Source organism: Podarcis erhardii, assembly GCF_964252035.2.
Source record: "Podarcis erhardii genome assembly, chromosome: 17".
Classification (NCBI taxonomy): domain Eukaryota; kingdom Metazoa; phylum Chordata; class Lepidosauria; order Squamata; family Lacertidae; genus Podarcis; species Podarcis erhardii.
Window position 1 is genome coordinate 22,290,179 of NC_138515.1, and position 144,179 is coordinate 22,434,357.

The window sequence follows — 144,179 nt, forward strand, 5'->3', positions numbered from 1 at the left end:
AAGGTGTTTGTAACCCGAGGTACCACTGTACTGGGTTTTGTCATGTTTCAAGAACCTGTAACAGACAAGAGTGAGGGAGAGAGTGTGAACACCAGGGTGAGAGATCTGTCGCCTTCCAGATGTTGCAGTACAGTTTCTATCACCCTCGACTATTGGCCATGGTGGCTGGGGCTGATGGGAGTTGAAGTCCAATAAAATTTGGAAGGCCATTGCATTTCAAGTTCTCTTAAAAGCTTTCAGCTGTATCCTGCTGATGTGCCTTGTCTTGGTTTCATATGTATATAATTACTGGTCCGTTGTGCTTCGAACCATCACAAGCACAGCGATAGCGTGTGCCAAGTACATTAGTATACCATGAGGGAGCCACAATGAGAAATCAGTAAATGAAACATTTAGAGCCTCCTATGAGCCAAAGCACCCATTCACAAAAGATAGGTACCTCTTCCTGTATCTTTGAATGCGTCCTTAGTCTCTGCTTGGCTGTAATTGACCTGCAGATACACAGGGAGTAGATAAATAGATACACAGGGAGTAGATAAATAGGTACCGCTTCGGCAGGAAGGTATATGGCATTTCTGTTCCCTGCTCTGGTTTCGGTGCTCCGTTGTGCCAGAGGAAACTGTCTGCGGACAAAGGCCAGCTCCCTCGGCCTGTAAAGCGAGATGAGCGCTGCAAACGCAGAGTCGTCTGTGACTGGACTTAACTGTCAGGGGTCCTTTACCTTTACCTTTTTTTAATCCTTTGTCAACAACAAATTGTCGCTGTTTCTTGTGTTGAATATATGCTATATGGTAATTTATGGACCTAATAGGTATCTAAAGCCATTTGCCACTGTTGCTGTATGTAGGTTTTATTTTATTTGTTTTTTATCTTATAGTTTGGAAATGTACATCCAGTTGTTTTTTCTTTAGGTTTTTTTTTTTTGCGGGGGCCAAGAAAGTGGGACTCTAAGCTATAGCTTGTTTAGCTTATACGTAAATCTGGCACTGAATGCATCCAGCCACCCATGCCCTCTTTAGGAATATTCCATTTCCCCTCCACAACAGACACACTGCTTTCTGAGGCCAGTGGCTATGTGCTATCTTCATTGGGTTGCTTTGGGGTAGAGCTATACTTCCTTGGATTCCTCCCCCTCCCCCTTTTTTTTTTCCAAATACATTTTTATTAAGGTTATGCACATAACAAACATACAACCAAATACAAAAGAAAAAATTGTAACAAAAAAAAGTCAAGATATACAAGCCAACTTTTTCCTCTCTCTAACTATACAAAGATAGATTAATCTGGCTATTTCACAAAACAGTAAAAGATTAAAAAAAAAAAAAAAAAAAACCACACACCCACAGAAACCGCCTCCTGGACTTCCTTCCATCCTTTTGGTAAGTATCGAATATCTGCTTCCATTACGTATTTGATTTTTAATCTATAGGCCTAAATTCACACGCTGGTAGTATTTGTTCTGACCCCGCCAATCACATTAAGCATTTATTCCAATATAGTTCCAGTATTTACTCCAATTTTTCAGAGATTTCTGTTCATCGTGGTCTCTTAATTTACCTGTTAATTTATCAAGCTCAGCATATTTTATCATTTTAATTTGCCAATCATTTATATTGGGGATAGTTTCCACTTTCCAATATTGTGCCAATAAAATTCTCGCTGCTGTGGTGGCATAGAGGAATATCGTTCTATCTTCTTTCTTAATATCTTTACCCGTCATTCCCAGCAAAAAGGCTTCGGGTCTTTTGGGAAAAGTGTATTTAAATATTCTTTTAAGCTCATTGTAAACCGATTCCCAAAAGCCTTTCACCTTTTTGCATGTCCACCATAGATGATATAGGTCACCCTCCACCTCCCCACATTTCCAGCATTTCTTATCTTTTAGTCTATACATTTTGGCCAACTTCACAGGGGTGTGGTACCACCTATATAGCATCTTCCAAACATTTTCTCTCAGAGACATACATGCTGTAAACTTTATGTTACAATTCCACACTTCCAGCCACCTTTCAAAATCGATGTTATAACCAAAGTCAATTGCCCATTTAATCATTGCCTCCTTCACCTCCTCGTCCTTTGTATACCACTCTAAAAGTATGTCATAGATTCTAGATAGGGTTTTGTTTTTACCTTCTATTACTTCTACATTGAATTTTGATTTTTTGTCATCAAAACCCAACTTCTTCTTGTCCTCTTTTAGCAAACCATTCACCTGGTGGTATTGCAACCACCCAGTGAATAGATTTTTTATCTCTTCATAAGGTCTAAGTCTTGGCCCTTGGTCTGTTTTTCTTAACATTTCTTCATAGGTGGCGTTTTTTTCCTCCATGTTTGTTTTCTTCACCGTTAAAGCCTCAATTGGTGAGATCCACCATGGGGTCTTTCTTTCAAGGAGATTTTTATTCCTTTCCCATGATTGGTATAAAGGTCCTCTAAAAATATGATTTAGAAAGCTCTTGTGGACCTTCACTTTCCCATACCAAAGGTACGAATGCCATCCGTATGTCAGGACAGGTGTCAGGAGTGGACCAGCAAAAACTCACACAGTGTTATTCAAAGAAACAAACAGTACAGGAGGCCAGGCCTGGCGAGCACAACGACTCTTCCCAGTAGATCTTGGCCCAAGGAGGCTGTTGCAAGGAATGTAGGTCTTTGGCTCCCCACAACTCCCTAAGTCTCCTCCCCCCGGTCCTTCCCAAGCAATCTGAGACTCTGATGCCTTGTCTGTCTTTGCTCCATCCTCTTCATACCTCTCCAGGTTCTAGGAGACCAGTGGGGAGAGGAGCAGGTCACAGCAGGAGGGGGAGACCCCCTGGCTTCTTCAGCAGCCTGCCTCATCTCTGCCTCTGGCCCAGCCTCTTCTTCTGCCTCTGATTCTGGACTGCTCTCTGCCACAGCCCCTTCCTGCTCACCAAACCCGGTTACCTCTTCAGCTTCTGATACCTCCTCCTCCTCTGAGTCTGCACCCTTTTTCTTCACATCGCAGTTCTTTCAAAAGTGATGGCTCCTGTGAAGAGTACCATCACACAAAAGTGTTTTTGATGGCTCGTAATACTGTTGAATTAGCACTCAGTCGAAGAACCAGGACTCTAGCTTTATCCCTTTGGCAGATGAAGAATGTAAGGACTTTATATATACTGGACAGCATTTGTCCATGGAGTAACCCTTCTTAGAATATTCCTTGGTTTGGAATTGACATAAATCCTCTTAGATGGATTCTATCTCCCCAAGACCCTTTAAGCAACTGTGGCGTCCATGCTTTGCTTTCCCATGTCATCCGGCTTAGCCTCTCTGGCTTAAGGCTCCTGCTTTTGTCTTCAAAGCCAGGATTGCTTTGTTATCTACTTTTGTAGTTGTCTGAGAGAAAATATAACTCGGAACTTTCCCTGTCTTTTCCATTTCCACAGGACCAGAACCACTGGTCATTTTTCATTCTGTAAAAAAGCTTTAAAATCTATGTTGGTCGGTTCCTCCCAGTCCTAAATATACAGGGTTGTGAGCTGATTCAAATGTTGTATTTCTGTACACACATTGTATAAATTGGTAACACACGGACTGGACTTAACCAGAATGGAATAATGAAATCCAAAACTCCAAAGGGTCTCCCAGTTAACATGCAAGAGCAGTTTGTTACCCTGTGTTACTGATGAACCCTTCTTTTGGTCCATTTACAAAACAGGAAAGCACACACAGTTGTACCTTGGTAATCGAACGGCTTAGCTGCCGAACAAATTGGCTCCTGAACGCTGCAAACCTGGAAGCAAGTTTTTCGGTCTGTGAACATTTTTTGGAAGCCAAACATCCGACGTGGCTTCTGCTTGAGTACAGGAAGCTCCTGCGGCCAACTGGAAGCCACGCCTTGGTTTTCGAACAGTTTTGGAAGTCAAATGGACTCCCGGAACGGATTATGTTTGAGAACCCAGGTACCACTGTATATCAATAGGGTGAATTGGCTTTTAGTAGTCTAGGTATGTCAGGAGTTTGTTGCCACTGGCAAAGATAAGGTTCAGGATTTCCCCTCAGAAACTTGGTCTCTTAGCCCCTACGCTATTCCATAGCAAAACTGCATTCTATGATCCCAAAGCCTGGGAGTTCTCCCCTTTTCTCTTAGCAAACGGATGCAACCTTTAAAAAAATGGGCTCCAGACCACCCTCCTTTTTAATACCATTTAGGGAAATTAGTTTTGATAAAGAAGTGGGAGGCCTGTTCAGTGTGGAGGACCACTCTGGGAACTGATGAGCCTTAGGGCTATTGCTGGCTTTCAAATTTCATTAATCTTATTAACACAGATTGTTTTTTGCTACCCTCATTAAAACAGAATTGTAATTGCTAAACCAAGGTTTGCAGCCACATTGCACTTGAACTGCTATCTGTTCTTGGTGGTGATATTAGTAGTTCTGAGAGCTGGAGACCATCACGAACAATTGTTGGCTTATATTCGCCCTGTGTTAAAATCATTAATATTTTTGAAAGTACCTAAATATGAATGCATATATCTATGGACAGTTATAACCAGTGATTTTTTTAAAGAAAAAAAAGTTAGCAGTACTCACCATTAAGTTGTTACAGTAAGTGCCACACTTTTAACATTGGGGTGTGTGTGTGAGGTGCTGGTACTGTGTACCTTTGTGTACCTCCAGAAAAAAGCACTGGTTATAACTAACTAAATTAAAAACGACATATCTACCCATTTCCGGTACTAACTTGCATCTGCTGTAGTTCTACAGTGTAGGAGGTGGGGGACCCTGATTTTTCTTTTAATACGACGTGGACCTGGCGTTTTGTGCACTATAAATAGAGCAAGTAGCAGCAGGACATGGAAATAATTTTAAAGAATTTGCATCATCCACCTTCAGTATATGCCAGGAATGCGTAATAGAAGGCAGCCTTTTCAAAAATAGGAATTCTGCATTTGCAAGAAAACATAAGTCAGAATTATGGAGCTTGTTTCTAATGCACAACAACAGGGGTAACCCTCGTCAGCAGGATTAGGTAGGTGTCTATTGAGTTAAAGCATTTGAAATTAGGATGGAAGGCACAGAACTTAGGAAGAGCCCTGCTGGGTCAGGCGAAAGGCTCACCTGGTCTAATGTTCTGTTCTGACAGTGGCCAACCAAATGCCTATGTCAAGCTCACAAGCTGAGCACAACATCACTCTCCCCGCCTGCAATTTTCAGCAACTGGCATCCAGAATACTGCACAATATAGTGGAAAGGGAGCATAGCCACAGTGGCTAATAGCATGTTGTGCTAAGGAAACGTATTGAGTGGCTGGCGCAATGCATCATGTTCTGCTTCCCGGACTAGCAACGCTTTGCTGGACATGAATTTAGACTTGCACCGTTATCTGTAGCAGCAAAACCAGGTTTGCCATTAACAGAAAGAAGAGTTTGGATTTGATATCCCGCTTTTTATCACTGCCCTAAGGAGTCTCAAAGTGGCTAACAATCTCCTTTCCCTTCCTCCCCCACAACAAACACTCTGTGAGGTGAGTGGGGCTGAGAGACTTCAGAGAAGTGTGACTAGCCCAAGGTCACCCAGCAGCTGCATGTGGAGGAGCGGGGAAGCGAACCCGGTTCACCAGATTACAAGTCCACCGCTCTGAACCACTACACCACACTGGCTCTCACACTGGCAGCCAACTCCAGTTCCACAACGAGGGGCACAGGGCAGGAACGTAAGAAGAGTCTCCTGGATCAGACCAGTGGCCCATCTCATCCAGCATCATGTTCACACTGTGGCCAACCAGATGCTTATGGGAAGCACAATATCTATGCACAATATCTATGCACACACACTGATAGATATGGCCCTGAGAACATCTTAGCACTAAATTACAAGTTATGCTGGGAAATCTATGACCATTCTCCTGGAGTTTGTTTGTTTTTTAATGGACAATGCAGGCATGCAAGGACCACATTTTTGAATAATAACACTGGACGTAGAGGGTGCTTAACCATTTCCTCTCAGTTTTTGAGAACAGGTTCAGTTTTGATCACAGAGAGACCATGGGGAAAAGGGTACCTCCTCCACCTCCTGTGCCATAAAGGTAAAGGGACCCCTGACCATTAGGTCCAGTCGTGGCCAACTCTGGGGTTGCGGCGCTCATCTTGCTTTATTGGCCGAGGGAGCCGGCATACAGCTTCTGGGTCATGTGGCCAGCATGACTAAGCCGCTTCTGGCGAACCAGAGCAGCGCACGGAAACGTTGTTTACCTTCCTGCCGGAGTGGTACCTATTTATCTACTTGCACTTTGACATGCTTTCGAACTGCTAGGTTGGCAGGAGCAGGGACCGAGCAACAGGAGCTCATCCCATTGCGGGGATTCAAACCGCCAACCTTCTGATTGGCAAGCCCTAGGCTCTGTGGTTTAGACCACAGCACCACCCGCGTCCCTCTCCTGTGCCATAGCTGCCATCAAATGTATAGCCTTCAAGCCTGCCTTTCCTTTTTTATAAAAGAAGAGGGTGTGTGAAGCCAACAAAGTTCATGTATGAGCAGGATGACTTCTGCTTGCCCAATGAAATTTGCCCTCCTGCTCCCCTCCTCATGTGCCTCAAATCTATTCTAGAAGGTTGAGGGTGATGGGTTTTTATTACGCTTACTTAACTATATTTTATCCATCTGCAGACCCACATGTGTGGGTTGAGACAAATGGATCAGCTTACATTTAAGAGCTTGTGGCTGAGCAGAGTTTAAATCCCATCTTAAGCAGTTTAATTGAAAGCATAGGAATTAGTCACTGGTTGAATTCTCTTTTTTTGATACCCCGTTTATCAAAGAAACAGGCTACAGGCTGAAAAGTAAGTTTAAAACAGTCAAGCATTCATCCTTAGCGGCAACAGTGATAAAAATATATGCAGGTAAAATCCTTGTATTTACAGCAGAAATGGTCTCAGGCATGTACCTGAAGAGAGAGAGAGAAAGAAACAGCAGCTATTTCTTTGCTGCTTCCCTCCCAGAAGACGAGGGGAAATGACATCACACAGAGCCTTCTCTGTCAATTACATTTCTGTGATCTGAGTCTGTCTATCAGCAATACAGCTCTATGGTCTTAACCCCTTCTCATGCTAACTAGCAAGAATATGCACTGTTAGATTTGATTGCAAAATCTTTCACAGGGGAAACTTCCAGAGCAGATTGGGGGGGGGGAGAGGGGGTGTGAGAAAATGGAAGTTCTGCGCCATAAGCAGAAGTCATTCAGCTTGCACAATGACTTAGTTGGTACAAGCCCAGGAGTTTAATAATGGATCTCATAACTTCACATTTAGTGTGCCCCTCAGGTACATACTTCAGATGCAATACATGAACTATAAGGAGTGGGGCGGGGGAATAGTTCCAATATTGTTGGGATCCTACACTGAAATCACGTTGAAGAAGAACTCCTGGAGAAAGTTTGAAGTCAAATTCATATGGAAACTGAATGGCTACAACTTTGAAGGCATCTGTAAGGTTATATTTTTTTCCTTTTCACTCCCTCAGTCTCTATTGCTGTTATCTTGGAAGTACAGCAGGGAAGAAATAAGTAAAAGGAGTCAGCGCCTTCCATACTTCACAAAGAAACACTAGCAAAAGCTGGGTGCCCTTTGACATGGAGAGAACACAAGATGCAAAGCCTTTAGCGTTGCTTCCGGACATAAGCAATAGCTCATTAGAGCAGGATGACTGCCTTCAGTGAACCAAGATGACCTGTGGTACGAAAGGAGCAGAGACCTGTAAGCATTAAAAAAAAAAGTTTGGAAAATAAAAAATAACAAAGGAACTCATCACACTGACCATCAAAGGATTACTTGAAGCACTGTGAATAAGCCAGTGAGCTCAGAAAAAAACTGAATTCTTTGTTCTCTGGTGTTATAAATTAATCTACTGACTAGTTTACTTGTACAACAGTTATATCCACTGTATTAAACTTTTACTGCAATGGATTCCCCCAGAGAATCTTGGGGATCATCGTTGGGTGAAGTTGCTGAGAATTTCCCATTAGCTCCTGTCCAGGAACTGCATTTCCCAGGATTTCCCTGTGAGAGGAAATGAATATTAAATCAGATACACATCTGCAATATATACATGCCCATTATTGCATTTTCATTTTCCCTTAACAAATATTTAAACCAGACAGATCCAAATGTATTTGGTAAATGTAGGTTTTGAAATCGAATGTGATTTTTTTAAAAAACACACACCCAGTTTTCACTATTTCGTTTGCCTTTGATTCTAACAACTTCATTGCGATTCTCTGTTTTTTATAATAATAATAATAATAATAATAATAATAATAATAATAATAATAATTTATTATTTGTACCCCGCCCATCTGGCTGGGTTTCCCAGCCACTCTGGGCGGCTTCCAAAAAAGATGAAAAATACACTAAAATGTCACATATTAAAAACTTCCCTGAACAGGGCTGCCTTCAGATGTCTTCTGAATGTCAGGTAGTTGTTTATCGCTTTGACATCTGATGGGAGGGCGTTCCACAGGGCGGGTGCCACTACCGAGAAGGCCCTCTGCCTGGTTCCCTGTAACTTGGCCTCTCGCAGTGAGGGAACCGCCAGAAGGCCCTCGGAGCTGGACCTCAGTGTCCGGGCAGAATGATGGGGGAGGAGACGCTCCTTCAGATATACTGGAAGAGGTCGTTTAGGGCTTTAAAGGTCAGCACCAACACTTTGAATTGTGCTCGGAAACGTACTGGGAGCCAATGTAGGTCTTTCAAGACCGGTGTTATATGGTTTCGGCGGCAGCTCCCAGTCACCAGTCTAGCTGCCGCATTCTGGATTAGTTGTAGTTTCCGGGTCACCTTCAAAGGTAGCCCCACGTAGAGCGCATTGCAGTAGTCCAAGGGGGAGATAACCAGAGCATGCACCACTCTGGCGAGACAGTCTGCAGGCAGATAGGGTGTCAGCCTACGTACCAGATGGAGCTGGTAAACAGCTGCCCTGGATACAGATTTGACCTGTGCCTCCATGGACAGCTGTGAGTCCAAAATGACTCCCAGGCTGCGCACCTGGTCCTTCAGGGGCACAGTTACCCCATTCAGGACCAGGGAATCCTCCACACCTGCCCGCCTCCTGTCCCCCAAAAACAGTACTTCTGTCTTGTCAGGATTCAACCTCAATCTGTTAGCCACCATCCATCCTCCAACCGCTTCCAGACACTCACACAGGACCTTCACCGCCTTCACTGGTTCTGATTTAAAAGAGAGGCAGAGCTGGGTATCATCTGCATACTGATGAACACCCAGCCCAAACCTCCTGATGATCTCTCCCAGTGGCTGCATGTAAATGTTGAAAAGCATGGGGGAGAGGACAGAACCCTGAAGCACCCCACAAGTGAGAGCCCAGGGGTCTGAACACTCATCCCCCACACCACTTTCTGAACACGGCCCAGGAGGAAGGAGCGGAACCACTGTATGACAGTGCCCCCAGCTCCCAGCCCCTCAAGACGGTCCAGAAGGATGTTATGGTCGATGGTATCAAACACCGCTGAGAAATCCAGCAGAACTAGGAAACAACTCTCACCTTTGTCCCTAGCCCGCCGGAGATCATCAACCAGTGCGACCAAGGCAGTTTCAGTCCAATGATGAGGCATGAATCCCGACTGGAAGGGATCCATTTTTACCTGAAAGTCAAGTTCTATCGATTTCAGTTACTGTCTTTCAATTTATTCTCTCTCTCTCTCTCCCCCCCCCTCTCTCTTTTGATGGGGTGGCAATCCCAAATCATGCGCTTCATATTAAATGGCAGAAGCCAACCAATGAACTCCAAGATAACAAAGCAAAATAGCACTGGATAGGAAAAAAATGTTGTGAAAAAATTGCAGTGCTCGGAAGAATATTAAAAATGTACCAGCTCTTCATTGCAGTTCACGCTGAAAGAAAACTCCAGATGTTACTTTAAGTGAGCATTGCACCAGATGCAAAAACCTGATTAGGTGATCCTAAGAAAAAGAGGTCATCTTTCTTTCTTTCTTTCTTTCTTTCTTTCTTTCTTTCTTTCTTTCTTTCTTTCCAAGGGAAAATGTATGAAAAGCCCCCTCTTGACAGATTGCCTCTCACTGCCGATCCTTTAGATGCACCCAGCTGTGTCGCTGCTGCTTTCACGTTGCACTGATTTGATTCCAAAAGCATGGGGGAAGGGGTATTCCTTTCTGCAAGAGCAGAAGCAGGGCCCTTGTGGGTGGTTGCATGCTGTACAATGCACATGCACAATAAAAAGAAAAGAGCTGGTCTTTGCTTCCATCTCTTCTCACCTCTGGGCAGCTTCCTTTTGCCAGAAGATGCTTTAGAAAGATGCCCATCAGTGGTCCCTTTTTTGATGAACTGGCAGAAGACTCTAACCAAGAGTGCTAAACTTTCCCAAAGCACTGGGAGTGAAGCTCCACAGTGATACAGCATCACTTTGACTAAGGCTTGTAGGTATAATATGGTGGGGACCTTATTATATGTTCTAGGAGTGGTGGTGAGTTTCAGCTCCTGTGAATTTCACACCCCTACAATGAAAATTGTTCTGGGGCATTTCAGTCCTCCTTCCTCTGTCTACCCTGCAAAATTTGAGTCAGCGCTACTAACTAATTTTTAGGTCAGCAATAAAGAAGCAGAGTGTAGAATGAGCAAGCAGGCACTCCTCTGCTGATACCTCTGCCTCTGATCCTTCACACTCCAAGATGCTTTCAATATCCTTTCTGTCTCCTTTTCTCTCTCTTAGAGCTGAATGCTCCACCCTATTGTGAGCAAAAAAATTGGGATACAACATTTTCACCAAATATCCTCCATTATCAGAAATAATTCTATCCAGAGAAATTTAGGCCCAGTTAATCCCAAACAAAACTATATTGCTAGTTTAAACTGGTGGATGAAGGAAATAATAGCATAAGGTCGAGGGTCTGGCAGGAATGGGGGGGGGACCACTGCTTACTTCAACAATATAATTGATGGCTTCCACATGTGCTGGAAATTCTCAATCCATGGTGACAATATTGGGGATGTGCATCACCCAATATTATGTTGCTCAGAATGGCGTTATTTTCCTAGGCCATTGGGAACAGCATTCTGCTTTGATTTAGTCACAATTCCGATTGCATCATTTATTAGTAAATGTTGACAATCAGCAAGGCAGCCTGGAAAGTCTCCAGAACGAAGACCCATTAATTCAGCAATCTTATCTTGAGAGAAAGAATGGTGCAAACAGGCCCTGCTCCTTGTTTAAGATGGCTTTAGTCCATGCGAACTCATGCCTTGATAGTCATTCCTTTGATAACTGTTCAGTCTCTTGAGAAGAACATCAACACATGTGACCAAACTTATCGACATCTCTGTATCTCCCACGAAAACATTGCATTCTCGAGTTTTAAATGTATCTTGTTAACAACACCCTCAAAGTGTTGAAGGGTTTTCTCAGCACTTTCCCATGGTGAATGACTTTTAAGTTCAATTCATCTGTGATAGAAAGCTAGCTGACTTTTGTTGCATAGTTATAGTCACACAAGCACAGTCACCAGGAAGTAATGCATCAGCCACCACTTAAAAATGCACTCTCAAATCCCAAGGGTAAAATATCGGTAGGGGACCATATTGCATTATGTGAAGGAGAAAGTTCAGTAGGGCCAAATGTCCCTGTGGATAAACTGTATAAACTGGTCTGAAAGGACATGATGCAGCTAAGCAAGTCAGGAGCTGACCAGTGCCTGCATGGGAGACTCCCTTGATGGAACAATGGTGGGGTATAAATATAAATGTTTCTTTTTTCAAGACCAAAACCAAAATGGTGCTTTGCTTTGATGCCTTCTATTTTTAAAAAAGTAATATTTTATTCTTTTTCCATACTGAAAGTTATATTTGTTACTCAACAATTATACTCCAAATCAACAAAACTAGTGACTTCTTGCTCCCCCAACATCAATGTTTATAACCCAATTTGCATACAATTGCATTGTTGAGGTTCCCTCTTATCTACAGTGGTGCCTCTGGTTGTGAATGGGATCCGTTCCGGAGGTTCGGCTGCATCCTGAGGAATTCGCAACGGGAGGTGCTGCTTCTGCGCATGCGCGCGGCGTGGTTTAGTGCTTCTGCATGTGCGGCGAAACCCGGAAAAATACTTCCGGGTTTGCCGTGTACATATCCCGAATAATCTAACTTCTGAGGATGAAGGATTGAGTCTGTTTTCGGTCAATGCCCATTTAGATGTGCTCATTTGTAAGTCGGTTCACTTCCATTTCTGCATTGTTCTGCATTTTTATTTTAAAAGCACGCAAACATTTGGTTTTTTGTAAGCATTTTATCACAAAACACATTTTGCACATTTCTGGTACTTTTTTCTAGCTAACAACTGCAGTGTATCACAAAATTAAGAGAGGGTAGCTGGATTCTTTTCCCACTCTTTTCTAGGGAGTGAGATTCAGGCCTGTTCATTTAAAAATGCAGATGGAACAATTCACCTAACAAAATCCTGAAGCCTCTTTTCTACCCAATGGCATTTCCAAAGTACTCATTTGTGGGGTTTTTTTAACCTGCCTCTCAGTGTAATGAGTGGTTTTTCTGTCCTCCAAGACAACCCTATCCCCAAGAGCAGGTTCATTTCCTATTTTAAGGAAGTAAATAGTTGGGATGTAAATATTATTCTTCCTAAAATACATCCATTGTTTGGAATAGCTGAATACAGACAATGGTGCGATGTACCTGCGAGCATAGCATTGCCTGTTGATTTGTACTTCAGGGGCCATTGCTCAAGATGCCTCATTGAAAAGAATTAAGCCCACACCCTCCAACCTAAGGAAAAGTGGGACATTCCAGGATCAAATCAGAAACCCGAATGGCTTCTGTAAATCTGGAATTCTCCCTGGAAAATAGGGAAGCTTGGAGGGGCTGGAAGTCTGGTGGCCCATGAGAACAACCAAGGTAGGATCAATACCCTGCAGTTATACCGCTCAGACCAGTAAAATAATGGCCAGCTAGTAACATGAAGGGACATGGGTGGTGCTGTGGTCTAAACCACAGAGCCTAGGGCTTGCCGATCGGAAGGTCGGCGGTTCGAATCCCTGCGACGGGGTGAGCTCCCATTGCTCGGTCCCTGCTCCTGCCAACCTAGCAGTTCAAAATCACGTCAGGTGCAAGTAGATAAATAGGTACCACTCCAGCGGGAAGGTAAACGGCGTTTCTGTGCAATGCTCTGGTTCGCCAGAAGCAGCTTAGTCATGCTGACCACATGACCCAGAAGCTGTACGCCGGCTCCCTCAGCCAATAAAGCGAGATAAGCACTGCAACCCCAGAGTTGTTCACGACTGGACTTAACGGTCAGGGGTACCTTTACCTTGCAATACGAAGCAAAAACACACAGCTGGACTTAAAAAAAATTAAGAACACAAGAAGAATCTGCTGATCAGGCCAATGCCCCATCTAGACTAGCATCCTGTTCTCATATTGAGCAATCAGATGCCTATGTGAAGCCTGAGAGCAGGATATGAGCACATCAGCACCCTTTTTACCTGCGATTCCCAAAAACTGGCACCCAACAGTGGAGGTACAACACTTAGCTAGCAGCTACTGAAAGGCTTATCCACACACGAAATTTGTCTAATCCTCTTTCGAAGCTACCCAAGTTGAACTCAAGACAAGGGTGGGTCTTTCTCCCTCTTGCATCTATGTGGAGCCATCCCTTCCAAAGAACAGCCCAGAGAATCAACAACAGCATCCTGCTTCCCTTCCACTAACTTGATTTTTCCTTAGAGTTTCTGGACATCGACCTTTTCCTAACGCAATTTCTCACGTGGTAAAAATTTCTGCTTTCATTAAAAGCTGTTTCATTCCAGTGGGACAACAATTCCAAGGTTATTCCAAGTGCTCTTTTCCCTTGTAAATCAAGCCAATCAGGAAGCTCCACGATTCACAGACTCTGTGCTCCATTTACTGTTTCCACCCTTCAGTGTTTCCTGCCATTGTTCTTACAAATGCCTCTGAAATGAGTGTGATGTGTCAGTCCTCTTGAGTTGCCGCCCTTACCTTCGGTTAGGGGAATTTGAGGGGCTATTTCAGAGGAAGTGAAACTGAAAAGCTCTTGGCTTCTCTTTCAATGTGGCTTTAGGCTGCCATTTCCCAGGACAAGAGGCAGATTCTGGGAAGAGAGGCTGGCAGTGATTAATGAATGGAAGAAGCCAGCCAGCCAACACTTGTTCCTTCTCCTGCCTATGCACAGACAGATGAGAATGAAAGCTGGCTGTCAAGAGATGAATGGAATTTGCCTCCTTATCAGTAGAAAGTGCTGAAGGGCAGCAGCAGGCAGCTCCAAGTTCAGAATTTTAATATGAGCTGCTCTATCTTTCTGAGTGCTTCCAGACTGTTTACTTTAATTTGGATGGGATTCAATCATACGCGGGGGGGGGGGGGGGGATCAGGTTGCACCCCACCAATCAGACTTTTTTGCAATTAAAAAAGTGATAATAGTGATAATAGTAATAATAGTAATAGTAATAGTAATAATAATAATAATAATAATAATAATAATAATAATAATAATTTATTTATACCCCACCCATCTGGCTGGGTTTCTGCAGCCACTCTGGGTGGCTTCCAACAAAACATTAATATACATTAAAAGCCTCCCTAAACAGGGCTGCCTTCAGATGTATTCTAAATGCCAGGTAGTTGTTTTTCTTTTTGACATCTGGTAGGAGGGCGTTCCACAGGGTGGGTGCCACTACCGAGAAGGCCCTCTGCCTGGTTCCCTGTAACCTCACTTCTCGCAGTGAGGGAACTGCCAGAAGGCCCCCAGAGCTGGACCTCAGTGTCAGGGCAGAACGATGGGGGTGGAGACACTCCTTCAGGTATGAGGAAAGACACTGGAAAGTGTAGGCTAACCAATGCTTGACATAACACCACCACAACCACCACCACCAATAGTATGCCACCCATCTGTCTGGGTTACCCTAGTCACTCTGGGCAGCTTCCAACAAAACAGTAAAACATGAAACATTTTGCTAATTATAATGCTCGGGGCTTCCTGGAAATGAATCCTTGCCAAAAACCTGCTTTTAGACCTTACTCTCCATGATGGTGATTTCAATAATAAAATACTTTTTTTAAAAAAAAAGGCATTGTGCTGTATGCCTTGCTTCTACAGTGTATTCATTTCTGTGATAAGTGAAGACACACTTTTTCGTCAGGCTTTTAGAGGTGGCGAGGTGTGATGGGTGAAGTCATTTCTAAATACGACACTGCCACTGTATTAATGACATAGGTATTTTATGGGAATTTTTTTTAATGGTTTTATTATGTGTTGCTTTTTTATTTTGGTGCTGTAGGGTGATGTAACCATAAATACATAAAGGTTGCCTGGTCTGCTAATGACAGCTGGACAATCAGGCAACATTAAGCCGTGTCTGCACTGGGTCAGGCAATGGCGTAGCGTGGGTTGCCAGTGCCCGAGGCAGCATGGAGGGGTTGGGTGGGAGGAAGGGAAACGGACAGAGTATGCATGCACATTCAATGGTGTTATGTACTAAGCTTGGATCCTAGAACAATGGGCAAGTAGGATCCTAGAATGCAACAACTGATTGGCTTGCAGAAAAAGACCAATCAGGCTCCAGGAGGAAGTTAATCAGCCTATTAGGCTAGTAGCATCGTAGAATGCAACAACTGGTTGGCCTGCAGGAAAAGACCAATCAGGCTCCAGGAGGGAAGCAGAATCAGCCAATCAGACGGGACTCATTGTGTAAATAATGTATATAAAATCCTGAGGTTTGGGGGGCAATTCAATCACTGTGTTACAAACTGCAATAAAGAGCATGAAATCACTACAGGACTCTGAGTATACTTCAAACTGCCTAACAAGAGTCCGCATCACCCAGGAGATTGCAGCCACAGAGATAAGAAAAGAAGAGTCCTTCCATTGTCTGGAGAGGTCACTTCCTGGTTCGCATGGAGAAGCTGTTTTTAACAGAGCCCAGCAACCGAAGTGTTCAACTGTATTGAGCCAGCACCTAACAATTTTGCACCCAGGGCAACCGCCTCTTTGCCCTACCACACTACGCCACTGGGGCCAGACTTAGACCAATGGGTATCAGCCCAGGAAAAGTGTAAACTTCCAAAGCCATCCCAGTCAGAAGCTGTACATATTAATGATTGCAAAGACAGGAAATAAGGGTTTTGGAGGAGCATTTCTGATCCTTTGCTCACATCAAATGAAGCTAACTCAAGCTGAGTCATAACTGTCTCGTTTCCAGATGGCTTTCAAGCCAGAAGTAAGGACAGCATGCTTAACAGCATCACAGCGTCAATTTAGGAAAACAAAACAGCAACCACACAGATAACGGCAGAAAATCCCCTGTTGCCTCATGGGATGCTGGAATCAAGAGGACTGAGCTGTGGGAAGCAAAGAGATTTCACACTGGTTTCTTTCCCAGAATTTCCAGTAAGAGTCAGCTGATGACTTCCTGCCTGGATGGGTTGGGTCTCAGTCAAGTCGGGTGAACTGCTTCACCCTGAGGGGCCTTCAGAACAGTGTGGAAGTTCCAAGAGAAGGAGAAGAAAAAGAAGAAAATCCCAGCCATCTGGACTGTTTCAATCTGAGGGGTAAAAATCAAGGCGAGAGCAGCACCTGCAACCCAGACATTTGGCAGAGACCTAAAAGGGATTTCGCATGAAATAGTTTATGGCTGGATCATGTGTAGAACTCCTGACTGGTCATTTCCAGATATCAGAAAGACTGATCTGTAAATTTAAGGAGCACCAAAGATTTCCAAGCAACCATCGTCACTGCTTCTAACCCAGCACTGAACTCACAAAAGTATTTTGATTTTCCTGAGCCTTTGTAGAAAAGGCAAGAAGCAAACCAATTCCCTCCCTTTTGATGTTTACACAATCCAGGTCAGGCCTGTATCAGGTCAGGTCTGACCAGTGCTGTTTTTCTAGAGAAAGAGGTGCCAGAACTCACCACGAACACCTTCCTTGTTCTTAGGGAACAAGGAAGCCCTATGCTGCCTCGGACCCACGTACCTACGGGACTGCCTCCTCTGGTATGCCCCACGGAGGAAGGAGGGAAGGAAAGGGTTGTTGTTGCCCGCAGCACCCCTGACCATCATTCAAGGCACCCCTGGGTGCCATGGCACACTGGTTGAAAATGGCATTAGGCCATAAAAGATCAGAAAATAAGTTCAGTTTTAATTTCTGAAGCAAAAGCTTATTTTTACTACAATGCAGGGGGGCATCTAGTGGACACCGATATTATAGCAAGTACTATAAAAATGAAGGCGGTCCTTTGCCCTCTCCCAAATTAAGAGACTTTATCTAATGGATGGAAAGCACAGTTTTATATTTCTGAGGGGGTGGGGACATAGTTCTGTAACTCAAGCAAATCACCCAAGTCCAGTTTGTCACAACTATGTCCTATGGAAAGCGATGGGACTTAAGTTAATGGTGAGTTAAGTTGGTTGTGGTTTCAAAGGGACTTAATTAATTTTAGGGTCTCAATTAATTTTAGCTGGATTCAGGCTGGTTTTTATATTCAATAATGTCTAGGCTGCTCTGAAAGGCTGCAGCTTGTTGGCAGAACATGGGTGCTTCCAGGTATTGCTATTTTGGGGGGCAGAATTCAATGTCATGCTGAAAAATTCAAGTTGTGCAGTTAAAGTGGATTTTTATTTTGGTCTTGTAATAGTAGATCTTGGGGCTTACCCATGAAATTTATTGGCACAAGCTTCAGAACAAACACAAGAACATACATGCTCATATGGTGTTTATTTGGTTTTGGTGTTCACTGCCATAGGCTGCAACGATATTTGCTGGACTAGATAGGGAGGGTTAGATCTGTTAGCCAAGACATGTAAAATGTTTGAAGGCAGATGTAACTTTAAATACCAGTGGGGGGCAGAAAAGCAACAAGGGAGAGCAGTTGCCTTTATGCTTTGTTTGGGGGCTTCCAAGAACAGCTACACCTCCCAGTTCTCCTTGCATTCTGGTGATATTGAAGAAACATACCTTTCAACATACCCTCCAACATTTTTCTAACAACAACAATTTTATTATTTATACCCCGTCCACTTGACTGGGTTGCCCCAGCCACTCTGGGTGGCTTCCAACATATATGAAACCATAATAAAACATTAAACATTAAAAAAAGCTTCCCTATACAGGGCTGCCTTCAGATGTCTTCCAAAGGTTGTATAGTTACTTATCTCATTGGCTCAGGGGTTGCATGACTCCATGCCCTCCAACATTTCTCCGATGAAAATAGGAACATTCTAAGGAAAAGCGGGACATTCTGGGATCAAAACTGAAACTGGGACAGCTTCTGTAAATCTGGGACTGTCCCTGGAAAATAAGGACACTTGGAGGGTCTGAGAATATAAGAAGAGCTGTACGGGATCAGGTCAAATGTCTGTCTAATCCAGCATCCTTTTCTCACAGCAACAACAACAACAATTTTATACCCTGCCCATCTGGCTGGTTTTCCCCAGCCACTCTGGGCGGCTTCCAACAAAGTATTAAAATACAGTGGTCTGTTAAACATTAAAAGCTTCCCTAAACAGGGCTGCCTTCAGATGTCTTCTAAAAGTCTGGTAGTTGTTCTTCTCTTTGACATCTGGTGGGAGGGCATTCCACAGGGTGGGTGCCACTACCGAGAAGGCCCTCTCCCTGGTTCCCTGTAACCAGATGCCTGTGGCAGGCACACAAACAAAGAAACGAGTGCAACCGTGCTCTCCCTATCTGTGATTCCCAACAATTGCCATTCAGAGGTACCTTGCACCTGGCAGTTAAAGCAGAACATAGCTATTGTGGCTCACAACCACTGACAACCTGATGGACCACAGATCTACCTATTTTAAAGCTATCAAAGCTGGTGGCCATCCCTAAAACTTGTGGCTGCAGAGCCCATAGTTTAACTATCAATACGAAGCAGTCAACTGCATGCACAGTAGCCAACAAAGCATGAATTTTGACCTACTATTGCGCGACAGACAATGTGTCTGGCAAATTAATTTCCTTCGCATCTAAAACACCGTACATTTTGTCTGTGCTCTTCCTAAGGTCTTTGTTTGTGTGCGTCATATGGCTCACACCCTAGAAATGATTACAGAATATGAATTTAGATCGTTTCATTAAAATTAAAACATTGGAAAGAAGAATATAAGGAAAATGTTGGACTATGATACAATAACAGAGGAACGGAAGTGAAAAGCAGCAAATAATATTAAGAAGAAAAGGCTAATAATTAGTGATTTTGGCGAGATTGGTGTACATTCCATGGTTTATTTTAAACTGGCTTTGTGGATTTTAATACTGTATGATTATATTGTTGTAACGCACCCTGGGACCTTGTGGTTAAGGGCAAGTGAGAAATCCCTTAAACAAGAAATCAAACAATAGTAATACAGTACTGCAATTACTAATATATATATATATATATATATATATATATATATATATATATATATATATATATATATATTAAGGTGGGAAACTGGATGGGATGGCAAATTTAAGCTCCTGCAATTGCACTGGGGGTGAAACGGGGGCTGATTCTGCTCAGCTTTGTTCCATCTAGGAATCAATGAATCTCTCCATTTTGGTTTCTCTCAGATTCTCATTTGTCCAGTCTCAAGGATAGTTCTCCATATTTCTGCATCAGTTTGTGCTCTTTTCTTTTCTTTTTTAAAGAAAACTCATCGTGAAGAATTTATGGGATGATTTTTTAACTAAACAAAAACCACAAATAGCTGCAGAAATGTGGAAAGCTGAATTTGATATTGGGAAAATGTGAACCAGAGAACTGAAATTGGCAGATCCTTCCATCCAGTGGTGTCGCATGGGGTGCCAGTGCCCGGGGCAGGCAAGCCACAGACAGGCAGGGCCATGCTGCTTCACCTGCCTGCCCATGCAGGGAAAAGCCCAGCCAGCAAACACAGCCTTTGGCCGGGCCACACTGGGGTCACCCCTTGCCTGCCTTCCTCTGTGTGCACCCACTCACCATGGGTCTGAGCTGCTCTGCTGCCTTTACCCGGACGGGGCAGGGATCCCTGTGAAAGCTAGCACCTGTGTTGCACTCCCTCAGAATTTTGTGCCTGGGGCCATGGCCCCCCTGGTCCCCCCATGCTACACCACTGCTTCCGTCCCTACTCTCCACTTCCACTTCACTGTTGATCATTTTATGAACCTATATCATGCCCTGCCCCTCCCCAAGGTCTCAATATATCACTCCTTACAATACCAAATTGTGTGCATGCAGTTGTGAGGGTAGGGAGTACAACAGAAATGCCTTTAAATCTGCCCACAGTTGGTTTTCATTTGGAGAGTTTTACAGTTTCCACGAGAGACCTTAAAAGTCATACGTACTTCTCCCATTTATAGATATATTTATACAGCTGTTTAAACGCCAGCGTAATTTACAATGAAGCCAGGACAGTAAAATAGTTACTAAAGTGACTTTCTTTAAGCCAAATACATGTCTCAGAAAGAAACACCACTGTACAAACAATTTGAATATAGATCAAAGGCATTTTAAATTAATGGTCCAAAATAAGTTGATCCAAAGAAATGTAATGCCGGTATTTTGTTTTTTAAACAGCACATCTGTGAGAATAGGCACATGCGCGCACATACACACGCACACTCAGAAATTAAAAAGAAATTCCAGAATGCTTTTATAATATTCATTACTTGGAACTGAGCCATGTTTAAAACCACTGCATACGTATGGCTAAACATCACAGGAAATGCAAGACTAGCATTTCAGCTACTTCAATATTTGATCTGGTGACAGTGGCCAAATTGGCTGTTGCAAAGGAAAACTGGAATGTGTGCTGAATCAGGGATCTAAGGGGGTGGAGAAACCGAAGAATTGGGGGGGGGGGGAGGGGGCATGGAGAGAGATACATATTCTCAGTTTTGCCAGGCTGACTTTCACATCAGATTTAGCCTCCATGGTGTTTGGTCTCCAGTGTTTGGAAGAAACAAACACAATCAAACTGAAAGGAGAAAGGTGCTTAAGGTGGCTAGTTGTGGGATATGGTAGTTTAGCATTTGGAGAAAGCTGGCTGCCAGTGGATGACAGTTCAAAATTTCAGTGCAGCGTTCAAAATCCACCAGCTGCATTTTACACCCTCTCCATTCTTAAGGAAATCAGCCCTGAGTGCTCACTGGGAGGACAGATCGTGAAGCTGAGGCTGCAATACTTTGGCCACCTCATGAGAAGAGAAGACTCCCTGGAAAAGTGCCTGATGTTGGGAAAGATGGAGGGCACAAGGAGAAGGGGACGACAGAGGACAAGATGGCTGGACAGTGTTCTCGAAGCTACGAACATGAGTTTGACCAAACTGCGGGAGGCAGTGGAAGACAGGAGTGCCTGATGTGCTCTGGTCCATTGGGTCACGAAGAGTCAGACACAACTAAATGACTAAACAACAACAACATTGGCCACTTGCAACTAAGTGAAGATGTAGACACCAGGACTGTGCCTGACATCTCCACCATCTGCAGGTGCATGCCTGGGGATCCTTGGATCTTGCCTGTTTTCACACACTAACAACACATCCTTAAGAATTCTATCCATGTTATTTTATCTGCACCATCAGATTGAATTTCAGGAACCAAAAAGTCACATTGAAAAATACGACTTTCGAGCTGTCTGGCCCCAAAACTAGACATTCCGTTTTGGCAAATGTAACCCTGGTTTAAGGAGCCATTTGGCATCTAGCTTATATTTTCCCAGTAGTGATGTATGCAAGTGAGAGCTGGACCATAAAGAAGGCTGATCGGCAAAGAATTGATGCTTTTGAACTATGGTGCTGGAGGAGACTCTTGAGAGTCCCATGGACTGCAAGAAGATCAAACCTATGCATTCATAAGGAAATCAGCCCTGAGTGTTCACTGGAAGGACAGATCGTGAAGCTGAGGCTCCAATACTTTGGCTACCTCATGAGAAGAGAAGACTCCCTGGAAAAGACCCTGAGGTTGGGAAAGATGGAGGGCACAAGGAGAAGGGGACGGCAGAGGACGAGATGGTTGGACAGTGTTCTCGAGGCTACCAGCATGAGATTGACCAAACTGCGGGAGGCAGTGGAAGACAGGAGTGCCTGGCGTGCCCTGGTCCATGGGGTCATGAAGAGTCGGACATGACTAAACGACTAAACAACAACAACAAAGGGTGCTGAGAACTGTTAGCAGACTCCTGTTCAGCGGCGTAGCGTGGGTTGTCAGCACCTGGGGCAAGGCAAGTAATTTGCGCCCCCTAAGCCGGGGCAAGGCAAGTAATTTGCGCCCCCTAACCCCTAACCATGGTCATTAATACTGACGGCTCTACTCTGAGGCAAACTTCGTGGTGACTACTGCCCTCCGTGGTGTTGTTTTTGCAATTAAAGGACCCCTGCCTCAAATAAAGCATCTTGGGGATTGGGGACTGGGATTTGCCAAGGGAGCTAGGAATTGCAGTTCAGTGGCGGGTCAGGGGGAGAGGGTCCCTTCCGCGTCTGGGTGCCGCGGGCCCCTTTGCACCAAGACGCGCGTCTTTGGGCGTCGCGGCGCAGCCTTCTCGGTCTCCCTCCCCGGCCCGGCTAGCCCCGACGCGGCTTCTTTCTGGCGTGGGGAGGGGGCTTCTTTCTGGCGCGGGGAGGGGGCGTCTCTGGGGCCAGTGCGTTGGCCGGCCTCCAGCGCGGGTGGGCAGGCCCCGTCGGGGCGGGTGGGCGGTCTTGGCGCACAGGCACTAGAGCGCAGGTGGCTCTGGCTGGGCGCTTCATTCGCCGCCGGTGGCGCGTTTGGCGGGCTGCACGCGTCCAGACAGTGACCTGAGCCTGGGCGGCGTGGCGCTTGGTGCCGGAGCCTCCGCCCGCAGCGCCCCGTCGGGAGACCCGGCTGGAAGGAGCCTCGAGCCGGCTGTCGGACGCGGCTGAAGCAGCCAGGGCGGCATGGCAGGCAGCAGCTCCTCGGCGACTCCGGAGGCAGCGAGCGCGCCCCCCCCAGAAGTTGCGCCCGGTGCGGCCGGCCCCCTCTGCACCCCACACGCTACGCCACTGCTCCTGTTTCCCCATAGAGCTACGGTCTCCAGAGTTCTCTGAGAAGAGAGGTTGACTGTTAAATCACTCTGAGATTCTGTGACAAACTGTTGGCATTTAATTTACAGCTTGCCAGCCAAATCTGATCCAATTGCTCATCTGGGCATATTTTACAGATTACTTCATCCTAAAAACTGAATGTCAACAGCTCCTTCAATACAGTGAGGCATTCTCATTTCTGCAGTGGGCATCAAACTGGAGGACTGCAGGCACTGAGAGCACATTCGGACACTGGAGGATCTGGTAATCCAACCATGGTAGGAGACAGAGCTGGCTGGAATTATTAGGGCTTACATTGGAGTAAAGCCCACTGAACTCAACGGGACTTGCTTCTGAGTAGATATGCACATGATTGCACTGCAAGATACAAGGACTTGCCATTCATAAGGAGGTTATCTCTAAGCAGGGCTGGACGATATTTGGTTTTCAACATTGTGATATATCACCAGCTAAACATTGCTATGTATCGCTATATCACGATGTTTGAAATAAGGATGGGGTTATGTAGAAGCATTGTGATTTTTGCATTTTGCACGTGTGCACCCACCCACCCACCCACCATGATTCGTGACATATTGCCAGGACAAAAATTATGAAACTGGTATCAAGATATGGACTTCAAACCAGTTTTGGATGATATATCAATATATTGCCCAGTTCTGTAACTGAGACTCTAATCAACCAAAGTTTATGCCATAATAATTTGTTACTCTTTATAGACATTCTACAAGGAATCTTGGGGCGCTGTAAAGACTAGCCGAGTTCCCAAAGGTGAGCTTTTGTAGACCAGAACCCAGTTTGTGAGATACATGCAGCTAGCTAGTACACATATATACACACAGCTAATATACAACACACTGCATCTCTTGTATGTCAGTTTGCAATGGATTCAAAACATAAATATAAATACAAGTGAATATTCGCAACAGCTATGATGGGATCAAGCTATGATGAGGTGCAGCTATGATGGGATCAGGTTGGTCTTCCGGGTGTAAGATATAGACTGTGTACTGATGGCTGTGCGCCTGCCAAGCTGATTCCTGTGCTTCAGCAGCAGAGGAGGCTGCATGCAAGAAACAACTGCCAATGTTTTATGTTCAACAGCGAACATGCAGCCTGGCAGACAGAGTTAATTAGTGCCTTCTGAATGACCTTCAGGGTGTGCTGGGAAAGAGTTTCATACTCAGGAGAAAAGGAACAGAAAAACAAGGGGATGGAACAAGTGGCGGGCGATGCTGTGTTACTATGCAACCAGCAGCCAGTGAGCCTCCCCTGACCACAATCTTGTTGGATACCCCTGTGCCTCCTTCTCTGCCCCAAAACTGTAGATGATGCTTTGTTCAGGTGTGCCTTGGTCAGGTGTGCCTTTGTCAGATAACCTGTCTACCCCCTTGCCACCTCAGGCAGTACTGTTTGCAGACCATCCTGAATGCTTCTTCCACTTAGATCTTTGCTCACATCTAGTTATGGGCGAGATCTGGTTTTCAATATCATGATATATCACCAGCTAAACGTTGCAATATAGAGGAACACCAACTTGGCCCCGCCATGCAGCATGCATGGCCCCAGCACCGAAATTTGTGGGTGCCTGGCCCCTTAATGGTAGCTATGTAGAGACATTGGCTGGCATCATGGTTCCCCCCGCATTATGATTTTTGCATAACACCCACCCATCCACCATGATTTTCAGTATATTGCCAGATCAAAAATTATGAAACTGATACCATGATATGGACTTCACACCAGTTTTGGACAAATATATTGCCCAGTCCTAACACACATGATTCACAATATATTGACAGGTCAAAAATTATGAAACTGATATCACAATATGGACTTCAAACCAGTTTTGGATGATATATCAATATATCGTACAGCCCTAGTCACAGCCGCACCATACATTTAAAGTACTCTTATACCACCTTAACAGAATCCTGGGAACTGAAGCTTGAATTTTAGAATATTATTATTATTATTATTATTATTATTATTATTATTAAAATTTGTATACAGTGGTACTTCGGGTTAAGAACTTAATTCGTTCTGGAGGTCCGTTATTAACCTGAAACTGTTCTTAACCTGAGGTACCACTTTAGCTAATGGGGCCTCCTGCTGCTGCCACGCGATTTCTGTTCTCATCCTGAAGCAAAGTTCTTAACCTGAGGTACTATTTCTGTGTTAGCGGAGTCTGTAACCTGAAGCGTCTGTAACCTGAGGTACCACTGTAGATCCCAGGGAGGTTCACAACACATAAATAGAAGATAGAAAACACATAATACACAATAAAAACAAAAAAACTAATAACACCCCCTAACACATTTAAAAAGGTATCAGATGTTAATAAGCCAAAGGCCTAGTTGAAGAGGAATGTTTTTGCCTGGCACCTAAGGGTGCGTAATGAAGGTGCCAGACATAGGTAAGAAGAGTTTGCAGTGCAGTGGCTCGTCTACTGTAGCCTACCATCCTGTTCTTGTAGAGATGAGCAGAAACAATGCACTCTGCTCCAGAAAGTCTGGAGTGGATTGCATCATTCAGTATGGATTCCAGGGACCTGCAGACACCTGCACATGCCCAGGGGCATTTAGCACGCTGAAGCATGGGTAGGAACAAACACCACCTGTTTAGCCTTCTGGGAGTATAGCCTAGAACAACCCTGGCAAAGTCTTCTCCTATGCACTGATGTCTCTGCAAAGAGTGTTCTTCTTGGCTACTTGGAGGTCTCTAAATATGGGCTAGGAGCATACACATGGCAGGGAGAGCTTGAATTCCACTTAGGGCAGGACTATGGCCCATCTTTAATATGAAATCTCACAGATTAACAGGTGTCGCCTGAATAATTTTACAGAAACTGCAAAATACAGAAACAGGACGAGGGGGGGGGGGGAGCGAGCAAAGTCCGGCGTATCACAGCTGGGCAGGAATGATCTCCACTGTGTAGCCATAGAAACTGATCCATTACGGAGGATGTGCTCTTTCCATAGGGGAGAAACAGATATACAGCAGTCTTTTAATTTTACACCAGAGATGGACATGCCTTCTGTCTGTGTATATTTCCTGGCTTTGGATTTTTGCACTGCCTCAGTAATGCAACCCTTTACCCTGTTTAAGGATGGTGAGGTTCATGCTACCTAATGGCGAAGGTATCATTTTGCTAACACAAGCTAAGCAACGAAAGCCAGTAGGCTTTGCTTTTGAGTGCTTACAACAGCATTAAGGCAAGCAACAAACTACGAGGGGAGCACTGTTATCTCTACTCCTAATTTCTCTTGCTTTGATATATAGCAAACCATATGTAATGCTGGTTAAGCCATACTTGGAAGAACTAAAAATGTGTTTAAAGAAAGACCTGCTTAATTACAGAACTAAATCCTGTAACATTCCCAAGCAGATAAAGTGAAAATTCAGTATTAATCACATCCTTGTTTATTGATATATGCTTTCCTATATAAAACGAGGGACGCGGGTGGCGCTGTGGGTTAAACCACAAATCCTAGGGCTTGCCGATCAGAAGGTCAGCAGCTTGAATCCCCGCGACGGGGTGAGCTCCCGTTGCTCGGTCCCTGCTCCTGCCAACTTAGCAGTTCAAAAGCACATCAAAGTGCAAGTAGATAAATAGGTACTGCTCTGGCGGGAAGGTAAACGGCGTTTCCATGTGCTGCTTTGGTTTTGCTAGAAGCGGCTTAGTCATGCTGGCCACATGACCCGGAAGCTGTACGCCAGCTTCCTCGGCCAATAAAGCGAGATGAGTGCCGCAACCCCAGAGTCAGCCACGACTGGACCTAATGGTCAGGGGTCCCTTTACCTTTACCTTTATACAATACAACAATAGTTATGAATGATTAACATTTGTAACACATTTAAAACACCTCTCGTCTCCCAAGAATCCTGGAAACTGTAGTTTACCCTTACAGAACCACAATTCTCAGCATCCATAATATACTACAGTTCCCAGAATTCTGCATAAAGTTACAGCGTACACACAGCCTGCTACACAGCCGTCAAAGCATAAAAGGAGGTTATGAAAACATGCAATTGTCACATATTTAATTCCTAGGTCTAACAATGCTATTTGGGTGGCTGGAGTGGTTGGTATGTTGATCTGCGTGATAATCCACAGGCACATCTTTACAAGCTGCCACACCTGGAATGCAATATCCACTCTAATTTTAGAAGAATATTTTGCAAAGCAGCTGCAACAAGCCAATACCAGAGTTGTCCCACTGAGCCTCCTAAAGCTTTGCTGAGCTGACGGGCTCCGGGGCGAGAAGCCAGAGAACTCAGTTTACCCATTTACATGCCATTCCAAAACCACTCTGTGGCAGCCTGCCCATCATTGATCTTACGGTAAGAGGGCAGTTAAACCAGCTATTCACAACATACTCCAATCCCCACCTCACGTACTGCTAGAGACACTGGCAAGCTTTTAGTAGCATATCAGATACCATTCACAGCTTCAGAGAGTGTCAGCTCGTATCTGTTACACTCAGATTCCAGCTCCGCTTCCAATATACTTTGAGCCAAGAGGCCTCAGCACAAAACCAGTAAAATAGCCTTCTAATTTTGGAAGAGAACACAAGAGCATGTGTGTGACAAGTTTTCACATCCACGGCACCACAAATACAGATTCTCACAATATTCTCACTGTTGTCCCTGGTAAGCAGTGAGGGCGATGAATTCCAGGGCTTTTTTGTGATGGTACTCACCGGTAGAGAGTACATACGTGTCTCCGATGAAAATAGGGACGTCCTATTCAATACCCTCCAACATGTCTCCAGTGAAAATAATAACATCCTAAGTGAAAGCAGGACATCCCGGGGAAAAATCAGAAACTGGTGCAGCTTCTGTAAATCCAGGTCTGTCCCTGGAAAATAGGGACACTTGGAGGGTCTGAGGGTACCTTCACCTTGTCGCACCAGCGCCGGAGGAGGAAAAAACTTAAACACGATAGCAGAGTTTCCAAAAATTAGACGAAAGGCAATTGTATATAATCCAGCCGAGCTTTACTGGTACTGAAGGCAAATGAGCATAATGGTCACAAATCCAATATAATCAGGATTGGCACAGTCCATAAAAAAATCCAGTTGCAGCACTTACAATAAAACTTACAAACTTATCATAAGTCTAAACCTTAACCATAAGCATACAGAACAGAACACTAGAACAAAGAGAGAGAAAGAGAAAGTGAGTTAGGGAGACCCAGGCTCCTCCTGTGGTACCTCGGGTTAAGTACTTAATTCGTTCTGGAGGTCTGTTCTTAACCTGAAACTGTTCTTAACCTGAAGACCACTTTAGCTAATGGGGTCTCCTGCTGCTGCCGTGCTGCCGGAGCACAATTTCTGTTCTCATCCTGAAGCAAAGTTCTTAACCTGCGGTACTCTTTCTGGGTTAGCGGCGTCTGTAACCTGAAGCGTATGTAACCTGAAGTGTATGTAACCCGTGGTACCACTGTATTATAGTCAGTATTACTTTGTGAAAGGGAACAGAGCCAGTTTAAACCAGCTGCACTCAGCTTCCCAGAATAAATAACCCAAACAAGAACCTTCTGCCTGTTTCTTTCACATAGAAAGAAAGCCTTCTTTCACAAAGAGAAGAAACCTTCCAGAACCCTCTCAAACTAATTAGAATAGGAAAGATCTCTACACATCAGATCAATACTTTCTGTACTAAGAAATGCAAACTGACACACCTTTCCCTCTTCCACCCATGGAAGCCATTTTGTGCTGGCACTCCTGGCACTTTTTCAAGACATGAGTCTTGAGCACCTCATTTTCCTATATACAAACATATGCTGCTCACATTGAATTCCACAGTATGCATAACATTGCATTTTAACAAGAAGAACAATAACAAGACCCCATTAATGCTCCCCAACTCCAAAGAAAGTTTCTGGTAACCAATGTTAACCAGCTGGCATCTCATTTACCACTAAGAAAAGCACTGCTTGTTTCAATCTCCAGAATCATTTGAAGGTGGAGATGAATTTCGGCGTTTGAATCCTCAATTAGCATATGTAAAAGTTTATTTTTTATTTTTACAAGGTAACATTGTTGGCATTTCATCTATACGGTACATCTCGATCAAAGCAAATCAATAATTTAACTGTACCAAGGAGGTATGAAACTCCTGATGTAGCCTGACAGGGGGAAATAATGGCTGAATATGAGAGAATGAGGTTGTTTTGAAAGCACTGTTTCAAGCATAATTAATGGAAGATGATAAGAGAGATCTCAACAAACTCCAGAAATATACAGATTTTCAATTGCACTTTCTGTGTCTGGTAAGAATCATTTCAGTCATCTGGGTGGATTAGTCGAATGTCAGAAATGGATTTAATCAGGAGTGGAAAGAGCCTGGGTTATTTCAGTGCCGATGGCGAAATCAGATGCCCACATTTCAGACTTTTGAGATGCCCCAAATATCAGTTTGCACCTAGTTTGGACAGCAGGGTAAACAAAAAACAAAAACTCTTGTGTTTCCAAACTGCATTGTGAGGAAAATTCCTCTGCTTTAGCTATCCTTTTTGGTGAGAATGAAACCAAAGAGTTTGAGGGAACACCAAACTACTCCATAAAAGGCAGCATTCACTAACTTGATGTCCTCTAGATAATATGGATTCCATCTTCCATTATCTCTGTCCATGGGCCCTAATAGGTGGGGTTGATTGGAGCTGTAGTCCACAACCTCTGGAGAACATTGAGTTAGCAAAGGCTGCAAGAAAAGCCACCTTTTTGGCAATAAGCTGCTTCTCTACATTTAAGCTTTTGCAAATTCTTCTCCATTTCCTTTCCATTCTTCATACTGAAAGGAAATCCTTGGGGGAGTACTGGAGGAAAAACAGTGGTAGTTGTGGTTGTGTGGTTGTGTTTAAAGGCTGAAATTGGGGTGAAGGCCATAAGCTACGTAAGAAGGTGGCTTAACCTTCAATTTTGTGCTTCCTTCCCCCGTAAGCATGGGCTGAACTAGACTTAGTCCCACATAATTCAGTTGTATTTGCTTCATGGACAGTATGTTAAGATTGCAAAGGAGTAAGCCTCACTAGAACACAGAAGTGCCCTTCATGTGCTGTCACATGTGAACGGGCAATGCAAGGGGCTGTTACTCCTTTTCCAACCCTGCCATCCTGTGGTTTTCTGTGGCAGCAAGTGGCTTTCTCTCATCCCATTCTGGATGCTTCATTCAGGCTACACCTCTCTTTGCTCCACTGTTTGTAACTATATATACCAATGTTAGGTAAAGGTAAAGGGACCCCTGACCATTAGGTCCAGTCGTGGCCGACTCTGGGTTTGTGGTGCTCAACTTGCTTTATTGGCCGAGGGAGCCGGCGTACAGCTTCTGGGTCATGTGGCCAGCATGACTAAGCCACTTCTGGCAAACAAGAGCAGCACACGTAAACACTGTTTACTTTCCCGCTGGAGCGGTACCTATTTATCTACTTGCACTTTGATGTGCTTTTGAACTGCTAGGTTGGCAGGAGCAGGGACCCAGCAACGGGAGCTCACCCCGTCGCGGGGATTCAAACCGCCAACCTTCTGATCGGCAAGTCCTAGGCTCTGTGGTTTAACCCATAGCGCCACACGCGTCCCTATATACCAATGTTACTTTGTTTAAATAAACACATACAGACTGTGAAATTTATGGCATCGTTGAGCCACTAGGTGGCACATAAGTTTCTCTTTGTCTAAAAACAAGACCAAGACCAAAATCATAGAGAAGTCTCTCTAAGCCTCATTGCTTCTTTCCACATTTTCCTTTTCCTTAACAGTACAGTTTCAACCATATTTACTCAGATATTAATTCCATGGAGTACAATGGAAGTGACTCCTGTGTAGATGTATATTTGGAACTTTACCTGACAATCCAATGCACACTAGGATTTCTCAGCAGGACTGGAAGATATGAAAAGGGATTATTACTGTCAGAAAGTTTTTCTTAATGTTTAATCTCCTTTCTTGTAACATTGGTTTGAGTCCTACGCTCCGGAGCAGGGGAAAACAAGCTCGCTCCCTCTTCCATGTGACAATGCTTGAGATATTTGAAGATGGTTATCATATCTCCTCTCTGTCTTGTCTTTTCAAGGCTAAACAGCTCCTTGAACCGTTCCTCATAAGGCTTGGTTTCCAGACCCTCCTCCCCCCTCCTCCTTCATCATCATCATCACATTCAACTCAGCATATGGGGATGAGTGATTTTATCCCCAAAGTTCCCACCACAGCAGGTCTCTGTTTCCCCACAATTTTAACTTCCAGCTGCTTAACTAGACATGGTCCCAGGCTGCAATGTCAACCCACTGGGATTTGAATACTTTGGGTAAGAAATGCGTTCAAATGGACACATGTCCAAGTACTTCACTTAACAAATATTTCCAGTGACAAAGCCAGTTGCATTTGGCCTACTACTCTGTTGAGCACAGCAGCAGTGAAACAAATTCACCACCATAAGAAGTGGCAGCAATTGCATAATGGAAACAATGAGATCACAGAGAGAGTGTGGATTTCCCTTGCTTGGCTATGAATGAGGCTGATTGTATTCTGTAGGTCCTCTCTGCCTGCCCACCCCGGATGGGTTTTTTTGGTTTCCTTTTTTATTTTTTTGCACTATGCACACTCAGGGAAAATGAGCCCCTGCCCCTGCTTTTCATAGCATGGGGTCAGGTTAGTTTGTGAAAAGTACCAAATAAGGGCTCATTCACCCCCACGGTGGGATGCTACGGCCAGCCTGATGCCTTGTTAGGATCCCGAGTTCAGCAATAACCCCATGATCCAGGCATGTATTTCTTAGACTTCTGTACTCCAAATTTTAAGAATCCAAAGTTCACCTGGTTGACCTAGGCAGGTCACTCACTCTCAGCCTAAACTATCTATCAGGAAGCAGGACAAACAAACACACCGGTCATCTGTATACACTAAAACATGCTATTGGAATAATTAACAGGACAATGAAGTAATTTAGAATAAATTATCCTCTATATTTACCTGAAAGTAATTTTTTTGGGAGGTGTGTGTGTGTTTATGACTGCAGACAGAGCAACAGAGAACCTTTCTACAAATTGCAGAAGGGTATGGTGCTAGTGGCTGGGGGAAGCCCAAGCAAATAAATACATTTGTATTTATTATCTTTGCCTCCTGAATAATATGTGGGATGGGGCATTCCAGAGAACAGACGCCACCACAGAGAAGGCCTGCTTTCGTACTTCCATAGGGCAGGGGTTGCCAATCTTTTTGGATCAATGGGCACATCTGCATACCAGAGGAACTGTCACGGGCATCTTACACACTGCAACTCATCACACACTGAATTTTACTGGCTACAATAGAACTGTTCCTTTCATGCCTAATTTGGGGAGAGAGGAGGAGCCTTGTAGGCACCAGCAAAGACCCCATTCAACATCCCAAAAACCAAAGTGCTGCACCAACATGTACAAAATAACCTCTCTGCAGCACCACAAATCTAACTCAATGCTGTAATGTTGGAAAATGTCAATCACTTCTCCTAGCTAGGCACTTATCTTTCCAAAAGGGCCAACACTGATGCCGAAATCCAGCATCGCCTGAGCTCTGCGAGTTCGGCTGTCTCCCAATTGAAGTGCAGAGTGTTTGAGGACTGGGACATTCACAGGGAAACCAAAATGCTTGTTTACAAAGCTACAGTGGTACCTCGGGTTACATATGCTTCAGGTTACAGACTCCACTAACCCAGAAATATTACCTCGGGTTAAGAACTTTGCTTCAGGATGAGAACAGAAATCGTGCTCCGGCGGCGCAGCAGCAGCATGAGGCCCCATTAGCTAAAGTGGTCTTCAGGTTAAGAACAGTTTCAGGTTAAGAACGGACCTCCAGAACGAATTAAGTACTTAACCCGAGGTACCACTGTATTATACTACCAACCTTACTACATGCTTGTGAAACATGGATCACTTATAAACGCCATCTCCAACTCCTCAAAAGATTCCATCAATGGTGTCACTGAAAATTTTACACATCACTTGGGAAGACAGGCAAACTAATATCAGTGTACTGGAAGAAGCAAAGATCACCAGTGTTGAAACAATGATTCTTCAACATCAACTTCGTTGGACTGGTCATGTTGTGTGGATGCCTGATGATCGTCTTCCAAAGCAACCAGTCTATTCCAAACTTAAAAATGGGAAACATAATGCTGGTGGTCAACAAAAGAGGTTTAAGGACTGTCTCAAGGCAAATCTAAAAAAAATGTAGTATAAACGCTGACAACTGGGAAACACTGGCCTGCAAGCACTCCAGTTGGAGAACAGCCTTTACCAAAGATGTCATGGGCTTTGAAGACACTCAAACTCAGGATGCAAGGGAGAAAGATGCTAAGAGGAAGGTACGCTTGGCAAATCCACACCGTGATCAACTCCTGCTCAGAAACCGATGTCCCCACTGTGGAAGGACATGTGGATCCAGAATTGGCCTCCACAGTCACTTACGGACTCATTGTTAAAACCGTGTTTATGGAAGACAATCTTAGTCGGCTACGAGTGATCGTCACAATGACAATCCTTGGTATAGGGGAAGGCTGTCCTTGAAAATGTCAATTGAAACATGAAATGGGAAGAAGAAGAAGAAGAAGAAGAAGAAGAAGAAGAAGAAGAAGAAGAAGAAGAAGAAGAAGAAGAAGAGGGAGCCCTGGTGTTTTCAGTCTTGGTTTGAAATGGTTGAAAACTGTGAAGTATTTATTTTCTCGGTGAAAGAGATGAGGCTGGGAACAAATAGGGCAGAATAATGTGGAATGGGAAAATGAGAGAACGAAGACTGATAAATTCTTAAGCACAGCACATTGGCTATTTCACAAGTGCTGCTTGTATTAGCAGTGGCTTTTCTCATCCCACATGTCTGCAATCCGAATGCATAACAAATATGAAAATGATTGTCAAACGTCAGAAGCTACTTCCATATCTGTGATTTATTTGATCTAATTGCATATATTATGATAAAAGCTGCAAAACAATTTTCAAAATATAGGGCTACCACATGTCTTGGATTTCCATTGGAATTTGTCTGGGTGGAATTTCTTGGAAAAGCCAGGTGTATGGCAACCTAAAAAATTTTCATTGAGATTTTGCAAAACGAAGAAGAAGAAGAAGAAGAAGAAGAAGAAGAAGAAGAAGAAGAAGAAGAAAGCTCAACAACTATGCCCCCCCCAATGAAATCTCAACAACTTTTGTATCCAGATGATCACTTTTTGAAATATGGCAACCCTAAATACAGCAAAACATGGTAAAAACACATTAATCCAGTACGCAATAGCAGCAACTGTAAAACAAAACAAACAAACCCCCACACAGTTACTCAATCCAGGTTTTAGTGTAACAACAATGTCATTAAAGCTGCCCGCATGCCCAGGGGAGCAGAAAAACTTTACCTGGCGCCAAAATGACAGTCAAGTTGGCACCAGGCATGCCTCCCTAAGGACAGCATTCCAAAGACAGGCGCTATTCTTTAATCACCACACCCTGTGCTTCTTTTTGAGGTGGTAGACAAAACAGGGGACATTAATTGTGCGACAAAGCAAATAAAAAGTATCAGATTGAGAGCATAGTAGAGAAAATAATAAAAGTGCAACTAGATTTAGAACTTGCTTTGTTTTTCATTGACTAACACAACAATATATACAGCAAAGAGAATCAATATTTCATATAAACTGTAGCCACAATAATATGCTACCCAAGGTACTGTGAAAAGATTCAGTTCCCAGTATTAATAGAACGAGAAGCAAACATATATGAGCACTCCACAGAAATGACCAAGCTTACAAGAGTAAAGAGAAACAGTAAAAGAAAGAAGGGAGAAACTTGATAGATTTACACAACCTTGGAGTTTATTCATCCATTATTGGGACAGTAGAAACATTCATCACATGATCATAACACTCATTTGACATGCTGCTTTAGATTAGATCAAAATGTTTTCTACAATAGCGCAATTGCAAAGTGATATAAGTTTTATGTATTTTTTTATCAAGATCCTATATAATATGAAGTTGGGCATTGTATAAAATCATATAAATATATGGATTAAAAATGAAATAATGAACATATGAAAATGGGTCTCTTCTGCTTTCTCACCTACTTTCCTGACATGCAAAGAGCATTCTTAACACCATTTGTGAAACTTCCCACTATTAAATGGTGAGATGGGGTAAGAGTTCAAAAGGAGGGTGCTTAAAAGACAATCTCCTACCCGTCAAATATGGCAGATCCTACTCAACGCCAGCAAAGCCCTTTTTGAGCTTGCTCTGACTTACATTGGCACTCATTCCTAACCTCTACCATGTGTAGATCAGATATTGTTGGCCTTGATTTAAAGCTTCATGATTCCAGATCGCAAATGATGGGAGGCCTGTTTAGGTTGGTTTAATCAGAATATTGGGACGCAGGTGGCGCTGTGGGTTAAACCACAGAGCCTAGGACTTGCTGATCAGAAGGTCGGCGGTTCGAATCCCTGCGACGGGGTGAGCTCCCATTGCTTGGTCCCTGGCTCCTGCCAACCTAGCAGTTCGAAAGCACGTCAAAGTGCAAGTAGATAAATAGGTACTGCTCCGGCGGGAAGGTAAACGGCATTTCCGTGCACTGCTCCGGTTCGCCAGAAGTGGCTTAGTCATGCTGGCCACATGACCTGGAAGCTGTATGCCGGCTCCCTTGGCCAATAAAGCGAGATGAGCGCCGCAACCCCAGAGTCGGTCACGACTGGACCTAATGGTCAGGGGTCCCTTTACCTTTAATCTGAATATTGCTGACCTCTTGAATCAGCTTGAAAGTACACTTCTAGTTACATGGGCTGACTTTTCTGCCATCCTCTCCCTCCTACCACATATGAATTGATTTAGATTATTATACATCAACATTTCTTTTTTAAAAAACGAGCAGCAACAAAATTTTGAAAAGCAGCAACAACAAATGTACATGAAGTGAAATAAAAACTTCCCCAAACACAAACCACCAGAACTTTAAAGCACCAGGGAAGATGAACAACAACAACAACAACAACATAGCAGTATTACCAATCACCAAATTAGACAAGGCATACAGAAACCTGTCCAACCAATAGCCCACCTCAGCACCCCCTAGCTACAGCCCTGACCTAGACTAACTTGCATTCCAAGAACTGACTTAGTTGGTCTTTAAGGTGCTACTGGAAGGAATTTGTTTTGTTTTGACTATGGCAGACCAACACGGCTACCTATCTGTAACTGTAACTTGCATTCATTAATTTCAACTGAGTAAAACCCAATTAAATGCAACCTTTTGCTTTTGGGCCCCCTGTTACAGTTAACAAACACACCAGAGCTAGGTAGCGTCAGATATCCAGTAGTGCCTTTAACCTGCAAGATTGCTGATTAAATTCATCACCTCAAACTGCCCTCTTCTGAACAATCAGCTAAATCCTTGATTGATTGCTCAAGTAATTGAATCAGCAGCGATATAAATTTTGTGCCCCTGTATTTCATTACATGCAGACAAACCCTGATGACTTGAAAGCATTTAGGATTTAGCCCTAAAGATGTAAAAAAAAAGACCCTACCTATGGATGTTTCCTTCAAGGTTTTTCACCTTCAGCTCATCCTCTTCTGACTGCCTCTTCCTGGCTTCTTCTTCTGCTGGTGAACCGGCAGGAATTCCTTGCAGCAACCATTTTTCACGGAGTGCTTTTGACTAGGGTGGAAGATGATGGGGGGGAAAGCACACACGGTGAGATATTAAGAGACTTCTCCTCTTAAATATTTGATAGCTCTCTTGAAGACACAGATTAGCACTTTCAGTACTACACACACAGAACATTCTGGATCCATCCTCAAGGTCTGGTTCATATCTCAACCTGGGTGTCACATGTACTCTATGTAGTAAATAGGTAACTGAATTGTTAAAGGGTAAATGGACCCACACCATTAGGTCCAGCCGTGACTGACTCTGGGGTTGTGGCGCTCATCTCGCTTTATTGGCTGAGTGAGCCGGCATATAGCTTCTGGGTCATGTGGCCAGCATGACTAAGCCGCTTCTGGCGAACCAGAGCAGCGCACGGAAATGCCTTTTAACTTCCTGCCGGAGTGGTACCTATTTATCTACTTGCACTTTGACATGCTTTCAAACTGCTAGGTTGGCAGGAGCAGGGACCGAGCAACAGGAGCTCACCCTGTCACGGGGATTCAAACTGCCGACCTTCTGCTTGGCAAGTCCTAGGCTTTGTGGTTTAACCCACAGCACCACCCGCGTCCCAGGTCAACTGGATTATTAACTAGCAGTAATTTTGATTTGCTGCTGTAAGTGGCAATAAATCGGACAAGGATTGAAATTCTACATTGGGGTGGAATTCAATGTTGTACTACTTTTTAAATAGTTCCTTTGGTCCTTGTCGTGTGATGTTCTGAGGGTTCTTCTGACCTCCACAAATGATTGGGGGTGAGTGGGAATGTAGATGCAGTATACCTGAAAGAGCGTCTCCACCCCCATCATTCAGCCCGGTCACTGAGGACCAGCTCTGAGGGCCTTCTGGTGTTTCCCTCATTGCGAGAAGTGAAGCTACAGGGAACCAGGCAGAGGGCCTTCTCGGTAGTGGCACCCTCCCTGTGGAACGCCCTCTCATCAGATGTCAAGGAAATAAACAACTATATGATTTTTAGAAGACATCTGAAGGCAGCCCTGTTTAGGGAAGTTTTTAATGTTTGATGCTTTATCGCTTTTTTATTATTACAGTGGAACCTTCGTTCTCAAACTTAATGCATTCTGGAAGTCCATTCAGCTCTTGAAAATCAAGTCACGGCTATGATTGGCGCAGGTGCAGGCGCCTTGGAAACAATAGTCGGCAACCACATCGGAAGGTCAGCTTCCGAAAAACGTTCGAAAACTGGAATACTTACTTCTGTGTTTTTGGCGTTTGGGAGCCAATTTGTTTGTCAATTAAGCTGTTCGAGAACCAAGGTTCCACTGTATTAATATTCTGTTGGGAGCCGCCCAGAGTGGCTGGGGAAACCCAGCCAGATGGGCGGAGTATAAATAATAAATTATTATTATAGACAAAGAGAGGTAGGGAAGCTGGGGTTTGGCTACATAGCGGGAATAGTTTTGGCTTCTGCACTATTTTGTTTCTTAATAACAAAAGGTGCATCTGTCAGGATACACAAACTTTCCCCTTTCTCACCCACCATATGCCATTGCTGCAGATATTTTTCTCACAGCCTGGATGGGACCAGGTATCCAAAGTGAGCCGCATCACGGGCTGACATGTCACACACATGCCACATGGCTTGTGCACGTCACTGAGGGATTCTGAGGAGGCCTAGTCCCCTCCTTGAAAATTTTGGAGGGGCCCTCGGTGTCCCCCCCCCCAGGATGGCACCTGAGAAAGAAACCTGATGTGAGAGAGCAGGACCAAGCAAAATTGGGAGAAGTTCAATGTCTAGCTCTCCTCACTCATGTAGAGTTTCATTGTCAAAGTTAGCTTCTCTTTATACATGAACAGGACAGATGTGTCATGTGTGAATATGACTTTGTTCTTCTGCAACACATGTCCTTCAATGAGGAGACGGATGAATAAATTGGCAATTTTGGCTTCTAATTCTTCCAGTCCTAAATTCAGTTCACCACATTTCTTCAACTGTTTGCCAGCATAATAGTGTGTATTTCTCCCAATATACAGTGGTACCTTGGGTTACATACGCTTCAGGTTACATACGCTTTAGGTTACAGACTCTGCTAACCCAGAAATATTACCTCGGGTTAAGAACTTTGCTTCAGGATGAGAACAGAAATCGTGCAGCGGTGGCTCCATTAGCTAAAGTGGTGCTTCAGGTTAAGAACAGTTTCAGGTTATGAACGGACCTCCAGAACGAATTAAGTTCTTAACCCGAGGTACCACTGTACACGTTTTGCAAGCAATTCCCCCTAATTTATTGCATTTATGTTATTTTAACACACACACACACACACACACACACACACACACACACACACACACTTTGAAGCACATATGCCCCTAATATATGCATTTTTAAAATGGGAGACCTGTATCACAAAATTTGGAAACACAAGTGTTGAAGGATAGCTTTGTTTCTGTTTGCGTATTGTTCTGGAAAGTGCCAACTTTGAAGGTTTGCATTAAAATGAAACTCAACTGGTTTTCTTCCCATCCCTAAGTAAGGGCAAGATGCTATCTGCTCACGGTAGGTCATCATTGTATTAAAGGCAAGCCATTATCTGAAAAGGCACTAACAAGAGTTTCTAAAACAGACCATGCTGAAAGAGCAGAACTAGCTTGTGCAGATAGACGGAAGGAATCTACCTGCTTAGAGAAGCCTTTCAAACAAGATCAAATCAGCACAAGAATGAAGTCATGCTGAAGGGTTCTTGTTTGTCCTTCCTCCACAGTTGACAAAGAGATGTTGAGTTGTGTCTTGTGAACTGGTCTCCAGCCAGGTCCACCCACCAGCTGCTGTTGTTTACAGAGTATCTAACAGAACCATTGCTGAGAAGCTAAACTGGCTGTTAGTAGCTCCTGGCAGAGCAATAAAGTGATGAGCTGCTCTATCAGTGATAATCTCCCGGGCATCAGCAACCGACTGTATGGGCCTGACTCTCTAGAGAAAACAATGGCTAGCTGATCTGGATGCAGACCGAGACACAGGTGTCAATGAATTTTGCTATTATAGTCCTGAAAAAAAAAAGCCATAGTTTTGGCTCATCTTTTTATTTTAAAAGTGAAGATGGGGGGGGGGGAGGGTATGATGGCAGTAGTTTGGTCCCTCTTCCAACACAAACAACTTTTAAAAAATGGTAAAATAGATTTCTACTCAACTATTTCTATCCTGAACTTTTCTAAGAATTCATTTCCCCCACCAACAATGTATTTTTTCCCTTAAAAAGGTATTTTTTCAAGAAGATCTCAATGCACCAGCTTATGCTATCATTCTGGTTTATGACAGGTTGATTATCAAATCCAGATGTTCAAAGATACAGTACTGGGCGTTCATTTCTGAAGCTGCTAAACCTTAGCCAAAAATTAATTAATACAGCTGTGCACTCCCCAGTTCTAATGCTGATAATTTTGTGGGTAGTGTCTTTTGGAGAGGAGCAGTGGAGACCAACAATATTAGTTTTATTTTCAAAGATATAAGGCGAGCATAATGGAAGCAAGCGGTTCTTGTCAACAGGTAGGTAAAACCCATTGTTCCTGAATCAAATTTGCAAAGGGGGCTCTTGAACTTCAAGGAGCTTTGCAGCCAACTCACTGCTCTCTGTGTTCCCGGCTCAAATTGCAAAATGGATCCCAAAGAATTATCTGCCCTTTCCATGAGCTCTAGCTAAAGGTGTTCCTTTCCAGAGGCATGACAGAGAATACCCAGCCATCAAGGAACATTCCTTTAGTTCTGCCCAGACTACCCAATGAGGCAATACCAACTAATTCTATCTGACGGTTAGCAAGCAATCAGCTTAATAAATAAAAGATCGCTCAGTATCTTCTGCCAGAGCTGCTCTGGTTACCAACATGTGACTGGGCCAGGTTCAAAATGATTGTGTTAATTCACAAAACTCTAAACAACTTGGCCCCCACCGTACTTTAAGGACCTCCTGATTCTTTACATGCTCTGCCTCAATCAGCAAGGCCTTTTGATGCAGCAATTTTCGGTGGTCCCACATCCCCTTGGGGATGACATCTTAGTGTGGCAGGCCTTCCCTGGCCAGTAGAGGTTCAGCCATCCTTGCTCATTTTCAGCCATCTTACAAAATTTGATGTGTTTCTATTGTAATCCTCTGTTTTTTGTCTGTTTACCACCTTGAGATATTTTACATGAAAGGGTGGCTTAGAAATATTTAAATAAACTAAATAGCAGTGCTGGTCCCAAGTTAGAGAAATGAAGTTTCAGTGGGGGAAACTACAAAAAATTCAGGAAAAAATTGGGTCCCCCCCATTTTCTACCTTGTGAAGCCTTGTTTTGTTTCTTTCTGGAAAATCTGAAAAACATTGAATTATGAACTATTTTCTTTTGGAACAGTGAACAAAATGCTTAAGGCAAGGTATTCATATATATTTTTGTCCTCTAAAATTATTTCTAAAACTGTGTAACAGTTTCAAAAAACTTATATACAGTACTGGGTTTTTTTAAACCCATCTCTAACTGGTTTACTGGTTGAATCCCCGTGATGGGGTGAGCTCCTGTTGCTCGGTCCCTGCTCCTGCCAACCTAGCAGTTCAAAAGCACGTCGAAGTGCAAGTAGATAAATAGGTACCGCTCCGGCGGGAAGGTAAACGGCGTTTCCGTGCACTGCTCTGGTTCGCCAGAAGCGGCTTAGTCATGCTGGCCACATGACCTGGAAGCTGTACGCTGGCTCCCTCGGCCAATAAAGCAAGATGAGCGCCGCAACCCCAGAGTCGGCCACAACTGGACCTAATGGTCAGGGGTCCCTTTACCATTTACCTTTAACTGGTTTACAAAAAGAGTGGGAATTATTTAAGACTATGTATCAGACCATTACATTTTCTGTACACTGAGGCCAAGCAAGCCCTGAGGTGTACAATGAATTCTATGGAATTCTAAGACAGGAAAATACAATATATAAAAGAAGCCGTAAAAAATGCAACTAAAAATCAGACAACATTTAGCACAGCATGTTAACTGCTACAATAGGCAGAAAAACCATTAAGAAGCTCAGCAAGTAGTCTATGCTGCCGGGGGGTGTGGGGTGGAGTTTGGGAACCACTCATATAATGGGATATCTTACAAAGACATATCATATAAACTCATATACTGTCACCCCAGGTTTCTTTCCAGCTAAATTTCAAACTACAATTGGAAAAAAGGCTGCTTAGGTGCAAACATCACTCATTTCTACAGAGACTGCAAAGGAAACCAAAGATGCTTGGAAAATTTAAACCACCCTTAGATCTACAGATGAAGGGCAGTGTTCAAATTTAATAAATAATAATAAGTAAAAACCCATTGTTTGCAAATTCCTGCATAAACAACCTGATCCACATCTCTTGTATAAATTGCAGATTGCAATTTAGCTACCCACCAGATTTCATACTGTGTTACAAATGTTGTAACACAGACCTGGACAGTTTATAGATGTATTAGAAGGTATCTATTTCAATGTATCAGGAGTTTGTATTTAAAGGTAATGTAGCCTGGCCTGTATTTGCACAGATGCAGCCTTGTTGCTCTCTGATGAGCTTTTAAATCACCTTCATTCAATATATAGGCATATCGTTAGTTATTGCTACCAGAGCATTAAGATTGTTCAGGCATTGGCCAATGGCACTTTTAAACGACTGCAGTAAATTTTCATTCAATTAGCAGTTGCTGCTTCACTTCTCTAGGGAGATTAGCAACTGTAGACCAAGCCTACAGCCCATCACTAAAAGTCACTCTGCTGAGGTCTTATTGGCTCTCAGTATGTTTTTGAGCACCATTTAAGGTGTTGGTGCTGACATTTAAAGCCCTAAATGGCCTCAGCTCTGTATACCTGAAAGATTGCCACCACCCTCATCATTCAGCCCGGGCACTGAGGACCAGCTCCGAGGACCTTCTGGTGGTTCCCTCACTGTGAAAAGTGAGATTACAGTGGCACCCTCCTTGTGGAACACTCTCTCATTATATGTCAAGGAGATAGGTAACTACAGCAGGCATCCCCAAACTCAGCCCTCCAGCTGTTTTAGGGCTACAGTTCCCATCATGCCTGACCACTGGTCCTGTTAGCTAGGGATGATGGGAGTTGTAATCCCAAAACAGCTGGAGGGCCGAGTTTGGGGGTTGCCTGAACTACAGTATACTACCTTTAGAAGACATCTGAAGGCAGCCCTATATTGGGAGGTTTTTAAAGTTTAATGTCTTATTATGTTATTGGATATGCTGAAAGCCACTCAGAGGGGCTGAGGCCACCCAGTCAGATGGACAGAGTACTACTACTACTTCTCCTGCAGTCAGAGAGATAAGTCAGGCCAGCCAAGGTAGATGCCCAGTTTCTGTTCTATTCTGCTATATACACACGCCAGGGCTAACCCAAGACATTTTTGCACCTGAGGCGAACCACAAAATAGTGTTTCCCTCCCTGCTAGGGAAGGAGGAGTATGTAAATAACTACATCAGGGAAAAGGGAAGACTCAAGACCTACACTGGAATCTGATACACACATTGGTATTCTTTTTCTAACTTGGGTAATCAACTGTCAATTCTCTTCTACTAATTATACTGCTTAACAACTCTCTCTCTCTCTCTCTCTCTCTCTCTCTCTCTCTCTCTCACACACACACACACACACACACACATCTGGGCCATTCCTATTCTTTTTAAAGCACATAATAGGTCAACAGGGAGGAGGAGATGGCTGAGCACCTCAAGCTATTTTTGGGGATGTGGATGTCTCTTGCCACTAGTTTATTCTAGGCTTTTTATCACGGCTAGTGCTAGGACAGGAAGCGTCAGTAATGAATCACTGACGGGAACTGGAGTGCCCTGTAATGAGCAGATACAGACGGATGATGCTCCGGTGAAATCAAAAGGCACAGATTAGAAGCACCAGATAAACAGTTTAGCTCATCAAGGAGATGGATTCAGCTCTGCTTCTGATATTTCCAGGGCCGTTTTGGGGGCCAATTATATAAATACCTCAACACACACACACAACCTGTTCCCCTTAGCTCATTTTGAATGCCTTCACTTTCATGTTATTTAGATTAATCAAGATTCAATAAATCCTGTATTCAGATGCTTCCATCTCCACTACGTACTGTAAAGTATTCCATCCTGTGCCACTTTACGCACAAGAGAGAGATGGGATACAGAAAGGTAATGTATTCATTTCCCTCAGGGTGGTATAGTGGTTAGAGTTTTGGACAGGGACCCAGGAGGCCAGGTTTCAAATCGCTGCTCAGCCACAAAGCTCAGTGGGTGGTCTGGGGCCAGTTATTGGCTCTCAGCCTAACCTACCTCTTTTGGATGAAGCAGCTGAGGGGGAGGATCATGTAAACATCCAAGCTCTTTGGAGATATGCTGGGATATAAATGTAACGATAAATAGAATATACAGGACTTCCAATGATGGAGTCATTTGATGACTTCCAATCATTTGGTGACTGCCAAGGCTGTCTTTACCCGGGGTGCAAGGCTCCTGGGCGCCGAATTCTGGGGGGCGCCCGGCACCCGCTGCTGAAGCTGCCTAAGCTCTTAACTATCTATCTGTTATGAAATAATAAATAATTTTGATCAAGCTAGAAAAACAAAATACATATATACCTAGGTATTACCCAAGTGTATACCTACTGTTTCACTAAAGGACTTTTGACTTTGTACACTCATTTATGAAAGAGGTGCTGCGCCAGCGACAGTGCTTGTCATTCACAATGGCGGCGCTTGTCAGACTCAATGATTTGGGGGTGCTGGGTGGATCTTTGCACCCCAGCGGCGCGTATGCTAAAGACTCCCCTGGTGACTGCTGCCCCTTATATCCAGCTTTCCTCATCCAAAAGTCATTCAAGGCAGCTCCATGAGATTGTAAAATGATGAAAGTGGGGAGGGGAACCATTCACAGTTTAAAAACCCCAAACTATAAAACACACACACAATAACACCACGCATTTTTGTCAAATGGCAAAAAACAGCATCCAAATCATCCTGCAACTTCCTTTACTCCTATGTTTGTGTACAAATATCTTTAATAACCCTACTCAAGTTCCTTTATCTGATTTATAGCTTAGTGAGATGAAGATGAAGCATTTATGGTGGCCACAACTAGGGAGGGGCTGGCCCATTAAAATCTGGTCCGCCTGAGTTCTCAGAGGTGACATGACTCAGTCCTCCCCATTTAGTTTCCAGGCAGATGGGGGAAAAAAAATCTTTTAAAATCTGCCCAGATACTCACATACTTAAAAGTAATTACAAGTTAAGAGGTGGTGTGAGGATGGCACACTGCCTTAGTTCCCCCTCTCAATTTTTCCCTTTCAAAACTTCAGAAACAGTATATCCACCCACCACCTGAATGGAAGCAGCACAAAACCCCCTGATCACTTCGTAATGGAATCTGTCCGCTGTGGATTCTGAAGTAGACCATTGATCCAATCTAGGTAATGCGCAATCAGTCCAGATCGAATTAGGTGACTCCTCTGTGAAATCCAAAAAGGAGAGATTCCTCCTCCATCCACTCATAAGATAGCTGAGAACAGTCACACACAAAACCCTTAAAACGTTTGTTCCCTTTCATTGCATCCATTACTCAATAAAGTATTTTCGCAACTGCATTATTAAGTGCAGTAAATGCCCATGTCTTTACAGTATTTAATCCTACTTCTAGTAAAATTCTAAGCCTTTCTAGCAAATAGTGCTATGACAAAACCTGTCCTCTAATTTCTATAAAGCTTTATTCCCCCACATAAGGGGGTCCATTTTTTAGCCTCATTCACAGGGCACTTCTGAACATATAATTTCACCAAGTGCCCAGTGAGTTCATTGCAAAGTGGTTGAGTGCGGCGGGTGCCTTTTTCTTTCTATTAAATATTTCTTCTGTGCTTTGCAGCATCTCTGACTGCCTGTGTTTCCTGATCTAAGAAAGTCAATGAGGTCTTTCTTTGGCCTTTACCTGTCACGCAGGGAGCTGTGGAGGTTATGAAATTGATATGTGCAATGATTTTGTTTTTAAGAAAGGCCCTTCTTTTTACCTATTAAAAATAGTTCCACAATGATTTGTTTAAAAGTAAAAATACTTCATAATAAGAGGAGCAAGCCAGCAGTAAATCACACTGATCAAGTGGAGTTCACTCTTTGTAAGCAAAAACAGGATCTGCATAGGAGTGCCAGTCCTAATAAGCTCAGCAATTCATCTCTGGCAGGTCTTGCCCACATGAAGCACTTGCTGAGACTGAAGGCCCCTGCCACATCACAGTTGCCTAAGTCCCTTCCACTTCAGGGTTTCCCTCCAAGCAACCTGAGACTGTGCCTTTATGACGCTAACCTCTCCTCTGCCCTTTTCATGCCTCTCCTGGTTCTGGAAGAAAAGCAGGGAGGGGAGTTTGTTACAGCAGGAGTGGGAGATGCCTGTGCCTCTTCACCAGTTGGACTCATCTCTGCTTCTTGGCCTCCCTCCTCTTCTGCTTCAGCTTCTGCCTCTAGATTTCTCTCTGCCACAGACGCTCCTGGCTCACTAAACCCTGTTATCTCTTCAGCTCCCAGCACCTCCTCCTTCCAGTCTTCTCCCTCTTCTCCTTCTGACCTCTCATCGTTTTCCCACCACCAATCCCTGAACCCTGAACCTTCTTTTCTTGGGGGTTCCCCAGCCGGTTCCCCTCTGAGTCTATCCAGGCCATGACATTGCCTTACTGGGCTAAATGGAAAGCTCGGCTGAGGATATAATAAGGTTTCAGGAAGTGTGGGCACCCAGAAAGGCTGCAGAATACAAAAAATAAGATAAATTATTTGTGGAATGAAATAACAAACACTCACAAAATCCTTCAACCGCTTAGAAAGTAAGGTAAGTGCCGTACACTTCACCCATGCCAATTTTTCTAAAATCCCCCCTTGCTTTTGATAATTTTCAAATGCAATTTCTTTTCTCATTAATTTAAGAACGCTCTACAGCAATAAGAAATTTTCCAGCACAGTGTTATTAGGATCCTCTTCAAATAATCAAAATCACCTTGGAGATGCTCCTTTACACCATAGCCTTTTGTAGGTAATTAAGAGGAGTAAAACTAACCGAACAACAAAAAAAGGATAATTGCTATGTATCCAATTGAAGGTGGGTGTGAACTGTTCAGAACACAGAAGCTTTGAGTTGCTGCTGTCTATCTGCCCTCAAACACTCACTCAAGTATTCAAAACCCTCATTAATGTATCAGATTTATTTAATCAAACCTATGAAAAATATGCAATAGCATCCCAGTGCAAAATTAACTGCTGCTGAAATACTGCTACAATTTAGGGATAAACACTCCTCATTCAACCCAGAAATTATAGCCATAGGACCCTCCGGAGCAGAGTTTGCCCTACAGCGTCAATTACAAAACTACATCTATATGGAGAAATACTAAAAAAGGGGGAAATGATGTTTTCAAAATGTTCACTGCACTCAGACTGGGGCAATCCTATAAAGGTAAAAAGGTAAAGGACCCCTGGATGGTTAAGTCCAGTCAAAGGCGACTATGTGGTTGTGATGCTCATCTTGCTTTCAGGCTGAGTCTGGGTCATGTGGCCAGCCTGACTAAACCGCTTCTGGCGCAACAGAACACCATGATGGAAACCAGACCGCATGGAAACACCATTTACCTTCCCACCGCAGCAGTACCTATTCATCTACTTGTACTTTGACGTCCTTTCTAACTGCTAGGTTGGCAGGAGCTGGGACAGAGCAATGGGAGCTCACCCTGTCACAGGGATTCGAACCGCGGACCTCAGTTTAGACCACAACGCCACCCGCGTCCCCTTGGTGCAATCCTATACATACAGATGTTATGAATGTCAACTTCAGCCAGCATGGCCAATTATCAGGGATGATGTGTTGCAGGGGTGATGGGCAACTCAGGAATGGAAGATTGCAATGCACACTTACCTGGAAGTATGCCCTATTAAGCTCAGTATGGTTTACTTCTGAACAGATATATAAGCTAAGCACCAAATAGTACCTTAAACCTAGGTTGCACTTGCAACAACAGAATGGGGGTTGGATTAGGTGAGCCTTCGGGTCCCTTCCAACACTACAGTCCTATGATCTCAACTACATTGCTTGACTGTAGCTTGCTCTTACAACAATTCACTTGTCCCAGCATGCGAGAAGGAAACACACAGTGGAAATGGAAATGGTATTAACAATGGACTAAGGCAGAGGTTTTTCAACTGAGTTCTATTTGGGTGACCTGTGGAAAGGGTGCAGCACAGTCAAATAGATCTGTACTCATCCCTGCACTTATTTTCTTTGAAGTGATGATGGAGGACTAAGATGCCCAGCAAGGGGTCCATGATTCATGTGGTAGTGGAGGACCATAATATGAACACCTTTCAGCTGGTTCAATGGAGATATCAGTTGCCAACCTGGAGCCCAGAAATCTCTGTATGGTCACAATTGGATCCATGCCAGTAGCAAAATGAGGAATTTCGAACACTGATTCGAATATAAACTTTCTTTGTATGTATTTTTTGGGGGGTTGGAGAATGACATTATACTGTTTGGAGAAGTGCAGATTTCAAAAGCTAGCTGTGTTTTGGGGCATGTATTGGTTTGGAAATCAGTAATTGGGCAACTTCACATTGGATTGTGAACGGATTTCTCATCTATTCCCAGGCAAAGATTCTGTTGAAAGAACTTTTACTCAAAACTTGGGGTATTTAGGTGGGGCAAATAGTTTCCTGAATCTGGCTTACTTTCATTATAACTTCTGCTGCCTGTTTCAGGGTCTTGGCAGGTGGCAGTTTCCCACTTTCCCATTTCCCAGAATTCCCCTGACTGAGAGCAGATAGCTTTTCCTGCAGTTTGGTTTCACAGTAAGACTTTGTCACAGAGCATCACTGCGAAGCCAATCAGAGTGAGGGAAATCCTTCCTGCTTTCACCCTAAGGAATCCTGGGAGGGCAAAATGGCAGCCATTAGTTGTCCAAATTCTGATGAGCACCATTAGTGGGGGCACCACTACTGCTACTGGTTTTGCCTCCTCCTCTGAAATTTGCTGAAATGTCACCCTTGACTGCAGAAATAGTGGGAAACTTGTCCTTTGCCTTATGAAACGAAAGCTCAAAAGAAAGAGGAGAAAAATATTTCCTGGATCTCGTAGTGGTCTGAGTGAAATGGCAACTCTGTAGCACCATGCAAATGCAATCATGTTATTTCCTGATAGCACAGCAGCCAATATATGCCACCAGGAGGGCTGTAGTGACACTGATGGAGTATTTGCTTAGGCTATAATCAATTACCCAGACAAATTCATTATGCTTAGTTAAAAAAAAAAAAAAAGTGGGGTTGGGGGAGAGCAACAACAAAGGCATCCAGTAAAATACAGAATGGCCCGATGGAGATTTGCAATGCAGTATTACACAGAAGTAAGTCCCATAGCGTTCAGTGAGTCCCATAGAGTTCAGTGGGACCTGCAGACACATCAAATGTATGGAAACAAGTTAGTGTGCAGCATTACCCAAACTCTGGCACTGCAACAGATTTCAGGTTTTGTTTATGCCATGAAATTTGACTTAGGTTTACTGTAGTGCAGAGACTAAACCATAGCTCAGGAAGCCTTTCGTTTGATTATTGCATCTACTGGGAACCTGGTAAGTGGCTTCAGTCAAGTTAGCCCTCGCCTTGCCCATATCTTCCTATATAAATAACAATGTAGACTGTTGCCACGCTCTGCAGTTCCTGTGGCCAGCAATAGGTGTCTATGCCAACTGTTGCATGAGGAACTGTTTAATGGGGTGGGGGCCCTTCACCCAGAAGTTTAGCAAGCTACTGGATGGAGTTCCTGCCCCTCCCTTAAATGCGCCTGCAAGGGTGGGGAGAAGAAGAAGAAGAAGAAGAGAAGGAGGAGGAGGAGGAGGAGTTTGGATTTGATATCCAAACTTTATCACTACCCAAGGGAGTCTCAAAGCGGCTCACATTCTCCTTTCCCTTCCTCCTCCACAACAAACACTCTGTGAGGTGAGTGGGGCTGAGAGACTTCAGAGAAGTGTGACTAGCCCAAGGCCACCCAGCAGCTGCATGTGGAGGAACGGAGACACAAACCTGGTTCACCAGATTATGAGACTACCGCTCTTAACCACTGCACGACACTGGGAGAGGAGCTTCACAGAGCAATTTAGCAAGCTGCTCTGTGAAGGAAAAAGCTGTAGGTGTTTGGGGGGAGGAGTTGAAAAAGTCACGAGGGGGTAGAAGAAGCAATAATCATGCTTCATATTAAGCTTATTGGCCATGATACTGTCACAGCATGAGTTGCAAAGGGTGGGGAGTTGGCAAGGAGAGAAGGATGGCTTGGTGAACAGGACAAGCAGGGCAGAGCCCCTAATCTGAAATATGAAAACAATACTGACCTGCCTTATAGGTAGTAGTGGCTGGCGCCCACTAGACCTGTTGGGGCTGCTAGGAGTTCACGGGGCATCGCCAAGTTGCTGTGATTTTCTTCCCGTCCTCCTCCCTTGCAAACACTTATTGCAACAGTTAGCGCTTAACCAAACAGAAAAGTGTCTTACAGTGGTATCTCAGGTTAAGAACTTAATTCGTTCTGGAGGTCCGTTCTTAACCTGAAAATGTTCTTAACCTGAGGTACCACTTTAGCTAATGGGGCCTGCCGCTGCATGATTTCTGTTCTTATCCTGAAGCAAAGTTCTTAACCCAAGGTACTATTTCTAGGTTAGCAGAGTCTGTAACCTGAAGCGTCTGTAACCTGAAGTGTCTGTAACCCAAGGTACCACTGTACTTTGGTTCAGAAGGAGTCCCTGTCATCATGGTTGCTTCTCTGCTGGAAGAAAATTTGTGTGCCCCCCACCTGTTCTGGTTCTCCTCCTATCACCTTTCTTTTCAAAGAAACAGCAGACACTTAAACACTGCATCTAAGTGTCTCACCTTGGTTCAGAGGGGTCTCTGCTATCCCAATTTCTAGTGTGGCTTCATGCCAAAGAAACTGTATATTATTCAGAAGCAAGCACCACTGAATTCCATAGGTCTTGCTCACTGTTATGTACAGGATTGCACCCTGAATTGCTTAGTCTTAAAGGTGCCACATGGGCCTGAAATTGAGATCGCATCCATTTCCAGACCTACAAATAAAATTATCCGTGAAGTAGACCTGACTCACAACACAGGAACCTCCTTCCTTTAGCAGTGCCCTGGATGGAAACTTTCTTCCTGCTCCCAACAAACACACATGTGTGGGATTTACGGCATAAAAATACAGCACTACCTGGAGGGGAAAATGAATTGCTAGTCTCAATCTTAGCAGGTGCTGAATGCCTGCAGCTGCCAGCTATTTGAGTGGACATTAGGACACATCACATGTAAGCTTTGGGCAAGTCTCTCTCTCTCTGTGTGTATTCATCTATTTGTTTATTTATTTACAATCATATCCTATTCTCCCTTTGGGAAATTCGGAGCCACTTGTGTGGAGATTCCCAGAAAATCCCATGCAATCACTGACCAAGCTGAACCCTGCTAAGCTTTTAACATCCTTACAGCACCAGACTCCCAGCTCAGGCTCTGTTTGCTTTCAACAGAAAGGTGTTCAGCATACTGGAGTGTGTAAAGGCAGGAAGATCTCCTGCATGAGGTTAGACACTCCAGCAGCAACTCTCCAGGATTCTGAGCAGAGATCTTTCTCCAAAACGATCCTTTGGGGATGCCTAGTTCTTCTGCAAGGGAAGCAGGGGCTCTGCCCTGAGCTATGATCCCTCCACAAGGTATATCTGATGTTTGGAAAAATCTGGACTGAAGAAGAAGAAGAGAAGAAGAGTTTGGATTTGATACCCCGCCTTTCACTCCCTTTAAGGAGTCTCAAAGCGGCTAACATTCTCATTTCCCTTCCTCCCCCACAACAAACACTCTGTGAGGTGAGTGGGGCTGAGAGACTTCAAGGAAGTGTGACTGGCCCAAGGTCACCCAGCAGCTGCATGTGGAGGAGCGGAGACGCGAACCCGGTTCCCCAGATTACGAGACTACCGCTCTTAACCACTACACCACACTGGTGAGACCCAGGTAAGTGAGGTGGGAAAATTGATCCATGTTTCAGGATATACCTCCCAAAGTTTCCAATCCATAATCCCTTAATTTCTGGATGTTGACACAAATTAAACTTCTATGTCTATATGGCATGGTGCCATTTCAGATCAATAGATCAGGCAATTTGATACACAGAAGCAAACACACAGACACACAAAATGTAACGACTAAATACTATAGTAATCAAGAGACAGAAAAAAAAACCCCTGAGCATCTGTGGAGCCGTAAAGCAAACCATTTAAGCAATGCAGCGAACACACCCAAATCCACATCCATTGCATTTCAGAGGTATAAAACGAAGAATGAATTTGCGGCAATAAAGCTGCGTGCAGCATATGTCTTCCTCTCACCGCTCCCCACCCCCACCCCCCAGATTCCACACCTTTCCAATCTCTGCTCTGCCCCATCCTTTTCAGAAACATGGGGCTGTGTAACTGAGAAAGAGACCTGGGGAGGATCTGATTAGCTGGAACAGACACAGCTCTGGCAGAGCAGGCTGCTTCATGTCGGAACAGGCTCTTTGCAGCTCTCCAACGTGTGATCTGCATGCCTAATAACAAAACGGCTCTGGTCAACCCAGCGGCTCCCCCCACAACTCAGCCCCTTACCTTGAAATGCTGCAGCTGAAGTATTTGGTCTTCGAGCTGTTGCCTCTTCCTTTCTATTTCCGTCTGCCTTTTCCTTTTTTCCTTGGCAAAAGAGGGTGGGTGGGGGGAAAAAACAGAAGAGAAATTGCCTGTCAGAGTGAGGTAGAGAGGCTGGAAGCAGCAAGGAATTTCAGATACAAATTTATATGTATATTTTTAGAAAGAGAGACAGAAGCAGAGCCTCTGTAGAACAGAAGCCACCAGATACATCTGTGCCACTGTCTCCACCTGCCTCACAAAACAGCCAGGCTTCCAGGGAAATAACATGTCAGCTAAGGACTAGCTACTTGTTCGCTGAGGAAGAGAAGATATTTGTCTCCCCTCTCTGTCTCTCTGTCTCTCTGTCTCCGTCTCTCTGTCTCTCAGACACAGCTATGGGAGCAGCAACTGAGAGCAGAGTCCCCCGGGGGAAACGGCGGGTACACAACCTAACAACCGAGTTAAAGGGACACAAGCCCTGTTGCGTGTGCATGTGTGTGCGTGCGTGTCCTTATATACCTTGAACACTGCAAAGGATACCCCCCCAGGAGAGCAAACAAGTGTCCAGGAAGCTGCCAGCCAAAGTATAGGATTACGTAAGAGATTAAAAAGCAAACAAAACAGGGGGAACGGCAAGGCTTGCTTACAAGTATGGTCCTGTGTGGCCACTTGGCAAACAACCTGCAGAATTCAGGTGGCCCGAGTTTTCACAGGGTTTATTTTGTTTATTTATTTAGGCCCAATCCGCACAATACGTTTAAGTGTCATGCCACTTTGAGCAGTCATGGCTACCCCAAAGTATCATGGGAAATGTAGATTATTCAGGGTAATGGAAGTTGCTAGAAGGCCCCTACTCTTTCATATATACACCCACACCCCGAACTACAATTCCCTTTTGACTGGTAGACCACTCTGAGAATTGTAGCTCTGTGAATAGGCTGCAACCTCCCTCAGAAGGGCTCCATGCTACAGTTTGGGGAGCCTTCCCCACATCCCGTTTTCATGGTGGCTGCCATTTTGTTTTTCTCACAATGCCTTTAACCAGATTGCTGTGAGGAAAATGAAATAACGGGTGTCAGAAAGCTACAGAGGCAGATTTACAGAGGGAGCCAGTGTGGTGTAGTGGTTAAGAGCGGTAGTCTCGTAATCTGGGGAACCGGGTTCGCATCTCTGCTCCTCCACATGCAGCTGCTGGGTGACCTTGGGCCAGTCACACTTCTCTGAAGTCTCTCAGCCCCACTCACCTCACAGAGTGTTTGTTGTGGGGGAGGAAGGGAAAGGAGAATGTTAGCCGCTTTGAGACTCCTTAAAGGGAGTGAAAGGCGGGATATCAAATCCAAACTCTTCTTCTTCTTCTTAGGGTAGCGAGATTGGTTCGGTTGCACTGGGTGCGGACTCTTGGGGATACAGTGGTACCTCGGGTTACAGATGCTTCAGGTTACAGACGCTTCAGGTTACAGACTCTGCTAACCCAGAAATAGTACCTCAGGTTAAGAACTTTGCTTCAGGATGAGAATAGAAATCGCATGGCAGCGGCAGCGGGAGGCCCCATTAGCTAAAGTGGTACCTCAGGTTAAGAACAGTTTCATGTTAAGAACGGACCTCCAGAATGAATTAAGTTCTTAACCAGAGGTACCACTGTACCGCCAGGGATGCACCAACTGGAGCACGAGAGGCAGAGGGGTGCCAAATTTTAGCGTCACACATAGGGCACCACTGAAATTTGAGACACCAAGATCTGTCCTTGGAAGCTGGCAGTCCTTACAGTTGCAAAAAGAAAAGAAGGTGTGCCCAGTTCCATGCAAAAATGTAACACCCCCCCAACCACTAAAACCTGGGGGCATCACCTGGGGGGAATTTTGCCCAGCCCTAGGTGCTGTGTTTGTGCTCCATGGCAGAAATATATTTACTGAAAGATGGCATCAACTTTATTATGAAGACTCCCTACTTTTGAGTGCTTTGCACTCAAGTTCATGTTTGAAGCCCCCCACCCCCAGTACCTGCAAGGAAAACAGAATTTTGCCATCCCTTGTTGAGATTTGACATGGAATAAACAAAAGGATCATGCTTTGGGCTGGACTTTAGGATTAATTTTGGCTGTGAGTCCTGGAAGACTTGCACCCTGCCTTGCCGGCCTTCTTCCAACTGGGCTGGGAGGGTGAGGTCCTGACTGACTCCAGCTACAAAAGCTGAGGCTGCTTAAGAGGCCAGAGACCATCCTGGCTGTCTCTTAGTGCAGACCCAGGTCTGTGAGTCTGAGATGCTGCTCACTATGAACCACCATTGGCAAGACGGGCAGCAACAGCAGCAGATAAGTTCTGTGTTGGATAATATTTTATTCTCTTGTTAATCATGCTGTTGTAAATGTGCACTTTATATTCAACTTCCTTTAGTAACATTTTCTTTTGAAATGTTTAATAAATATGTATTGCCGTGCTAAATGTGTATTCTGTAGTTGCTTTATAATGTATTTTTAAAAAATCTTTAGGAGAATATTTTAGCTTCCTGTTAATTTTGTTGTTTTGAATGTACAATTTGTATTTGACTTTCTTCAGTAATATTTTATTCTGGGTTGTTTTATTTTATGTTTAATGTGTTGTAAACAGCTTTGAGGTTTTTTCCTGAACAATATAATGCAGTATAGATGAAATCATCATCATCATCATCAAAAATAAAATCAAATCAAGGTGACTTACAGAGACTAAGCAACACCACCACAAAAATAGTGTCTTGAATGTTGGGTTAAATATGAGGTTAAGATTCTATTACATATTTCTAGTGAGTGCTAGAATACTCACTGGGAAGAAAGTCCCAGTGAGTTCAATGAGGCTTACGCTTTAGCATGTGACTCTGTTTAAGAATGCAGCATACTAGGGTTGGTCTTAAACAACCTTTTGGCCAGCTACCTCTGAGTAAGTGAAACCATACAACAAGAATTTACTTACTGACTGTTCAAACTCTTGGACAACATTTAAAGAACAGCATGCGGTTGTCATTTTTCTTCTATCCACATTTTTTTGGATTAAAACGACGGAAAGCATATAGCAGCAAAAACTAACCACTAAATGAATGTGTTATCTAAGTGGAAAATGGTATCTGTATAGATGAAGCATAGGTATTAATAAATATGTTTATGGAGATGCAATAATAAACAAGTTTACTAAATCATCATCAAACAGACTCACATCTGACGTTCTCCAGAAGTGACTTCATTCAGCATAGTGGAGCCCTCCTTGAAAAGGAAGGCAAGATCCAAAAGGCTTGGCTATATGTGGATTATTTCGTAGGGTTCTACAGAGTAAAAAATCTCAACACTTAGCACCCAGTGGTAAGATAGGATGCAGTGAAAGCTTCTGAAAAAACGCACACATAGACAAATGGAACAGAAAATGCAGAGTGCACAGCTCAGCCCTTCCTACTTAATTATGTGTTGGTGTTTCTTCCAGCTGTGTCTATGCTGTTGGTAGAATGCAGAGATGCCCGATTCGATCAGGAGGGGAATTATACTGGGACTTGGGCTGGAGCAGCAGCAATATCAGCAACAGTTCTGTGATGTGGCTGAATACTAGGGACAGAAAGTTATTCATTCATTTGCTGGATGGTGAGGCTATGTATGTAGGTTCTCTCACTCAGCAAATAGCCATCTGAATCCCTTAGCCAGGGACATTTATTACACTGCTGTGGTCTTCTCAGTATCTGTAGCATACACTGGACCTTTCCAAAGCATATACAATACTGTAGATCCTTTCCTTTTAAGAAAGCTTCACAACGTTACAGTTTATACTCAGGCTACAGGGAAGAATTTATGTTTGGTGCTAACATGAAATAAATACCAGAACACAGCCCAAACAAAGGAAAATTACAGCATGTGGTATTTTGCTGACAAGTGCAAACAATAACTGCAGTCAAGTGTGCTCAGTAAAGCTTCTACCTTTTAAACACACATTTCCTCAAATGTGTCACGAATACAAATATTTACAACGTGCTATTATTTGTATACCTGAAGGACGCAGGTTAAGAGCAGGAGATTCAAATGGTTTTCTCTTAATTTCTTGCTGACTCAGGTTTTGGCTTTGGAAAAACAACAACCCCACATCAGGAACATACCAGCATCTATTGCTATGAAGAAATCGACCCTACCCGTAACACAATCGCAGAGAAACTACTTCTCATTCAATCAGCTTATTCAAGTCTCATCATAATCATCATCATCATCATTTTTGAAATCACCATTTTACTTTATTTTCCTGTGTTCATATTATGGTTCGTTCATCTAAGGCACAAGTAGCAACCCATATTTTATTTAAAAACAGTGGCACCTAAGCCCTCTTCAGACATGTGTATTTAGGGGACGCGGGTGGTGCTGTGGGTAAAACCTCAGTGCCTAGGACTTGCCGATCGTATGGTCGGTGGTTTGAATCCCCACGGCGGGGTGAGCTCCCGTCGTTCGGTCCCAGCTCCTGCCAACCTAGCAGTTTGAAAGCACCCCTAAGTGCAAGTAGATAAATAGGGACCACTTTATAGCGGGAAGGTAAACAGCGTTTCCGTGTGTGGCGCTGGTGCTGGCTCGCCAGATGCAGCTTTGTCACGCTGGCCACGTGACCCGGAAGTGTCTTTGGACAGCGCTGGCTCCCGGCCTCTTGAGCGAGATGAGCGCGCAACCCTAGAGTCGGTCACGACTGGCCCTGTCGGGCAGGGGTACCTTTACCTTTAATCATATGAGGGGGATGACTGTGCCAACTCTACGACTCCATCCTCCTCCAATTCATGGAGGGCAGCTGCCTGAAGTGGTGAGTCTCCACAAGGACAGAAGACTCCCTGCTCAGTCAGTCACCCTCCATGAACTGGAAGGCAATGGAAACATACCCTACAAGTGTTCTGATTTCCCAGGAGCAGTCCCAGAATTACAAAAAGCCACCCCGGCTTCTGATTTGATCCCAGAATGTCCCTATCCTCCCCCCCCACCAGTGTTGTCGCTGCTGAGCTTGGGGAGGAGATGAGCTGGCTCTTGTCCTGAGCAATGGCTGGGGCTGTGAGGGAGCATCCCATTGCCTCTCCATGGCCACTACTGCTGGCCTCCTCCCTTGGGCAGCTCATAGCAGCTGCTGGAGAGCAGGCGAGGAGAAAGAGAGGCTGCTGCTGCAGAGACCAAGCCCCAACTGATGCATCGGCTCTGAGGGGCAGGCAGAGGGCAGGGCCACTGGGTGGAAAGAAAGGGGTTGCTGAGGGGAGCACAAGGAGTCGGAGCATTGATTTTTTAAAAAATGCTTTGTGCACCTGCATCCAGTGGTAGAGGAACCCTCTCTGGCACCCAGAGCGGGGCATCCCGTACAGAGTGCTCATGTGTGGCAACTGTACGAGGTAACGCACATGCACACTCCATACGGGCTGCTGCTTGCGCATAGTGTCTTGTAGGGACTGCGCATGTGCGGCAGCCCATACGGATGCCGTGTGAGCAGTGCCCATATGGACTGCACACACCCTCAGCCGCTCTATGGCTGTGGGGAGGCAGGGGCCATCTTGTCACCCCCCCCCCGAGTGACACCTTGGGCGGACCGCCCCCTCCGCCCCCCACTTCGTATGCCCCTGCCTTCATCTAATCTTGCCCCTTTCTATAAACCATTTATTGGTGTATTTTTGTTAATTTACCAAACAGTAAGATAACATAAAATTTGGATTAAGGGTGTTTTGTCAGGATGGTGGAGGGTGTGTGTGTGTGTGTGTGTGTGGTGTCCGCTTGATGTGGTGGTGATGGCACATGCTCTGCGGAGGAGACCAAAAGAAAAGGGGAGTGTTGAGAAAGATCAGTTGGGTGGTGTCGGGGACTGGAATGAAGAGGAAGAGGAATGGTGGAGATTGTCCTCCCTCCTTCTACTGTAGCTGACAGGGAAGAGGGAGGCCGTGTTGAATTACAGCCAAATTATGAGGGAGATAACAAGTCAGAGACAGGCGAGCAGCCAAGTTATGAGGTGTTAGAAGAAACAGTGGGGGGAGGCACAGCAGCCAGTGGACACTTCATTAGACAGCATAGATGATCCACTGTCCCCTAGAATGCGACGCTTGTTAAGGGTGCAGATGCTGTTGGGAGAGAGGGAAGGGAGAGAAGCCACAGTGAGCAACTCCATCATGGAGGAGGAGGAAGAAGAAGAAGAAGTGTTTGGATTTGATATCCCACTTTATCACTACCCCAAGGAGTCTCAAAGCAGCTAACAATCTCCTTTTCCCTTCCTCCCCCACAACAAACACTCTATGAGGTGAGTGAGGCTGAGAGACTTCAAAGAAGTGTGACTAGCCCAAGGTCACCCAGCAGTTGCATGTGGAGGAGCAGGGAATCGAACCTGGTTCACCAGATTACAAGTCCAGATTACGAGTCCACTGCTCTTAACCACTACACCACATTGGACTGGATTCTTTGCCTTCTGCTGTAATGACTGAACAAATCATAAGAGCTTTATTGTTTCCTCCCTGCTTCTTGAAACCATGGGGGGGGGGGAGAATTCCTCAAGCCTGACAGATGGGGAGTGAGAAATGTCCCTATTTTCATCTGAGGGATGTCAGAAGGTATGTGAGAATGGCAACAGGATTTGGAGCTAGCAGGCTTGTCCCTTGCAGCCCCCCCAATGCGTTTAGTTAAACATAAAAGTGTATCCCTGAAGAGTGCAACACATAGAAAGCCCAGGACGCTGCCTTATAATGAGTGAAACCACTGGTTCAGTTGCTCCCCGAGATTTCAGACTTGGTTCTCTCCCAGCCCTGACTGGAGATGCCAAAGGTTGAACCTGTAACCTTCTGCATTCAAAGCAGATGCTCCATCATGGAGCCTCAGCTGTCCTACAGTCTATATTTATTCCATAGATATTTTGTTGGAGCTCACAGAATTCCAGTAACAACAACATGGTAAACATCTAGTCTCTGACTGGTAAAAGGTAAAGGGACCCCTGACCATTAAGTCCAGTTGTGACCGACTCTGGGGTTGCGGCGCTCATCTCGCTTTATTGGCCGAGGGAGCCGGTGTGCAGCTTCTGGGTCATGTGGCCAGCATGACTAAGCCGCTTCTGGCGAACCAGAGCAGTGCACGGAAACGCCATTTACCTTCCCGCTGGAGCGGTACCTATTTATCTACTTGCACTTTGATGTGCTTTCGAACTGCTAGGTTGGCAGGAGCAGGGACCGAGCAACAGGAGCTCACCCCATCGCAGGGATTCAAACCACGACCTTCTGATTGGCAAGTCCTAGGCTCTGTGGTTTAACCCACAGCACCACCTGCGTCCCAGTCTCTGACTGGGGTCTCCATTAAATCAATGGCTCTTATTCTGAGGAAGCATTCGTAGAATTGCACTGTTTGTGGGGTTGTGCTTTTTTTTTTTTTTTTTTAAAAAAAAATGATTGCTTCACTTATTCACTACATCTACTTCATTCCTGTACATTCGAGCCTTTCCTGTTAGTTTTGTAATAGAGTAAGCGACTGCGATGGAAAAGAAGGACTGCCACTCTTTGCCAACAATGAAGCCTGGTACTGGGAGCTCCTTACAGAATGCGACTCCTCCGAGCATCGTCTACAGTTGTAAACAGAGCACAATAGATGCTGCAATGCTGGCAGAGGGAGTCAAAATGAGAAGACGACGAGGCTTTCGTAGCACAGGAGGCGGGCGCAGTGGTGGGGGAAACTTTGACACTCCTCCTCTGGTTGCAAGATATCTGTGGCCTCTTCCGATCTTTATTTCTGCAGGCTGTGCTTATTCTATTGACTGTAAATATGAAAATTTATTTTTCTGCCACAGAGTCAAATGAATTAGAACTCTTCTACTTCACAATGCCATCATCTCGAATTTTCTACTTAACAAAGAAAATAGTGTTTTTACTTTCTTTTAATGCTGATTTTCATCTTCCAACCCGTAAAAAAGAATGAATCCCCAGCTTTGTTAATATAATATAAAGGTGAGCACTTTATTGCTGCTACCTGCCTTGCAGGTAAGACTAACATATCCAGGAGACAGATCTAAGTATCTGCTAAATTCTATGTTTTCAAGAACAGCATCTATTGCTACTGACAGCTCTTATTTCAACCTGAAATCTGTTTTGCACCTAGCAGAGATTAGATCTAATTAAATTTTGCCCAGCGCCTCTCCCACGCTCTCTTAGAAATGCTACAAACTGCAGACTTTTGATTTCCAACATCATGCCCTTGCTTTTTTCCAGTTTCCCATATAATTTTGCTTGACATCCACCCTGAAGACGAGTTCAAGAGAATCTGAAAACTTACTTGCTATTTTGCAATATCTTAGCTGGGTATTATGCTACCCTGACTTTTAGATTTCTCCTATCACGAAAGACCCAAGGCAAATTCATCTCAATGTAATTATCAGGGCAATCCAGTACAAGGTTACGTGAGAGTAAGTGCCATTGGGTTTAATGAAGCTTGTTTCTGGGCAGCTTCGTATAGGATTGTTTTTATATAATAGGTCTCAGATGTCCAAGTTATTACACATACGTATCTCCTTAGTCCTTACAATAGAGTGGGGAACCTTTTTCAGCAAGCGAGGTTTGCTCCCTTGTGGACAACCTTTTAGAGGCAAAAGTGGACCAAACAATGGATGTGGATTTTTACAACAATAATAATAAAAAGGTAAAGGACCCCTTGGCGGTTAAGTCCAGTCAAAGGCGACTCTGGGGTTGCAGTGCTCATCTCGCTTTCAGGCTGAGGGAGCCGGCGTTTATCCACAGACAGCTTTCCAGGTCATGTGGCCAGTAGGAATAAACTGCTTTTGGCACAACGGAACACTATAATGGAGACCAGAGCGAATGGAAACACCATTTCCCTTCCTGCCGCAGCAGTACCTATTTATCTACTTGCACTGATGTGCTTTCGAACTGCAAGGTTGGCAGGAGCTGGAACAGAGCAATGGGAGCTCACCCCGTCACGGGGATTTGAACCGCCGACCTTCTGATTGGCAAGCCCAAGAGGCTTCGGTTTACTGATTTTTACAGTAAGTACACTCCAGCCATTCTTTTGCTTTTTGCGTTTTGTTTGTAAGAACAAAAAAACCCTAAAAATGCAGCCAAATCTAACCAAAATCATTGGGTTATATCTTTTTTTTAAAAGCATTATTATATTTCCAGAAATTTCACATAAAATTCCAATACATAATGATTTTTTCTTTTGCTTTATCGACTTCCCATCCCTTTCTCTGTGGTGTTTTTCTTATACTACCTTATTGCTGAAACCTATCTTCACTCTTTCAGATAATATCCACAATACAGTAGTCTCTAATTATTTCTGGTGCTCCTAGTTCAAATCCTGCTCACAAGTTCATTATATTATAATTCTCTTTACATAGTCTGAAAAGGGCTTCCATTCTTCCTAGAAATCATTGGGTTATATCTAAAGTTAGTCCTGCTCAGAGGAGACCCACTGGAATTAGCCTAATTAGTCATGTACATTAATTTCAATCAGTCTCCTCTGAGTAGGACTAGCAATGGGTACAGTGCAATCATTCAAACGACCAGCAGAAAAAAGACCCCAAAACGTAACATAGGTGCCAAGACAGTCTCTCTTAATGAGAAGGAATTTGACCATATTATGCAAATCAAGAGATTATGCTGACTGGTCTTTCAAAAAAGATCCTTGAGTGAAGTTGATTCCACTTCAGCTTAAGTGTCATGAAGTCTAGTTTTTACCAATGTTTGGTAAGTTGTCTCACATACATACCAATGATTTAACCTAACAGATAGCTGTGAGACACCATTCAAACACCTTGATCTATGCTACTAAAATCACTCAAGTGAAAAAAATTAATATATGTTTTAGGTGTATACCTAATAATATTAGGAATGAATGAGACAAGCTCGGCTTTTGAAACATGTGCATTATACAGGTGGGTAAAACAAACCAGACAGTCAAGACTGGTTTCAGTTTCCTGCCTGGGATTGCTTCCATATGATGTGTGATATTGTCCACAAAGTTCCCATTCCGGCACCCATTTTTCTATAACACCAGAGGCATCAATACAGAGTAAGAAAGCTAAATCCACTCTTGCCCTTTGGATCATTATCTGACATCTTGGAAACAGAAGATCCAATAACACTCAACATGCTTAATTGCAAATTCTTGGTGAAATGTCTTGGCACACCCAAATGTGGGCTGCTTAATTAAAGCTCACTCCCGCATTTAAAAACAAACAGACGACATGGCTTTGCTCCCAAAACAATGGAACTTAATGAACCTGCATTGCTGCAGAATGACATTTTCCTTCCAAAACCTTGTTTCACTGGCTCTTTTAGAGAACAAAATCAGTAAAGGTCTCCTAAGAAATCCACGTGGGAGCTTCTGTGGATTCCTGTTGAATAATGATGAACGTTTGAAAGTCTCACACAGATTAAAGAAAACAAACTTGAATCACTGCTTAAAATTAGCCACCACCATTTCAAAGGAAATGCAAAGGAATGCGACGTTAGCCCTGTGGAAATCCACTCACCCCAAATTGGGCAGATGTACAGCCTGTGTTTTGCAGTGGATAACAGATTTGCACAGCACTGATTGGCTGCCCCATATGCTAACTCTCCACTCTGTGGAGCAGGGCTTTGCTTAATATCGATTGACAAGTCACTGTCTTAATCATTAAGCCACTCCTCCTCTTCTCTAAGTCATTAAAAAACAACAACCCCACACGTCTGCATATACGTTCCAAAAAAAGTACCAAAAAATGTTTCATCTCATAACTATGTGATATGCTTGGAAAAACAACTGAAATGCCTTTTTGAAGCATAAGACTGTAGGAATCTGCATTACACCAGGTAAGACTATTTATCCATTTAGCTCAATATCTTCTACTGGAATTGCCAATAGCTCCCCAGGGTCTTGGAGATGAGTCTTTCCCCATCCCCTGCTACCTGATCCTGACAAAAATTCATCAGCATTTTGGGACAGATCTTGCCTGGAAAATTGTCTGTGGACAAACGCCGGCTCCCTCAGCCTGAAAGTGAGATGAGCGCTGTGCAACCCCATAGTCGCCTTTGACTGGACTTAGCTGTCCAGGGGTCCTTTACCTTTAGCTTTACCTCCTAATATACACATATCTGTATCCAAACATGCAAGTCTTCCCCTAATATCTGTGTTTTGTACTCATCATTTGGTCGAACTAGATGAACTTTGGGTCCCTTCCAACTCTAAGAGTCTATGGATCACAAAATTTGGAGAAGTACGAATTTTCAGTTCGTGTGTTGTTTCAGAAAGGTTCTCATTAAAATCTGAATCAAATTCCATGAATGTAAATGTATATAGTATTGCTGCCTAAATGTGCACAACTTTGGCCGGATTATGCCCCTACTGAATTGCTGGTGTGTGTTCTTTTTTCAGAAAAAAGGCTTTCACAACCATTAACTAACAAATAGTACAAAACAGTAACTATTATTAAAACAGAATAGTAATAGTAGTTTATTATTTATATGCCACCCATCTAACTGGGTTGCCCCAGCCACTCTGGGCGGCTTCCAATGAAAAACACAGTACAGTGGTACCTCGGGTTAAGTACTTAATTCGTTCTGGAGGTCCGTTCTTAACCTGAAACTGTTCTTAACCTGAAGCACCACTTTAGCTAATGGGGCCTCCTGCTGCTGCCACGTGATTTCTGTTCTCATCCTGAAGCAAAGTTCTTAATCCGAGGTACTATTTCTGGGTTAGTGGAGTCTGTAACCTGAAGCATATGTAACCTGAAGTGTATGTAACCTGAGGTACCACTGTACAACATCAAGCACTAAAACCTTCCTTGAACAGCGCTGCCTTCAGGTATCTTTTAAAACTCACATAGCTGTTTATCTGTCTGACATCTGCTGGGAGGGCATTCCATGAATATATATCACAGGGGGTCACCAGTACCGCCAACAGCATTTTAAACAACATTCTGCTTAATTTACGCTACAACAATTTTAACTGGATGAAGCTGCAGCTCCTTGTGTTTTAATGGATAGCAGCTATTGCATTTGAGACACAGAGAAACAAATGGCCGGGAAGGAAGGAAAGCAGGGAAACCCTTGTGCAGGTGCAGTTTCTTGAGTCTCAGTGTATCACAGAAGAAAAGTAGGCGGACTTGTAGTAGCAGCCTTGCAGACTAGTAGTAACACCTACACAGACTAGTAGTAACACCCAAGCTGCCAAAAGAGAAGACAGTCACAAAGGTTTGTTTAAGAAATGGTTCCAGCAGCTGCAGAATGCTTGGGAAGGTTTATGTTGAAGGCTGGAATGCTTTTTACCAGAAATAAAATGTTCAGGAATCAGTACTGGGTGTTTATACACTTGTTCTGTGCAGATACTTTTTGGGGGGAGGCAGGCAGAGAATGACAACATGCTCTGGATATAAATTGCCCCACGTTCAATCTCCAGCTTCTTCATCTAGGCCTAAGGGAGACCTCGTCCTGGAAAACTGGAGTGTTGCTGCCATTACTGAACTAGATGGACTCCGTATAAAGGCAGCTTCCTGTGTTCCTAAATGCACCAGCATCACCTTAGAAACTTAGATGGCATTTTGGATTTCTGCCTCCCCCTAGCCTTTCTGTTTATGTCACATTGCCACATTATCCCTAGAGACTTTCCAGACCATGTCATAAGAAATTACAGGCACACAGGAGACCTAAGACTAGAGAACAGAAAGAGATGAAGGACACATGTATCTTAGGATAGTTGTGTTTTTTTTTTAATTGTACTTATGTGACAGCATGAGACTCTTAATCTGGGTTCGAGCCCCACATTGGGCAAAAGATTTCTGCATTGCAGAGGACTGGACTAAGATGACACTTGTGGTTCTTTAAAACTCTACAGTTCTATCAAAGGGAAGTTGTGAATCTTTTCTGATGGATATATATGATAGAGCAATTTTAGTGTTGAGTGGGCTTGACTGGCTGGGCTCATTTAACACTTACAAAAGGAAGATTCTGCTATGCTTTGGGAAACTATATATATGGCATAGTAATCCCACTGATACTAATATATTTATATTCCATCCATTCAACTAAGTCTTATGGACCGTTTGAGTAAACTGGGAACAGATTTTGAGCTGCTGGGACACTTATCCCTCCTTCTAAGGTTGAACTCAGTCCCAGCGTGCCAATAGCTTTGTAGCCAAAGCCGGGCAACCATCAACAAGAGGGGCATAACTACATGCCTGAAAGACTCCCAAGGTATGGATGAGTACAAAACTGATGGCGAAACCCAGCACAGCAGCAAATGAGTGAGGGCAGAAAGCTTGCTGAATTGGCTTTGTGATGCTGCCACAAAATATCTGGCAACGTAGCTTCATCACAAAGCCAGTTCAGAGTGAGAGCGATATGTCCTCATTCTGTTGTGATATTACCACATTAATGAGAGAATTCCCCAAGTGGCAGGGATTGAGTGAGCAGCAAGAGGAGGCAAACAAACAGAAATGACGCCAAAGTACAAGATTGGGTAATGCAGATGCTACTTAACTTTCTTCCCCTTCCCCAGTCCCTTTTCATGTTTGCCTACAAGCTTTTGTCACAGGCCACATTCACACCATGTTTAAAGTACAGTGGTACCTCTGGATGTGAACGGGATCCGTTCTGGAGCCCCGTTCGTATCCTGAAGCGAACGTAAGACGTGTCTGTGCATGCACAAGTGGTGAAACCTGGAAGTAACACGCTCCGTTACTTATGGGTCGCCACGGAGGGCAACCCAAAAATATTTAAGCTGAAGCATATTCATCCTGAGGTATAACTGTACCATGATACCGCCTGGGCTTTAGCCCAGGGTATAAGGCGGAGGGACCTGTTAATATTAAACGGTAATACAGTGGTACCTTGGGCTAAGTACTTAATTCGTTCCGGAGGTTCGTACTTAACCTGAAACTGTTCTTAACCTGAAGCACCACTTTAGCTAATGGGGCCTCCTGCTGCTGCCATGCCGCCGTAGCACGATTTCTGTTCTCATCCTGAAGCAAAGTTCCTAACCTGAAGCACTATTTCTGGGTTAGCGGAGTCATATGTAACCTGAAGTGTATGTAACCTGAGGTACCACTGTACTGAGGGAGATCGGCCCCGGGAATATACCCATTTTACAAAGTTTGGTGGCAGTGTCATTGCAATCTCTCAATTTGCACACAAGTTTGTTATCGAGTTTGAAGTGGGCCACAATATTGAAAGCGATCACCTACCCTTAACAATGGTACTCGCAGGTCCACTCCTCAACAACTCTTCCTTAAAAACTCAATTTATCTCCAATGCAAACTTAGTTGTGGCTTCCCCCAAAGAATTCTGCAAGCTGGGCTTTGTCAAGGGTACTAAGAGTTGTTAGGAGACCCCTATTCCCCTCACAGAGCTATAATTCCCAGAATTCCCTGTGATAAGCGATGGATTGTTAAGCCACTCTCGTGTGGCACAGTAACAGACCTGTTCAGCATAGAAGAATTGACTGTAGTAACTAGGGTTGCCACCTTTGTTCTGGCAAAATACAGGACAGGGCAGGTCATGGCATTTGGAGGGCGATCCCCCCCCCCAGTGCTGAAGTGACTTCCAAGCAATACATTACAATCTATTGCAGCCTAACAGGATGGCCCCTCTGGAATTTGTCACATACACGTGAATTTGTAAATCTGTCTGTGCATGGCTACCCGGAGATCAAATACATGACCTATCACACACCCTGTCAAATACCTGCATTTGGAGAGGATCCCTAACTTGGCAGAGAGAGAGAGAGAGAGAGAGAGAGAAGACCTGAAATACAGGACAAAACCATATAAATACAGGACATTTTACATTGAAAAACGGGACAGTCTTGTATTATACAGGACAGGTATCAACCCACGCCATGTACTTGCCCTGACTCTCACCCCATCCTCACAAATGGGCTTATCCGGTAAACTGAAAGAACTTGCTAGGCTACCTTCCAAAAAGTTTTGGTCAAACAGGAAATGAATCCATCCCACCATGCCAAAATCCGAATGCAGAATGTGGTACACAGAAGAGATTCCTCAATCTGCTTTGAGCGTGCACAAGAGGCCCATACCTCTTCGCAGGTGTTGTGAAGCCTCTGTTTTGGCCGAAGAAGTTTTGTAGCAGAAAAGTGAGCTGGTGGTGGTAGTTCTGTCCTCCTGGCTACTCTAGACATTCCTTCAGGCCTCCTGCATGCTGGTATTGCCCGGCAGGGTGCACCAGACCTCACCTTATTTGTTATAAGGCCACCAGCATGCCAGGCAGAGAGGGCATGAGGGATTCCCTTTTCATTTGAAGGGGAATCTATCTAGTCTACACTTCCTGAAACAATACACAAACAAAAACACTGCCATCCATCAAAGCTGGCACTTCTCCTTATTTTGTAATGCCGTTCTCCAGCCAAGTATTGTGCAGAAGTATGAATATACAAGGTGAAGTGTGTGGAAAAAAATAAAATCCATCCACTATTCAAAACAAAAATATGCATTAGGGAAAATTTGCTTGAAAAATGTGTATGTTCGGCAAAACTGAAAATGCAAAATTATTTATTTGGAGAAATTTGTAGGAAATCTGCGGTGAATTTTCATGAAGACTTACAAAAATTCAGGAACTGAAATAGAACTGCGGGGAATTGAACTTTAAGATCTCCTGAGAACCGAACTGTGCAGAACTGAACTAAGATTAGAGAAATGAGAAACTGAGAGAAACTGAAATTGACAGGTGTGAGCTTCTCTGCTGGTGGTGCAGTACACCAGAGGTGTCATAGGATAGGAAGAGAGGCCTCAAGAAATTTGCAAAGGTCACAACTCACAAGCCACACTAGTTTTCCTCTCCTCATGTGATCTGAAATATCCAGGGTGCTGATGGAGTGGAAACTCCATGGCTTTTAAGGCACATTGGAGGACACACCCTAGACTACATCCACTTTGGGATTCCCAGAACTCACTGGGAAAGAGCAGTTCCTACATCTGCCCCATCAGGGCTTCCACTCCACCTTGGAAACTGTGGCTCCAACTTACATCCTTCCCCACCTGACGCTTCTGCAGTGCTTAGGCTGGAAGCAGTTGATAATAAAGCCCCTGTGGGGGTTTACAGCGTCACATTCCAGTGTGCCACATAAAAAAGGCATTACACGCCTCTTTGTTCTCTGTGACTAAAGCTTACATGGCTTAAAGCCACTGAATAGATTTTCATCTTGTCACATTTTCAAGGGGCGGGGGTGGGGACACAGAGAACCGGTTAGCAGCGAATTCTTTCTTTAAAAGAAAAGAAAACCTCTTCTCCCATACAATTCCAATTAAAAATCTGATGGCTCTGTCGTTACCTGAAAAAAAAGAAGTGTCATCATCATGCAGCTTGAACAGTAAACAACTGCCACCTCAGAAGCGCTGCTGCATTTCCTTGAAGTAACTCTTGACACATCTGCTTAAGTCGAAAAGTGTTGTGGAAATGAATGTAGTAAAAATAAATGAGCCTTTCGGTGACCCATTTTTCTTGACTCTCAGCTATTACAAGCATTACCACAGTGATTCACTCACACACCATATGTAAAGGGAGACATTGTGAGCACCAGCACAGTTATGGATTGTTGCCATGTCTAGCCAGTGACATGCTGTGTCAGGTGTGGGGAATCTTCCTTAGCCTGAGGATCATGTTCCCTCAGGGGAAACTTTCCAGAGCTTACACACCAATGGTGGATGTGGCAAAAGGGGTGTGTGGCCAGGTAGACACCTATCTCCATCCACACATGCAGGGATTCTGCTATCTTATTTGCCACCCAGCAAAGAGAGTAGAAAACCATCTCTCACGTCAATACTTATTATTTACTTATTATTGCATATCCTCCAACGTCAATACTTATTATTTACTTATTATTGCATATCCTCCAACATTTCTCTGATGAAAATAGGGACGTCCATAATGCAAGCACAATTCAAAGTGTTGGTGCTGACCTTTAAAGCCCTAAACAGCCTCGGCCTTGTATACCTGAAGGAGTGTCTCCACCGCCGTTGTTCTGCCTGGACAGTGAGGTCCAGCTCCGATGGCCTTCAGGCGGTTCCCTCACTGTGAGAAGTGAGGTTACAGGGAACCAGACAGTGGCGCCTGCCCTGTGGAACGCCCTCCCATCAGATGTCAAGGAAATAAACAACTACCTGACTTTTAGAAGGCATCTGAAGGGAGCCCTGTTTAGGGAAGTTTTTAATGTTTGATGTTTTATTGTGTTTTTAATATTCTGTTGGGAGCCACCCAAAGTGGCTGAGGAAACCCAGCCAGATGGGCGGGCTATAAAGAAATAAATTATTATTACTATTATTACTCCCCACCCATCTGACTGTGTTGCTTCAGCCACTCTGGACAGCTTCCAACATATATAAAAACATAATAAAATGTTAAACACTAGAAAGCTTCCCTATCCAGGGCTGCCTTCCGATGTCTTCTGAAGGATGTATAGTTGGTTACTTATCTCCTTGGCTCAGGGGTTGCATAACTCCATTCCCTCCAACATTTCTCTGATGAAAATAGGGACGTCCTAAGGAAAAGCGGAACATTCCAGGATCAATTCAGAAACCGGGACAGCTTCTGTAAATCCAGGAGTGTCCCTGGAAAAAGGGGACACTTGGAGGATTTGTCATTGTTCTTATGTCCTATTCTAAAAGGTGCTTTACAGAGTACCATAAAGAAAAGCAACAGGTGGCTGCCCTGAGGAACCTACAATCTAGAACTAGATAATAAAGAGATCTCTGATAAATCGCTGCATGCTTAGAAATAATAAAACACTTTATCTGCAGTAAAAATCACGCTGCTCAGCAACTTGGAGGATCTCCTGTTGTATCTCTGCATGCGCCCCACCCCAGCTATCCCACCTGCAATTAAATATGTTTGAGAGGCAATAAAAAAGACATGGGAAATACTTTGAGCATGTCTGCTCTTTAATCTTTCATAGTTCTGCATCAATCTGTGATTTAAAACAAAAAACAAACAAAAACCTGCACAAAATGAGATAGGCACAGTTGTACCTTGGTTCTCGAACAGAATGTGTTCCGGGAGTCCATTTGACTTCTGGAACTGTTCAAAAACCAAAGTGCGGCTTCCGATTGGCTGTAGGAGCACCCTGCAGCCAATCGGAAGCTGCGGAAGCTGCACCAGACATTCAGCTTCCGAAAATCATTCCAAAACCAGAACACTCACTTCTGGGTTTCAATCATTCAGGAGCCGATTTGTTCAGGAGCCAAGGCGTTCGCGATCCAAGGTACGACTGTATTTAAATATTTAGTGTCTGCTTTATCACAAACATATGTTTAAATGCATTCTTTATATCCATGTATGCATTTCTAAATATATTTTACCATAAGATATGCATTTTAATGTATATGATACATTTTTTTGTATGGGAGTGTGTGTGCCACTGTAAGAATTTGCATTTTTTTCAGTCATCCCCATCCATGATCACTGACCATGCTAGCTGGGGCAGATGGGAGTTAAAGTTCAATAACACCTGGAGATCATCACATCGGCTACTCCCGAATTGAGGACTTCTGAGGTATATTGCTCTGGTGACCAACCACCTGCATTTTTAAAAGAAAATCCACAAATTAAGGTTAAACCACAGAGCCTAGGACTTGCCAATCAGAAGGTCGGCAGTTCGAATCCCCATAATGGGGTGAGCTCCTGTTGCTCTGTCCCAACTCCTGCCAACCTAGCAGTTTGAAAGCACGTCAAAGTGCAAGTAGATAAATAGGTACCGCTCCAGCAGGAAGGTAAACGGCGTTTCCATGCGCTGCTCTGGTTCGCCAGAGGCGGCTTAGTCCTGCTGGCCACATGACCCGGAAGCTGTACGACGGCTCCCTTGGCCAATAAAGCGAGAAGAGCACCGCAACCCCAGAGTCGGTCACAACTGGACCTAATGGTCAGAGGTCCCTTTACCTTTAAAAGAGCCTTGTGGTTTGTTACTCTTGGATTTATACTGTTGGCTCATCTTTCAGTGAGGTAAGGATAAAATAAAAGGAAAAAGAAATGGAGAGGAGGGGGAAGCAAGCAAGATAGTATTTATTATGTGCCTATGACAACCAGAGGCAGCAGAAGATAGATCCTGCTTGTGAACACAGCCCAGTGGCTTTCTGAACATGAAGGTGTGAAGTGGACCAGATTTCAACAGTTTGGAGGTGAAGACTCATAGCAGCAAGGCACACTGCAAGGGTCAAGGGCCATTCAAGATTATTTTAAAACACACACAAACACATAACCCCAGAAGAGTATATTGAGAAAAAGCATTAATTAGGGATAATTTTTAATACCTTATAAAAACAAAGCAAAGTTACAGCCGTACCTTTAAAGTCTAACGGAATCCGCTCCAGAAGTCAGTTCGACTTCCAAAACGTTCGAAAACCAAAGCGCGGCTTCTGATTGGCTGCAGGAAGCTCCTGCAGCCAATTGGAAGCTGTGGAAGCCCTGTCGGATGTTCGGCTTCCAAAAGTAGTTCTCAAACTGGAACAGTCACTTCCGGGTTTGCGGTGTTCGGGAGCCAAAACGTTCGGGAACTCAGCTGTTCAAAAACCAAGGTACGACTGTATTCATTTTGGCCTTGCACAGGGTGCTGCTGAAATTTGAAAGACCAAGTCCACGCCTGCTGAATTCACTTTCCTGGAAGTAAATTCCACTGAACTCAATGGGCCTCCTTTCTGATCAACACATGCATTGCAAAGCCTTGTTTAGTATTTGTCTCAGCTAGCCATCAGAGTATCTCAGCAACGTACACAAAAGCCCTATGCTATCATCTGTGTATTGCAGATATGACGCTGAGAGATATTGGCTTGCCTAAAGTAAGTTAGTGAGTTGATGGCTGAAGGCAAGGATGCGAGGTGGCAGGGGCGTAGGAAGGGGGGCAGTGGGGGCGGCCCACCCCGGGTGTCATCCTTGAGGGGGTTGACAAAATCCCCCCTGGGCAGATCGCCGCACTGCCCCCCTGGTCGCTGATCGCTGCGCCGTTTGCCCCCCTGGATGCCGATCACTGCGCCAATTGACCCCCCGGGCAGGTCACCCCACCCTCTGGATGCCCGGCATGTATGCCTCTCTGGGTGCCCGAGCAGCTAGCTCTGCCACTGCGAGGCAGTAGGAACTTCATTCACAATATAGCACAATAGCTCTATTTGGGTACTTGATCCCTCTCACCTGATAGCCCTCATGTGATGGGTAGATTGGGACCATGCTTGCTGGTCCCAGGCCCCTCAGTCATATCCCTGATAGCTTGGCCTCACCACAGTCAACACACTGTCTTGCTGTATGCACACAGGCCGAGCACAGTTTCAAACCCTGATCATGCGCACTTCAGTGCCTGATGCAATAATACATGCATCCAAGTGTACATGTATTTGCTTCCACATTGATTATAAGTAACTGGGTGTGGGGCAGATCCTGCCACCACACCCCCCATCACATATGCATTCTATGTACAGAAAACATACGGAAAGGACTCCACTCTCAATTATGTCAGTTTCTGAGCCAATTTATTGTATTTCTGGCTTGTGCCAAAAGAAATGCAGACATGACTGCAGTTTCTTCCTGATAGATGTTGACAATATGTGAATGTCAGGCTTCGTAGTGCGAACGTCTCTCTCTGTTGCTACTTTTCCCGTACGCGGCCAAAAATGTATAGGAAAGCAGGGTGGATAAGAATGAATGAGGAGCGTGGGAGAAAGGGAGGGGGGTAAATTATATTTGAGACGGACAATAGGGCCTTGTTCTCAAACATAAATGAAAGACAGCTGCTATACAGCTGTGCCATTCGGCTCCAGAAGTCAAAACACCAGACAGAGTGGAAGTCACCGCTACCCACTATGAGGCAATGCAATTCCAAGTGGACTGCTGGGATCTCCTGCGACCAATGAATAAAGCTATTTGGGCCCTGACACTTCAAGAATGTCAAGCCCAAGCACAGACAGCCTTCTAGGATGTCGGCCAGAGTAAAGAATTTGGATTCCAGAAGTTTCACAGCTCATAGAAACCTTTAAAGTGTCCGGTTTCCTACACCAGAGGTTTCAAAAAAAGCCCTCGAGATGAAATGGGTCAGCTTACTCAAGGAGGAAAAGAGAAGCAAATTTGCTAAGACACACCTGATCTGCATGACGCAGGTATTTTATGACTCTATAGCTCCACCTTGCATACGGACACCTGTTTGTATCTGTCTGGTTGTAATCCATATAGGGTCTCTAACATGTAATATACGGATAGCTTTTGTGGTGTCATCCAAATATTGCTGGACGCTAGTTATTTAAGGGATGCGGGTGGCGCTGTAGTCTAAAGCACTGAACCTCTTGGGCTTGCCAATTGGAAGGGTTGCGGTTTGAATCCCCATGACGGGGTGAGCTCCCGTTACTCTGTCCCAGCTCCCGCCAACATAGCAGTTCGAAAGCACACCAGTGCGAGTACATAAGCAGGTATCGCTGCTGCGGGAAGGTAAACGGTGTTTCAGTGCGCTCTGGTTTCCGTCACAGTGTTCTGTTGCACCAGAAGTGGTTTAGTCATGCTGGCCACATGACCCGGAAAGCTGTCTGTGAACAAACACCGGCTCCTTCAAGCTGAAAGCAAGATGAGTGTGCAACCCCATAGTCACCTTTGGACTTCACCGTGCAGGGGTCCTTTACCTTTACCTATCTACATTTATTTATTTATTTATTTATTTATTTATTTATTTATTTATTTATTACCATAAAGAGGGCAGTTCACAGAATAAAATACTAGATAAAAAACAAGTAAATAATTAAACCAAAATAACAAAACAATAATGATCCCTTCCCAGATATACATTTAAAAGGCTGTTGGATATTAATCAGCCAAAGGCCTGGTTGAAGAGGAATGTTTTCGCCTGGTGCTTAAACATATATACAGGGCTGTCTTAAGCATATGCGGTGCCAGGGTGCCCAGAGTTGTCAACCTATTTTTAGGGAGCTGACACCACGCTCATCTCTGCTCAGGAAAAGAAAACAGGAAACTTAAAGAGCCCAGCGCAAGAAACCAGCCCGAGACGTTGGCATTGGTGATTGAGCGAAGCCGGGTGCCTCGTGGTGTAAGCAGTGTGTGCTGGGCGAGCCTCTCCATGGCCCTACACCAATCCCAGGCACACAGGAGGGCAGAGCCGGCCAGCAGCATCAGAGCCTCGCTGGCTCACTCACCCTCGAACTTGCAGCGCAGAGCCACCTGCAGCAGAAGAGCCCACTGTGGCGCTCCGACCGATGGGCGGGCTTTTCCCTGGACTCCAACTCTCGGGCCCCGGACTCTAGGCGTGGCGGCTCTGAGAACCTGGCGCCTGGGTGCCCCATAACCCTGGCGCCTATGGTTAAGACGGCCCTGCATATATAATGAAGGTGCCAGAGCATTCCACAAATGGGCAAACACTACAGAAAAGGCCCGTTCTTGTGTTGCCAGCCTCCAGACCTCACATAGAGGAATAACATGGAGAAGGGCCTCAGATGATGAACGCAGAGTCCAGGACAGTTTATATATGGGGAGAGTCAGTCCTTGATGTATTGCGGTCCTGAACAGTGGTGTCGCAATCGGGGGGCATGGGTACTCCCTGGGGTTCCATGCCTGCGGGGGTGACAAGAAGTCACCCTGCGGAGGCTCGTGGCTGCGCAAGCAGCCATTGTGCCGCTGCTGCGTTTGGAGGATCCTCCGTTTGAAGCTGCAGCGGCAATGGAGGGATCCCAGCACTGTCCAGACAGTGCTGGAGTGGCGCTGGCGGCAAACCGCTATACAGCGCATGTGCAGCGTCACTACGTGTGGCGCATGCGTTGTACGTAGCGACGCTGCATATATGCTCTACGTCATGACACCTGCCCCAGGTGTCACGGCTCCTTCCTTCACCCCATTGAAAGCTTTATAGGTCAAAACCAACACTTTGAATTGGGTCTGGAAATGAACTGGCAGTCAGGCCAGGATCGGTGTGATATAGTCATACTGTCTTTTCCCAGTTGAGCAACCTGGCCCCAAATTATGCACCAGCTAAAGCTTCCGAACTGTCTTCAGAGGCAGCCCTATGAATAACACATTGCAGTAATCCAACCTAGGTGGTCCCATCAGCCCCAGGCAGCAAAACCAATGGTCGAGGATGATGGGAGTTGTGTTCCAGCAACATCTGGAGGTCCCTATGTTAGCTACCAATAACCAAGTTGTTTTGCCAAGTCTATACAAACATACATCATGGCTGTATTTGTACGTTAACACTAAACTATGGTTTAGCTTTATGTGAAAGAGCCGTGTGTTTATGATCACTCCTTCCCCTCTTCTCTTACAGTGTCGGCAAATCACATCCATATTCCAGCATTCTGTTTCCACACATGTAAAACACTCGTACAAGAGAGAGTCAAACAACTTCTGGAGGGTATAAAGTTCCTTAGCCCTGAGTTACATTTTCAGCAATAGATACCCACATGGTAAAATGTGTTGTGGCATTCTCCATCTTTAAAACCCATTAGAGTTTTCGTCTGATCAACTGATCTAATATCTAACTAAATTGACATGGAGTGAAGACACAAATTTACAGAGAAGAAGGGAGAATTACTACCTTGTACACTCTGTTATGCAAGCTGCTCTGAAATTCTTCTATAGCTTTTAACTGCAGAAATGGTTTTTAATGTGGCCAGAATTGCCTCTTGAAATAACCACCCACTCTGACTAAGTACATGTGCTCATTTTTCCCTGAAGGGAGAAATTACCTGATTACTAGAGTATTGTACCCAAAGAATACCAAGCATGCAAAGCCCAGACTTACAATGGTTCTTAAGAGCTTACACCAAATTCTTTAAATGTGCTCTGATTTGATTTTGATTGCAGAACACTGACTATTATAATGCCACCAGGAGCTGCAGCATGAGCTTTCAAGCAAAAATCAATTTGCGCTGGGAAAGCTCTCCTAACAAGATTTGGCAAGACCAGAAATGTTTTTTTAAAAAAGAGCAATGTTTTTTTTTTTTTTAATGAATATTTATTAGGATTTTCAGTAACAAAACAAAAACAAAAATAGACAAAAAGAAATGACAAAAATACAAAAATACAAAACTTAAAAACAATTAAAAACACATAAAATTTCAGTTGCTTATTTTCCTTTAACTTGTTTCTCAGACCTCCTCACACCTCCCCTTCTTGTATTCCAATTTAAATTATTAGCTCAGCAAATCCTTATTACTTATTTCTCAACTTTACTTAATAATTTATTTTAACATATTATTGTTTTACTTTTTCTCTTTCTTCCATTTCCTTAATTTATTTTTGCAAACCTTATCTTCATTTAGTTTAGACCGTTTTAGAGACCAGTTTTAACTTATCCAAACTTAAACATCAATACTTATACATCAGTACTCATTCTTAAACATTTTTCCTAATGTCGACCAAACTTCCCTTCCACGACTTTCCCAATTTTCATACCAATAGCAAAACAATATGAAAACAGAACAAATTATAATTGTATACCCTTTGGATTCCCAAACTCCACCCACCCCCTTCCCGGTTTCAGTCCCCAACAAGTGTCCATCAGTCTCAATATAGTATTAGCCTGGAGATCTCACATCCAAGGCTCTTAAATCTCTCTCAGTTCCTCTCTGCCGGTCTTTTTGATAGTCCTTAATGTTAAACCCCAGATCTCGGAGATGCTCCGGCCCAACAGGATCCATGTTTCTTCCAGCCAGACCTCCATGCTTAAAAATGAAGCCTATGGGGTATTCCAAATCTTGTTTCATGCTCCTTTCAAGTCCAAATGTCCCCAAAGCTCCAGCTTCCACCTTAATCAAATTTATAATCCTTCGGTCTTCAGATCTCTACATAAGGAGATCTCTCCATTTTCCACTCTCCAATTCTGGCCAGACTTTCCACATCAAATTTTTATTTTGCTTTGTTGCCATCATGTCAGGCCTCAAATTGCAGCTCTCCTTTAACATCTGCAAAATTGCAGCTCCTCCTTCCTTTTCTTCAGGGGCAACATATGTTTCCTTCTCCATATTTTCAAAGCTCTCAGGTTTCTCTATTTGTCCAATTGAATAGGTTTCCTGTTTCAAATCCTTATCAGAGTCAACCATGTTATTTACTGTTAAGTCCAGAGTTGTGACGTTCATAGCCAAAACATCAATTTGGCCTTGTAACTTTCCCAAGAGAACAATTGCTCTGTCCAATTCAACCTGGATTTTCCCTCCTCCAGCCATTCTTGTAATGTCCCTTAACCCCCTCTAGGGGGATTTTGGTTCCTTAATGCTCCTTTCAGCTCAAATCCAAAAATCAAGTTAGTTTGTATCAGCCCTTCCTTATTTTCAACAAATTGTAACAAATATAACCAGCAGAAACAACAGAAACAAAGTTCTCTTTTTCCTTCTTGACAGCTAACTTGACAGCTGTCAAACTCTTCAGTACTTCATCAACAGGCTCTCTCACGGAACTCTCCCGGGTCCAGGGGGGGGGGTGACACTTCAGCTCCCAAAATTAGTTCCTTATCCTCCAGTAAGATTTCTTGTAATATCAAGCCGTGAAGTTAAAATCTTTTACATCAAAGAAAGAAAGGGTTCTCTCGACGTTAGTTAGCAGGTCCTTTGCTTTAAATTATTTACAAAGGGGGGGGGGTGGACTTCCTTTTTAACCCTTCCCCGCTCGTTCCTAATTCATCAAAATTTCCTTTAAAATTCCAATTTCCGTACTACTCACGGGTTGTTGCTTTAGAGTCCAATTGTTCAAGAAAAAAGTCAGCGCTCTCCGATAATGGCTTGCGGCTTCACTCCGCAGAAGAAGCAGTCTACTCTCAGCACCGCGCCACACCCCGTCCCCGTTCCGGAGCCTTTAAAAAGGCTCCTTCGCAGATTGGGGGGGGCGCAAATAGTGCCCGCCGAGTCACCACACTCACAGGCTTCTGCGCCTGTGATTTTTAAGGGTCCCCGCATCGCCGCAGCGGCAAGACCCAGTCCTACGGAGCCAATTCCCTCCGGTGCTCGGAGGGAATCTGCCATTAGTCGATGGCGCTAACCCGGAAGTCTCTAAAAAAAGAGCAATGTCATCCTTTTGCAATCAGAGAACCCCTGACCCTCCAGAATAAGTTGGACTTCTGTCAACCCCAGCCAAAATGGTCAAATGGTCAAGGATGGGAATTGTAGTCCAGCAATATCTGGAGGTCCACCAGTTCACAACCCCAAATGGAGGGCACAAGCTATTGGAAAAGGTATTAAACACCTCACCCTGTCCGCTGCTTCTCCCTGAAAATGCCCCATACAGAGAAAAGGTGGAAGGAACTAGCTTGGGAAGCCCCAATGGAAGAAGGGTCAGAGCCTGGGGACTGGTGGTGGGACAACAATGAGGGGTCAGAGGGAAAAGACTGGGAGGAGGAAGAGTCAGAAGCTGAAGAGGTAATAGGGCTTGGTGAGCTGGGAGTCTGTGGCAGAAAGAAGTCCACAGTTAGAAACAGAAGCTGAAACAGGGGAGGAGAGAGGCCAAGAGGCAGAGATGAGTCAGGCTCGTGAAGTGGCACAAGCTTCCCTCCCAGAACCAGAAGAGGCATGAAAAGAGCGGTTAACTTCACACAGGCTCAGTCTCTGATTGCTTGGGGAAAACCCAGGAGAGGAGATGGCTGTGAGGACTTTCAGTCTCAATAACTGAACCATACCTACCAGGTATGAGCTGCTGTGGCTCATCAGGCCTGACGCTCCGCCAAGTCTGTGCAGATTGTGTTTTTGCTAAAAAGAGTCAACTCCAACTTGCACAATGTGTTTTACTGGTAGCTTGCTCCTGACAATTGTTGTCTCGGTGTCAAGTAGGATGACCGTGTGTCCTACTTCACAGAGGATGTTTCTCTGCAGCTGTCAGAGGACATTCCTCTGTTTTAAGGTGCCATCGATTTGAAGGGCTATCTGATCAAGTACTGTTTAAAGGCAAAGACCCATAAAAAGGCACACTTGGGGCTTTGGTCAACAGTTAGCACTGGACAGTAAAACGAGCAGGCAGCACAGAACACCTAGTCGCATTTTTGTTCCCTATCAGTATGATGTCTTCTATTTCTATTTAAATTACAGCAATTATTTCTAAATTTGTATCTACAGTGGTACCTTGGGTTAAGTACTTAATTTGTTCTGGAGGTCCGTTCTTAACCTGAAACTGTTCTTAACCTGAAGCACCACTTTAGCTAATGGGGCCTCCTGCTGCCGCCGCGCTGCCAGAGCACGATTTTGTTCTTATCCTGAAGCAAAGTTCTTAACCTGAAGCACTATTTCTGGGTTAGTGGAATCTGTAACCTGAAGTGTATGTAACCTGAAGCGTATGTAACCCGAGGTACTGCTGTATATGCCATATGCATATGGCACAGACTTGGCGGAGTGTCAGGCCTGATGAGCCACAGTGGCTCATACCTGGTAGGTCCCCTCTTTTAGACTTTCTTTTTTTTGTGTTGCATTTTCTCTCTTCTTTTTTGCCCATCGCCACCCAAGTGTCTGGCATACTAGGATTTAATTGGTTTGGTATCACCTGCCTGCCTGAAACAGGAGTGAGGTCTTCATGAATACACAAAAGCGATAATGGGGCCCTTAATTTTTATCAGAGTTGGTGTGTGTGTGTGTGTGCTTGTTTTCTTTTTTGCAAATCGGAACACGGGGGTGCATTTTGCTATGACATTCTGGAACCCTAAGAGAAGAAATCAATGCCAGACCCTTAACAAAAGCCACACACAGCAAATGGAACTGTAGTATCTGGGGCCATAGTGGCATTGCACAATCTGATCAGCTATTTAAAAGAAATATATCTAAAAGCATGTGAAGGCATTTGCCAAAAACGGAAAGGATATTAGCGTTCCAATCTCAGTCGACCTCAAAGGAAGGCTTTGACAGATTACATTAGCTACTCCTTCAAAGCACAAACACAAAAGGCCCTTTATTTGTTTTAGACAAGGAAATTCTAAATTATCACACAGCAAAAATAAACTTGCCCATGACACAGGGTCAGAAATTAAACGCGAGAAGCAGGAAATTGTTCCGAGTAATGGATCTCACACTTCTAGATTTACAAGAAGAAAAGAGAGGCCATTAGCTAGCTAGAATGGCTAACTATTTTTTTAAAAAAAACACTGGTCTACACTGGACAAGGACAGGCCAAAGCAAGATTAAGCAGAGTCATAGCAGAATCTGATTGGATGAAGGCAGAACTTGGAAAGTCCAGGGAAAGAGCCATGGGAAAATCAGGCAGATAAGGGATGATCAAGTTTGATGAGCTAGAATGGGCTAGGAAAAACCCAGAAGGCCTGATGCAGATATATGGGCTGGTACTAATTTTAGGTGGCGTACGACACAGTGTTGTCAATACATCACCACTCCTCCAACACACCACACACCACACACACACACACACACACACAAATGTGGCTATACTTTCCATTTTCTTTTGCCACTGCTGCCATGTTGGCAACTATAATTTTTCTCCTCACTGCCCTCCCATTGTATTTTTATGTTGGGTGAGTGGCAATACCGCTTTTGAATGGAAGCCAAGCACACTTTTCATCTACAGCTGCCAACTGCTACTTTAATTTACTCACAATTCAGTGCCATAGCGCATGGATCTATGAATTTCTCAGCCAGGCTGGTGAGGGACCCCTTCTGAGCCATCGAGACCCTTGGCCAGTGACTGACCCAGCTGATCTCTGGTGCAAGTCCTGCAGGTAAGGAACAGACCAGGACAGCAGAAGCAGGTGACCCTCATGGGTAGAACTGACAGGATCTAGACCAGGCATAGGCAAACTCGGCCCTCCAGATGTTTTGGGACCAGAACTCCTATCATCCCTGACCACTGGTCCTGTTAGCTAGGGATGATGGGAGTTGTAGTCCCAGAACATCTGGAGGGCCAAGTTTGCCTATGCCTGATCTAGATGATGGACTCAGCTACAATCAGTCAATTATATAATTATAACTGCATTATAAACATGTCACAGATGGCGCTATAGAGCACAAAACTTTGTCTATGCAATTTTACATAGAGTTTTTTGCCCCTTTTGTTTATAACAATTTAATTTATCACTTAATTTTTTCCTGTGTGTAGATCAAGCCTATGCTGGCATTCCAGAACTATTCTAAAGGTGTGCAGTTATAGTCCTAGTTCCAGCTAATATTTTGTTGGGCTTGAATTCATGTGCCACCTTTGCCACAGCCTTCTACTGTGACATGGGATAAGCACAGTTACTTTATACTTACTTACTTTGAAATTATGAACTTTGCAAAGGCAGTAGAGTACTCTACAAATGCTGTTGAAATCATGACTATTAAAATAATTTGGTTTTTGAATCTTTAAAATCTCCGGCAGCTTAACTGAATTTGGAAAATACTGGAGTAAACATTGCTATTTGTTCTGCAGTAATGGATGCTTTGTGACAGCTACTTAATGGCTCACTTTACTATAGGATCTGAACATCTTTCCGTACTCAAAAACATTTTACCCTGTGATGTTAAGAACTTGTTTTCAAAGGTTTACAGAGGAGGACTTTAAAACTGCAAAGCAACTCAGTGGATTGCCCAAGGTCACACACAAGATCTGCACTGCCATGGAACAGGATTCCTCAAAAGGCAACAGTGCATCAGTTATTGATCCTGCTTTCCTTTCCTAGAAGACAAGGGAAGTCTTATTGTCAGCTGCCGAAATATTTTTGGCTTGGCAATGGAAAGGCTGGTATTCCAGCAATTCACTATGCAGAGCAATAGATTTAAACATAGCTAAGACTCCAGCAGCAAAGCACTCGTGATAGGAAACACATTGGTGAGCGATCTGCAGTTGATCTGCAATAAGAGGCAGGCTTTAATACATTATTTTGTCATTCTAGAAGATTTTGCTGGATGAAAAGAACCTTAGCTTCAATTTATTCATAGTTGGAGGTAGGGATGGGCAAACCACTCAGTTTTGATGCTCCAGCTTCCTATTTCCCCCCACATTCAATTGCATTTCTGCACAATTTGCTATATTTTTGAAAATCCTCAGAAAAAATGTCATCATTTTAATGTCAGAATAAACACATTCTTGCACATAGTTTTGACTGGTGTGCCTATTTTTCTAAAGCACTTTCCTGTAATTTAGTGCGCATATATATATATATATATATATATATATATATATATGTATATATGAGAGAGATGATCATATGGTAAATGTATTGTCTAGTCTCAACAGTAAATACTTTTAAGGAAATGTTAGGATTGGTTTGTTTACCTTTGTTATATGCTCCCCAGTCTCCAGGGTAGACTTCCTTAAGCTCGGCCCTCCAGATGTTTTGAGACTACAATTCCCATCATCCCTGACCACTGGTTCTGCTAGCTAGGGATCATGGGAGTTGTAGGCCAAAAACATCTGGAGGGCCAAGGTTGAGGAAGCCTTGGCTAGGACCTGAACTACAGTGGTACCTCGGGTTACAGACGCTTCCAGTTACAGACACTTCAGGTTACAGACTCCGCTAACCCAGAAATAGTACCTCGGGTTATGAACTTTACTTCAGGATGAGAACAGAAATCGTGCAGCGTCGGCTCTGTGGCAGTGGGAGGCCTCATTAGCTAAAGTGGTACCTCAGGTTAGAAACAGTTTCAGGTTTAAAACGGAACTCCAGAACGAATTAAGTTCTTAACCCGAGGTAACACTGTAATGGCTTCAACTTATAAGAAAGGAGATTCCAACTCAACATCAGGAAGACCTTTTCGTCAGTAATTGCTGTTCAACTGTGAAACAGACTCACACAAGAGGTGGTGGACTCTCCTGACTGGCGGTTTTCAACCAGAGGTTGGATGGCCATCTGTCATGGATGCTTTAGCTGAGATTCCTGCATTGCAGGGGGTTGGACTAGATGACCCTTGGGGTCCTTTCCAACTCAACAATTCTAGGTTTCTATGGTCTTTGTATGTGTCACCTGATGCCTGACCTGTAGTATTGAGTGTCCCTGTAAGTTAGTTTCTTCCAGTGTTTGTCTCATTCCCATTACATTTTCAGGGAGATGTTTTAAGAATAACTTGCTCAAAAAAGGCTGGTGTATGATGTGACCCTGAGATAGCAGAGGGTTGGGGATTGTGGTGCTTTGTCTGTTAAATAATTTAAGCCCAATTTATGTTATACAGGTCTTTAATCTGTTGTTACCTCTGCCAAGCCTTCAATGGCGAGGCTGGCTATAAATCTACATAAGTTAACAATTCTTGATCCGGAGCATGCTCTCTACTACTGCTGAAACATTAACGGCAGTCTTGCAAGGTACCTCTTGCATATATTAAACATCTGTCTCTGTTGACCACGGCAACATGACAGATGATTTAATCAAGGCAGCTCATCCTTTGACCTACAACCTCTAATGATCAATCTGTTAGTGTGATTCCAGTATTGGGAGTCCATGTTCTGCCCATGTTCAGGCTTATTTCTGTTCAGAAATCATTCTTGTTTATACCATCTAAATGTCCTTTTTTTAAAAAAGGGTGTGTGTGGCAGTAATGCTGCAAAAATGCTGATTTCAGCTGTAAATTATATGGACATCTTGCTTTTACTCTCTGCTCCAAGATCTTAATTATATAGGCATCTTGCTTGGAGATATAACCCTGAGTACCTCTGAACCAGTAGTGATGTATGGAAGTGAGAGCTGGACCATAAAGAAGGCTGATCGCTAAAGAATTGATGCTTTTGAATTATGGTGCTGGAGGAGACTCTTGAGAGTCCCATGGACTGCAAGAAGATCAAACCTATCCATTCTTAAGGAAATCAGCCCTGAGTGCTCACTGGAAGGACAGATCCTGAAGCTGAGGCTCCAGTACTTTGGCCACCTCATGAGAAGAGAAGACTCCCTGGAAAAGACCCTGATGTTGGGAAAGATGGAGGGCACATGGAGAAGGGGACGGCAGAGGACGAGATGGTTGGAGAGTGTGCTTGAAGCTACCAGCATGGGTTTGACCAAACTGCGGAAGGCATGGAAGACAGGAGTGTCTGGCGTGCTCTGGTCCATGGGGTCACGAAGAGTCAGTCACCACTAAATGACTAAACAACAGCAACAACAACAACCTCTGAAGTAGTTATTCGCTCCTCCAAAACTGATCAGTTGGGTAAAGGCACCATAGTCAGACTGGCGGCTTCACATCAGAAAGGCTCCACCCTAGTAAAGGATACCAAGAGGTATCTGGATTTGAGGCCCACGGGGCCAGGTCCTCTTTTCATTCACAAAGATTGCTCTTGCCTCACCAGGCATCAATTCACTCAGGTGTTGTGCAATTGAGGTATGCAGCTTATAGGCAACTGAATTTGCAGCACACTTAGAACAGGAGCAGCTACAAGCACAGCACAATGGAGACTACTAAGTGACAGAATAAAAGCCATTGGGTGATGGAGTTCTACTGCTTATAAGAAATATGTTCTCCAAAATTCCTTTATAATTTATCTCTCTTTATAATTCCTTGGTTTGCAGGTATGCCAGGTAAAGTAGCATTCTGGGGACTCAGCTACATTAGTCAAAAAACATTTTGAATGTGTTATAAACATTCAACACCTGATGGCACTGTAGAGTACAAAACTTTTCTATGCGGTTTTACATAGTGGTTCCCCCCCCCTTTGTTATAACGATTTAATTCATAATGCCATAATACACACAATTTAAAGAGCCCAAAGATTGGTCTGAAGGCATGTGACAAGAGTTCTACGTCTGAAGCTAAGTGGGTCTGGTTTTGAGCATCGCCTGAGGTCTACCTGAGAACCATAGGCAAGCTCTGCAAAAAGAGCTGGGCACAAGTGTAGAAAAATAAAAGTTTGTCCAGTCTCATTGCACTAAATGCATACTTAGGGCTTCCCCCCCAGCTGGACCTCTCAGGTGGGCACCAATGCCACTTCAGGAGAGCTGAGTGGCAGGGCTCCCAATTACTGATGAATGGGCTGTGCCCCCCACCCAAAGTTCCACAGCAGCCATGTGCGCATGGCATGAGGCATGCTCATGTCATGTGCGCAAGCCATGGGGAATCCAAATGACATGTCAGCATGCCCCAAAGTGTGTGCAAGTGATGTCAGCACGTTGCGGGGCATGTGCAATGCCCCGAGCACATTGTGGGGCATGCTTATGCCATGCACACATGCTGCAGGGTGTGCTGACATCATGTGTGCACACCGTGGAGCATGCAAGCATGGCATGCTGACGTCGCACAGCCCCAGGCCCCCTCAATCACAGGGGCAAGGCAGTGTGCATGGTTCATGGTGAGTTCTGGCACCTCTTTTTCTCGAAAAATAGCACTGTGTATAATAAGGGACGCAGGTGGCGCTGTGGATTAAACCACAGAGCCTAGGGCTTGCCTATCAGAAGGTCGGTGGTTCAAATCCCTGCGACGGGGTGAGCTCCTGTTGCTCGGTCCCTGCTCCTGCCAACCTAGCAGTTCGAAAGCACATCAAAGTGCAAGTAGATAAATAGGTACCGCTCCAGCAGGAAGGTAAACAGCATTTCTGTGCGCTGCTCTGGTTTGCCAGAAGCGGTTTAGTCATGCTGGACACATGACCCGGAAGCTGTACGCCAGCTCCCTCGGCCAATAAAGCGAGATGAGTGCCACAACCCCAGAGTCATCCGCAACTGTACCTAATGGTCAGGGGTCCCTTTACCTTTATACCTCTTTAATAATTTCAGGTGTGTTTGCGGGGGGGACGGGACCCAAGGAAGTGGAACACAAACCAGAGAAATATCAGAAGAGGAGCTGCACCAGCTTCTACCCTGATTCCTGTGAGAATCCTTCAAAAAAGGACCCAGTGCAGAATATCCTTATATGAGTGCTGATACACATTACTCACGGGGTCACCAAGCCATCCATAAATTGCAAAGCCATGGGGCTGAACCTGTCCACCCTGCCATCAGTTTGCCATCTGCACACGAAATCCACCTCCTGGGGGGATGATTTCTAACATTCCAAACCTCTGAGCAGACTGAAGCCATATTGCTTTGGGTTTAAAAGGCCATAGGAATTATTCTTCCTTTCACTCAGGCAACCACAAAATATAGTTTGGTCCCTGCAAGGGAAATGACCAAACAATGCCCATGCCCATTGCTCACAAGAAGCAATGGCAGAGGGCATATAGATGCTCAGTCGATTTACAGGGCACTTCCCTTCCCCCTTTCCTAACTTTTGATGAAATAGATTTGGAGAATACATTGTCAGTGTCCTGAAAACTAGGGGAATGTGACCCCCCCCCCCGTTACAGTTACTGCTTCAAAGATGGCAGTAAAGTTTTCCAGTACAAGCCTATATAAGTTTTTGAGTAGACTAGGAAATGTGGTTAATGGGGCTAACACCCAGATAAGTGGCTATAAGACTGCATCATTCATGGTTGTGTTTTTGTTTAACCTCATTTTTCAATAATAATAATAATAATAATAATAATAATAATAATAATAATAATAATTTTATACCCTGCTCTGGGTGGCTCCCAACAGAATATTAAAAACACAATAAAGCATAAAACATTAAAAACTTCACTAAACAGGGCTTCCTTCAGATGTCTTCTAAAAGTCTGATAGTTGTTTATTTCCTTGACATCTGATGTGATGGCATTCCACAGGGCAGGCGCCACTACCGAGAAGGCCCTCTTCCTGGTTCCCTGTAACCTCACTTCTCACAATGAGGGAACTGCCAGAAGGCCCTTGGAGCTGGACCTCAGTGTCTGGGCTGAATGATGGGGGTAGAGAAGCTCCTTCAGGTATACTGGAGCGTCTCCACCTCCATTGTTCAGCCTGGACACTGAGGTCCAGGACAAAGAAGTACCGGAACTCACCATGAATGCCTCCCTCATTCTCTTAGAATGACTATGGTGCCCACCTGAGAAGTGCTGGATCCCACCTGAGAGGTGCTGGAACTGATTTCTGGTGAGTTCAGGCTGGAAAAAAACCCTTGTTTCTCTCCCCCCCCCCACTTTGAAAGGACACCAGCATGCACAGTAATTGATCTGAGAAGGCATCAGCAAAATCCATAGAGGTTTTCCTAATCTTGTTAGGAACTTCAGAAATTGCCTCATATTGTGTCAGGCCATTAGTCCCATTAGCTCAATATTGTCCATACTGACTCTCTAGGGCAGCGGTTCTCAACATGTGGGTCCCCAGGTGTTGTTGGACTACAACTCCCATCATCCCTGAGCTCTGGCCTTGCTAGCTGGGGGTGATGGGAGTTGTAGTTCAACAACATCTGGGACCCACAGGTTGAGAAGGGCTGCTCTAGGGTTTTAGGCTGGAGATTTTTCCAGCTCTACCTGGAGACACTAAGAATTGACCCTGGGCAAGATCCTCTACCACTGAGCTTCTGGGGAAGCTAGAAAGAAAAGTGCATAGCTACTGTACTGTATTAGAATCAAATTGTATACTGTGGGCCAGCATAAATAGGCATAGAAATGAAGAGTAGATAAATTAAATATGGATCATCAATGGCCTTTGTCAAAGAACGCCAACCCAATCAGGCCTTGGATGATTTGAGACTATGAGGGACAGCTCCACCTTCTGCAGGCTCTTATGCCTCTGCCTTCCTCACTGCCCTGAAGCTTCATGAAGGCTGTTGCCTGGAAGACGGTTTTGGAAAGGGTGCATGGGAGACATTGAAAGTCAGATGTTGAAAATGTGAGTGAATATGGGGCATGGAAGAGGAACAGTATCTCCGTAGGTGAGAAATGAGGAAGGGACTGAGAGAGCAGACCCAGGTGAGAACTGCAGGTAAGGATGCAGCAAATGAGAGGTGTGATTCCCAACAAATACTTGTAGGTTAACCGTGGATGGTTTTATGCTGCTTTTGTGGAGCTAGTTGGCCCTCTGTCTAGGGCATTTTCATATCTGGCTTTATGCTCTGTTCTGTTTGGCTTTAAGCTTGGAATAAGTTAGTTTATTTGTAAGGTTTCATACCTAGTTGAATGGATTGTTTGGTTGTGTGGCTGATATTCTTGTATTTCCTTACTGATATCATATTTATGTGTAATTGTTCGTACTATGATTTTTAATGCTTAATTCCCTTGCTATGATGTGACCTGTCTTGGATACTGTCTTATGGAAAAGGGACATACATGAACGGTTGATCCTTCCCTTGAACTTTAGCACCCACCAATTTGTGAATGGGGAAAGGACCATATTATATGTATGAGAAAAGGGGTAGTCACATGACTGCTTACCCACCTCTCTAAGAAGACACTGCTCACAGCTATTTGACGTGGACTACAAGCAGAACTAGGCCTCGGATCCCATTCATTTCAAGATAAGTTCAGCGTGAACAACGTGATCTGAATTGTGCCCGGGGGAGGGAGAGTCAAAAGTACGGCTTCCCATCTACTGATTCCCACTAATAACCACCCACAACCACCACCAACCAGTAGTGTTCTGACTTGTGACATCTGAGGCATCTCCAGCCTATCAGTATTTTGTGGGAGGGATTCAAATGTGTACTGAGCAATTTGGGTTTGTGCAATTAAATGGACTACAGTGCTCTGCCGCTCTAGCAAATCAAATGAATTTTTAAAAGGAAGCACAGTTTTTGCTGTTAAGGGCAATGGGGAAATGCACTCAAAAGGGTGGAATGAATTAATGGTTAGCAGGAAGATGTGTAAACACCTTGCAAGGAAATGTACGAATGCTCGTTGTACAAACAAATCAGAAGAAATGCACAATGAAGACTAGATAGACTCTAAGCATAAGCTTTGCGCAAGCAAATCAGGATGAACGCTCAATAAACAGATTGTCTGGAAGAGCCCTCGGTCTTTGCTTATCTGTTCACAGCAAACCTTAAGACCGACCTGTTAGTGCCTTATTAGTACATTGAACAAGTTAATTTAAAGCACAGTGAGTTCCCAATGCATAAGGCTTGGAGACTTGGCGTCGAGTTTTAGAAGGAAAAAGCACACACACTTGCCTACTTCTTAAAAGCTAAAATATTAAACACTTTAAATCACCAGACATTTTTTTGTTGTTGTTCCCCAACCAGTGGAACCTTTTTGATATTTTCCGGGAAGAATTTCAAAGGATTTAATGCATAGTAGACCTACAGATTTTTAAATTTAAAAGGCATGCATTAGTGGATTAACTGACTGACCTAAGAAAAACAGTTTCTCAGAGTAACGAGAGCAGAAGCCATTCCTATGTCTACAAAGGAAATATAGAATCCATCTGGGGGCAGCTCTAAGTAAAACACAACATCTGTTGATCATTGGCAACACTCTGGCAGAGTTCCTGAAAATCAAGGGGCCTGAGTCATTTTCTGCCTTCTCACTTCAGACCTGAGACACACAGACGTCTGCATGTACGGAGCCAAGCCCTTCTGAGCCTGAAGCTTTGCTCCATTTAGCATATCAGCTCCACAAAGTGCAGAGGAAAGCCTCCCTACTGTTAGTTGGATGAAGCTCATGGGCTTCCTCAAGGACAAGGTCAGGAAGGGATAGCCGATGAGCAGAAAGCACAACAGTGTGGCTCTCTGGGAGTATTGCAATCATTTTGATTCAAGTTAAAGTTTTCCCCTAGGAATAATTTTAAGACAAAGACATTTTAAAAAAAATATGAAAATGCCAGTCCAGTTTCAAAATACTGTACTGAAAGTCAGATTATTAATTTCACTGTCTGGGATTCTGCAAAAATAGATTGGAATCACTGTGATGCAGTACAACTTAGACTTTAAATGCCTAAGCAGAAAACAATGCTTTCAGGGGCTATTTCACCACACTGTGGGCTCACATCTCCTTTCAGTGACCTTCGTCACTCTTGCCTAATGTTTCTTGGGGCACATAAAAAGGGACTGTGGTCCTTAATGAAGAGGGGAGCCCAAACTCTCCGCCTTTGATTACTCTTCCCCTCCCCAAGAGATGATCGCTTGTAGAAAACAAACAGGGCCATTCACATTAACGTCAGTGAAGAAACTTGCACTTGAGGCTGAATGAAAAGTGAGTCACGTAGTGGTGCTTTTGTGGAGAAGATATACAAGACTGCATTTTCTATTAGAATTGTTTTTTCATCATGGGAAATGGACCTGGGAATGTTCCAATACATGTTAAGATTGTGACCCATCACTTCCTGGTTCACACCATATTGTGGTTCCCTCTGGCCAGGAGGACATGTGCAGGGCATGTGCTTTCCAGAATCTTGAAATGTGCTGAAGCATTTACAGCTCATGTGGGCATGTCGGGTTCCCACTTATGGGACCTTTGGGATGTTGAAAAATGGTTGTGAGGACTGTTGTGAAAGGCGTCTTTGCTACCGAAAAGCAACAAACCCTCGGAACTCCCGTAAGCGCATGTCTTGACTTGACCTAACACATCTGATGAAAACTATTAGGCTGAACAGATGAGGTTACAATTCACAGTCAAGAAGATCAGCTATTTAGTCTGCAATCCTACACATGCTCACTAGGGAGCTGAACTCAGTGGGACTTACTTCTGGGGAGGCGTGCCTATGGTTGCACTGAAAACTGACCATTAATACGATTTATATTTGACTTTGCTGAAAAATTCTGACCATGACTACAGCAGTGGTACAGTTTTTGTTTGAGCCAAAATGCTGCAGGCTTTGATCCAGAAAAAAACAACAACGCCCTGCACCTGTCTTGAACATAAAATAAGCCAGTCCCCCCTGAATGACCACTGTTCCGATTCCAAGCCATCTGCCAACCATTTCCACAGTGCACTGATATTTTTGTGCTGGAAGTGAATAGTATTTCCCCCTCCTGCTTTTCCTCTGCTGTTCCACGGGTGTTTCAAGCATGCCGTGATACATGATAAGAAAGCCGGTGTCTGGGACGTACAAATCCATCAGAACCTGATCTATCATGCTCTACAAGTCAAGGCATCTGTTTGCTACAAAGCAATGGAGTAAACAAATGAAAGAAAGATGAACTCAGCACAACTTCACCAGAGCCTGCATATCTAAAGCTTGCCATTTGCGTCCGACGCATGTGCTGGAATCCTGAGCACCCTTTTCTTCTTCTTCTGCTCTCTCATCACACAATCTCTCTCTCTCTTCCCCCCATCCACAGACAAAAGAGCCAAGGAAAATGAAGCAGACTTACTGCAATAGCTTGTAGCCTTTCCCTGTGCAATTCAGCCTCCGCCATCCTGGGAGAGAAGGATGCAGCAGAAGAGGAGAGAGGGAGGAGGAGGGGAGAAGACACTGCAGTCACCCAGGGAGTCGCACGCCCGAGTTAAGCCACAAGAGTATTTGGAAAGAAACGCCGAGCAGGATCCTAGCCGTGATAACAATGATAATAATAATATAAAAAAGCAGGCACAGCTGGAGAGACACTGCAGACAGGCTCAGGGGAAGATAATTCCAACCACAGGGAGCAGACTGGTGCCTGCCTGCCTCTTGCCTCCCAGCTGTAAGGCTGCTGCTAGCTGCATTTCATTGCTGCTGTCGCTGCTGCTTCTATGCACTGTTGCTGTCACACAAGTATGTATGTATGTATGTGCTCTGAAAGCAGCTGAGTCCAAGGGGATGGCTCGCATGGCTGTAATTTTTTGTTGGTGTCTGGGGTGGGGGGGAGCTCTTGACGTTTCGCAGCGCCTTCGCTCCTCCTCTGGAGTGCTGGGTCAGCCCAAGGAGGCTTGACATCAGCAGCGTACATAGTAATCAGAACCTGCATGAAACGGCAAGGGAGGAGAGAGAGAGAGAGAGAGAGAAAGAGGAAGCCAGCACAGCTACGGCACACAGCACAGCTTTGCAAGGGAGATTCAGGGAGGAGATGGAGGGAAAGGTGGAGTTATAATAATAATAGTAGTAGTAGTAGAATGTGGCATTCTGCCACTCAACAGCTACTGAGCCATTTGGAATCTCTCTAAACTGTTACAATATGGGTGAATTTGGAAAGGAAGAGAAAAGAAAGGCAGGAATGCCCAGTCTAATTGCTGCATACTATAGACTGACTCTTAAGTGGAGTTCTGTGATTCTTTCCTCTGTTCATTTTTTAAGCCAAAACAGCCTGCAGTAGGCTATATATCTGGGCAGCTTAACCCCTTCCCCTCCTGTCCCCCCCCCCCGCCCTTCCCAGCTCAAAATTGCTCTCTCCACTTGCTGATTTCCCCCCTTACCTGTGGAGCCAGGGAGAAATATGGGGAACTCATCTCTTTCCTGCTACAGGTTTTTTTTTTTTTTTAAATCAACTTGGGGAGAGCAACTTTGAGTTGAAAAAACGATCAGAGGGGAAAGGGTTAAACAACCTTCTGCTGCCCAGCCACTTAGACACAACTTGGCCCAGGCTATTCTGGGTTGAAAAGGAAAACACACTCAGAGCGCGGGGGGGGGGGGGGGAGAGAATCATGGCACTCCATTTAACGTGTGGTTCATTTAAGCAAAATTATTCTTTCTTGCTGCTCTATCCTAAGGGACTGAGGCCAGTTATAATGCACTCTTGGTTTATTCAAAATTTGCAATATGTAATATGGGGGAAAATGCTAGAGTATGCAGAGTTTGATTTAGGGCACAATCTAGCAGCGATGGTGCAAGCCCTATTGAAATGCATGGGAACTGTTGGGCAACAGGGTGGATTTTTTCTCCTCTCTCAACTGACATCCACAGCTTGATTCATTATTATTATTATTATTATTATTATTATTATTATTATTATTAGCTTAACGCCCTTCATCCGAAGATCACAGAGAGGTTTACAACATAAAAATACAAAATGGGAACACAAAATACATAATAAAATTTAATCAGAGATAAACAAATAACTCCACTCACACAAACACATTTAAAAGGCCATGGATTCTTTAATCTGCCAAAGCCCTGGTTATAGAGAAATGTTTTTACCTGGCACTTAAAGATATGTGATGAAGGCGCCAGGCAGATCTCCATGGAAGAGTATTCCACAAGCGGGAAGCCACTGCAGAAAAGGCCCATTCTTGTGTTGCCATCTTCTGGACCTCACGTAGAGGAGGCACATGTAGAAGGGTCTCAGATGATGAATGCAGAGTCTGGAATGGGGAGAGGTAGTCCTTGAGGTACTGTGGTCCTGAGTTGAGTAAGGCTTTATATGTCAAAACTAGCACTTTGAATTGGGCCCAGAAACTAACTGGTAGCCAGTGCAGTCAGACCAGGATCAGTGTTATATGCTCACACCATCTTGCCCCAGTGAGCAACCTGGCCACTGAATTCTGCACCAGCTGAAGTTTCCAAACCATCTTCATTGCTATCATTTCTAGAAGGTGTTGTAAGTCTTCATAGAATTGGTCAATTTCAGTTTCTTCAGCACCAGTAGTTGGTGCATAAACTTGGATTACTGTGATGTTAAAAGGTCTGCCTTGTATTCATATCAAGATCATTCTATCATTTTTGAGATTGCCACTCCATTTCTTCTGCAGGATTCTTGCCCACGGTAGTAGATATGATGGTCAGCCAAACTGAATTCACCAATTCCCATCCATTTTAGTTCACTGATGCCCAGGATGTCAATATTTATTCTCGCCATCTCATTTTTGATCACATCCAGCTTACCAAGGTTCATGGTTCTTACATTCCAGGTTCCTATGCAATATTTTTCTTTACAGCATTGAACTTTCCTTTCGCTTCCAGGCATATCTGCAACTGAGCAACCTTTTGGCTTTGGCCCAGCTGCTTCATCAACTCTGAATCTACTTGTACTTGTCCTCCGCTCTTCCTCAGTAGCATATTGGATGCCTTCTGACCTGAGGGGCTCATCTTCCAGTGTCATAACTTTTATATGCCTGTTGTCTTTGTCCATGGAGTTTTCTTGGCAGGGATACTGGAGTGGCTTGCCAGTTCCTGCTCCAGGTGGATCATGTTTGGTCAAAACTCTCCACTATGACCTGTCCATCTTGGGTGGTCCTGCACGGCATAGCTCATAGCTTCTCTGAGTTATTCAAGCCTCTTTGCCATGGCAAGGCAGTGATCCATGAAGGAGAAATTATAGGGTAGTTGGTTATAAATGTTTAAATGTGTAAGAAATCAATAAATATTCTTAGAAGATAGCTCAAAAGCCAAACCATTCAGGCAACCTATTTTCTGGCAACCTGGGTAAGTCAGCATACTGTGGACTCATTGGCTCATCAAGATAGTCAAGTAGTTATGTCACAACATAGTAGTTAACCACTTTGAAGTGGTGGTCTCTCTTAGTCACCCATAGCACTTAGCGATGCCAGATAAGCAAAGACAGGTTCTCCTGTAGAGCAAGTGACTGGAAAGAAGGTTGGAACAAGGCCTCGATGTTTGGCTTTGCCTGGCTTTACAATTTGTGTCTGGAGGAACATAATCCTTCTGCTCCCTTTAATTTTATTTTAAAGCACCTACTTATAGTTGCCCAGAAATCCTTCAATTGAAATCTTATGGTTTTGTTTTTACAAAATTGACCAGCTAGAGGAACAGGCAGATTGACTCCACCCTTCCTTGACACTTGGCACATGGCTGGCTACACCCTTAATGGGAAATGATGTCATTAAACATGGAATATTTCAGCAAGAACAAGAATTTGACACATCTTAACTTGTTGAAAATATGCCCTTGATCAAAGAATCTGGAAGGCGTAGGTTGGAGATTCAGGGTGGCTATGGCCATTCTTCAAGAGTGCCAACCTAGTTTAAGAAATAACACATGGTTTTAAAGATATTTACATTCTGTTGAATTTGGCCTGATTTAAATGGGACAAAATGTAGCAAGTACTTGGGGGCACAGACCGAAGATCATAGAAACATAGAATGGTAGAGTTGGAATGGACCAGAAGGGTCATTCCCTACCAACCTCCTCACCCAATCTGGGGCTCAAACCCACAATCCTGAGATTAACAGTCTCATGCTCTACCAACTGAGCTATCCCAGGCAAATGACCCCTGGATGGTTAAGTCCAGTCAAAGGCGACTGGACTTAAGGCGACTGTGGTTGCAGACACAAGGCGACTGTGGTTGCAGTGCTCATCTTGCTTTCAGGCTGAGGGAGATGGTGTTTGTCCACAGACAGCTTTCCGGGTCATGTGGCCAGCATGACTAAACTGCTTCTGGCGCAACAGAACACCGTGATGGAAACCAGAGCGCATAGAAACACCGTTTACCTTCCCACCTATTTATCTACTTGCACTGGTGTGCTTTCGAACTGCTAGGTTGGCAGGAGCTGGGTTAGAGCAATGGGAGCTCACTCTGCTGTGGCGATTCGAACTGCCGACATTCTATAGGCAAGCCCAAGAGGCTCAGTGGTTTAGACCACCATGCCACCTGCATCCCTATTATCCCAGGTATCCCAGTACAAGGCCCATAATCATGTGCCTTGTAAAATGCCAGAAACAATACTGAAGGTGAATAATAATAATAATAATAATAATAATAATAATAATAATATTGTCCTTATTTTCATCTGATGAATCTTGGAAGGTAAGTTATAAAGAAGTACAAGATATTAAATTCTACACAGCTTAGTTGGCTTTATTCTTTGATAAGGCGCAGCCTTCTCTAGGAAATCAGTTACACAATAGATTCTCCCAACAGAAGCAAATGTGACCACACAGAATACTAGAGTCTTCTATTTCTGAGCTGGAGCTCAAGTGGCAGAGAGCCAGTTCAGACAAACGACGAGATTAGAAACACACTGGAATGGCTACAGTTTTATTCACCCTTCAGCGTCCAACAAGGAACCTGATTGGGAAAGCAAGAGGGACAGGCAAAAGGAAGAACAACTGGTGCCAAATTCATACCACAGACCTGGTGCTGAGCTCCTTAACAATGAGTGGAATCCATGCCACTATTTCCGATGCATAAAAGGGCTAGAGATTTAGGGCTAAACTAGATGCATTGGTAGCAGAACGTGTGTAAATGTTTGGTTGTTAACCAAATTAATATAAGCTGGAGGTTGTGGGTGATTTAAGGAATGCAACTAAGGGTGGGGGACAGAGAAGTAGGAAGGGGGGCGGTGGGGGTGGCTCACCCTGGGTGTCATCTCTGAGGGGGGTGACAAAATCCCCCCTGGCGGATCGTCATGCTGCCCCCCTGGGCGCTGATTGCCATGCCAATTGCCCCCCCCCAGGCAGATCGCTGCATTGATACCCCCTGGGTGCCGATCGCCCCCCTTGGGCAGCTTGCCCCCCCCGGGTGCAGGGCATGTGTGCCACTCCTGGTGCCCAAACGGCTAGCTCCGCTGCTGGTGGGGGAGCTGAATCTTCTTCACGATACAGCTTCATCTCAACCCCCACACCTGTTTGTTTTTCTTCTACTGAGCATTTGAGTCTTGGGGCCCCACTGGTCAGTTTTGTAAAATTAAACCATAAGGAAAGGTAAATTGAGAGACTGGGGATATATCACTCCATACATCACCAGCTGTTACCATGCTCTGCTTCCTACTACACCAAATGCACCCTTTGAGCAGTTGGACTCTGCCTCTTCAAGGTCTGAACCTCAGGAGGACTGGAAACTTAACATCCAAGCATGAGCTGCACCATGTGGTTTTGCTGGATTTGTAGACCATCTTTAGAAAGAAAGAAAACTTCACCAGGGGCATGGAATGGGAGAACCCAAAGTACAACCAAATGGGGACTGAGCATCATCATCAGTTTATTTGTATGCCGCCTTTTCACCTTTTAAACAATGCTCAAGGCGGCTTACAATATGAAAAGATTGACATAAATATAACCATAGCAAAGTAGTCATAAAAATAAATAAAACACATCAAAAACTGCATAACCAAACTGATCAATTTCCACATAACAATAAAAGTACACATAATTAATATCAATAACAGCAGCAGAAACTCCCCACAAAACTTTCCCCAAAATACTGGGCCAGGTGGAGAGGCAAGGAGCAGGACCCTCAGGCTCTCAGCAGGGCAGTCCTTACTCAGTAGGCACAGAATGCTAATGGTCTATTGGGGATGATAAACTGGGGTTGGGAGTGAGAAAAAGAATACCTTGAAAAAATACATGTCTGTCTGGAATCCTGAAAAGAAGCACTATATACTGCAAGATTTTGTTGCATGCACCACTTAGTGTGTGTGTGTGTGTGTGTGTGTGTGTGTGTGTACAGTGGTACCTCGGGTTACATACGCTTCAGGTTACAGACGCTTCAGATTACAGACTCCACTAACCCAGAAATAGTGCTTCAGGTTAAGAACTTTGCTTCAGGATGAGAACAGAAATCGTGCGGCGGCGGCGCGGCGGGAGCAGGAGGCCCCATTAGCTAAAGTGGTGCTTCAGGTTAAGAACAGTTAAGAACAGACCTCTGGAATGAATTAAGTACTTAACCTGAGGTACCACTGTGTGTGTGTGTGTGTGTGTGTGTGTGTGTGTGTGTGTGGCACAGCACCTTTTGGGGGAAGGTGAAGATGCCAGTGGAGTTTAATTCTTATTTCCTCAGAAAAGGATGCAGTCCAACAAAGACTAGCGCTTCAGATTTCCCATGCCTTGTTGGCAATACTATCTATTTGACTCTCCCGTCTCAAAAATTACCACCTGCCTTTCCATGTTAAGTTCCCCAGTGGTCCCCATTTGTGGGTTTTCAGCAAAGGTGTACCATGCAGGTATGATATATGCTGCCATCTGGTGATCCAATTATTGTTACTATTCAAAAAGGCAGAAAGAGCCCGGCCAGCCTCGTAGCATTGCAAGACTGTAATATTCCCAAAATATTATAATGGGCTTTTAATGGGGGGAAAGTATCCCCCAAGGCCCTTTAGTCAGAACAGCTGAGTGATAAGCACTGCCACATTCCCTCTGATCTTTCCCCAAGAAAACATTAGCTACTAAAATGAGAGCAATGATAAGCGAAAGTGGCTAAAAGGCAAATCACCCATTTACATGTGGTAAAAAGTAAAGGTAAAGGTACCACTGCCCGTTCGGGCCAGTCTTGCCAGACTCTAGGGTTGTGCACTCATCTCACTCTATAGGCCGGGAGCCAGCGCTGTCCGCAGACACTTCCAGGTCACGTGGCCAGCGTGACAAGCTGCATCTGGCGAGCCAGCGCAGCACACGGAACGCCGTTTACCTTCCCGCTGGTGAGCGGTCCCTATTTATCTACTTCCACCTGGAGGTGCTTTCGAACTGCTAGGTTGGCAGGCGCTGGGACCGAACGATGGGAGCGCAGCCCGCCGCGGGGATTCAAACCGCCGACCATGCGATCGGCAAGTCCTAGGCGCTGAGGTTTTACCCACAGCACCACCCGCGTCCTGTTTACATGCTTGTAGAGGACACTGGCTGCCCATAAAATAATACATCATTAATAACACTAAATTTTAGGGAAGTGTTACATGTGGTAGCACTTCCCTAAAATTTGGTGTTATTAATGATGTGTTATTTTATGGGCAGCCAGTGTCCTCTACAAGCATGGTGGAACTACAAGTTCTATATCAACTTTAAACATCTAACGAAGCCCACTCAGGGGGAGCTTAAGGCTAGCAGAAGCAAGCAGTCACACGTGTGTCTGTGTGTTTATTGAATGCCTCTCCATGGACAAGCACTCTGCACTCTGCTGTGCAGAAACTTGACCTCCAATTCCTTGAGAGTTTTCTTTCTCCCATGAAAGGGGCTTCTGTCCCCCCCCCCCCGTCACATTCACAGGGCATTTCAGGATATGGATGCCAGAGAATTATGATGGAAACAGAAACAGGAGCGTAAATTCCATGCCCACCAAGTGCCTCAATTTTCCAGGGAAAGTCCTAGAATTAGAAAGCTATTCCAGCTTCTGATTTGGTCCTGGAATGTCCCTATTTCTCTTGTTAGTGCTGCTGCCACCAGGCTGAGAAAGGGTGATGGGCTGGCGCTTGTCCCGAGCGGTAGTGGTAGTGGCAAGGGAGCATTCTGTTGCCTCTCCATGACCTCTCCACAACCACTGCTGCCTGCCTCCTCTCTTGGGCAGCTCCAAGTGGCCGCTGGAGAGCAGGCAAGGAAGAGGCTGCTGCTGCTGCTGCTGCTGCTGAGACCCAGCCTCGTGTGAGGGGAGCGGAGTGCAAAGAGTCTTGATTATTTAAAAGATGCATTGTGCGTCCGCATCTAATCTTGCCCCTTTCTAAAAGGTATTTATTGCTGTGTGTTTTCATTTCTGTAAATCTACCAAAGAATAAAATAAAATATGGCAGTAAATTTATGTAAAAAGAATTAAGGAATAAATGGGAAGTCGATAATGTGATTTTTTTTTTACTTTTATTGTAACATGAAATTGTAATTATAAATTTTTGTCGTAATTTTTATCTTAATAACAGATTGCGTAAATTTCATTTTCTTTCCTTTCCCCTCCCCTCTTAAGTTGTACCCCCTTTTCAGTATTGTTCCCTTTTTTTGTATGTAATAAGCATGGAAATAAAATAAAAGTTAAAAAAGTTAAAAAAATATAAAATAAAATTGGAATTAAGGTGTTTTCTCAAAATGGCGGAGGGTATGTGTGCCCCACTGGTGTGCTGGAGGTGGCACCCGCCCTTCTTCTGATAAGAAATGCTCTACAGGGTGGGGAGGGAGGACCAAAAATAGTGGGCCAAGGAGGGTCAGTTGTGGGGGAATGAGAAATGTCCCTATTTTCACCTGAAGAATGTTGGAGGGCATGGAATTGCCAATCTCAGCTTCTTCGCCCTGTTTTCTTATGAATGGCTGCAAATTTAAAAAGTGCTACCAGACAAAATGGCAGAACATTGGTGATCAGACCACCTGTGGGGTTTTTTTTGGAAAGAGGCAAATACAACTGTACTCCCCCCCCCCCCTCTGTGGGCATCATGACTACAATGCAATAAGGGGAGGTTTAATCCATACTATTGTCCCATTCTTAATCAACCCCTAACCGGACTTGTTTTTTGCCCCACAGGAGGAAATATATTACTATACGTTATTGTTTCTGCTTTCCTCCCCCTCCCCCCCATTTTTCTTTCTGTTGCTTTCTACATTTGAATTTGGACTGCCACCAGGACAGGAAATGGCATATCTATGAATCTGTATCAGATATTGAAGGCTTGTTTAATTTTGCCCTACGTGTTTGACTTTCCAAAATGTAAATTCCTGTAGTGCAAGTTTGCAATTCATGAGATAATTCCTATCGAGATCTGGCAATGATGCAACTATGCCAATAGCCTGAAGCTTTAGGAAGTGGTGGTATTATACCTTTTTAAGTTTCTCTTTACCTTGCTACATGTATGCAGTGCTCTCTTACTCAGGTCCATGATTACAAATGAAAAGTAAAAAGAAAGGAAGCATTTTGATATACAAAATCCTTTAAGAAAACCATTGTACGTATTCCTGCATTACTGACATCCTACTGTGGTGGTCAGCAAGTTATTTCATATTTAGTAAGGATCTAGGAGTCTTGATGGACCACAAGCTTAACATGAGACAACAGTGTGATGCAGCAGCAAAAACCCCCCACCAAAACCTAATGCTAATCTAGGCTTAATGAACAGAAGTATATTGTCCAGATCAAGGGAAGTAATAGCACCACACCTGGAATACTGTGTCCAATTTTGGGCACCACAATTGAAGAAGGATGTTGACAAGCTAGAATGTGTGCAGAGGAGGGCAACCAATATGATGAAGAGTCTGGAAAGCAAGCCTTACGGGGAGCACTTGAAGGAGCTGGGTATGTTTAGCCTGGAAAAGAGGAGACTGAGCGGAGATATGATAACCATCTTCAAATATCTCATGGGCTGTCACATGGAAAAGGGAGCATGATTGTTTTCTCCTGCTCTGCAAATTGGCTTCCAGGTGGAAAAATCAAAATTAGAAGCTGAACTGTTAGAGCCCAGCACTAAGAATTTGTCAAGAATGTACAACTTGCTGTTGAAATGGAATACACAAGATGAAATGGTCAAATCGGTAATGATTAAGTGGGCACAGGATATTGGTCATAACATTATGTTTGTTGACTGGGAAAAGTTATGGACCACTGGGATAAAGTTTACGGCATGTAATGCCTTGAGAGAAAATATTATGAAAATGATTTACAGGTGGTACATGACCCCAGTCAAACTTCCAAAAATCTACCACTTGCCCGATAATAAATGTTGGAAATGTAAGGAAACTGAAGGAACATTCTTTCATCTTTGGTGGACGTGCCCAAGGATTAAGGTCTTTTGGGAAATGATCTATAATGAACTGAAAAAGGTATTTAAGTATACCTTTCCTAAGAAACCAGAGGCCTTTCTCCTGGGCATAGTTGGCCAATTGGTGTTAAAGAAAGATAGAACATTTTTTATGTACGCTACAACAGCAGCAAGAATACTCATCGCGAAGTACTGGAAGACACAAGAGCTACCCACCGTGGAAGAATGGCAGATGAAGGTGATAGACTATATGAGTTTGGCAGAGATGACGAGCAGAATCCGAGACCAGGGAAGAGAGACGGCGGAAGAGGATTGGAAAAAATGTAAGGACTATCTAAAGAAATATGCAAAAATTAGTGAATGTTAGGTTGATGCTGGATGAGAAAAATAGGGGTTAACAGCGGTAACGGACAAGTTAAAAGAAAATGAGTGTTATTAAAATTAAGTTGAAATAAGGGAGGGATTTGTTAAATAATTATAGACATGAGAATGCAGGAAGGGGAGGTATGAGGAAGTCGGGAAAGTAAGGTATAAGAAATTAAGACTTGAAATTATATGTGTTTTATGTTTTTATTGTTATGTATTTATGTTTTGTTTGTGTTGTTAAAAATTTTGTGGAAACTTTAATAAAAATTAATTTTTAAAAAATAATGATTGTTTTCTCCTGCTCTGTAGGCCAGGACTTGAACCAATGGCTTCAAGGTGCAAGAAAGGAGATTCCAACTAAACATCAGGAAGAGCTTTCTGACACTAAGAGCTGTTTGACAGTGGAACTTTCTTCCTTGGGAGGTTGTGTACTCCCTTTCCCTGGAGGTTTTTAAGCAGAGGATGGATGGCCATCTGTCATGGATGCTTTAGCTGATATTCCTGCTTTGCAGGGGGTTGGGCCAGATGACCCTGTGTCCCTTCCAACTCTACGATTGTATGTCACTCGAGTTTACAGCAGGAGTGTGGAACCTGCGGCCCTCCAGATATTTGTGGACTCCACCACCCCAACCACTAACTGGTGCTGATGGGATAGGCATTTGAGTCCAGCATCATCTGGAGGATTGCAGGATTCCCACCCTAATTTGCAGTCCAATCCTCTGATTCTTCCTTAATAATAATAATAATAATAATAATAATAATAATAATAATAATTTATACCCTGCCCATCTGGCTGGGTTTCCCCAGCCACTCTGGGCAGCTCCAATGGAATATTAAAATACAATAACCTATTGAACATTAAAAGCTTCCCTAAACAGCGCTGCCTTCAGATGTCTTCTAAAAATCACAGTATGGCTTACTCTCAAGCAAGAGTGCATAGAACTGCAACCCGGCAGCTGGGTTATATCCATGTTTACTCAGGAGGAGTAAACAGGAGTTACTCAGAACCTGCTTCCAACAGGTATAATAAGCTTGCAGCCTAGTTTCTATTTATACCCCTAGGAATGCCACTCCACTATGTTTACATACTTCAGTTTCATTTTTCTGCCTACTATGATACTATGCAGTGATATAACTCCTCTGCACACTGGGAAACTGTTGAAGAGCCCTATTAGAAGTTTCCTTCTGACCATCAGTGGGCTTACCTGGTGACAGCAGCAGGTTTGAACCCCAACACTCTGAGCAATATCGGGTGGCTGACTCACAATCACCATTTAAATTTCCCACAATGGCCACGATGCAGCATCCCTCTGGAGCATTCTGGGAAGTTAAAATGGTGGCTAGACATATTTGACTAGTGTTGATTAAAATAGGGTGGTTCAAGGAAGAAATCAGTAATGCTGGGTGGTGGAATATCTACCCCAGTATGTTTGGCAAGGACACCAGTCCTGCCTCCAAACATTCAGGACTGGAATTTACAGCCATTAAGGTGGCACCACACTAATAAACACATTTTTTCGTATGCAGTTTTGACTAATGTACACATTTTTTTGCAAAACAGGTTTCCCTAATGTATTGCATTATGTATGTTGCTTTCACCAATATCTTCATTATGTGCACATTTATTCCTAATACGTGCATTTTTGCAACATTGGTTGATTGGAGAAATGTTTTGCAAAATTCATAGAACTGTGAATTTCAAATGACAGCTGTATTTCAGTTCATGTATTGTTTCAGAAAAAGAGTCTGTTAGATAGATTTGGCTTTAACTTTATTCAGAATTAGATTTCCCCTCCAACCAAAAGCTACTGTATACAATCAGTTAAAATGCAAAAGATTACAGTTTTAATAAACTAAACAGCAATCATAACATTTTCACCATTGCACAATTAATATTCCATAAATTAACTGGGTCATGTAGGGGATGGGTGAATCTGTCAATTTTGGCTTCTCTCAGTTTCTCATTTAAGTTTAGTTCTCGACATTTCCAGGTAAGTTTGCAATTTTTGTTAAATGAAAATTCTTGTGCAAATATACCAGTGTTTTGGTGTGAATGTCTTCTAATATTCAACTTTTTGATGCAATTCTGAGTAATATATACATTTTTATACACTATTTACACTACTCTGCGCATTATTGTACAAATTACTTTTCTGGAGAACACAATTACAAAATTCAGAATTGCCAATTTTGAAGGCTGGCTTCATTTGGTTCAATATTTTGTTGCGGTAAAATCTGGGTGCGAGGTTGCTCTGCTACCCAGCTCGTCGGACTAAGTCCGCGGGTCCCTGCAGAGGAAAATGAGCTCAGCCGGAGACAGGAGCAAGATGCAGAAGATCCAAGTTTATTGCGCAACAGGTTCAAGGCGAGATTGAACCCTGAGGAAGGGGTGACATGAACTTTTAAAACTTCCCTCCATGCCCCAGAATACAGTGCAAAATACATCACAGTTACATCATGAATACATTAAGAAGAAGTTGGGTTACACAGGTTACATCATGAATACGTTAAGAAGAGGTTGGGTTACACAGGATTAAGATATGGAGGAGGGAGGGGGGAATATGCAGAGTTGGAGATATGCACAGATAAGTACATCCTGAGTACCGGTGATGAAAGGACAATAGTCAGGTATGCATAGTCTGCCACCTGGCACTGCCCGGAGGAAGGGCTTGGCAGGGTGATTTGAGAAGATTAGGGTCTTCCTGAGTATACGTGACACCTCGCTTGAGGGATTATGGAGGACACTGGAGATGTCATGGAGTGCTAGAGAAACTGAGCAAATTGGCACCGAAAGCAACAAAATCGGTGTTGCGGTTGATTTTCTATGAATTTTTATAGATTTTAGTCCCTTTTGACATTGACAATTGGACTCGGAAATAAATGGATATATTGTAGCGAAGAAGAAGGTGAAGAAGACATGCCCCCCCTCCCGTATCAATTTGTTTGGGAAAGTGAATATTAAGTAAATTTGTCTTTAAATGTGAATGAATCTAATTTCTCCTCCATCCCTAGCTTCAGGGGAAGTCTTCTGAAACAAAAATGTCTTCAACAGCAAGGTGCTAGGAACCTGTACTACATCTTTGGAGGGCTGCAGCTGCAACGCTAAAAACCTGATTTCTAGCACACAGTACTCTCAGAAATTATTCATTAAGAACACACCCTTCATCTCTGTTGATCTCAGGGTGGGGTACAAGATACAGATTCCATAAAATTCCATAGAACAGCTGTAAATAAATAAAAAAAAACCTAAGGTTACAATGGGAAATAATAATAATTTATAGCCCACCCATCTTACTGGGTTTTGCCAGCCACTGTGGGAGGCTTCTAACACAAACCACAGAGCAAACTGCAGTTTCACTAAAACACTGAAAATTCATAGGAGGGACTGGTAAATCATCCATGCGCCAAGTACATTTCCAAAAGGGATCGGATTCCACAGTTGTGGTACCACTACAGCAGGCCTTTTTCACATCCCACACAATGCATATCAGACACACAGGACAGGATTTAGGTTTGCTGAGGCCCTAAGCTACTGAAGGTAATGGGGCCCTTTATATGTCCAGCTGTCCTTTGTCAACAACAAAGTGTCACTGCTTTTTGTGTTGAATTTATGGTATATGGTAATTTATGGACCTAATAGGTATCTAAAGTCATTTGCACATGCTGCCATGCAGCCAGTCTATGCAGAATGTAGGCACCCTATATATAGAAATGAGCAAACCAGTGATATTTTAGGGAGCAGGTTAGCAGGCAGGGCCCATTACTTACATTATAGGAGCCTACACAACACAAAACACTGTTGCTATATGTAGGTTTCATTTTATTTGTGTGTTTTTTTCTTATATTCTGGAAATGTACATCAAGTTTTTTTCCCTTAATTTTTTTTGGGGGCCCCCAAAAGAGTGGGGCCCTAAGCTATAGCTTGTTTAGCTTATATGTAAATCCGGCACTGGACACACAAAAGAGGCTGCTCTGAAGATCTTTGGATAGTAAAAGGCAGGCATAGGCAAACCCGGCCATCCAGATGTTTCGGGACTACAACTCCCATCACCCGCAACCACTGGTCCTGGTAGGTAGGAATGATGGGAGTTGTAGTCCCAAAACATCTGGAGGGCCGAGTTTCCCTATGCCTGGTATAACGAGAGACCTTCCCTTGAGTATTTGAGTCCCAAACCGTTGAGAGCTTAGTACTATGGATTTGTAACACTCTGCATTGCCTGCAGTCAAATCCGCAAATCCCCAACTTTTTTTTTTTTTAAAATAAATATTTATTAAGGTTTTTAAATATAAATGCACACATAATAAACGATCTTACTTCTATTTACAACAATTTCATCACTTCTTTGGACTCCCTCACGTCTCCCGCTCCCATTTACATCGTTAAAAATTTTTTTCCAAACAAATTATCAACTTGTTTACAATCTCATGTCCACTCATTCAAATATAATCTAGCACTTCTTCCAAAAATTTTTTATATTTTCTTTAGTCTCACTTATCATCAAATTTAAATCTAGTTTAGTGGTGGCCAGTTTTTTATAATCTAGCATCCTTCTTAACATTCAACCAAATTACAATGTTTTTGTAGATACATCTTGAATTTCTCCCAGTCTTCCTCCATCTTCTCTTCTCCCAGATCACGGATTCTGCCGGTCATCTCGGCCAGTTGCATATAGTCCATCAGCTGCACCTGCCACTCTTCCAGTGTGGGTAGATCTTGAGTTTTCCAGTTTTTTGCGATGAGAATCCTTGTTGCCGTTGTTGCATACATAAAAAATGTTCGATCCTTCTTTAACACCTTCTGGCCGACAATACCCAGAAGGAAGGCCTCTGGTTTCTTTGTGAAGGTATACTTAAATACCTTTTTCAGCTCATTATATATCATTTCCCAGAAGGCCTTCACCTTAGGGCATGTCCACCAGAGGTGAAAGAATGTTCCTTCATTTTCTCTACATTTCCAACATTTATTATCAGACGAATGGTATATTTTGGCAAGTTTAACTGGGGTCATGTACCATCTATATATCATTTTCATTACATTTTCCTTCAGAGCATTACATGCGGTGAAGTTCAGCCCAGTGGTCCACAACCTTTCCCAGTCCTCAAACATAATGTTATGCCCAATGTCCTGTGCCCATTTTATCATAGCCGATTTAACCATTTCGTCTTGTGTATTCCATTTTAGCAGCAAGTTATACATTCTAGATAGTACCTTGGTCTTTGGTTCTAACAATTCTGTTTCTAACTTCGATTTCTCCACCTGGAACCCTAACTTTTTGTCGTTTTTAAAAACTTCTTTAAGCAAATCCCCAACTTTTATCTGGGTAATGGCAATTGTACAGCATGTAACCTTCACATCTATTATGGAAAATGAATATCCGAGCAAGACTCTGTGGTTGGAACTCTTGGAACGACTGTGCTTTGCCAAAAGCTCACAGGAAAGTGAACAAAAAGGACATTCTTATTATTTTCTGGGCAAACAAAGAACGCACTGAGTGGGGGGCGGGAACAAATGTGACAGCAGACTAAAAGAAGCCACAGTCCTGTGTGGACATCAGGTCTGGCTGCAATGGCAACATTCATGTTAAAATAACACTGTGAGTTAAACCACAGCTCACTCGTTAATTTTTTAAACAACAACAGCGCTTGGGAATATTTTCCAGTAGGCCCCAAACAGGCGCGACTTCAGGCAGAGGAATAAGGGAGAATTTTGATTCAGTTCACATTTGAAGGCAGATCATCCTTTTTCTCACTTTATATAACAATATGCAAGAACTGAAAAACAGCCACCCTTCGAAAATAGGAGTTCTTTGAATTTTGCAGCAAAGTTCTCCAATCAAGTAATGTACGGAAAATGTATAAGCTGAGGTAAATTGAGCATAAAAAGGTAAAGGTAAAGGACCCCTGGCAGTTAAGTCCAGTTGCAGATGACTCTGGGGTTGAGGCGCTCACCTCGTTTTACAGGCCGAGGGAGCCAGCGTTTGTCCGCAGTTTTTTCAGGTCATGTGGCCAGCATGACTAAGCCGCTTCTGGCGCAACGGAACACCGAAACCAGAGCAGCGCATGGAAACGCAGTTTACCTTGCCGCCAAAGTGGTACCTATTTATCTACTTGCACTGGCGTGCTTTCGAACTGCTAGGTTGGCAGGAACTGGGACAGAGCAACGGGAGCTCACTCCGCTGCGGGGATTCGAACCGCTGACCTTCTGATCAGCAAGCCCAAGAGGATCAGTGGTTTAGACCACAGAGCCACCTGCGTCCCCTGTTGCTGCATGTAAACCCAAGTGCTCACTATATAGAATATATGAAAGGGTGAGCATGGCATGTCTCTCTGCAGGGGTGACCTATGTGCCCAGGACACATGCACCCAGTCCATGAGACTTCTGAGTCTTCATGTACGTAAAAATTAGTCTGCACACATGTGCACACGCACTACAATATGAAAAGCAAATCCAGAGTATCACATCTTGCTGCTGCTCTCCCCTGCTCACATTCTTAAACCAGTTATCATGACAGGAGCTAAAAAGGTTAACAGTTCAAGGCAGACAGAATGAACCTGGCCCCGAGAACGGAGTCAATGGTTGCTGTCATCTGTTCCCAGAAGGCTGGCTCCTGGAGTGGCTGTCATTCCCCCATGCTGAAACTAAAAAGCCTTATAAGGTAAAGCCTGAACAGACCGTTAAGCACTCTGAAGTGCTCCTCGGCGTTGGAAATCCTCCGGGGAATGCACTGCATACCCCTGGCAAAGATTACAGCATATTTCATGGCAAGCTCTCATAGTAACAACACAGATATTGTATCTCTGGCTTTCAAACTCTGCGAGCTGCCCTGTCAGAAATAGAACAGAGTTTCGTCCCTGTTTACTAGACTGCTTGGCCAAGGTGGACGGGCTAACTCATTCACTAAAACCCTGATCTGAAAACACACATACACCCTTGAGCTTGAATATAATTTCCGCAGTAACCCCATTGTTTCTTTTTTTCGTATATAATTTTTATTAGTTTTCTTTTCTAACAACTGTGGCGATCACACAGGGTCCCCGGACGTTTAACTGTCTATTTATCCCTGTGCTACCACTGTGCTCGCTTCCCTGCTGCCACCAACTTGTTACTCTCTGGTAAAACACTGAGTCCAGACAGTTGTTAAAAGTGAACCAAAAAAACAAGTTTATTTTACAAACATTAACAAGTTGGTTTCTCAGATAATATTCCTGTCAGTATCTTAACTTTAGTTTCTTTACCGGCCTATACCATCCAAATACCTTCGGACTGATTATCTCAACTGTTTGACTGACTCCTCTTAACAAATTCTCTCACCCCAGACTAGCTCAACCCACAGACTTATCCTCTCTGTCTCTTCTAACTCCAGACTGTCTTCTTAACCACCCTAACTCTAACTCCTCCAAAAAACCTCTGTTCTTAAACCTTATACACAGTTAACTCTGCCCCTTGGGTTTCCATTGGTTAGTCATTTTACAATTAATTAACCCTTTCCTTATGAACACATATGATGTCACACAACTAGGAGGGCAAATGCCACAACAACAAATATCAAAATCATTTCCAAACATACATTCTACATTCCACCCCCCTTCCAGTTGACTTCCTTCAACTTCCTCTCTGGTTTGTTACATTAAATGATACAATCTGCTATTCCTTATCTGTCAAAATGCTATTACAGTGTTATTCTTCATGCATTTGTAACGCTATTGTTTCAAAGGAATTTTTCAGGATCTGCCTCAGAACCATTCTGCTACTGGTTTTAAAAAGAGTCATGCACCCTGGACCTTTTCCAGAAAGTTACTGACTTAGAAAGACTCCAGTGAAGTTGTTGCTACAAAAAACATCCTAAGAAGTTGCACCAGTCTCAGAGATGCCATATTAAACTTCCTCTTCCTAAAATCGTAAAGATGTTGAACATGAACAGGACCAATTAAAATTTTAGTGAAAAGTCTCTGTTCCGTTTTATCCCATGGCTGCCACTGAATTTTCCCAAAAGTGACACAAGGGATAACTCAATCTCTTTGTTAGGAAAATAAATTAATTACCCAAATCTGTAGAAATTTCAAAAAGGTTGAGATGAGATGGGCCAAAGTTCAGTGGCAGATAATCTTATCACAACTGCAACATTCATCAGGTTTCCCACAGGTGTTTTGCCTGAATAAGACACACTAATGATTTCATGATTTATGCATTAGGCAACATTTGTGTGTATATTTCTTATTTTAAGATTACATACAAATAACTTTTGCTTGCTACATTTTTTAAACTAAAAATTAAGTTAGTTCCCACATTTTCAACATCTACTTCTGCCTCAAAACTGGAAACTACTAATGCTAATAACCATTCTTCCGTAAAGCTTTCCAAAATTACTGTTCATTCAAATTTGTATGCACTTAGAGAATTATAATCTGGAAACTGATCTTTCTCTATTTTACCAACCATTTAAATGATAAATCTATGTTATTGGCCTAAATTATGATACGATTTGTAGTACAATATGTCATCAACACAGTTATGGTTTTTTTTAAAAAAAGAAAAATTATAATACAATATATTGTATTGTTTCAGTTTGTTTTGTTTCTTGTTTTAAAAATATGCTCATGAAAAACCTTGAAAGATAAATAAAAAGAGCCTTATGTAATTTACAAGTTTGCACAGTTACCAAATTAGCAATCAACAGTTATAGTCCCAAAGGACATGTTTTCCAAAGACATCTGATGTAAATACCCTCCTAATAAACAATACAGCTAATATCTAGGACAATTCAAAGAATGGGAGTTTCCAGTTGAAGAGTGGATTCACCCATTAAAGAAAGTGTCGCCTGCAGGATTTACAAGCCATTTGTCCATCCAGCCGGTGGCATTTTGTGTAACACACAAAGCAACTCTAATGTTACACAGTCAATAATAGTCAGGTCTGGTTCAGCTGAAGAGTTCAGCGATTCTTCTCTTTCAAGGGCAGTGCTGGTAAAATGGTTAGGAACAACAACAGCAACAAATTCCTACCCCATAACAAATTCCATTTATCTCTCAGATCAATTAAATACATATGATGGAAAGATACGGTAGATTCATCATTGTCTCCAGAATTATAGGGAAAGATTCTGTGGCGGTGTGAGGAAATTCTGAATATCTGAAGAAAGTGTATTGACAGACCAGTCAGTGCCTTAAGACTAGAATCTTAAGCACACTTATTTTGGACTTCAGACCCTCCAAGTATCTCTATTTTCTGGGAACAGTCCTGGATTTACAGATGCCATCCCTGTTTTTTATTTGATCCTGGAATGTCCCACTTTTTCTTAGGATGCCCCAATTTTCATTGGTGAAATGTGGAGGAGGAGGAGGGGGTAGAGTTTGTATTTGATACCCCACTTTATCACTACCCCAAGGAGTCTCAAAGCAGCTGCATGTGGAGAAGCGGGGAAGCGAACCCGGTTCACCAGATTACGAGTCCAGATTACGAGACCACCATTCTTAACCACTACACCACACTGGCTGTTGGAGGGTATGGAATTTATACCCAAGTAAGCATGCATAGATTACACTGCATAAGAGGAGCCTGCCAGATCAGACCAATGGCTTATCTAATACAGGATCCTGTTCTCACATTGGCCAACCAAATGTTTATGGGAAGTCTGCCAGTGTGGTGTAGTGGTTAAGAGCAGTGGACTCGTAATCTGGTGAACCGGGTTCGCGTCTTCGCTCCTCCACATGCCGCTTTGAGACTCCTTAAGGTAGTGATAAAGCGGGATATCAAATCCAAACTCCTCCTCTTCCTCTTCCTCCTCCTCCTCCTCCTCCTCCTCCTCCTCCTCTTCTTCTTCTTCTGGCAGCAGGACCTTAGCACACCACTCTCACCTCCTCTGGCTTCCAGCAACTGGTATTATGAAGCTTACTGCCTCAGAACATAACCATCGTAGTTAGTAGCTTTATCTAGCCCTATTCTCCATTAATTTGTCTATTGCTCTTCTAAAGCCATCCAAGTTGGTGGCCATTACAGGCTCTGTGGGAGCAAATTCCACCGACTCTGGGGTTGCGGCGCTCATCTTGCTTTATTGGCTGAGGGAGCCGGTGTACAGCTTCCGGGTCATGTGGCCAGCATGACTAAGCCACTTCTGGCGAACCAGAGCAGTGCACGGAAACGCCGTTTACCTTTCCGCTGGAGCGGTACCTTTTTATCTACTTGTACTTTGACGTGCTTTTGAACTGCTAGGTTGGCAGGAGCAGGGACCGAGCAATGGGAGCTCACCCTGTCACGGGGATTCGAACCACCAACCTTCTGATCAGCAAGTGCTAGGCTCTGTGGTTTAACCCACAGCGCCACCCGCGTCCCTAACCATGCATAGGGCCACACTATTATTTATTTAAAATATTTACAGGGCACCTTTTCTACTTAAAAAGACTAAGAAGTTTCTGTTGAGTTACAGGATCTCTTCTAAGTTACACCATCTTTACACAGTGGTTCCAAACATGACAGCTGCAGTTTTCCAAGACATGAACCCGATGACACAAAAGCTCTGTTCAGAAGCCCTGGACTCATGAGTAACCTACTCCTTTCTCTTCTTGCAGGATGGCTATAAGGAGATCAGAAACATCAGCTTCTGTTTTCAATTAATTGCAGTTTTATTAAACTGGGGCAAAATATGGTTTATCCGAACAAACTGCTATTATTATTATTATTTATTAAATTTCTATACTGCTCTTTATTTGAAGATTAAAGGGCTGTTTGCAATATAGAAACACAAAAATACATACCATAATAACAAACAATAATAACACCCCACACACATAGTTTAAAAGGTCATAGATTGTTTAATTAGCCGAAGGCACAAACTACAATTTGCCTTCCAGTAGCACCTTAAAGACCAACTGAGTTAGTTCTAGGTATGAACTTTCGTGTGCATGCACGGCTACCTATCTGTAACTACAATTTGCCTGATTGAGACAAGACTGAACAGTGATTTCTGATCCCAGTATGTTTTGGATAGGCCATATTTCAAACTAACCATGGTTCCTAGTTCAGATGAAACAACAAACTGAGGTGCTTCAGATCTCTTTGTGGCTGCACTGGTAGGGGACATAACACTAAACTGTAACTTAGCTTTAATCTAACCCTAGTTAATGAGACTGAAAGTTTCAAGAGCAATGTCACACATGACATTTGGCTTACTGGCAGCGTGATGTAGAGGCACAATATATGTGGAAACATGGTAATGAGCCCCACATGCTTTTGAAGACCACCCCTCTCCAAATAATAATAATAATCCCTGGGATGTTGTGCTTGGAATGTATGTGCAAAGCTGCTCATTCATATCTGAAACTGCTAAGCCTACCCACCAAAGGGAAATAGACTTTTGGTATCAAATGAAAAGGCAGCAGGAATGGGTGGGAAGGCATGTTGTTTAACAATGCAATATTGCTCAAATCAATTTTTAACTAAGTCATCTTAGTAGGTGGCTTCCCATTTTATAGTCAGAACAACTGGGGTTTTTTGTATTAATAGTTTGAAACATAACTTTCTATAGTTTCCGTTATAAAAACCACAGCTTCTAATGATATTGGATCAGGGACTGGCTTATAAAATGTATGCAAGAACACACAGGAATAGCCACTTCCTAGTCCATAGTATGGGATGTACAATACAATTATATGCGTTTTCAGTTCCTTCAAGTTTATGATTACTTGATCGTATATCAATAAATCTCCATATTAGGGATTTGGCATACTTAATGATGGGACTTCAAATTCCTTGAAATTTTTTTATTTATTTTAAAATATTAATTCCATGTGTCTGTGCTAGGAATCGACGTAACAGAAAAAAACTTTCAAGCAAAGCCTTCATTGACCAATAATAGGGTTGCCATATCCCCCAAAGTAAAAATCACCCTACTTGCCATATGTCTGGGTTTTCCCGGATATTTTGCCAATTCAGCAAAAATCCGCCCAGATGCCGTTTTGCAGCCCAATTCCCAGATGTGTCTGGGGAAACCCAGGTGAAGGGCAGCCCTACTAATAAATGTGAAAGATTTGTATGCTGGTGGGCTGCTCTGTTGTTCCATTTCCTCCTTCACGGAAGGTTCAAGGTGTGTGGGAGAGCTGGTTCTGGTGGGTGGAAGGAGAAGGCTTTCTTGGATAAGACAGAAATAGATGAGATGCAGGAGAAATCCTATTTTCTGTTCATTTTAATGAGGCCACATAATCTGCAGCTAACTCCCAAAGCAACACACAAACCAAAATGCACACTTCTCTGAATTTTGCAATGCACTTCTCCAACTGCATACTGGGCAGAAAAATGCATATATTGGTTCATAAAGACGCATACATCAGCAAAGGTAACCTACAAAAATGCATTCTGAGGGAAAACTGTATGCAAAGATGTGCATAGTATTCAAAAATGAAGACAAAAATGTGTTCATGTGTTTGCACGAAAATGCTGACAAATTTTAATGACGATAAAGAAACCCAGACTCATCAATTGCTGAAAATGTGGGGAACTGAATTCAAGAGAGTCAGAATTGACAAATTTGTCCATCCAAGGTGGGTGGGTGAGATCAAGCTGCTACAAATGTTCATGGAAATGGGCAAGTTTGTTTGCTAAGAAATGGCACTACTGTGAAATAAATAAGAGATGATGCAGCAGAAACAGCACACAGCCCAGTTGTGTGCTGGAAATTTTGTGGATGCATTGAAATGCTTCTTGCCTCTTGACTGATCCAGAAACTCATCTGGAGTAGAAGAAGCAGTATTCCTAGTGTATAATCCATGTGCATGGCATCTTCCACCAGGGACTGCTTACCTGTGGATGTCCATACGTTCCTGAAATCGCATTGACCCCAACCAGCATGACCAGTGATGATGGACATTATAGTTCGACATTTGGAATGCCAAAAACTCCCCATTTTTGCCTCATGCAGCCATCTAGGGCATCCAATGGAGAAAAGCAGGAGGAAGAGAATAATATGGTTCAGGCTTTAAATTTTAACTTTGCCTGCCACATTAAGCACCCCCCCCCCAGGAAGTAAACTCCACTGAAATACAATGCAGTTGTTTCCAAAGAAATGCGTGTAGAATTAGGAGAAAATTCGAGAGATCTAGTAAGATCTCAGGCAGCCCCATGAAATCATGCAATAGCCTCCCAGAACCTTGTAATATGATGATGATGATAAGCAAAACAGGGAGCTTAAAAGCTCTCCCCCTTGTGTGGGGAGCAAGGTTCACTCGGTACATGGCTCCAGATTGCTTACCTTCTGCAGTTTGGAGGGTTGTTTTGACTATATGTGATTTTGGCTTTACGTGCTATCCCCAAATCGTAACCCCATGTGAGTTACCTGCAGTAGCATTCTGGGGGTAGAGCCAGGTCCAAACTTGGCTACTTAGGGAGCCTGAAACAATCAATGAGATCAAGACCATTGATGGTTCTGGGATGGGACTTGCTACTTTCAAGAGCTGCTTTCATAAACACAGCTGTATTGACTGGAGAAGCACAATACTGGCTAGTTATAAGTCATAATGATTAGAGTTCAAAGGAAGGGGCATGCCTAGGAAGGACAGGCACACATTCCTGGCCTTGCTTGATGTTTTCTTCACATCCTTGAAGATTCAAGCATCTTTAACCATTTATCAATGGTTTGCTAATAAATCATACCAGAGCCAGATGCTCTTTCCAGTGGGAAAGGCTTAAAAAAAAGAGAGAAAAGCTTTAGATTAAACCACTAAGTTCTTGCATATTTATAAACAAAGAGTATGTGCCCCACAAACCATTTAGCTGACTTAATCCCATTGAAGTTAATTGGATAAAGCCAAAGTAAGCATTTCGTGGATCACAAACTTAGCCTCAGTTATGGCTCCTGTGAAATAAAATATCATTTTGATCTTTTACTGTTCAGACTGCACTTTATGTATTTCCCACTCGTTTCATGTGGCTTTTCTCATGCTAGCCGAGAGATATTTATGGCACATTACGAGGAGATTGGGATGACCTTTCATTACTGAGCAATGGGAAAGGCCCGCAGATAATTTAAGCACCATAATGTATAGGGGACTTCAGTGCAGATAGTGGTGTTTTGTTTTTAAGAAGCCCTAGCTGGCTTTTAAGGGACGCGGATGGTGCTGTGGGTTAAACCACAGAGCCTAGGACTTGCCAATCAGAAGGTTGGCAGTTCGAATCCCCGCGACGGGGTGAGCTCCCGTTGCTCGGTCCCTGCTCCTGTCAACCTAGCAGTTCGAAAGCACGTCAAAGTGCAAGTAGATAAATAGGTACCACTCCGGCGAGAAGGTAAACAGTGTTTCCATGCGCTGCTCTGGTTTGCCAGAAGCGGCTTAGTCATGCTGGCCACATGACCTGGAAGCTGTACACCGGCTCCCTCGGCCAATAAAGCGAGATGAGCGCCGCAACCCCAGAGTCAGCCACGACTGGACCTAATGGTCAGGGGTCCCTTTACCTCTACCTGGCTTTTAATTTTCCCCATGCAAAACACAATTTCATTACTACACCAATATATTTCAGAACAATTAACTTTCCATTTGTGACTGGGTCCAATGAATGGCGGCTGGTCCATTGGGGAAAATGGGGCACTACCCTACCAACCTCTGTCTTCCCTTCTTACTTAACAGGGAGTCCAGGGTGTGGCACTTCCAACTTCTTCCTTCTTAGTCTTGGCGTTGTCTTTGCTGAACTCCGTAGGGAGCAGCATGTGGTCGGAAGTAGCAGTAGTTGGCTGTGTTTGCCTTTGCATCTAGTTCTGTCTTCATTTTGTCTCTGCCTTACCAGTTCCAATGAGCACCAGCCACCACGGGGTCAACGGAAGAATTTATTGAGGACATGAAACCAAGCCTTATGAGGAATGTGTAATAAACATGCAACAGCAGATGGCGCAGGAGAGCACAAAACCTTTCTACAGCAATTTTACATACGGGTTTTCTTTTTCTTTTGCTATAACGATTTCAGACTTATTTATAGTGGGTTTTTTTCCTGTGTGTAGATCCCCCCCCCAAGTTAGCTGGTCATTAGGATTTGAAACCTGAGGGACCAGAGATTTACAGAAGATTGTAAGAAATATACAAACTATTAGAAGAGCAACTGTAATCAACAAATTACGCTAGTACATAGCTATCAACTTTTCCCTTTTCTTGTGAGGAATCCTATTCGGAATAAGGGAATTTCCCTTAAAAAAAGCAAAACATTGACAGCTATGCACTAGTAGGACTACAAGAAGTTTTGTAAGGAGAAATATATGAAATATTGCAAAGAAGAGAAAGAAGAGCGATATTAGTTATGAGATTTAAATGTAGTAGTGAAAATATGAAATGTAAATTAAGTAAATAGATTGGAAAATTTTCAGATGTGATTGATGGAAGTCTAAAAATTGTATAAGATGTTAAATTATTGTTGAAAATGATATGTTGAAAACTAATAAAAAAATTATATAAAAAAATAAGTTAGCTGGTCATTATAAAAACTACTATTTGAGAACTGGTGCAACAGGCTTGCTATTCCCCATTCTCTCCCTGTTCTTTTGCACTTGTGTGACGTGTTCTTTAGATGGGACTGCTTCTGAATGCAGGCATCAGGTTCGCCACTGTGAGAACAGGATGCTGGACTAGGTGGGCCATTGGCCTGATCCTGCAGAGTTCTTCTCATGTTATTACGTTCCTCAGTTAATGTGTGGCTCAGAACTTAAATTATTCAGTTGCTTTCACACTTTCTGAATGTTTTGATGAAATCCTTGATTAAAAGAAAAACCAATAAAGAAGATATTCATGTGTATTTTAAGAGGAAATACATTTAGAAATGTGTCTTTTGAGATAAAGTCTTTTGACATAGAGTGTGTGTGTATAGAAATACACAGCACACAAACACATATATGCATAAAATGTGGGGAATATGTACATGCAGAAGTGACAAAGACCATCAACAGACTGATTCATCCTAGTAACAATCTACTGTACATGTAACAATGAACTTAAAGTGCTTTCCCTGTGATCCATAACACATTATGTGTCCACCAGCCTCTGAGCTGCAAGATGCAGAGATTCGCTCAAATGAAAATGGGTCAGCAATTATAAGGAGCATCAAAGAATGCTTTTAAAAAACAGATTCTCCTCCCTGACCCTGGCTAGAATTTAAAGCTGACTTGTGCTATCGCATTTGTGTACAATTCCTTCTCTGGATACTTTCTCACAATGCCACTTAGCAATTGCAGTGTCAAGGTGGGACAAAGGCTGCATGTTGCTTAGGAAACTGTATAATATTTTCTTTAACTCTGTGTACATCATACATGATGGTGCCTTGCTACAAACTACATAGCTGTTCATGGAGTCACAGGTTAATTCTGTGTCCAGGGCAGCTGTCTACCAGCTCCATCTGGTATGCCGGCTGAGACCCCACCTGCCGTGCATTGTCGCACCAGAGTGGTGTATGTCCTGGTTATCTCCTACTTGGACAATTGCAATGCGCTCTACGTGGGACTACCTTTAAAGGTGACTCAGAAACTACAACTAATCCAGAATACAGCAGTTAGACTGGCGACTGGGAGCAGCTGCCAAGACCATATGACACCAGTCCTGAAAGACCTACATTGGCTCTCAGTACATTTCAGAGCATAATTGGTGTTGTTGGTGCTGACCTTTAAAGCTCTAAATGGTCTCGACCCAGTATACCTGAAGGAGCATCTCCACCTGCAACATTGAGGCTGGACACTGAGGTCCAGCTCCAAAGGCCTTCTGGCGGTTCCCTCACTATGAGAAGTAAAGCTGCATCGAACCATGTAGAGAGCCTTCTTGGTAGTAGCTTGAGAAATGTAGACTCATAATATTTTCAGTTTAAATTTCAGGCAGAAAACTATTGGAGGTGGGGGCAAGCAAGCACACTTGAAATAAACATTAGTGTAGTGAGATCTAGGCAAATTCACATTTTGAGCCTTTCTAAATTTTGGCAGTATGACACTACACTTCCCACAATTCTTTGAGTGAAGAAGCCATGACTGTTTTAAAGCAGTATTATACTGCTTATAGTGCAGATGGGGCATCACTCAGCCCATAAAATAAAAACTAAAGAAAAATCAGGAAGATAACTAAAGCCATTTTGAAATGCCAAGAGTTAGGTTTTTTGGAAAGCCATCGTGGAAAAGGGGAATCTACACAAAGTATATTTTGGCAGCAATTTGTGACAAAAGGCTGTTGACTGGTAGCTTGGATTCTGGAGGGTTTAAAGCTAAACTCTCATAACGTAAATTTAAAAGTTAAGTGTGCTGCTAAGCGGTTTCTTGTCCAAGTGGAGCCAGCGAACAGTGAAACTCAAGGATCCTCTTATGCCAAGAAGCATGTAACTCAAGGATCCCCTTATATCACAAAAGCATGTGTGCCCCAAGCCGCATAAATACTGTTGCGCCGGGCTGGAGCATGGATACACACACAGCACAATGGCTGGAACTTTTCCAGAAGTGTTTCTCAATATTACAAGGATAAGTCCTGTGAACTGCACATAAAGTTGGCAACCATAATAAACCGGGCTGCAGGCGAACCTGCTGAAAAATTCAACATCCTTCACCGCAGCTCAGGCTGCGGATTAATTAAAAACACATACATGGTCTGCTATGTTGCCTGACAACAAAAGTCCTCATATGGTAGAAAGAACAGAAGCTTTGCTGTTGTGGGAGCATGCCATCAGTGGTGTGTGGTGAAATTTTTCCTGGGGAACAGTTAGGGCCAGAGGCGCCAGCTTGAAAGGGCGATTTGAACATTGCAATGTCCCGATGTTGCGAGTTTGAGCATCATGCTTTCCTCCCGAAGCCAGGCTGAAGCTTTTCCATGGTTTGGGAAGAAGGTACCAGGCCTCTGACATGATGCTGGCACCCTCCTGCCGCCTTCTCAAAGCTGGGTGGGCTCTTGGACCCAGAGCATCTCAGCTCCCTCCCTAAGCCGGGCCCAAGCTTCCCGGGCTATGGGAAGGAGGCGCTGGGGAACATTTAGGGGACTAGCCTAGTCCCCTTAGTCCACTGACCTCACACTATTGCATGCCATAATGGCTGCCACATCTGAAAGAGCAGAAAAAGAGAGAGGGTCAGAGAATTATGCAAGCAATCCCTCCCACATCGGAAACAACATCAGCCACCACCAGCCTCTCTCACAGGGTGGATCTATACACGGGGGGGGGGGGGGGGGAAGGGGGAGGGGGACAACAACACTATAAATAAGTCAGAAATTAGATCGTTATAAGAAAAAAAAATTATGGAAATTCATGTGGAACAACTTTATGCTCTTTGGCACCATCTAGTATTGCATGTTTATAACACGTTCAAATCATTGTTTTTGCTCCTCTGTTTGCACCTCTCCTGTTCAGAACAAACAGAAGGGTGGGTGTCCAGCTAAATGTGGGCAGGTTTAAGGGGGCATGTTCCGTGTAGGAGAGGCTGAGTCAGTGCTAACAGGAACTGAGCGGGAAGAGGGAACCATGTGTTGTACATTGTGGATTTTTGAGTAGATATTTACTAAGACCTTTGCCACCAGGGACACTTTGGGGGGTACATTAGAGAACTAATTTAGGGTTGTAGCTGACCTATTAGGATTTACAGGGAAGGACACCAGCAATTAAAGGTCGCTAGGCATTGTTTTACTGCAAGTTTTCTTACTAGCTCAAAGCTGAGTCTTGGTTTGCTTTTAGATACTGCCCATGGGTCCTCACATAAAAAGCCACAGGTACAAGGGCCTCTGGGATGCCTGATTCCCCCTAGAGATCACCCTACATGAATTTCCAGCTTTCTTTGTACAGTGGTACTTTTGGTTAGGTATTTAATTCGTTCTGGAGGTCCGTACTTAACCTGAAACTGTTCTTAACCTGAAGCACCACTTTAGCTAATGGGGCCTCCCGCTGCTGCCGCGCCGCTGCACCGTGATTTCTGTTCTCATCCTGAAGCAAAGTTCTTAAACCGAGGTACTATTTCTGGGTTAGCGGAGTCTGTAACCTGAAGCGTATGTAACCTGAAGTACCACTGTAAATGAAAAGGCAATGGCACAATCAAGAATGAACACGCTTTTTAACCCCATTTATGTCAATAGGGGAATTTACGTGTGCAGACCTCTCAGTGAATTCAACAGGGCTCAGCAGGGCTTAACTTTGGCCACACGCCTTCACAGGTGTTCTCTCTCTCTCTCTGAGAGACACAGGGAGAAATGTGCTGCAGGCAGCCTTGTACCCAACTGCTGAGCAAGGCATAAACCTTTTCCAAGCTTCTGGGATGGTGGCCAGTAAGTTCTGCAATTTAGGAGCTGTTGAAGAGCGCTTGGGTCTGTTGATGAGCATTTGAATAGAAACATAGTTCTGTATTTATCTCTCTGCCTAGTGATTTACCTTTTTTTTTTTAAAAAAAAAACTGTTTGGCATCAACCAGTATTTTATGGCGATTCCCCCCTCTTCCCACTCTGAATGATGACATCCACACCATACATTTATATTCATATAGAATTGTAGAAAGGTCCACGGGGGTCATCTATTCCAACCCCCTGCAATACAGGAAACTTTTGCCCAACGTGGGGCTCGAACCCACAACCCTGAGATGTAAAGTGCACTAAAAGCACACAACTTCCCCATAAGTCACCTGTGAACTATACTTGGTTTTGGGTGCTGGGAACTGTAGCTCTGTGAGGGGACAACTACATTTCACAGGACTGGGGTTGGAGTAAATGTGCATTATGGTCTGTGTGTGTGGTTTGGGAGCTGCACGGTCAGGGGAAAAAACAATGCTGTCCAGGGTTGTAAAGACTGTGGAGAGAATAATTGGGTGCACTCTTCCCACCTTGGATCAAATCTATGCTGCCAGGTGCCATAAGAAAGTGGCAGAGATAGCACAGGATAGTGCTCACCCCGGAAATGATGTCTTTCAGCTTCTGCCTTCTGGAAGAAGGTACAGGGTTATAAAGACTAGGACTAACCACCTGAGAAACAGTTTCTACCCAAATGCGATTTTGGTTTTAAACGCAGTGTAAGGCATCTCTATGGGAGTATATTGTATTTAAAAATGGGGTATCAGAGTTTTTAGGGGGCTAACCAGTTTGGGATAGCTGGGATAGCAAGCTTGTTGAGTTTTGAATGTTTTATGTAGATTTTTCAATTTCGTTATTCTGTATGGGGCAATGACAATAAAGATTATTGTATCGTATCGTATTAAAAGCATTTAGCGATTACCATTAACTCCTCACTTATAGTGAATGCTCTAAAGTCTTGTCTTTTGAAAATGGCGTAAGAGGCTTTCCCTTCAAATGAATAAGATTCTCCCCCCCACCCTCCATCACTTTCCATTGGACCTCTCTCTGGACAGCTTTGTTTAGTCTGTACTACAGCATGCTTTGTAAGGTGCAGGCAGCATAACGATGGGGCAGTGATGGAATAGTCCCACTTCATCCCAGCCTTATGAGGACAGGACCTCTGAGCACAGACCTGTCAATCACATCTCACAGCATCAAGTGTCTCCTCTTTTAAGACGGCCTATTAATAACAGCCAGGATATTTGCTCTGCGCAGCCACTACAAGAGAAAGACTGGAATGTGCCCAAGCATCACGAGACACCATTGTAGTTCACCATATATGGTGCTTTCAGGGCATGCCAGATGTTTTAAAGTAGGAGCACCTGCACATCTGTGTGCGGCCTCACCAATAAATCCATCCAGAGGGAGGAAAGGCACAAAGCACACATCTGCCTGCTACATCCAGCCACAGGGAAGCTGACAAAGCGAAGGATGGAAACTAAACTACAGACTTAAGCAAATTTTGTTGTTTCCAGTGGGAAGGAAAGCAAGACACACACACAAGTCATTCAGGCTTACTGTTACAGGCACTATTACAGTGGTACCTCAGGTTACATACGCTTCAGGTTACATACGCTTCAGGTTACAGACTCCGCTAACCCAGAAATAGTGCTTCAGGTTAAGAACTTTGCTTCAGGATGAGAACAGAAATCGTGCTCCGGCGGCATGGCAGTAGCAGGAGGCCCCATTAGCTAAAGTGGTGCTTCAGGTTAAGAACAGTTTCAGGTTAAGAACAGACCTCCGGAATGAATTAAGTACGTAACCAGAGGTACCACTGTAATAGTGCATGTAACACCAACACCAGACTAGTAAAACAAAAGCCCAGCACACAAATCATGCTTTACATTACAGTCGTACCTTGGTTTCCGAACAGCTTAGTTCCTGAACGTTTTGGCTCCTGAACGATCAAAATCCGGAAGTGAGTGTTCCGGCTTCTGAACTATTTTTTGGAAGCCGATCGTCCGACAGGGCTTCCGTAGCTTCCGATTGGTTGCAGGAGCTTCCTACAGCCGATCAGAAGCCGTGCTTTGATTTTTGAACGTTTTGGAAGTCGAATGGACTTCCGGAATGGATTCTGTTCTACTTCCAAGGTATGACTTACAAGTGCAGGGATAACCATGGTTTACTAATTTCGCTCTCAGAAGAACAATTAAATCATGATTCGACTTGCTGGGTTTGCACCACAGCCCCAGTTTTGCTCAGATGATTCTCCCCCTCCATTTTTTACTTGGTGACTTTTAAGTCATTTTTCAAAAGACACAATCACAACCAGCCCTGCGGACAGTTTTCTACCTCATTGTAGATGGGACAGTGCAGTCCCATTTGTTTTTACACCAAATTCTTGCCGGAAATCTTTTCCCTCAGTTGTTTAATTTCTTAATGGCACTGTTCAATAAACAGTTTATTGAAAATAAACAGTGAGGGAGGGGTAGGATTTTCAGCAAGAATCTGATGCAGGTGCCTGATCCAGCTTGGGAGAACATTCTGGAATCAGACCCTGCAGCTTCTTTTTTCTATTTCTTCAAAAGGAAAGTGGCCAGTTTGAGCATGTTTAAGGTTAACCATAATGCATAGTTTGGCTCTTAAGACAGAGATAGAGGGGGTGGGGCTGATGCCTTTTTCAAAAGGCTATATAAATCCAAATAAATAACTTAACTTGCCTAGCAGAGCTTCTTCCTGCAATAAACTCATGATATGTCCAAAGTCACTCTCACAAGTAAGCCGAGATAAAATGTGCATGTATTCTTGATATAAAACCTCCCTTTTTTTGTTTGCTGGGTGAACAGCATCAGATTTATAACATCCCTAACTATTCATTTTCTTGTTGTTGGAAAGTTTTTTGTTTCTGTTTCTGCAAAGTTAGTTGAAATTGTAGCTTGTTTTGTTTGAAAGATGTTGGATTTAAATCTTTATCCTTCAAGAGAGAGAGAGGAATGGTTCATTTTTCAGTTGTTGCTGTGCAGGATTATAGAAGACGAGAACTATCATTCAAAAAAAAAAAAAAAAAAAAAGGAATGAAAAAGGCAAGATAAATGGAGGAAATACTATGCAACTGGCAGCTGTCCCCCAAACTTTCCTTTTGAAAAACTGGGAAACTTCTTTTTAAAGTTACAGACAGATAAAGAGGAATATGATGAATAGGAAAGCACATCAAACTGCAATACTTGAAAATTCTGGTTGATACTTGCATTTGCATCTCTTCATTACCCAGAAGTTGACGTGTGACCAGACCCTTGAAAAGCACTGGATTAAAGGCAACGCAAGATTATATGATATGAATTCAATTCAGTTTGCATTTAAAGGCAAACCCTCCTAATTCTCCATTTCCAAAACAAAACAAAGTTATCATGTGAAGTTTGTGCTTCTTCAAATTTGGCAGTGCATTTATCTAACCAAGCAGCATGCACAAAGATGCATATAGTAGGGTAAAGTGGGGTAAATGCATATTTCAGTGGAAAATGCATTGTATTAGGGGACATTGCTTTGCAAAAAATGTGTAGGAGAAACTTGTATTAAAATGTGGAAATGTGGGGAACTGAATGGTGTGATGCTGCATTATTCGGCAAAGAATTTCCCTGTTTGTGCAAGTGGCAGCTAATTAAAAGCTAATTTCATTTTAAAGCACTGAGCAGCACTTCAGATTTGGGATACTCTGAATCCTAGGAGAATGCAGCTAATCACTAAAACCACATATTTATTGCAATATCTCATTGGTAGTAGATTTCCATCCAGCACCTTCTAACAACAGAGGAAGCGATCCTGGATGGCAGTAAAGTGAATTCAAATGCTGGACCACCGGTATTTGTTTCAGGGAGACAGTTACCTTCAAGAGTTACCTTCAAGAGTTAGGAGGTTTATCTGCTAATAGTAACACCTTGAACTTGGCTCAGTAGCAAATCAGCAACCAGTGCAGGTCTTGGAGCACAGGTCTCCTATGCTGGCACAATTCAAAGTGTTGGTGCTGACCTTTAAAGCCCTAAACGGCCTCGGTCCAGTATATCTGAAGGAGCATCTCCTCCCCCATCGTTCTGCCCGGACACTGAGGTCCAGCTCCGAGGGCCTTCTGGCGGTTCCCTCACTGCGAGAGGCCAAGTTACAGGGAACCAGGCAGAGGGCCTTCTTGGTAGTGGCGCCCGCCATGTGGAACGCCCTCCCATCAGATGTCAAAGCGATAAACAACTACCTGACATTCAGAAGACATCTGAAGGCAGCCCTGTTCAGGGAAGTTTTTAATATGTGACATTTTAGTGTATTTTTCATCTTTTTTGGAAGCCGCCCAGAGTGGCTGGGGAAACCCAGCCAGATGGGCGGGGTACAAATAATAAATTATTATTATTATTATTATTATTATTATTATTATTATTATTATTATTTCAGCAATTGTGCTGCAGCATTCTACCTTAACTGCAGCTTCTGGCTCAAGATCAAAGGAAGAGCTGCATAGAGCTCATAATTGGACTGGAACTCCCATCATCCCTGACCGTTGGCCATGATGGACAGGGTTGATGGGAAATGGAGCACAACCGCAAGAGATTCTCAATCTCAGGGTTGTGGATTCGAGGCCCACATTGGGCAAAAAGGATTCCTGCATTGCATGGACTAGATGACGCTTGTGGTCCTTTCCAGCTCTACAATTCTATGAATCTGGAAGGTCACAGGCTAAGCTTCCCTTGCTGTAGAAGCTAGAATACCCCGAGTAACCCAACTGCAGAGGCACCAAGGCATTTCTTTGCGCTAACCGCCGCATCTTGTCTCTAAGTAGCGGTCCAGGAATTTCAAGCAGGAAATCATCATTTCAAGATTTCCCCCCTGTCAGGATCCACTCTGACATTGATGGCGACCTTAGCCAGCCCTGTAATCCCACACAAAATTGAGTGGCTGTGCTTTCAGGGCCTGCCGCTGCCCCCACACTGAGAGCTCCCCCGTCATCAGACACACGACTACTCACTAACACAAGCCAGATGTTGGACAGGCTCCGTTTCCTGATTAGTTGAGAATTCTCATCTGGAACGGCGTATTTTGGCCACGATCCTGAAATCCAACCGCCGAATTAACCTTCTAAATAAAGCACAAAGTGCAAGTGCAACCATGTAGGTAAGTAGATGTGTTTGCACTCAATTCACTTTAAAATTTAGCAAGCAAGATAGAAAACTTCTGCACACCAGGATTTACATATAGAAATTAGCACACAGGGCTCCAATCTTATTATTTTTAGCAGAGAACAATCCAAACTTCTTAAAAATTCAAGGAGTCCCTATAGATGCATGTCACTCTGTAGATGGAACTTAGGCTTTCAGATATCACTCTCTTTAGTTCTAACTTTCTTTCTTTGCATCTTTTGGACTTTTTTTATGTCTGCCGATGCTGTCGTGACGCTGGCAGCCCACTGTGAAGTGTTGAGCATTTGTAACTGGCACAGAACTGGGATGTGGCAGCTGCCTTTGAAGAAGAGGTGTCGGAACAGAACTGGGTCAGGTCTGTATGCATTAATACATCTTGCTGTAGAAATGATATATTAAAAAATCCCCAAACAGCTCAGGTAGAAAGTTTGATTCAAAAGTGTTGGAAGATTTTCAGATTTAATAGTGGAAGCTGTTAAAGGGGGCTGCATTGGGAAAGATGGCGTCTCTGCAAGTCATCATCCACTTTTACTTTCCTACTTGGCCAAAATGGATTCTTGAACCAGATATGCATACTCCCCAGTCCCAGTGTGGTGTAGTGGTTAAGAGCCGTAGTCTCGTAATCTGGGGAACCGGGTTCGCGTCTCCGCTCCTCCACATGCAGCTGCTGGGTGACCTTGGGCCAGTCACACTTCTTTGAAGTCTCTCAGCCCCACTCACCTCACAGAGTGTTTGTTGTGGGGGAGGAAGGGAAAGGAGATTGTTAGCCGCTTTGAGACTCCTTAAAGGGAGTGAAAGGCGGGATATCAAATCCAAACTACTACTACTACTACTACTACTACTACTACTCTTCTTCTTCTTCTTCTTCTTCTTCTTCTTCTTCTTCTTCTTCCCCTCAACTGACCCTCCTCAACCCCCATTTTTTGTTGTTCTCCCCCTACCACAGAACATTTCCTATCAGAAGAAGGGCGAGTACCACTCCTTGCACTCCACTCAGCTCCTCTTTTCTTCCTGCCCAGGGTATGGTTACCAGATTTGTTTCAATGAATCCGGGGACTTTTTTTTTGGGGGGGGTGGAAGCTGAGTAGCAACAGGGAGTCAGTAGTGGGGATGGTGAGGCAAAAGACCCTGGGCCCAAGCACACATGCATATAAAGGTACAAAGCCCTTCTTTCGCACCCTGTGAAACATAAATGCACAGTTTTTTTCTTTAAAAAAACTGGGCAATTGTGTACTGCTCGCCCATGACTCCCGAGCCTTCCCCAATCTCCTTCTCCCTTTGTTTTGACAGATCAGGGGAGGCTTGGGAGTCACGGGCGGGTGGCCGTTGCCCAGGAGGGGCCAGCCTGGTAGTGCAGTTGGCTCTAGCTGGCTTCAGGAGCTGCTCACTGCTTGCTGCTGTGGCGCAGGAAAAATGGCAATGCCACAGCAGCGAGCAGTTCCTGAAGCCAGTCAGAGCCAACTGCGCTACCAGGCTGGCTCTGGGCTACTGAGGCTGCCACTGCCACGTTTCCTGGGGACAGATTTGCAAATCCGGGGACTGTCCCCAGGAACCGGGGACATCTGGTAACCCTAGCCCAGGGCAGCCCTGCCCTCTGCCTGCCCCAATGAGCCAGTGCATGTGGGGCTGGGCCTCAGTGGCCACAGCCTCTCCTCCTCCTAAACCACTCTGCAGTAGCCACCAAAAGCTGCCCAAGGGAGAAGCTCAGCAGTGGCAGCCATGGAGAGCCAACGGGATGCTCCCTCACAGTTGCCACAGCCACCGTCACTCAGGAGAAGCACCGGCTCACCCTTCTCCCTGAGTTCAGCAGTGGTGGCACTGGCAGGGGAAACAGGGACATTCCAGGGTCAAATCAGAAGCTAGGATGGCTTTCGTAATTCCAGGACCATCCCTGGAAAATCAGGGCACTTGGAAGCTATGCGATGTGGGCAAAAGTTACTTCTGTCTTGCACCACCACTTCCCTTTGGATATGTGTTCCTGGAAAGTAACTGCAACATTCCACCCTTTGAAGAAAGGAGATCTAATGGCCAAGTGGGAGGAAGGCCTACTGAACGCCACGATCCCAAGTCTACAATTACACTGAAAATTCACATGATTCACTTGAGTGAAGGCGTAGAGTAACTTCAAGAGGGAAACTGATGAGAGGGAAGCAAGGCAATAACTCAAGGCCTGCATTACTGACTGCAACTCTTGCCCTCCATGGGAGATATAGCCTTCATTTGTCCGTCAACGTAAGCACCTTCCAGATAAGTCAAAGCCTTGTGGGGTAAACGGCTTGAAACTGAGCCTCCTGGCCTAATTGGAGGCTTGCTGCTGAGATAGCCCTGCAGTGACAATAAACACAGTCTTCTTTGTGTACACCCCGGCGGTGGGAATGCGCATCTGGGATTCATCTGGCATCCAAAGTTTGCATCTGGAGGTAACAGTGGGCCCTCTGCATGACTCCAAGCTGATTGTTGCTTAGTCTTCGTTTACATGGTTAAGTGTCAACATCTGTCCTAAGGGGGGGAAACCTCCACAGAGGAATTCAATTACTTTTTCATAAATGAACATACACAACTCTTTTCTTTTCTTTTTTTTTAAGTTGGCATGTGGAGGGAGAAGCATAATCTCAAAAGTATGGTATCTAGAGCAGGGATGGGTAATCTTCCTCCTACCCTGAGAGTTGTGTTTCTGTGAGGTAATCTGTTTGGGGCTGTAATCGAAACTGGTCAGAACCAAAAGTGTTTAGCCTCCCCCATATCTCTTTCTGCCTCCCCTTTTCTCCAGGTATCCCCTACTTTTCAGCCACCTGGGGGGCACAGGGTGCCTACAGCATGGCTTTTCAGGCATCCCTTAGGGCTCTTTGGGGTGCATATCAGGTGGTCCTTAGTGAGGAGGCCGGTAACAGTCAAGGAGTATTCCTAAATGAAAATATGCCCACTAATACGAATCTTCCCTTGCAAGGGAAAGTTATTGGGCATGTTCAAGGCAGTGCTCTCAGCTCATGTGCACAAAGGTTGGGTTGTGACAGGCTTAGACTTACACACTTTCATTTCAGTGTCCAAGGGGAACCTCTGTGTGTGCATTCCAAGCACCTTCCATCTATTGCCTCATCCGTCTCCCTTTCCCAATTGTGGCGCTGTTAATGTGCAATGTTTCTTTTATGTTCCGGGATATAAATTAATAATTATGTTCTGCAAAACTGTTCTGCCTTGCAGCTCTACATCTCCACATGCTGCAACATTAATAAATTAGTCCCCAGACACTCCCTTTCAATATAGGTTTAGTGTATAATTACAAAAGTACCAGAAGGCAAAAGATTAACGGATTGTGGGGCCCAGAGATATGCATTGCCGAATAGCATAGCTCATGTTGTACTGAGTCATCAGATCTTAGCTGCCCATGCTCATTCTTCCTCTCCCTCCCATCTTACACTCCAATTTCCATTTCATAATTCCAGTTCACACAATGCCCCTACAGCTGACCATCTCCTCCATCAGATTAGCAGTCTCTTGGGAAATTGATCTACCAAATTGATCACGAGAGCTACATATAAAGTCAGTTTTTTTTAAAAAAAACAGCAACTCAGTTAAAAAACTTAATAATTGCCCTTTGCTTCTCAAAGTACTCAAGGCGATGTACAGAAGATAAAACACACAATAAAACCTGATCAACACAAAAGCAAACCTTATTTAAAATGAGCAACGTGTTAAGACACTAAGGGCGGATCTACACTTGTGGTTTATAACGTTAAAAATGTGTAATTAAAATGTGACACCAGAGGGCGATGCTGAGCAGCGAGCCACCGGTAAAGGGAAACTGCCATTAAATGTTATAGGACGTCATATTTAATAACGCTAGACGAGCAATGTAGACCCAGCCTAACAATCTCTGAAAGTGTAGTACAGTGATGGGGATCCTGCAGACCATGGACCAAATTTGGACCATGGGGTCATTTTCTCCAAACTCTGCCCACTTGCGCCACACCTGACATCATATTTGAGAATTGGTCAGGGGCAGGTAGTGTGCTCCTGACTGCAAGATGGCAAGGAAAAGCAGGTTTCAGCTCTCCTGTAAAGTTAAAGCCACTGCCTGATGAATTAGCCGAGTGAGAGAATTCTCTGCAGAAAACTCAGTTCTCAAATCAGTTCTCATCTGTTTTCTTCAGCTAGGTAAGTTGGGCTTCTCTAGGGATCGTGATCCAAAGCTATGGCACCACTTATAGAGATGGGTAGCACAAAAGGCCACTGAATGAATCTCCTTAATGGATGAAACACAAGAGATTTCAGCTGTCAAATATGTGCTCTTTCAACACCTCTGATATCAACATGGGTGATATCTGGTTTTCAACATCATGATACATCACCAGCTAAACATCACAATATACTGATATATCATGATGACTGGAAACTCAGCCAGATGGGCAGGGTTGAAGAAGAAGTAGAAGAAGAGGAGGAGGAGGAGAAGGAGGAAGGAGGAGGATGGATCTATGCAGAGGCATAGGCTGGCTTCATGGTTTTCTCTGTGTTGTGATTTTTGCTGGCTCCTGCTCTTGTGATTCGCTTCCCCTGCAGGAGGCAGGGAAAAGCTGAGCTGGCAGAGTTAACAGGGGCTGCAAGAATTGAGAGAAGCATTGGCTGGCCTCATTGTTTTCCCCACATTGTGATTTTTGCCTAGCACCCCCCCCCTCATGATTTATGATATATTGCCAGGTCAAAAATTCTGAGACTGATACCACAATATGGACTTCAAACCAGTTTTGGATGATATATCAATATATCACTCAGACCTAGTGGCTGGCTTGGGTACAAGGTTGCCCTGAGTGTGGCCAAAATTTGGTGCCCCCACCCCAAGTACTTGTGCTGCCTTCCCAAAGATGGGTAAGGAGGCGCCTGGCTTTGGGAAGGAGGTGTGAGGCTCTGGCAGGGTCCTAGACCCCTCCTACCTCCTTCCCATAGCTGGGAAAGCACTAAGTAGGCTTTGGGAAGGAGGTGGGAGGACTTTAGGACCCTGTCAGAGGCTCACGCCTCCTTCTCAAAGCCCAGTGTCACAGGCTTTGAAATGGCACCCCCTCAGCTCAGCGCCCAGTATGTGCACACTGCTCGCACAGCCCTAAACCAGATTCTGCTTCTGATTAGCAGATCAGCCCTACGAGATGGATTTCTCCACCTTGTTCTGCCTCATTGTCATGAGCATAGCATATACCCCCAAGTTAGAAACTTGCATATATTGCCAATCTTCTGAGACAGAACGGTATATTTATGCTACATTGCTTTTTTTAATTTTGCCATAAAAGGTACTTGTGATGATGAGAAATGTCAGGAAACAGATTTTAGATGGTCAAACATATAAATGTATCTCGTCTTAATGACTCCATATTTCTACATCAATATTTGCTGAAAGCAAATGGATTGAGGACTTAATTGATAAGTAAATCTTTCACTGCTACTGTGTAAAGATCAGTATAAAACTAGGATAAGTGCATGGGAACCTTATGAAATGCCTTCTCCCATACCATCAAACCATCACTGGTCCCAGAAGTTGGGACGGGCTCTTCTTGTTACCTCATTGGTGGGCTTCGACCGTACTCTATGGTGAGGCAAGAGAGCCTTCTCTGTTACACACACACACACACACACACACACACACACACACACAGTGGAATGCCATTCCTCTGGAAGTACAAATGATGGAGATCCTGATAGGATTCCACCCACAAGTAAAATCACTTCTGGAAAAAAGATGATGGAATACATGAATCCTTGGGTTCTTAAATTCATCAAATCTGAATTGAAGGAAATATGAAATAGGCTCTGCTCATGTGATTCCATCATCCCTGGGGCAGTATATGAAGATGCCACAGCAGAATGGCATATGTGCTGCCATGGTAACAGATGAATTGGTTGGCACTGGACGTGAGCTTTTGTTTGGATATTAAGCTGGTAGCTGCAGAATGCTACAACTGGTTTGTTAAAACTGGCAGCGCCCATCTATTTCCACTTTCACTGTAGATCAAGGACAACCTTTGCAGATCCAGATTTTCATCCATCCCTGACCTCTGTCCAAGATCGATGTGAGAGGCTTTAGTCCAATTCAATTTTTGCCATGGCACCCATTTCTATTGATCTGGCAGCCAGCTGCACTCCAAGAACAGAGGAGAAGAGAACAAAGGGATTGGCTTCTACAGGTGCTGACAAGAGGAAAGTCAGAAGAGAATGGATTAGCTATTTGGTTTTGGAAACTGGCACCTTATCTGAGAAAGGGATTCTCTACATGACAAAGAAATCAACAATGCTGCCAATAATTGCATATATTAGTAACTATCTCTAATGTGAATTGCAATTAGGAGGATTTGAATTAGTTAAGGCTCTAATTACCATCAATATCCGCTAATTTTATATATATATATATATATATATTTGCTTTCGTAGATTTTCACGGGTACAGGAATGCAGGTTTTGGTGTCCTCGGGTGTCTTCCCGTGTAAAAGTTGGGGTGTCTAGGCGACGTTTCGACGAGGTCTCACTCGTCATCTTCAGGCTGGTGCTTTCGGCTTCTTGTTACTGGAACAGAGCAGGATCTCAGTGTTTGAGTTCCTATAAATACTGTAGAGGGGGTGTGGTGTATAGCCTCCAATGTTCTGGGCAGAGAGGAAGTTCCCAGGCTAGTGTGCCTTTTCTTCTTTTGTTCCTTAATTACTTGAGAGATATCTTGAGTGATTTCTTGAGTGATATCCTGAGTACCACTTAGGTGGGTCATTAGGTGTGGATTAGTTGTTAAAGTCTTTGTGTCTTGACCTCTTGAACTTTGTGAAGAGTTTTCCTGAGAAGATGGCTGTACTGTACTTAGTTGTGCTCTGGCTTGGCTTCGTGTATAGGGGCGAGCTGTGGTTTTGTGGCTTGTGTCAGCCAGCTCACCCCTATACACTCGCCCCTATACACGAAGCCAAGCCAGAGCACAACTAAGTACAGTACAGCCATCTTCTCAGGAAAACTCTTCACAAAGTTCAAGAGGTCAAGACACAAAGACTTTAACAACTAATCCACACCTAATGACCCACCTAAGTGGTACTCAGGATATCACTCAAGAAATCACTCAAGATATCTCTCAAGTAATTAAGGAACAAAAGAAGAAAAGGCACACTAGCCTGGGAACTTCCTCTCTGCCCAGAACATTGGAGGCTATACACCACACCCCCTCTACAGTATTTATAGGAACTCAAACACTGAGATCCTGCTCTGTTCCAGTAACAAGAAGCCGAAAGCACCAGCCTGAAGATGACGAGTGAGACCTCGTCGAAACGTCGCCTAGACACCCCAACTTTTACACGGGAAGACACCCGAGGACACCAAAACCTGCATATATATATATATATATATATATATATATATATATATGGAAGTCCAGTTATGAAGATATTTGTGTTGGCTTTCTTATCCATATTTACACTTGTATTCATCCTATCATCTCCCTCCTTTGCATCCAGCAAAGGGGCGGGTGGAAATGTGCAGAGCAAGCCCCAACTCCTTGTTGGGGACTTAGCACATACATGGTGCCCTTTCCACCCGTGATGGCAGTAGTCTGAAAACATCTGCCTTGCTCATGTTGCCTTTCCAACATGAGGACTAAAAGATAATGAGGACAGAGGATCATGAACTACAGTGATGGGGAATTTGTCCCTCCTCTAGCAGTTGCTGGACTCCAACTCTCATCAGCCCCAGCCTGGAGGACAAATGGTCAGGAATGATGGAATTTGTAGTCCAGCAATATCTGGAGGACCACAGGTTCCTATTATTATTATTATTATTATTATTATTATTATTATTATTATTAGGATTTATATACCGCCCTATACCCAGGAGTCTCAGAGTGGTTCACAGAATAAAATCAAGATATAAAACCATAAAATACCTCATAAAAATAAAAACAACAATCCAACCCCCCCCCAAACCCCCCCCCATTTTAAAAGGGCATAGGATGTAAATCAGGTCACCCAAAGACCTGGTTAAAAAGGAATGTTTTTGCATGGCGCCTAAAGGTGTGTAATGAAGGTGCCAGGCGAACTTCCCTGGGGAGAGCATTCCACAGATGGGGAGCCACTGCAGAGAAGGCCTGTTCTCATGTCGCCACCCTCCAGACCTCTTGAAGAAGAGGCACATGAAGAAAGGCCTTAGAAGATCATCTTAGGGTCCAGGTAAGTTCATATGGAAAGAGGCGGTCCTTGAGGTATAGCAGTCTCGAGCCATTTAAGGCTTTATAGGTCAAAATCAGCGCTTTGAATTGGGCCCAGAAACTAAATTCTGTATTTAGAAATACAGTCTGGCATTGATGTCTTAGCATTGCTAAAGCAAATCAAATACACAACACTCAAAGATTAATGACTTCCATATGGAAAAGCAAACTATTTTGGGGTGGCAGAATTGAGCACTGATTGGAACGTATTTCAGTTTCATATATAATCCACCTAGAAGCGCAAGTCTTCACAGCTTTCTATGCTTTAAGTATTTGGAGGAAGCACTTACAATGGAAATAAGAACTGGAACCTTACCTTCCAGTTTTCCAAGTGCTCAGCATTGCACAACACACAAAACTTATTAAAAAAATCAGATCATAGTTTGCTTAGTGTGGCAACTGGCACCAGCTCAACTAAGCTTAGACTGACTCAAACTTTGCTTTCTGATGCTAGGCTCTGTTCTTTGATATGGAGAGTGAAAATCTACGTGTAAGCAATGAAATCAGATACGTCCATTCCTTACAAATTAGACCATTTGCAGCCAGTACAGTACAGAGCTGGCATTGAAGGAGACTTAATTATGAAAGGAAATATGGAGACAGCTTGATCCAATGCAGCCAAGGGCTTCAAAGTGAAGCAGAATTTTGTACGATTAAGGAGCAGTAGATCTGGCAGCAGGTACTAAATGAGGAGGATAAGCACACTTTCTTGGTGTTTGCTTTGTGGGCCGCCATCCAGCTATGGAAACATAATGTCCTTGGAACTTTCCCAGACGGGAATCAACTCCCGTCTGGTGATACCTTTCAAACATGGCTTGGGAAGAAGAGAACATGAGGTATGAGAAGGGCTATGTGTTCTGATGTCTAAGACAATTTACTTTCTTGCTCAAGTTGAGGATGAAGGTGATTCTTGCCTTTGGTTCCAGTTACAATAGCTGGCATGACCTGGTCTTCAAGCCATGCTTCAGAATTACAGGTATCCAAATACCACACATTCTCCAAGCCTCCCCAAGGTCCAAGAGAATGTAATTGTGAGTTGTTTCTGTGAGCGCCGTAAGGATGTTTTCAGCAGAGAATCAATCCCAAACTGAGAGATGGGGATAGAATATTGTTCAACTTGGACCCTGAGAAACAGTTTTAACATCTGGGTTAGTTCATCTTCTGCTTCTGAGGTAGTTCAGTAAAGTACTTATGTCAACATTTTAGTCTTAAGACCACTTCATACAGGATCTGCTATGAGTATGAGTACATCTGCTTAAAACCACCACAGGGATGGCTACTGCAACTGACCTTCAATGGGGAGTGATCTCACACTATTTTCAGTAGCTTGTATGACTTGCGTACCTCAAACATATTGAAAATCTGTGTTTTCACCATCATTTCTGCAACTGCTGAGGTGCCCAACTTGCATCTTCATAGGCATTTTAAGTAAAGTATGATTGTATAGCTTTAAACGAGTTTTTAAATAAAATAAAATAAAATAATTGCATTGTATCCTTGTAAAACACTTAGAGATTATTGTAGTTAAGTGGTATGAAAATTATTTAAATGCATTAAAAATATGCTGCTCTGTTTTTATAGTTCTCGGGTTGTCATGATATGAAGTAAATGTTTATTTTTTAAAACACACACACACACACTTACAACATACCTATAAAATAGCTCAGTTTTATTACCCCAAAATGATGGCCTTCCCAAAAAACCTTATAGTGAAATGATGGCAAAGGCTAGGAGGTCCCTATTTTCTTCAGAGAAACGTTGGATCGGCAAAAAAGAGAAATTTTCTTTTTGATCATCTTAGACCCTCCAAGTGTTCCTATTTCCCAGGGACAGTCCTGGATTTACAGAAGCCTTCCCCGTTTTTTATTTGAATCTGGAATGTTCAGCTTTTCCCTAGAACAGGGTTTCCCAAACTTGGGTCTCCAGCTATTTTTGGACTACAATTCCTATCATCCCTGGCCACTGATTCTGCTAGCTAGGGATGATGGGAGTTGTAGTCCAAACACAGCTGGAGACCCAAGTCTGGAAAACTCTACTCTAGGATATCCCTATTTTCACTGGGGAAATGTTGGAGGGTATGGAGTTATGCAACCCCCAAGCCAAGGAGATAAGTAACTATACAACCTTTAGAAGTCATCTGAAGGCAGCCCTGGATAGGGAAGCTTTTTAATATGTTTAAACTTTTATTATGTTTTTAAATACGTTGGAAGCTGCCTGGAGTGGCTGGGCAACCCAGTCAGATGGGCGAGGTATAAATAATAGTTATTATATTATGGAATAGGACATCCCTATATTCATCAGAGAAATGTTGGACAGTATGAAGGCAACATTTCAACAAAGCACTTGCTGGATCCACTTTTTCTACTCTGAAAAGCTCTAATGCTGTGATGCTGATCCTGGCATTGTGAAATGGAGGACAGCACTGGACTATAAGTCATAGGATCACAGAATTGTAGAGTTGTAAAGGCCCACAAGAGTAATCTAGTCCAACCCCCTGCAATGTAGGAATAAAGAAAAGCTACGCATATTATAATGCTACAGTAGTTCTCTGTCTTGTAATCTGGAGGTCTCTTAAGTTTAGACCTATGCTTATATAAGGCTAAAATTGTAGGGGAGCATCCAGCCTGGCAACAGAGGGGGGTACCCAGCAGCTATAATTAGTTCAGGAAAAAAAAAAGTGATCAGCTGAAAGCTGACAAGAAAAGCTCAATATTTTCAAGGCTGCAACTAAGGTACACACCACATTGAGCTTTCTTCAGTAAATCATTGCTCCACAAATTAAATAAGAAGTAGCCTTGCTTTGTTGCTTTAATTATTCAAATGTGATCTGGTAAAATTTTATTTCCATCTTCACTCTAACTCATTCAGCAATGATAAAACATCTCTCTGCTTTGGTCTACATCTTGTTATCATATCCAGTAAATGCCAAGCAGAACTTTTTGCAATCCTATAAATGAGATGATTAAAATGGCAGGCACATTGGGCTTTGAAATATTTGCCCTTTAAAAGCCAATATTGATTGTCCCCAGTTGTCTGGGAAATTAAGGAGCTGGTTTATGCATGGAATAGCACTGGTTGATGACTCATCCCCTCATGAGTCATACCTGAATTTGTCCATTGGTCTGACTGAAAAACATTGTGTTTTAAGCAATGACAAATGGTAGAAATCTTCTATCTGTGGTGCTTGATCTGTAATGACTTACTCAAGCATGTTACCACCTAATGCTGTGGTCATCTACTGAACAAGTCTTAAACTGAAGAAATGAAGTAAGCAAGCTACCTTGTGAAGAGATGAGGAACTTGTGAGGCCTCTGGATGTTGGAAGACTCCAACTCCCATTGTCTCTGTCCATTTGAAACCTACATCTTGGGTCTATGTGTGAGCAATAAAACTTCAGTAATCTTTAGCCCCACCCAAGAGCTCTTTGGGAGAGATCACAATAATCACAATAATAAAAAATAAATATATATATATATTCTTTCTACTCTGCCCATCTGACGACTGGATTGTCCCAGCCACTCTGGGCAGCTTCTAACATGTATAAAAACATAATAAAACCTCCTCCTCCTCCTCCTCCTCCTCCTCCTCCTCCTCCTCCTCCTCCTCCTTCTATCACTCGTACCCAAGTAAGATTGTCTTCCATAAACACGGTTTTAACTATGAGTCTGTAAGTGACTGTGGAGGCCAATTCTGGAACCACATGTCATTCCACAGTGGGGTTTCTGGGTGGGAGGTGATAACGGTGTGAATTTGCCAAGCATACCTTCCTCTTAGCACGTTTCTCCCTTGCGTTCTGAGTTCAAGTATTCTCAAAGCCCATGACGCCTTTGGTAAAAAACATTACACATTAAAAGGCTTCTCTATTTGGGGCTGCCTTCAGATGTCTTCTAAAGGTTATATAATTATTCCTTGACATTTGATGGGAGAGGTCCTTGGAGCTGGACCTCACTGTCCAGCCTCAATGTTGGGGGGTAGAGATGTTCCTTCAGGTATACTGGGCTGAGGCCGTTTAGGCCTTTAAAGGTCAGCACCAACACTTTGAATTGTGCTCGGAAACGTACTGGGAGCCAATGTAGGTCATTCTGGACCGGTGGGACTGGCCACTCCCAGTCACCTGTCCAGCTGCTGCATTCTGGATTAGTTGTAGTTTCTGAGTCACCTTCAAAGGTAGACCCATGTAGAGCTCATTGCAGTAGTCACAGCAGGAGATAACCAGGGCATGTACCACTCTGGTAAGACAGTGCGCAGGCAGGTAGGGTCTCTGCCTGCATACCAGATGGAATCACCCTAGACACAGTATTAATCTAACCAGAATTAACCTCAAAAATGACTCACAGGCTATGCACCTGGGCCTTCAGGGACACAGTGACTCCATTCAGGACTAGGGAGTTCCCCACACCTGCCCGCCCTCTGTCCCCCAGAAACAAGACTTCTGTATTGTCAGGATTCAACCTCAATCTGTTAGCTGCCATCCATCCTCCAATCACCTCCAGACACTCTCAAGAGTAAAACCATTTTCACTCTGTAATGTATACATGGGCTTGACTTGTCGTTTGGATATCTGTGGCTCTGCCATGGGCTTTCTTACAACTGTTGATAGCGCACAACTGTTAACCTTCACCCTTGTCAGTATGGCAGCTTTCATAAGCACTGAGTTCTCTTTGAAATACAGCACCCCAGAGATGTGCCTAATGAATATCTCTGTATACTTTTTAAGAAGCCATATGTTATATGCAGCAATATATAAAAATGTGTATACATGAAAAGGATTATTAAGGCAAGCCTGTTTTATGATTCCAAATACTTTCCATATGTTATCACATATTCCAGACAGTATACTAGTCTCATAAAATTAGGCTTTATTTTTTAAAAAGATATGTTTGTTATTCTTTTCAACCAAGAATTATATACGTATATGTGTTCCATTATTTCTTAAAAAATAATAATACAGGAAATATTTCTTCAGAGCTCTACAGAAAAAGAAACCTGAGCCTAGGATTCCAAAAGCATTGATTATTCTGAAACAAAAGATTCTAGATCACAATTCTCCACACCAGTGATTTACTAGTTTTTCAGTGAATTTGACTAGGAGCCAAAAATGCTGATGATGTTTTTAGTATGACAAGTTATAACTATGAAGTACCCAGCACACATAGTACACAGAATCTGACCTCCATGCTTCAAGTCTCCATGTTCAGTACCATGTTCCTGGTAGGCACTGAAAGGAACATGAAGGCTCACAACAAACTAGCTAAATGCCATATAATAATTGCTTCAAAAGTTATAGGCTAGGATGGAAAAGTTACTAATCATCTTCAACATACCACCCAACATTTCTCCAATGAAAATAGGGATGTCCTATTCTAATAATAATAATAATAATAATAATAATAATAAGCCCATATAGTTAAAGCTATGGTTTTCCCAGTAGCGATGTATGGAAGTGAGAGCTGGACCATAAAGAAGGCTGATCGCTAAAGAATTGATGCTTTTGAATTACGGTGCTAGAGGAGACTCTTGAGAGTCCCATGGACTGCAAGAAGATCAAACCTATCCATTCTGAAGGAAATCAGCCCTGAGTGCTCACTGGAAGGACAGATCCTGAAGCTGAGGCTCCAGTACTTTGGCCACCTCATGAGAAGAGAAGACTCCCTGGAAAAGACCCTGGTGTTGGGAAAGATGGAGGGCACAAGGAGAAGGGGACGACAGAGGACAAGATGGTTGGAGAATGTTCTCAAAGCTACCAGCATGAGTTTGACCAAACTGTGAGAGGCAGTGGAAGACAGGAGTGCCTGGCGTGCTCTGGTCCATGGGGTCACGAAGAGTCGGACACAACTAAACGACTAAACAACAACAACAACAAATTATACCTTGCCCATCTGACTGGGTTGCCCCAGCCACTCTGGGCGGCTTCCAACATAATAATAAAAACATAGTAAAACATTAAACATCAAAAAACTTCCCTATACAGTGCTTCCTTCAGATGTCTTCTAAAGGCTGCATAGTTCCTTATCTCCTTGGCTCGGGGGGGGGGGGGTTGCATAACTCCATACCCTCCAACATTTCTCCAGTAAAAATTGGGACATCCTACCATACCCTCCAACTTATCTTTGATGAAAATAGGGAAGTCCTAAGGAAAAGTGGGAAATTCATGGATCAGATCAGAAACTGGGTCGGCTTCTATAAATCCAGTACTGTCCCTGGAAAATGGGGATACTTGGAGAGTCTGGTGACATTCCCACAATGCATTCCCACAATGCCCTAATACAAAGCATATTCACTACCTGGCTATTCACTGAATAATCTCATGTGTTTTTCAGGTTTGCAGCTCCAAATCTAGAACAGAAATTGAGAGCAGTGTCTATTAGCACCACCCCATAGCAAACAGTGCAGTGTCCATGGCGTTTGGCCATCTCTGTCTGAGAAGGTGGTGGTGATAGGGCAGTGGTATGTCTCTGGAGCAAGACATGGCTGCAAGTCATCAAACTCAGTGGGGGTTAACTCTGAGTAAACCAGTATAGGATTGCACTGCAAAGCAGGAGTTACTTTATCTGCTAATCTAGGTTGCTGCTTCTTGTACTGTAGGCCGTTGAATTTCAAACTGAACTGAAATGTTGTTTCAGCTCTTAAGTGGAGTTGAAACGGAGTCTTGGAGGAGATCCCAGCGATGCCATGTGTGCTCTAGGAAAGCTTTCAGGCCAATTATAAACTCCTGAAAAGGAGTCTGGCAAGCAATCACGGATGACCTGCTATAAATGGGAATTACAGCTCTTGGCGTTCCCCTAACAAGAATGAAAGCTTTTCAGGGAAACCGGGCAGGACTGTGGATGGTAATGTCTGTGCCTGCAGGCGACTCAAGAGTTCTCGCCTTCCTTCCATCTGCCAAAGGGTTGGAAGTGAGTGGCTTATGCCAAAATGAGACTTATGATTTGCCATGCCACCGTGTACATTATATGTGCTATCTGAGCAGACATTAACGCTTTAGACCTGAGAAAACCAATTCACGTTCACCCAAATGGCAAGGGGAATAGCAAGCCTGATGTCCTTAAAAAGCAAAGCAAAACAGAACAGAACTGTTTTGCATGCTCAAATAATGGAAAATAAAATGGAAAATAAAATGACCTGCTTCTGAGTCTACACATTTTGAAATTCTTGGTGTTGCCCTTGTTGGCAAGAAAGCTCTGCCTCCAACAGCGTTTGAGCTGGTATAATGTGTAATTCTAGGATTTACTAGAATGAATTGTCCACTCTTTCCCCTGCCCACACCTCATTATATGTTTGGTACAGGAAAGCTACACCTTAAATTTCTACTACTGCAACATTGTGATATCTGGATTTGGGTGATGGTCTACATGTTTGAGCAAGCCTCTCAAATTCCTTCTACAACTAAGGGGGCAGACAGCATGCCGTTGCTATTCACTAGGTGAGGTGGAGGCTAGCAAATAATTTCCTTCTTCTAAACATTTAATTTCCTTTCCTTCATCTGATCAAGCGCAGCAAATATTAACACTGATGTTAGCTTTGGGTGCCGATGAGGCAACTTCCAAATGAAAAACAGTAGCTGTGATCCTCCCTGAAATTCTTAATTTTTGATCCTTGGCGAAGGGGGTAAAAAAAAAGCAGATATGTTCTGGAAATGAAGTAAACCCTGATAAAGTTCATACACTTTGCAGCAAATATAAACTAATGTAGCAGCATAAATATGCTAAGACGAAGTTGGCTGATATGGAAAGGAATACACAATTTTAAAGATAAGATTATCAATTCATGAACACCAATGCTGGCTAAAGAAGGAAATGAGAATTTTCAATAAGGTGTCACATGAAAAGACACTTTTGCTCAATATTATTAAATCTAATGATTGGCAGGCTGATGATCCCCAAACATTTAACTCAGCTGACCTACTATGGCCAGGCTTTCCTAGCCTGGTGCCCTCCAGGTGTCTTTGACTACAGTTCCCATCACTCCCAACAACTGGTCATCCTGGCTGGGGGTTGATGGGGGTTGTGGTCCAAATGATCTGCAGGGTACCAGGTTGTATGTATATGTTTCTCTATAACAATCAACCTTGGGCTGATTGAACATTCTGTGGCCTTTAAAATGTGTTTGTTGGAGCAGGGTTATGGGTGTGTTGGTTTGTTTTTTTATGTATTTTGTGTTTTCATTTTGGTTTTTTATGTTGTGAAACTGGGACGGCTTCTGTAAATCCGGGACTGTCCCTGGAAAAATAGGAATACTTGGAGGGTCTGTGAGTCATTTATATAGGCAAGGGATGGGGAAGTTGTGGCCCTTGAGATCAGTGCTATCTTTCTAAGGGGGGAAAGGTGCTGGAACTTACTATGAACACCTCCCTTGATCTCTTATAATGGCAATGGTGCCCACCTGAGAGTTGCCAGAACTGAATTCTGGCTGGAAAAAAAGCTTTACTTGAGATGTTGTAGGGTTACAAAAAGAAGGCTGATCGCAGAAGAATTGATGCTTTTGAATTATGGTGCTGGAAGAGACTCTTGAGAGTCCCATGGACTGCAAGAAGATCAAACCTATCCATTCTGAAGGAAAACAGCCCTGAGTGCTCACTGGAAGGACAGATCCTGAAGCTGAGGCTGCAATACTTTGGCCACCTCATGAGAAGAGAAGACTCCCTGGAAAATACCCTGATGCTGGGAAAGATTGAGGGCACAAGAAGAAGGGGACGACAGAGGATGAGATGGTTGGATAGTGTTCTCGAAGCTACCAGCATGAGTTTGACCAAACTGCGGGAGGCAGAGGAAGACAGAAGTGCCTGGCGTGCCCTGGTCCATGGGGTCACGAAGAGTCGGACACGACTAAACGACTAAACAACAACAGGGTTACAACTCCCATCTTCCTTTACCATGGGCTGTATTGACTGAGGCTGATGGAAGACACCAGAATGGATACCCTGGTACTAAAAAAAATTGATTGCACAATGTAGTTTTATCCCACTTGGGAGTTTTCTTGCTCCCCTCAGAAGCAACTTATGATATGGAGGCGGGAAAACGCACAGTGTGCTACATTTAGTTTTAGTTATAGATCTTAACACAAGCCAGACTCGTATGTTTGACACAAAACTATAAATTCTAGTGGACATGCTGACTGCTGAATTCTCTCAGTTATACAGACTTTCAAAGCGGGACGGGGAGCAGATTTCAACCCAAACAACTTGTCCAGATTATATTGGTTGGGATAAGGTCAACAGCCTCGGTGAGCAAACAAGAGAAAGGATCACACAACTATAAACAATGTTGGTGGTTTAAAGTGCCAATAGGCTATGGTTCCTGGTGCAGTTTTTGTCTGCTTTTAGCACACTCTTTAGATGCCATTGGAGAGACCATTTCCTTCATAGGAAAATTCTTGGCAGATAGGGAACAAAAGACCAGATAGCTTAAAATGCATTGTGGGGATGAGCACTTTCCATTCCACAGGCAACTTTTGCTTGTGGTGAAGCCTCATAGGACTGCATCCTAATACCGAACAAGGTCAGTGCTGGTAATACACTTGCAAGGCAATGGTTGTGACTCTTAACTTTGCAGAATAGCCTGCATATTAGTTACACAAAAGCCAGAGATTCTACACAGACATCACTGTGTCCTTCATCCAGGCAAATCAGAGTCCGTTTGTGCAGTCAGTAAAAGCAAAAGGTGACCAAAAGTAAACTTTTTGAGTTTCTGGTCCATGGTCTCTCCCAGCTTTGGAGGCACTGATATATCATAGAATCATAGAATCATAGAATCATAGAATCATAGAATCATAGAATCATAGAATCATAGAATCATAGAATCATAGAGTTGGAAGAGACCACAAGGGCCATCGAGTCCAACCCCCTGCCAAGCAGGAAACACCATCAGAGCACTCCTGACATATGGTCGTCAAGCCTCTGCTTAAAGACCTCCAAAGAAGGAGACTCCACCACACTCCTTGGCAGCA

The 144,179-nt window shown here is 43.7% G+C and overlaps 1 protein-coding gene across 2 annotated transcripts; it reads right to left on the reverse strand.

The window, feature by feature from the left end:
- Window positions 1-7,899: 7,899 nt before the first annotated feature.
- Window positions 7,900-91,809, reverse strand: LOC309332494 (paralemmin-1-like). Of its 2 annotated transcripts, none has more exons than XM_081845723.1 (4): window positions 91,298-91,809; window positions 52,332-52,412; window positions 36,574-36,704; window positions 7,900-8,018 (listed from the first exon to the last, which is right to left on the reverse strand). In XM_081845723.1, the coding sequence occupies exons 1-4, from the start codon at window positions 91,340-91,342 to the stop codon at window positions 7,913-7,915; spliced, it is 363 nt and encodes a 120-aa protein (XP_081701849.1). In that variant the 5' UTR covers window positions 91,343-91,809; the 3' UTR covers window positions 7,900-7,912. The 2 variants fall into 2 exon arrangements, with proteins under 2 accessions (XP_081701849.1, XP_081701850.1); XM_081845724.1 differs by lacking the exon at window positions 7,900-8,018 and adding an exon at window positions 18,988-19,046 and having other exon boundaries at window positions 91,298-91,802.
- Window positions 91,810-144,179: the final 52,370 nt, after the last annotated feature.

Bases quoted from the DNA above. Each gene is read 5' to 3' on its own strand.
- LOC309332494 (XM_081845723.1), bottom strand. From the start codon at position 91,342: ATGGCGGAGGCTGAATTGCACAGGGAAAGGCTACAAGCTATTGCA. The intron at 52,413-91,297 runs GTAAGTCTGCTT...TCTTTTGCCAAG, and splicing joins AAAGGCTACAAGCTATTGCA to GAAAAAAGGAAAAGGCAGAC. The intron at 8,019-36,573 runs GTAGGGTCTTTT...TTCCTCTCACAG, and splicing joins CTTGAAGGAAACATCCATAG to GGAAATCCTGGGAAATGCAG.